The sequence below is a fragment of the Mya arenaria genome, chromosome 13 (assembly GCF_026914265.1).
Source record: "Mya arenaria isolate MELC-2E11 chromosome 13, ASM2691426v1".
In the NCBI taxonomy this organism is placed as follows: domain Eukaryota; kingdom Metazoa; phylum Mollusca; class Bivalvia; order Myida; family Myidae; genus Mya; species Mya arenaria.
In genome coordinates, this window is record NC_069134.1 from 51,487,969 (window position 1) to 51,596,796 (window position 108,828).

Genomic DNA, 108,828 nt, shown 5'->3' on the forward strand with positions numbered 1-108,828 from the left:
AACTACTTACATTATTATTTTATATAAACACAATCAAAATTGAGTTCATTTTGACAAGAGAAATTTATGATAAACATTGTCAACCTTAATACTTTGCTGCAAAGGCAAATTTTTCTATTTACACAAATATCTATGACGTAAATAGACCATCCAAGCACCTGCTGAAATCCGTACTGTCGTTTATCTGGCAATACTACAATCCGTACTGTACCTTAGGCTAACCTGTTGTATCACCTACAACGACCAATTTACGGTAGTCGAGCTACTTTACATTACTTTACAGTATATTAATAATTGTGATGCCCAATAAGAGGTCGTATAATAATCTGAGATAGACAATAGCATCGACGAAAAAAATTAAGGGTGTATAGATTCCAATGGTCAGACTGTGAGCGTGTACCAGTATAGAATATAACGTCGACCGTGGAATTTTTCCTGTCTATTTTCGCTTTCGGTTTCCGATAAATTGAAAAATGGCGTTTGCAAGTTCGAAAGAAGATATCAGTAAAATGGAGTGCTCTATCTGTACAGAGGTATTTAGGGAACCAAGATCATTAAACTGTAGCCACATTTTTTGTGAAACATGCATTCAGACATGGGTAATGAGGCTATCCGCAGATTCGCCACAGTTGCAGGGCATTGAATGCCCTTTATGTCGGGAGGTAACGAAGCCTCCCAAAACAGGTCTACCACCGGATAAATGGGCTTCTCACCTACAAAGGGCAACAACAGGACAGCTCAGGCAGAAGAGTTCGACAGACATATCTTTTTGTGACCCGTGTATGTTGGTTAACGAACGCAATACTGCGAGGTACTGTTGCATTGACTGTGGTGAGAAAATTTGCATTGACTGTGAAAAGACTCATAAAAGATTCCGACCAACAAGAGACCATAAGGTGTTTGAGCTGACCATTGACAATCAGCGCTCACAACTGGAGCAGATGCAGGAAATACAAAAACTTCTGATGTGTGACAAGCATTCGGACAAGCCTATTGAGTTTTACTGTGAAGAGGACGAGGAAGTATTTTGTTCAACGTGTGCGTTTATTGACCACAGATCATGTTCGGATGTACAGGAGATCGATAACGAATATGATCGAGGCAAACCAATGCGCACAGTAAAAAAGATATTTACCAACATGAAAGAAACTCTAGATAATTATTCCAAAATATACACATCGTATGAAAAAGACCTTAATGAGGATCACTCAAAACTGAAAGCAACTGTGCATGATGCTAAGGTTAAGCTGATAAAGAGCATTGAACGATCAGAGAACAAGCTTATTGCAGAGATCAAAGCAGCAACTGATGCCTTTGTCCATGGATGTCGCAATGATCTCAAGGAAATCAAGACTAGATCAGATTATGTTAATCTATCAACAAATACAGCCCAGTACTGCTTAAGGAATGACATCGGAAAGAAGGCACATTTTATTGTAAAATGTAAACTAGAGAAACGACTTGATCAGATTAATGAACAAACAGGGGAGCTTAGTGCAGACTTTGATTCAAAGTTCAAAAGATTAAAATTAGTTGACAATATGGATTATGTTTTCCCGCAGACAGGTGTCCTAGGAAAGATGGAGGAATATTCACAGATATTGGAAGTGCCCTCATCTAATGATATAAGAGAAATGTCGGAAAAGAACAACTTAGTTCCCACATTTGACTTGGCTTCTCCTGCTGGACAACTCAGCAAGCAGAAGTCATATTTTGTTTCATGTGACTTTTTCACTGATGAAATCGGTGTATTTTCCGACCAAAGAAATAGACGTGTTGTTATGTACTCCATCAACAACAACGAGATTTTGGCTCAATTAAAACCAAAATCATATCCTTGGACAGTTGTAACATCAGGTAAAGATGTACTTGTTTCTTTCCCAGACGAAAAGAAAGTCGTTGTTTTTGACGATCATCTGAGGAAAAAGCGAGAGTTGCATTTAAAAGGAATGAGCGCCTCCTTCCAGCTAGAACTACCTGATACAATTTTTACAATGATACAAAGTGGAATTGCTAGCAGCCCTGCAAAATTTGATTTGATATCTGGAAAACCCAAAGAATGTCTTGCTAGGAATCTGAAAATCGAAGAAACGCCGGACCACTTTCACCTTGACGAAGAACGATTGTACTGGTCATGCGAAAGAATAAACACAGTCATTGCTTATGATTATCAAAATGATGCAAAAGAATTTGAGTACAGTCATTCAGATTTGGTATGGCCAACAGGAATAGACACCGACTTTGATGGAAACATATACATTTGTGGATTGAAATCAAGGAACATACATGTTTTAGAGAACGGTGGAACGCTGCTCCGAGTGTTTGATCTATCCAGCTATAACATATCGCCAACATTTATTCGCGTCAGTGAAAATGGGGAAGACGTTATTATTCTAGGAGATGCTAATAAAACTGGACCGTTTTTCTTTAAACTTAAGTAATCAAACAGTGACAGTATTAAACTTGAACCAGATTTGATTCGGTGTTACGTTTTTTTTTCTTTCAGTGATTAGACGTCAGTATAGCAATACTCGAGTTTTTACTGTTTTAATACACTTATTGAAACTCAAATCTTAAAATCAATACATACACATGTATAACAAACATGAATTTTGAGTGATAAACCTTTAACTACTTACTAAATAATGCATATATGGAAAATATCAATTTCTGATAACAAGATTGTTACCATGTATGTATATGAATATATAACTTATAAGGGATCAAGCATGATTGTGCTCAACCTCAGTCATATAATGTAATGGTTGAAATCTCAGATTGATTTCTACACCCAACAAAATTTAATTAATGGTCACCTTATCATTTTTGAAATATTCAAGTTCAATAACTGTCTTCTGACAAGTCTTTTGGGATGGTTGTTTATTGAAGTATCTAGAAAAAATTAAGTTCATTATTGTACAAGAGTGTTACAAGGGGTTTATGTGTTGTTTTTTAATGAAATCTGAAAGTAAAGAAAAACAACTGTTGATTTGATTAGGTATTACCTGTGTATCTAAAGTTTTAAGTTGCTACCTCATACATGTATTTATTTGAAATTAAATATATAATTAATAACTTGAATGATAATTCGATCTAAACAATTAATCATGAGACTTATTTATTTAAGTCTAAGGCCGCATATTTGGCACCGTTATATTTTATTTAGAATGCAGAAAAATGTTTGTGAATTAAATTATCTAATATTTAGGCTTGGTTTAACGAAACTCTGCACAATTGAGTTTCTGCTAGTATCTGTGTAAAAGTAAGTCAACTAGTTAAAAAGAAAATTGTCAACAAAGCATCATTAAATGGGTTCCATCATTTTGTACATGTAATTACTAACTAAAATGTTTTGATACTTCAATTTTATATTGTAGAGTATGTTAAAATTTATGATTATATATAGAATACCTGGAATTACAGCATTTAGATTCATGTTTGCTTCATGTTTCCATGAAATTGTCCTTTAAGAATTCATTGCAATCATTTCCATAACTTTTCCTAGAATTGTTCGTATACGGTTTCTTGTCTTTGGTGGTATTTTCAGATACATGCGTTGCTTTAGAGCTGCACTCTCACAGATTGATTGTTTTGCATGACAACATTTTAATGACTTTGAATGACCAAATTGTTGTGTAAATGTCAGGAAGACAGTGAAATAAGACTGCTGACAAAATATTACGGTAGATCACAGTTCATTTTCTGTACGTTTAAAAATTGATGTTTTATTGCTTAAAGCATTACTAACATTCTAAGAAAAATGAAAAAAAACAACAGCACTTTACCAAACAATTGAGTTCTTTCTTCAGTTTATAATCTAATATGACAAAATTTAAGGCATTGATGCCAAAACCAGCTGATTCTGAGACATTTGTCTTATAAAAGTGTCAAAACTGACAATCTGTGAGAGTGCAGCATTAAGGCTGTTGTCAATGAAGAAGTTGAGATGTTGGTGGTATAGATGAACTGTTGTGAATATTTCGTTTTTGTAGACTTAATTTATTTTATTATTTCATTGCATGTATTATCTTTATATGCTTTATTGCTATTTTCAATTACGGAGGATAGAATTTGATTAGGAAAATCTCTATTGTTAAGTATAGTCGTGATATTTTAGGTAGCTATATTTTTGTCATAGGTTCTGAAGTCATTCATTGGTAACAAAAATATTACTGGCCCCAATATCACGAAAATCCTTATGGTGATTTCTAAATCTCAATATTTACTAATTTGACCACACATGAAAACTCATTCAAAATCTAGGTTTTTGCTCTTCGAAAGCACAAGATCTTGTGAAGAATGTGTGAATAAAAAATATGTACTTTTAAAGAGTAAAAACAGAAGATTTTGAATCCTATTTTGCTGTTATGTTTTGTGAAGGAGTTTAAGATTGAGGTCAGTGTTATCATTAAGTATTTTTATGATATAAAGGCCTGGCCCCAGCTTTTTAAGTTTCTTATAACAGGATTAAGCTAAGCTCAGCACTTATGTTTTTCAATAATTTGCATAATATTTAATTCTTTAAGAGATATTATACTTAAGGTAGGAATTATCTTTATGATTATCAAAATAAACCATTTTTTGTTCATCGAAATTCAATTTCAGTATGTATTTTGACTAATTGAAACAAGCTACTTAAGCCTGTTATGCTTAAGAGGTATCAAGAAATTGGGGCCAGATGTTTTGAATATCCATTTGATTTGAAGATAAACATATTTGTGATATGATAAATTTCAGTAAGAATAGTTATTGTTGCAATATTTTGTACAATTTAACATTGTATATAAAATACTTTTTTTAATTGATATATTGTTAAGCCTAAAGATATTGGTACTACGAGTTGATTGGTCAGGTGTATATAGGAGATAATTGTTACTATGAGTTAATTGGCTAGGTTTATATAGGAGATATTGGTTTTAGGAGTTGATTGGTGAAGTGTGTATAGAAGATCTCTGTCCCATCAGTTGATTGGTCTGGTGTAAAGAGGAGCAATTGGACCTATCAGTTGATTGGTCAGGTGTATATAGGAGATATTGGTCCTATCAGTTGATTGGGTAGGTGTATATAGGAGATATTGGTCCTATCAGTTGATTGGTCAGGTGTATATAGGAGATATTGGTCCTATCAGTTTATTGAATATAAAGAATCTTTAATGTATATACTAATGTTTATGAAACTTCTGTCAAGTAAAAAGGCTAATATTGGTGTTAAATGAATTTGGTTGCATTTTTTCCATATATTCTGTATTATTTTCTCAAAAAATATAATAGTGTTATAATGCTGTTTTATTTTCAAGTTTATTATTAAACCTAGCTACCTGTTCAAATAAACAAACAAGCCCTTTAATAAAATACAAAAAGAAACATACAAATGCTAATTTATTGGCGATATAATTTAAGAAATACATAAATGATATCTTAATCCGTCAAAACAATTTAATTCTTCCATTACAACTATTAATGCCCATATTTGGGAAATCAAATATCAAAAATTACAGGTTAAATATTGTATTAGAATTCTGTTGGCATGGTCAAATTGAACATAGGACATGATTTTTTCATACAAGTATTTCATTTTCTTTGTAAAACGTTGAAATCTAGGCACACATGACAAACACATAAATAAAACAGCCATATGTGAAAGCATTGACCCGTCCTATGCTGTGCTAAAATCTTCATGTGCAAGGTTTTCTTTCTTCATTATAAACATATGTAAGGGATGAAGCATGATTGTGCTCAACCTAAGTCATATAATGTAATGGTTGAAATCTCAGATTGATTTCTTCACCCAACAAAATTAATTAATGGTCACCTTATCATTTTTTTTAAATATTCCTGTAAAATTAGTTCAATAACTGACTATTGGGATGGTTGCTTACAGAAGTTTCTGGAAAAAAACAATAAATTTGTGTTATGAGTTGTTGTTTTTTAATGAAATCTGAGAGTAAAGAAAAAACATCTGCTGTTTTAATAAGTGACCATTAACTAATTTTGATGTGTATAATTAAGTATTACCTGTTTATCTTAAGTTTTAAGCTGCTACCTCATACGATGTATTTATTAGAAATTAAACATGTAATTAATAACTTGAATGACTTTCAAAACAATTAAGCCTGAGACTTATTTATTTTCTTATAAAGTTATAAGGCCGAAAAATGTTTTGTAAATTAAATTATCTAATATTTAGGCTTGGTTTAACGAAACTCTGCACAATTGAGTTTTTGCTAGTATCTGTGTAAATGTAAGTCAACTAGTTAAAAAGAAAATTGTCAACAAAGAATCATTAAATGGATTCCATCATTTTGTACATGTAATTACTAACTGAAATATTTTTATACTTCAGTTTTATATTGTAGAGTATGTTAAAATTTATATCTTTGCACAAAATAATGTTTTTGATGTCAGAGGCAGATCGAGGATGCGCACTTACTGGCAGCACATTGTACCCCTTACCCTGGCATCCCCCAAAAAAGGCTCTAAATAAGGCAATCACATGGGTAATTTGAGGTATAAAATCATGCGTTTTGTGTAATTCAAACATGGGGGCGATTGCTAGTTGATGCTGAATGAATATATATAGCTATTAAAATTATTGTAAAACACCCTGATTCTGAAAGGTGTTTATTGATAATTGTTTTTTCCTAACTGTGGATTTTCTTTTTGTCTAAATCATAATATTTTCTAATTTCTATCTTCTGAACTGTTTTGTTTTTCGTTCTAATTTCTAAAATCTAATATTTATATCTTTTAAATTGTAGATTCTAGAAGTTTTATGTGACAATTTGTTAAATTCATTACAGTTTCACATTGGTAGTCATGTTGATTTGATAGTCATGTTGATTAATTTCGATTAAACATTATTATCACGGTTTATTTCTTACAAAAGATATACTTGTATGTGTTTTGCATAGATGGTTTATTTTTTGTATTCCTCTTTTTCAGTTGTGTATATTGTTGAGCTATGGTGTCATGATTGTTGAGCATGTGATAAAATAAAGACATATAGAAATGTGACTTTCCTTTTATATTTTTATTTCCTTTTATATTTTTAACAGTGGATATGTGGTGTTGAAGTTACACACTTGAAAGCGGCAGGTTCACCACTAAAAGTATTTGTTTACAGTCTTCCAGGAGGGATGTTTAACATGGATACCGTGCGTCAGTGCTATACACTGGCACATTTATGACGACCCAATTTATAAATTAATAATACTTCAACGAATTTGGGTAAAGAATAAATGAAGCACATAGCCACAACATGAATCGTTATCTCTAACTCAATTAACAATTTTAGTTTGACGAACGGTGACTCTAGTTACAACCCTAGTCATTACGACCCAATTCTTTAATAAATATTAATTCGAAAAAAGGGAACATGAGTATCACTTAAAATTGCATAGTTTGTGTTAAGAATAAATGAAACGAACATTGTATTAAATTCGTTGTTGTATGGTTAAGTGAATTGAGAAATCGTTATAGTTTTAAAATCAGTTTCTAGGGAAGTCTCGTAGTGATGACATTGAATTTCCAAATCAAATTAAATTTTTTGGTACTGTTTGATTTACACATATCTGTGTAGTTAACATTGATATTCCTTTATATTCAAATTAATATGTTATTTGATGCATGTTCTTTAAATTTTTGTTAAAGCTACTCTCTCACAGATTGACCATTTTGACAACTTTTTTTATTTTATGTCTTTGAATGCGCCATTTTTTTTGCGTAAATGTCTCGAAACCAGTGATACAAGCCTGATGACAAAAGATCAGATTGCAGTTTTTGGAATTTAAGTTTGAAAAAAGCGTCACTTATGCTTTAGAAAAAAAATAATATGGTTGTTTCCCTAACGACTGAGGTCTGTTATGACTAAATTGAAGGCATTGATACCAAAATCAGCTGATTCTGAGACGAAAACTAAAAAAATATCAAAACTTTCATCCCGTGAGAGTGCAGCTTTAAATTAAGGAGCTTATAGGAGATGAGGACACTATTGTGATTCAAGAGACAAATAGGCAGAAGTATCTGATTTTCAGAGAGGTGGGGTTTTAGTTAAGTTTTTCTTGCCCAGTCGACCACGTCCAAAAGAGCCATGTTTGTCAAACATGATGAACATTACATATTCATATCCTCATCTCATGTATCATGTTCGTCATATTTGAGTAAGTTTCTATTTAATGTCATTATGATTTATACATCTCTCAGTGATGTTGTTTCTTAGATTATAAGTGCCGTGTGAAAGCGGTGGTTTTGTCTTCGCACCAAAAATAGCGGGGAATGATTCTTACCTAGGGTCCCTGGGTTGCTGGGGCATTTGGCAGGGATTTTTACCAGCAGTTCGTCCCCGCAGGACAGATTTTAACCGGGGCTTGGCTGAACCAAAAGTCAAAGTCCCTGCTATTCCCTGTTAATATGTTTACATGAGTTCTGGCGTTTTTTACTAAAGGAACATTATGTATGAAAAGTTCACACACATCGTCAAAGAGCGTTTGTTTTACCCTATGTGAGAGAATTCAATTAAAAGAAGAGGCCCAAGAGGGCCTATGCGCTACTGGCATGTACGTATGAGTACTAGGCAACAAATATATAGTTCACTTTTTGTGTTTGGGTAAGCTAAAAAACGCTGCATGTTCAACATCTCAGGACAGAAAGTGTTGTAAGCAGATTAGTTGCATGAACTATTTTAATATGTGCCAAGTAAAGATAATCTGAGGGTAAAAAATATTTGCTTTCAAAACTGTACTCATGGTCAAAATCTCATTTCTGTAGCTTTAAAAATAAAAAAGTTGGTCAAAAGGTCAAAGTCAAGGACATCCGGCCCCAATTTCGCGAAACTTCTTAAGTCCCTTATAACAGGATTAAGCTAATCTCATTATTTTGTTGTTCTATAAAATGTGTTATATTTTATTCTTCAAGAATTTTTGGAAATTATGTAGGAATAATCTATATGATTATCAGAATAAACCATTTTTCATTTATCAAAATCCATTTTCAGTATGTTTTTTTGGCTAATTGAAATAAGCGACTTAAGCCTGTTAATCTTAAGAAGTTTCGAGAAATTGGGGCCCGAGGACAAAATTGATGCTCGTTTGCAAAACTGTGCACATGGTCAAAATTTCATTGCTGTAGCTTTAAAAATTAAAAAGGAAGTCAAAAAAGGTGGGGCCAGCTTTTGCCCAAGGGGCATAATTTCAAATGTTTTGCTCGACGGTCATCATATGATGCTCCACAACAAATATCAAAGATATGGGCCTTGTGGTTTGAAACAAGAAGATTTTGAAAATATTTCTTAAATAAGTCTCTAGGAAACTTGTGACCCCCGGGTCAGTGCCAGTTTTGATCCAAGGGGCATAATTTGAACAACCATGTTAGTGGACCACTAAATAAAGCCTTGTTCAAAATAGCATGGATCTGCATAGTTTTTTCAGACAAAAAGGTTTTAACATTTACCAATTTAAGTATACCAAACCTGTGAACCCTGGGCGTGGCCAGTTATGACCCCAGGGGCATAATTTGAACAAAAAAAGACTTCGCTCATGTAGAGACTTGGCTAAAAATAGACTTAGCTAAAAATAGCATATATATTTTTATATTTTCAAGACCCATAATCTAGGCATGCATGGGTAGATCTGGCTGGTTTTCGAAAGGCACCAAGCTCTCATCGTCATCTAAATACTGTACAAGTTTCATTTAGATACAATCAAAACTGAACACTGTATCGTGTTCACAAGCAATTGTTTACACAATAGTATTTTTTATACTATCAAGAACCATAATCTAGGCATGCATAGGCGGCTCTGGCTGGTTTTCGAAAGGAATCGAGCTCTAATGGATATCTAGATACAGTACAAGTTTCATCGAGATACAATCAAAACTGAAGACTGTATCGTGTTAACAAGAAATTGTTTACAGACGCACGAACGCACTGACGCACGGACGCACATACTCATTTTACTACGTACACATTACCATCGCATAAGCTCTTCTGGCCTTTGGCCAGTAGAGCTAAAAAATAATGATACAGATTTTCTTCACGGCAGACGGCATCGACCATTTCGTAACCATTCCGTCCACTTCGGAAGCGTTTTTTCCAGTCTCGCAGCGTGATGTGAAAATTTGGTCGACGTTATTCTATACACGCTCGCGGTCTGACCACTGGAATCTATACACCCCCATTGAAATGTCGTAAAATATATGAAAATTTCTTTATCCACATTTTTTGAGATTTCAGATAATAATAATTAAGACAAAAGATGACAATTTTAAATAAAATAAATACTTTGCAAGGAAATAAACAATTATAGCTAACTGTTCCCAAGTTCGATCGACATTGGAATCTATACAGCTACACCGTAGGACAAACAATGGAGTCTTTTCAACTCCAACGTAGCACTAACATTAGACTGTATACAGCTTTATATTAAGACAGATATTGGAATCTAAACAGCTTCAAATTTGAGAGATCTTGGATTCAATACAGTCTAAAATTTGGACAAACATTGAACGTTATACAGCTTCAACTGAAGACAAACATTAGAATCTATACAGCCTCAACTTAACAGCCTCAACTGAAGACAAACATTGGAATTTATACAGCCTCAGCTTAAGACAAACATAAGAATCTATACAGCCTCAACTTAAGATAAACATTAGAATCTATACAGCCTTAACTGAAAGCAAACATTAGAATCTATACAGCCTCAACTTAAGATAAACATTGGAATCTATACAGCCTTAACTGAAAGCAAACATTGGAATCTATACAGCCTCAACTGAAGACAAACATTAGAATCTATACAGCCTCAGCTTAAGACAAACATTGGAATCTATACAGCCTCAAATGAAGACATACATTGGAATCTATACAGCCTTAACTAAAAGCAAACATTAGAATCTATACAGCCTCAACTGAAGACAAACATTATAATCTATACAGCCTCACCTTAAGATAAACATTAGAATCTATACAGCCTCAACTGAAAGCAAACATTCGAATCTATACAGCCTCAACTTAAAGCAAACATTAGAATCTATACAGCCTCAACTGAAGACAAATATTGGAATCTATACAGCCTCACCTTAAGATAAACATTGGAACCTATACAGCCTCAACTGAAGACAAACATTTGAATCTATACAACCTCAACTGAAGACATACATCGGAATCTATACAGCCTCAACTGAAGACAAACATTAGAATCTATACAGCCTCAGCTTAAGACAAACATTGGAATCTATACAGCCTCACATTAAGATAAACATTAGACTCTATACAGCCTCAACTGAAAGCAAACATTAGAATCTATACAGCCTCAACTGAAGACAAATATTAGAATCTATACAGCCTTAACTGAAGACAAACATTAGAATCTATACAGCCTTAACTGAAGACAAACATTAGAATCTATACAGCCTTAACTGAAGACAAATATTAGAATCCATACAGCCTCAACTGAAGACAAACATTAGAATCTATACAGCCTTAACTGAAAGCAAACATTAGAATCTATACAGCCTCAACTGAAGACAAATATTGGAATCTATACAGCCTCACCTTAAGATAAACATTGGAACCTATACAGCCTCAACTGAAGACAAACATTCGAATCTATACAGCCTCAACTGAAGACATACATCGGAATCTATACAGCCTCAACTGAAGACAAACATTAGAATCTATACAGCCTCAGCTTAAGACAAACATTGGAATTTATACAGCCTCACCTTAAGATAAACATTGGAATCTATACAGCCTCAACTTTAGACAAACATTAGACTCTATACAGCCTCAGCTTAAGACAAACATTGGAATCTATACAGCCTCACCTTTAGATAAACATTGGAATCTATACAGCCTCAACTGAAGACAAACATTAGAATCTATACAGCCTCAGCTTAAGACAAACATTGGAATCTATACAGCCTCAACTCAAGGCAATCATTGGAATCTATACATCTTCAAGTTAGGACAATCATTGGTGTCTATACAGTCTCAGTATTGTCTTGTGCATATACAGCTTTTAAAAAGTATTTAGCAACAGCTTTGGTTCTTAATCTGTTTTATTGACCATATACAATGTATTATATAACATGAGGAACACTAAATGTAGCAATCACATGCAGGGAAACCCTTAGATATTTTGTAAGAAAAATGTTGAGTTCTCTGTAGCCACTCTATATGTATATGCATAAAGAACACATTTTACAACAAAAAATATATCTGTTTTATCTTGAAGGCTAGGAATGGGCATGTACATGTACCCTATGACACCAACACAATATAATCAAAATAACAACACATTTAAATTTGTTAAAATGTTTGATAATATACGAATGGGTATTCAATGAAGAGTATAATAAATACAGTTTAAAATGGTAAAACTAAAATGACACATTCGGTCTTTTTTTCGTACAGAAAAATGAAGAGAATGAAGGTACACATAGTGTCAACATAAATACATACTATCCCCAAATAAGAAAATGTTATGATAAAGGTTGATTACTCACCACTTAACCTCATAAAAATACATGTAGTTACAAGACAAATTTCAAGTATGTGGATGAAACAAATGGAACACATCCAAGTTAACTGAAGACTCTGACTATGTCTGGATTTATCTTATCTTGCACTGTCAAAGAATATTTTTTCCATATCCATGTTTAATGGAATATCATTACTATTAATATAGATATTCGTTATTTTAGTGCATACTTGTTATGTAAGTTAAAATAAATCATGTTCAAATAACAAAGGAAACACATCCAGATTGTCAACTGTAGTGTGAACTTCATTATTTCTTTACTTTCTATGTTAAGAGAACCTTTCTTTCTATTCTTTGCCTGAAAAAATAAATAATAAAGATATAGATTAAAAGCATCCACATTGATCAAAGATCAGCAGTTAGCAATTTTTTTGGCAATCTTGGGCATTTATCAGTTCATATGCAATACAGGAATAAATGCTGTTAGCAGGAAATTACAAGAATTTTAAAAATATAAATAACATTTTTGCATAAACCTTGATAAAGTTTAGTTGTAGAGGATCTTTTAGGATTATGATATAGTAATACTGGCAAATTGAAATTGGAATACATGATACTTATTTCATGGCAAGATTTAAAGTTTAACACAGTATTCACATATTTAGAAGAAAACAAATACAACATACATATTATCGTTCTTCAATGCTGCATGCAAATCCTTATTCGCCACCTCTCGAACACCATTTTTCCATGAGTACATACTGCAATTAAATCATAATATAAAAGAAAATTCTATGAAAAATCTTTCTTTTGTTGATCACCTTCAAAAATCAAAGTCTTATAACCTATTGTGCAAATATTAAGAAGTTTTTTTTACAACAAAAGTATGCTATATGGATTGCCTGTACGTAGTATTAGGCAAAATATATTAAAACATACTTTGTGGTTTGCTATACTGTCATGATATTATTTCAAAGTCTGAAGCAGTTAAATATTCCTAAAAATCCAATAAAGAAAAAAGTCCAATTCTAGGATCACAATACACATGATATCATATTGGAAATCATGATTAAAAAAGAAGGTGTTTTAAACATTTCTTGTTAACATTACCTGACAATAAGACTCTTTCCTGCCTTCCCTCATCATATTGCTTTCAACAATCTGCATAACCTGAAATTATATTTGAATAATGCAATACTTGACAACTTTGTCATTATCAAGAATGTAGGACTAAGTGAACCACTTCCCAAGTGAACCAGGACTAAGTGAACCACTTGGTGAGACTTAGTGAACCATCTAAATGTTATATAGGGAATTTTGTCTTAATGTTATATTATGTTTCAGAGTTTATTTTCCTGGTTATAAATGATTTAATAGGTTATATGAATAAATTGTTCATCATATCGAAGTGTTTAATTATTAGAATTTTGTACAATGTTTTGAAAAAAAAGAAAGAAAAATGAACAACAAAATACCTTATAATGAATTTATTATCAATACATCCTACTTTGTCGAATTTTATTCCATATATGTTAAAAAAAATCTCTATGTTTGTTATTTACACCTCAAATATGTCCCAAAAACAAATAAGTCTGGATGTAATTAATGGATAATTGTACTTTAATTTTAATTGGCCTTATTAATTGGTAATTACTAATTAAACAGCTCACTTACAGAAGTTGGAACAAACATAGTGACATATGACTATTCTAAGCATTTTCATTTTGTGTATATGTTTTATGCCCATATCATTACATGTTGTGTATTGCATTATTTATTATGTATTTGTTCATATGATACCATGTACCATGTTCATGTTGTTGAACTGGTTCACTAGTGAAATGGTTCACTTCGTCCTGCACCCCATTATCAACTATGACTGTAAGTCTTGGTATAAAACCTTCAGTTCCCACAGTCTTTGATATTCTTCAAGATATATTACAAAAAGAAAAGGAAAATCTTTACTGTGCATGATATCTGATCTGCTTTCATTGCCACAATTGATGAAAATAAAATTTGGACAAATGGGAGCAATTCTCTCAACTAGAATCTGACATTGCATTAAGAATGTTATGCATCAGTCAATTATAACCACAAACACTTGACAAAGTACCATTATGAACCAAACATACATAAAATAACATTCAAATATTCGTCTTTGATATTTCAAACGTCAAAATAAAATCATATATCTTTTATAGTCTAAAATAATCGACGTGTTATACGGGATTCTTCCAATCTAAAAAAAATCCGCCAACGTACAATTATTTGGACCAATATCTTTTACTGTTAGCATACTTGATCCCGATCCTTACGTACCACAGCGACACATCATGGTGACTGAGCACTTACAAAGTCGACTTGAGGCTGTTTATCCATGTCGACATATTGGAAGTCCAAGTTATAATCCTTAAAATAGCTATTTTACAAAAACGGGAGCTTAAACGGCTATCCGGAAATAAAACTAGTTGAAATGGTCGCAGTCAACAGTTTCATGATTTACTTTACGGAAAAAATTAAGGGTGTATAGATTCCAATGGTCAGACTGTGAGCGTGTACCAGTATAGAATATAACGTCGACCGTGGAATTTTTCCTGTCTATTTTCGCTTTCGGTTTCCGATAAATTGAAAAATGGCGTTTGCAAGTTCGAAAGAAGATATCAGTAAAATGGAGTGCTCTATCTGTACAGAGGTATTTAGGGAACCAAGATCATTAAACTGTAGCCACATTTTTTGTGAAACATGCATTCAGACATGGGTAATGAGGCTATCCGCAGATTCGCCACAGTTGCAGGGCATTGAATGCCCTTTATGTCGGGAGGTAACGAAGCCTCCCAAAACAGGTCTACCACCGGATAAATGGGCTTCTCACCTACAAAGGGCAACAACAGGACAGCTCAGGCTGAAGAGTTCGACAGACATATCTTTTTGTGACCCGTGTATGTTGGTTAACGAACGCAATACTGCGAGGTACTGTTGCATTGACTGTGGTGAGAAAATTTGCATTGACTGTGAAAAGACTCATAAAAGATTCCGACCAACAAGAGACCATAAGGTGTTTGAGCTGACCATTGACAATCAGCGCTCACAACTGGAGCAGATGCAGGAAATACAAAAACTTCTGATGTGTGACAAACATTCGGACAAGCCTATTGAGTTTTACTGTGAAGAGGACGAGGAAGTATTTTGTTCAACGTGTGCGTTTATTGACCACAGATCATGTTCGGATGTACAGGAGATCGATAACGAATATGATCAAGGCAAACCAATGCGCACAGTAAAAAAGATATTTACCAACATGAAAGAAACTCTAGATAATTATTCCAAAATATACACATCGTATGAAAAAGACCTTAATGAGGATCACTCAAAACTGAAAGCAACTGTACATGATGCTAAGGTTAAGCTGATAAAGAGCATTGAACGATCAGAGAACAAGCTTATTGCAGAGAGCAAAGCAGCAACTGATGCCTTTGTCCATGGATGTCGCAATGATCTCAAGGAAATCAAGACTAGATCAGATTATGTTAGTCTATCAACAAATACAGCCCAGTACTGCTTAAGGAATGACATCGGAAAGAAGGCACATTTTATTGTAAAATGTAAACTAGAGAAACGACTTGATCAGATTAATGAACAAACAGGGGAGCTTAGTGCAGACTTTGATTCAAAGTTCAAAAGATTAAAATTAGTTGACAATATGGATTATGTTTTCCCGCAGACAGGTGTCCTAGGAAAGATGGAGGAATATTCACAGATATTGGAAGTGCCCTCATCTAATGATATAAGAGAAATGTCGGAAAAGAACAACTTAGTTCCCACATTTGACTTGGCTTCTCCTGCTGGACAACTCAGCAAGCAGAAGTCATATTTTGTTTCATGTGACTTTTTCACTGATGAAATCGGTGTATTTTCCGACCAAAGAAATAGACGTGTTGTCATGTACTCCATCAACAACAACGATATTTTGGCTCAATTAAAACCAAAATCATATCCTTGGACAGTTGTAACATCAGGTAAAGATGTACTTGTTTCTTTCCCAGACGAAAAGAAAGTCGTTGTTTTTGACGAGCATCTGAGGAAAAAGCGAGAGTTGCATTTAAAAGGAATGAGCGCCTCCTTCCAGCTAGAACTACCTGATACAATTTTTACAATGATACAAAGTGGAATTGCTAGCAGCCCTGCAAAATTTGATTTGATATCTGGAAAACCCAAAGAATGTCTTGCTAGGAATCTGAAAATCGAAGAAACGCCGGACCACTTTCACCTTGACGAAGAACGATTGTACTGGTCATGCGAAAGAATAAACACAGTCATTGCTTATGATTATCAAAATGATGCAAAAGAATTTGAGTACAGTCATTCAGATTTGGTATGGCCAACAGGAATAGACACCGACTTTGATGGAAACATATACATTTGTGGATTGAAATCAAGGAACATACATGTTTTAGAGAACGGTGGAACGCTGCTCCGAGTGTTTGATCTATCCAGCTATAACATATCGCCAACATTTATTCGCGTCAGTGAAAATGGGGAAGACGTTATTATTCTAGGAGATGCTAATAATACTGGACCGTTTTTCTTTAAACTTAAGTAATCAAACAGTGACAGTATTAAACTTGAACCAGATTTGATTCGGTGTTACGTTTTTTTTCTTTCAGTGATTAGACGTCAGTATAGCAATACTCGAGTTTTTACTGTTTTAATACACTTATTGAAACTCAAATCTTAAAATCAATACATACACATGTATAACAAACATGAATTTTGAGTGATAAACCTTTAACTACTTACTAAATAATGCATATATGGAAAATATCAATTTCTGATAACAAGATTGTTACCATGTATGTATATGAATATATAACTTATAAGGGATCAAGCATGATTGTGCTCAACCTCAGTCATATAATGTAATGGTTGAAATCTCAGATTGATTTCTACACCCAACAAAATTTAATTAATGGTCACCTTATCATTTTTGAAATATTCAAGTTCAATAACTGTCTTCTGACAAGTCTTTTGGGATGGTTGTTTATTGAAGTATCTAGAAAAAATTAAGTTCATTATTGTACAAGAGTGTTACAAGGGGTTTATGTGTTGTTTTTTAATGAAATCTGAAAGTAAAGAAAAACAACTGTTGATTTGATTAGGTATTACCTGTGTATCTAAAGTTTTAAGTTGCTACCTCATACATGTATTTATTTGAAATTAAATATATAATTAATAACTTGAATGATAATTCGATCTAAACAATTAATCATGAGACTTATTTATTTAAGTCTAAGGCCGCATATTTGGCACCGTTATATTTTATTTAGAATGCAGAAAAATGTTTGTGAATTAAATTATCTAATATTTAGGCTTGGTTTAACGAAACTCTGCACAATTGAGTTTCTGCTAGTATCTGTGTAAAAGTAAGTCAACTAGTTAAAAAGAAAATTGTCAACAAAGCATCATTAAATGGGTTCCATCATTTTGTACATGTAATTACTAACTGAAATGTTTTGATACTTCAATTTTATATTGTAGAGTATGATAAAATTTATGATTATATATAGAATACCTGGAATTACAGCATTTAGATTCATGTTTGCTTCATGTTTCCATGAAATTGTCCTTTAAGAATTCATTGCAATCATTTCCATAACTTTTCCTAGAATTGTTCGTATACGGTTTCTTGTCTTTGGTGGTATTTTCAGATACATGCGTTGCTTTAGAGCTGCACTCTCACAGATTGATTGTTTTGCATGACAACATTTTAATGACTTTGAATGACCAAATTGTTGTGTAAATGTCAGGAAGACAGTGAAATAAGACTGCTGACAAAATATTACGGTAGATCACAGTTCATTTTCTGTACGTTTAAAAATTGATGTTTTATTGCTTAAAGCATTACTAACATTCTAAGAAAAATGAAAAAAAACAACAGCACTTTACCAAACAATTGAGTTCTTTCTTCAGTTTATAATCTAATATGATAAAATTTAAGGCATTGATGCCAAAACCAGCTGATTCTGAGACATTTGTCTTATAAAAATGTCAAAACTGACAATCTGTGAGAGTGCAGCATTAAGGCTGTTGTCAATGAAGAAGTTGAGATGTTGGTGGTATAGATGAACTGTTGTGAATATTTCGTTTTTGTAGACTTAATTTATTTTATTATTTCATTGCATGTATTATCTTTATATGCTTTATTGCTATTTTCAATTACGGAGGATAGAATTTGATTAGGAAAATCTCTATTGTTAAGTATAGTCGTGATATTTTAGGTAGCTATATTTTTGTCATAGGTTCTGAAGTCATTCATTGGTAACAAAACTATTACTGGCCCCAATATCACGAAAATCCTTATGGTGATTTCTAAATCTCAATATTTACTAATTTGACCACACATGAAAACTCATTCAAAATCTAGGTTTTTGCTCTTCGAAAGCACAAGATCTTGTGAAGAATGTGTGAATAAAAAATATGTACTTTTAAAGAGTAAAAACAGAAGATTTTGAATCCTATTTTGCTGTTATGTTTTGTGAAGGAGTTTAAGATTGAGGTCAGTGTTATCATTAAGTATTTTTATGATATAAAGGCCTGGCCCCAGCTTCTTAAGTTTCTTATAACAGGATTAAGCTAAGCTCAGCACTTATGTTTTTCAATAATTTGCATAATATTTAATTCTTTAAGAGATATTATACTTAAGGTAGGAATTATCTTTATGATTATCAAAATAAACCATTTTTTGTTCATCGAAATTCAATTTCAGTATGTATTTTGACTAATTGAAACAAGCTACTTAAGCCTGTTATGCTTAAGAGGTATCAAGAAATTGGGGCCAGATGTTTTGAATATCCATTTGATTTGAAGATAAACATATTTGTGATATGATAAATTTCAGTAAGAATAGTTATTGTTGCAATATTTTGTACAATTTAACATTGTATATAAAATACTTTTTTTAATTGATATATTGTTAAGCCTAAAGATATTGGTACTACGAGTTGATTGGTCAGGTGTATATAGGAGATAATTGTGACTATGAGTTAATTGGCTAGGTTTATATAGGAGATATTGGTTTTAGGAGTTGATTGGTGAAGTGTGTATAGAAGATCTCTGTCCCATCAGTTGATTGGTCTGGTGTAAAGAGGAGCAATTGGACCTATCAGTTGATTGGTCAGGTGTATATAGGAGATATTGGTCCTATCAGTTGATTGGGTAGGTGTATATAGGAGATATTGGTCCTATCAGTTGATTGGTCAGGTGTATATAGGAGATATTGGTCCTATCAGTTTATTGAATATAAAGAATCTTTAATGTATATACTAATGTTTATGAAACTTCTGTCAAGTAAAAAGGCTAATATTGGTGTTAAATGAATTTGGTTGCATTTTTTCCATATATTCTGTATTATTTTCTCAAAAAATATAATAGTGTTATAATGCTGTTTTATTTTCAAGTTTATTATTAAACCTAGCTACCTGTTCAAATAAACAAACAAGCCCTTTAATAAAATACAAAAAGAAACATACAAATGCTAATTTATTGGCGATATAATTTAAGAAATACATAAATGATATCTTAATCCGTCAAAACAATTCAATTCTTCCATTACAACTATTAATGCCCATATTTGGGAAATCAAATATCAAAAATTACAGGTTAAATATTGTATTAGAATTCTGTTGGCATGGTCAAATTGAACATAGGACATGATTTTTTCATACAAGTATTTCATTTTCTTTGTAAAACGTTGAAATCTAGGCACACATGACAAACACATAAATAAAACAGCCATATGTGAAAGCATTGACCCGTCCTATGCTGTGCTAAAATCTTCATGTGCAAGGTTTTCTTTCTTCATTATAAACATATGTAAGGGATGAAGCATGATTGTGCTCAACCTAAGTCATATAATGTAATGGTTGAAATCTCAGATTGATTTCTTCACCCAACAAAATTAATTAATGGTCACCTTATCATTTTTTTAAATATTCCTGTAAAATTAGTTCAATAACTGACTATTGGGATGGTTGCTTACAGAAGTTTCTGGAAAAAAACAATAAATTTGTGTTATGAGTTGTTGTTTTTTAATGAAATCTGAGAGTAAAGAAAAAACATCTGCTGTTTTAATAAGTGACCATTAACTAATTTTGATGTGTATAATTAAGTATTACCTGTTTATCTTAAGTTTTAAGCTGCTACCTCATACGATGTATTTATTAGAAATTAAACATGTAATTAATAACTTGAATGACTTTCAAAACAATTAAGCATGAGACTTATTTATTTTCTTATAAAGTTATAAGGCCGAAAAATGTTTTGTAAATTAAATTATCTAATATTTAGGCTTGGTTTAACGAAACTCTGCACAATTGAGTTTTTGCTAGTATCTGTGTAAATGTAAGTCAACTAGTTAAAAAGAAAATTGTCAACAAAGAATCATTAAATGGATTCCATCATTTTGTACATGTAATTACTAACTGAAATATTTTTATACTTCAGTTTTATATTGTAGAGTATGTTAAAATTTATATCTTTGCACAAAATAATGTTTTTGATGTTACTGGCAGCACATTGTACCCCTTACCCTGGCATCCCCCAAAAAGGCTCTAAAGAAGGCAATCCCATGGGTAATTTGAGTATAAAATCATGCGTTTTGTGTAATTCAAACATTCTCTACCATGCTGGGTTGGAGGGATTGCTAGTTGATGCTGAATATATATAGCTATTAAAATTGTTGTAAAGCACCCTGATTCTCATAGGTGTTTATTGTTAATTGTTTCTTCTTAACTGTGGATTTTCTTTTTGTCAAAATCATAATATTTTCTAATTTCTATCTTCTTAACTGTTTTGTTTTTTGTTCTAATTTATAAAATCTAATATTTATATCTTTGTAGATTCTAGAAGTTTTATGTGACAATTTGTTAAATTCATTACAGTTTCACATTGGTAGTCATGTTGAGTTGATAGTCATGTTGATTAATTTTGATTAAACATTATTATCACGGTTTATATCTTACAAAAGATGTTTTGCATAGAAGGTTTATTTGTTGTATTCCTCTTCTTCAGTTTTGTATATTGTTGAGCTATGGTGTCATGATTGTTAAGCATGTGATAAAATAAAGACATATAGAAATGTGACTTTCCTTTTATATTTTTAACAGTGGATATGTGGTGTTGAAGTTACACACTTGAAAGCGGCAGGTTCACCACTAAAAGTATTTGTTTACAGTCTTCCAGGGATGTTTAACATGGATACCATGCGTCAGTGCTATGCACTGGCACATTAATGACGACCCAATTTATAAATTAATATACTTCAACAAATTTGGGTAAAGAATAAATGAAACACATAGCCACAACATGAATCGTTATCTCTAACTCAATTAACGATTGTAGTCTGACGAACAGTGACTCTAGTTACAACCCCAGTCAAAACGACCCAATTCATTAAAAAATATTAATTCCAAAAAAGAGAACATGAGTATCACTTAAAATTGCATAGTTTGTGTTAAGAATAAATGAAAAAAACCTTGTATTAAATTCGTTGTTGTATGGTTAAGTGAATTGAGAAATCGTTATAGTTTAAAATCAGTTTCTAGGGAGTCTCTCGTAGTGATGACATTGAATTGAGAAATCAAATTAAATTTTTTGGTACTGTTTGATTTACATATATCTGCGTAGTTAACATTGATATTCCTTTATATTCAAATTATGTTATTTGATGCATGTTCAAAACTTTCATCCCGTGAGAGTGCAGCTTTAAATTAAGGAGCTTATAAGAGATGAAGACACTACTGTGATTCAAGAGACAAATAGGCAGAAGTTTCTGATTTTCAGAGAGGTGGGGTTTTAGTTTAGTTTTTCTCGGTCAGTCGACCACGTCCAAAAGCGCCATGTTTGTCAAACATGATGAACATAACATATTCATATCCTCATCTCATGTATCATGTTCGTCATATTTGAGTAAGTTTCTATTTAATGACATGATGATTTATACATCTCTCAGTTATGTTGTTTCTTAGATTGTAAGTGCCGCGTGAATGCGGTGGTTTTGTCTTCGTGCCAAAAAAAGCGGGGAATGATCCTTACCTAGGGTCCCTGGGGTGCTGGGGCATTTGACGGGGATTTTTACCAGCAGTTCGTCCCCGCAGGACAGAGATTTTAACCGGGGCTTGGCTGAACCAAAAGTCAATGTCCCCGCTATTCCCTGTTAATATGTTTACATGAGTTCTGGCGTTTTTTACTAAAGGAACATTATGTATGAAAAGTTCACACGCATCTCAAAGAGCGTTTGTTTTACCCTATGTGAGAGAATTCAATTAAAACAAGAGGCCCCAGAGGGCCTATGCTTTACTGGCATGGCTCTTGTGGTAATTTTCAATCGTATGAGTAATAGGCAACAAATATATAGTTCACTTTTTGTGTTTGGGTTAACTAAAAAACGCTGCATGTTCAACATCTGAGGACAGAAAGTGTTGTAAGCAGATTAGTTGCATGAACTATTTTAATATGTGCCAAGTAAAGATAATCTGAGGGTAAAAATATTTGCTTTCAAAACCATACTCATGGTCAAACTTTCACTTCTGTAGCTTTAAAAATAAAGAAGTTGGTCAAAAGGTCAAAGTCAAAGACATCCGAGGACAACATTGATGCTCGTTTGCAAAACTGTGCACATGGTCCAAATTTCATTGCTGTAGCTTTAAAAATTTAAAAATAAGTCAAAAAAGGTGGGGCCAGCTTTTGCCCAAGGGGCATAATTTCAAATGTTTTGCTCGACGGTCATCATATGATGCTCCACAACAAAAATCAATGGTTACGGCCTTGTGGTTTGAAACAAGAAGATTTTAAAAATATTTCTTAAATAAGTCTCAAGGAAACTTGTGACCCCCGGGGCAGTGCCAGTTTTGATCCAAGGGGCATAATTTGAAAAACCATGTAAGTGAACCACTAAATAAAGTCTTGTTCAAAATAGCAAGGATCTGCTTAGCTGTTTCAGACAAAAAGGTTTTAACATTTACCAATTTAAGTATACCAAACCTGTGAACCCTGGGCGTGGCCAGTTATGACCCCAGGCGCACAATTGGAACAAACATTTACAAGCAATTGTGACTTTACATGTAAACTTGGCTAAAAATAGACTTCGCTCATGTAGACTTGGCTAAAAATAGACTTAGCTAAAAAAATAGCATATTTTTATACTTTCAAGACCCATAATCTAGGCATGCATGGGCGAATCTGGCTGGTTTTCGAAAGGAACCAAGCTCTAATCGATATCTAAATACTGAACGAGTTTCATTTAGATACAATCAAAAGTGAACACTGTATCGTGTTCACAAGCAATTGATTACACAATAGCATTTTTTTATACTATCAAGGCCCATAATCTAGTCATGCATGGGCATCTAGTCATGCATCTAGAGACTGTACAAGTTTCATTCATACAATCAAAACTGTATCGTTGTTAATAAGAAATTGTTTAAAGACGCAAGAACGCACTGACGCACGGATGCACATACTTCGTATACATTACCATCGCATATAAGCTCTTCTGGCGTTTGGCCAGTAGAGCTAAAAATCATGATACAAACAGATTTTCTTCACGGCAGACGGCATCGACCATTTCGTAACCATTCCGTCCATTTCGGAAGCGTTTTTCCAGTCTCGCAGCGTGATGTGGAATTTTGTCTTTCTATTTTCGCTTTCAGTTTCCGTTATTGAAAAATGGCGTTTGCAAGTTCGAAAGAAGATATCAGTAAAATGGAGTGCTGTATCTGTACAGAGGTATTTAGGGAACCAAGATCATTGAACTGTAGCCACATTTTTTGTGAAACATGCATTCAGACATGGGTAATGAGGCTATCCGCAGATTCGCCACAGTTGCAGGGCATTGAATGCCCTTTATGTCGGGAGGTAACGAAGCCTCCCAAAACAGGTCTACCACCGGATAAATGGGCTTCCTACCTACAAAGGGCAACAACAGGACAACTAGGGGAAAAACGTTTGACAAGGATTGTTTATTGTGATCCGTGTATGTTGGTTAACGAACGCAATACTGCGGGGTACTGTTGCATTGACTGTGGTGAGAAAATTTGCATTGACTGTGAAAAGACTCATAAAAGATTACGACCAACAAGAGACCATAAGGTGTTTGAGCTGACCATTGACAATCAGCGCTCAGAACTTGAGCTGATGCAGGAAATACAAAAACTTCTGATGTGTGACAAGCATTCGGACAAGCCTATTGAGCTTTACTGTGTAGGGGACGAGCAAGTGTTTTGTTCAACGTGTGCGTTTGACCACAGATCATGTTCGGATGTACAGGAGATCGATAGCGAATATGATCGAGGCAAACCAATGCGCACAGTAAAAAATATATTTACCAACATGAAAGAAACTCTAGATAATTATTCCAAAATATACACATCGTATGAAAAAGACCTTAATGAGGATCACTCAAAACTGAAAGCAGCTGTGCATGATGCTAAGGTTAAGCTGATAAAGAACATTGAGCGATCAGAGAACAATCTTATTACAGAGAGCAAAGCAGCAACTGATGCCTTTGTCCATGGATGTCGCAATGATCTCAAGGAAATCAAGACTAGATCAGATTATGTTAGTCTATCAACAAATACAGCCCAGTACTGCTTAAGGAATGACATCGGAAAGAAGGCACATTTCATTGTAAAATGTAAACTCGAGAGACGACTTAAGCAGATTAATGAACGAACAGAGGAGCTTGGTGCAGACTTTGATTCAAAGTTCAAAAGATTAAAATTAGTTGACAATATGGATTATGTTTTCCCGCAGACAGGTGTCCTAGGAAAGATGGAGGAATATTCACAGATATTGGAAGTGCCCTCATCCAATGATCTAAGAGAAATGTCGGAAAAGAACAACTTAGTTCCAACATTTGATTTGGCTTCTCCTGCTGGACAACTCAGCAAGCAGAAGTCATATTTTGTTTCATGTGACTTTTTCACTGATGAAATCGGTGTATTTTCCGACCGGAGAAATAAACGTGTTGTTATGTACTCCATCAACAACAACGAGATTTTGGCTCAATTAAAACCAAAATCAAATCCTTGGACAGTTGTAACATCAGGTAAAGATGTACTTGTTTCTTTCCCAGACGAAGAGAAAGTCGTTGTTTTTGACGAGCATCTGAGGAAAACACGAGATTTGCATTTAAGAGGAATGAGCGCCTCCTTCCAGTTAGAACTACCTGATACAATTTTTACAATGATACAAAGTGGCCCTGCAAAATTTGATTTGATATCTGGAAAACCCAAAGAGTGTCTTACTAGGAATCTGGAAATCGAAGAAACGCCGGACCACTTTCACCTTGACGAAGAACGATTGTATTGGTCATGCGAAAGAAACACATTCATTGCTTATGATATTGAAAATGATGTAAAAGAATTTGAGTACAGTCCCTCAAATTTGGTATGGCCAACAGGAATAGACACCGACTTTGATGGAAACATATACATTTGTGGATTGAAATCAAGGAACATACACGTTTTAGATGACGATGGAACGCTGCTCCGAGTGTTTGATCTATCCAGCTATAACATATCGCCAACATTTATTCGCGTCAGTGAAAATGGGGAAGACGTTATTATTCTAGGAGATACTAATAATACTGGACCGTTTTTCTTTAAACTTAAGTAATCAAATGACAGTATTAATCTTGAACCAGATTTGATTTAGTGTTCGTGTTTTTTCTGTCGGTGATAAGACGTCAGTATAGCAATGCTCGAGTTTTTCCTGTTGTCAATACACTTATTGAAAGTCACCATTTACAGTGAAACTCGTATTTAAAATCAATACATACACATGTATAACACACATGAATTTTCAGTGATATATCTTTAATTACTTACTAAATAATGCATATATGGAAAATATCATTTTCTGATAACAAGAGTAAAGACTGTTACCATGTATTTAATAGCTGAAAACGCACAAATATTAAATGATTGGTGAGTGCTAAAAGATTGACAGTGATCAACTATCATCTCAAAACATGTTTTCTGCATCTTTCTTTCAAATAAAACACACTATCCTTCATCAGAACCATTGTTTTCGATATGTATTCATCATTTTCGGTAAATTAAAACATTTGTATTAATTGCGGTACATATTATTTGGGAGTAGTGTGTATCTTTAAGATGGAAAGGTAATGATGGCTAAGTTTATATGTACAACTAACACATGTAAATACCTGTGTATACAGTAGGGCATTGATGGGGAAAATGTACCAGGGTACCTGATCGTCAATTGCCTGCGGGGATCTGGGTACCCGTAGAAGAAACATGACTTATAATAGTAACTATATGTGATCTGAAACAAAAACAAGTAAAGTTTGGAAGTTTTTTTACCGTTTGTCTTTGTTCATGTAACTCATAAATGTTGTGGAAAGTTATGTATAAAAATACAAACAAATAAGAACCACCTGATTAATGGTTGACGTAGAACTACCCAAATCACAAAACATTAGATGGTATTGCTGCATTGGTCGATAGGGGTGCTACACTTGTAGACAGTGTGTCCACCAAAACGTACCCGTCTGTGCCCTGGTATACAGAGAAATAAAACTCAACTCTGTTTGTTTCAATTTTGTTTTGTTCATAATGTTGTTATGGAAAGCCTAAACGACATCCTTTTTGTAGTACATTGTATACGTGCATACTTACTTATTGTTTAATGCTTTTCGCTATCTGTAGCGTTCGAAAAAAAAAAATGACTACAAGGAAGATAACTCGGAATTAGCGAGCGGTTATCGCAACAATTATTAAAACATATTTAGCAAACATGAAAACAGTATTAAGCAAAACGAGCTACAATGGGGTAAATGTGAAGAGAGCCTCGGAGTTGATAGGCCATGGACGTGACAAATAGCAAACTGCAGTAAACAACTGTAAGTAACAAAACCAGTGTTGTTCCAGCTGTCCATACATTAGAATACAGTGAAGTGTGTTTTGGGCGTTTTCTGGTATTTGCTCTTTTTTCATCCATTGCATTTATGGAATGTCAAATTGTCAAACGAGAATAAGATGATATATATATTGTATGACTAAAGTCTTATGGATAAAACGTGTTCAGTTGTGTCATTGTATTCGTTTTAAATACTTATTATTGAAATGATTCCCCACACATGATTCAGTATCAAAGCAGGCTGTACGCTTCTACAACACGTTGAAGTGGGTGAATCAGTGCCTCAGTGTATACCAAAAAACTTGCCACTTCTTTATTCTGCTTGTAAGTTTTAAAGCACCGAATGAATGTCCGTTTACAAGTATCCATTCAAGAAATTTTAAATAAACAAGTGATCTTTTTACTGAACAACGATAAGGTCGATTATCAGTCTACGTTCGTTCACTGCACAAGAACAAACGGTTTACTTTGTTATCTTATTTGTTATATGTATTAACGAGAAATTGAAAATACGTCGCAAAACGTTGTTGCAACAAACTGAATACAACATGTACATTTCTATGGTGGGACATAACTACCGTAAAATAACCTGTTAATGTTTGCGAATTGTTTCGTGTAAACCACTTAATTTTCGCGATAATCATCCAGTCAATATTCGCGAAACTCTTTCGGTAAGATAAATATCATACATAATATCATAAGACTAAAACATTTCAAACAAATTTAAAAAATAAATAAAAATGAAACCCAGGTTATTACTCTTTTTTATTTTATAATAAGGGAGGTCAAATCAGTGATTTGTGAAAAACGGCACACCTACCAATTTATTGGCAAATCGCAATTGACTACTCGAGTTTAAAGAAAAACGGTCCGGCACTATTAGCATCGCCCCTAACACTATTAAACGTCCAATTTTCTAAAACGCGAATGAATATTGGCGATATGTAATAGCTGGCTAGGTCAAACACCTTGAGCAAAGTTCCCCTGGCATCCAACATATGAATGTTCTTTTATTTCAATCCGCAAATGTAAACGTTACCATCAACGTCGGTGTCAATTCTCGATAAATGTGCTTGACTTTACTCGAAATATTGACTATCGTGTTCAATACCACGGGAAATGACAGTAGTTTCCACTTAGCGCACCGATACCAATACGTTCTGATCTGTTCGTCAAATCCACAATAAGTTATTTCTCTCTTCCAGTTGTCAAATCAGATGTTGAAGGACATAAACCTCCTGATGCCCAGTCAACTGTTGTAATAATTGCGTTGAAATGAACAAGAAAGATGCGCCCATTCCTTTCAAATTCATTCGCGTTTTTTTCAGCTGCTCGTCATAAACAACGACTTTTCGTCTGGGAAAGAAACAAGTACATATTTACCTGATGTTACAACTGTTCAAGGGTATAATCTTGTTTTTAATATTTCCAAATTCTCGTTGGTGTCGATGGATCGAAGACATTACAACACGACGTGTATTTCTTTGGTTGGAGAATACACCGATTTCTTCAGTGAAAAGTCAAATGACACAACTCTAGTTTGTTGAGCTGTCGAGCAGGTGAAACCAAGTCAAACTTGTTCTTAGACATTTTTTATCATTTTTTGCAAGTTGGCACTTCCTGTTGATGTTAATATTATTTAATCTATCTTAGGTGAAGTTTCGGTAGGAAATTACATATACCGTCAACTAGGTTTTCTTTTGAATTTAGAGCCAAAAGCTGTTACGAACGCCTCATTTGGTCTATTCAACTGCTCTAGATAATCATTTCTCGAGTCTAACATTTCCTCCCATATCGGAAGTCGGCTTTACCAGTTGATAAACCAGCGGAATCTGCGCGACTCATGATTTCCTTTAGATCTTGGTGGCATTCAGTAACAACCTTGTTTTCATTTGATGTTTGCAATAAGAAGAAGTTCTCCTGCCGTTCAATTACCTTCACCAGCTTTGCTTGAGCTTTATATACAGCTGCTTTCAGTTTTTATGTGGTCCTCATTGAGAACATTTCCGTAAGAGTTGTGTATCTCGATATAACGGTCTAGAGTCCCTTTCTTCTTTTAAAATCTCTTCATAACAGAGGCATTGGTAAACTTGGAACACTTATTATTGTATTGGTTTTCCTCCATTAAAACCTTAAAATCTCTTTAATTAACATTGGAACATGATCGGAGATCAAAAAGGCTTGTCCCACATTAGAATATTTTGTATTTCCTGCATCTGATTCAATTCTGCGCTCTGAATGTCAAGGTCAGCTGCAACACTTAATAGTCTCTTGTTAGTCTCATTGTGTGAATCTTCTCACAAACGACACAGTTTGCCTCACAGTCGATGCAGCAGTATCCAGCTATGATGTGCTTGTCTGCCAACAAACTAGGATCACAGTAATCCGTGAGTGATATGTTTGTCTCTCTGAGCTGTTCTGTTGTTGCCTTTTGTAAGTGTGAAGCCCATTTGTCCGGTTGTAAGCCTTTTTTCGGATGTTTCGTTACCACCCGACATAAGGGACATTGTATGTGTTACAGCTGTGAATCTGCGGAATGTCGCAATGCCAAAGAATGAATGCATGTCTCACAAAATATGTTACGAAAGTTTAACGATATTGGGTATCTAAACAATTCTGTGCAGAAAGAACACTATTATTCTGACATCATATTTTGGATTTGGCCATATTCTGAACAGCGGAACTTGACATTTCAGGTTTTATCATTGTGAACCATATGTGAATGAGAGATGAGATGTATAGAGCCAGTTTTACTGACTTTATCGAGAAAATATAAGCCTTTAAGATAACAATTTAACCAAAAAAAAAACGTGTTGTTAAATGTTTCTTGCTTTATTGTAAATGCATGTCTGGATGTTGATCCTTGCCACAGCAGGTCGACATTTGTAATTGTTGTAATGAAAAATAAAGACAACCCAAGAATAAGAACAAGAATAAGAACCCAGAATATTGACCCTCCATAAAATAAAATATGGCTGGAAAGTAGTAGTTATATAATTAGTAGACGTTGTCGTAGTAGCATCTGTTGTTGAATTAAAAGAAGTCGTTTCAGTTGTTTTTGTCATTGTTGTTGTTGTTACTGTTGTAGTAGTACGAGTAGTAGCAGCAGTAGTCGTAGAAGTAGTAGTAAAAGTAAAATGTCTATAGATTCTTAGGGTTTTTTATTTTTCTAAATCTGTGTAAAAATACCCCCATTATCATTATTTTATTAGGAATCATGTTTTCTTCCAAATTTACAGGGCTCCTAGCAAGAAAGCTAGGTTAAAGTATATACGAGGGTTGTCCGGAAAGTTTTGAGACTGCATTCATAAAAAAATACCACTCATAGGATGCAATTAAAATTTTATCAGCTGTCAATTGTATCTCGTATAAACACATCCTGAAAGTTTCAACAATATACTACGAAGTGAACGTATACAACAAACATTACAAAAAGTACAGGTTACAAGCCACGGAGCACTTCGTTGTCTGACATTGTATCACGTCATTTACAGTTTTTCAAAATACGCTCCTTCTGCACGTACACACTTACGGTGAAAATCAACTCATTGCTTGAATATCTGTCCGTACCACTCTTTTATGATATTATGAACAAGTGTTTAGCTGAACGAATTCGTCAATTTCCCTCACTGTCCTCCGCCAGTCTTCTTGTAACATGTCCTGCACTGAATTTACGTCAATTTCACTCACGACTGACGGTCTGCCGCTCCGCTTCTAATCGCACACATTTCCATGCTCGTCACTGAAACGTCCATAACAACGAAATACCAAAGCCCTTGAACATGTTGGCTTTGATTTATCCCGTGTTAGAAACGTATAGGTATTTGTAGGAGTTATTCCGCCGCGAACACAGTGTTTGATCATAGCGCGCTGCTCCGTGCGTGATCGTTACAACCATGTCTACTGTTAAATTGCGTCAATAATTTGCTTAGTGATGCAGCTGACGTTATACTGTTGTCATATGTTTTTACGTGACGTTTTGATGTCTATTATTCAGACGGAGTAGTATATATGAATTGTAAACAATTTTCAGAAAACGTCAATTTCAAAGTGCTCCGTGAAGCGCTAGATGGGTTGTCTTGACAACCATTTCCTTCCTTAATTTGAAATTATTTATTTTTATTTTTCAAAAGGAAACTCGTGAATAGTCTATATACACAGCTGTGTATTGTTTGTTGATTTATATTAAAAACATTTTGAAATATAGACACAGTCTCAAAACTTTCCGGACAACCCTCGTACTTTCCTATAGGTCATTTTGAACAAAAACAGGGCTAAACAGCGGTATTATTATGTCCCACCTTCGACTTCAATATTGCGTTTGAAACGGTTGTCTGTCAGCCGGACACAAATTAATGTCGTGCATATCTCAAGAAGTACTTGAGCTACAGCTATGGAAATTTACAAGAAAGTTTGTAAGCATGTGAAGTTGTACACCTGGAGTTTTGTGTTGCTGAACCCAGTATTTGCAGAGTTACGGCCCTTGACTTATTGCACTCTTGTGTCATGCGTCTCTCTATGTGTATACTAGCCAGTGATGTAACTTCGCAGCATGTCAAGATGTGCACCTTGGGTGTTGAGTATGACTGACCATTCTTGCAGAATTATGACCCATGTGTAGCATTTCTCTAAAAGTGCAAATACCCAGTGATGACACTTGACTGGAAAATCAGTTTTGCACCTGGGTATCTGAGGTAACAATGCAGAAGTAACAACAAAACTATCATTTGAATTTATAAATATATATTTTGTCAGTTTCCATAACCAGCAATATTTCAGCAATACATGTACATAATATATATAAATAACAATTTTGGTCATACACACTTTTAACAACCACATATAAATTCAAAATTATGCAATTAAACACTTGTATTCATCTACAAAGCATGTGTTCCTTAAAAGAAAATTCCAAAAGTCTATTAAAATGTGAAAGACCAGTGTTAATAAAAGATAGCAATGATAGGTGGTTATTCTTCAACATTATATGGGCAACATTATACGGGACTTGGAACTGTCAACTGTGAATTCTTAGTCATAACTTTCCAGCAAACATGATACATTAGAAAGGCATACAGCTGCTGTCCTTTTTCGATGTAACAGAATCCTATAATATAAAAGGACCTTACTTTGCAGTGCATGTTAATAGGAGATTCAAAAGTGATTACACTTTGAGCTTAAGTCTTAAAAACTTTTAAAACAAATATTTTTCTTGTAGTTCCATTATGAAATAGGGACAATGGAAGACACATGTTTTTTCATGAAGAAATACTGGTTAGTTTTTTTATGCATGTATTTCTTAAGACTAGACAAAAGTCTTACTTTCTGGAAATTCTTTTATTTTATTTCTTTTCTTAAAAAAACAATTCAGTGTCAGTCTTGGTTGCTGTTGAATGCATGGCAACATTGATTTCTCCAATAACTTGTTATATGAAATGACTAGATTAATAACAGTGTGGTGATAAAACTGATGGTTACTGTTACTTTCGACCTCTTACTCAATATTTTGGCTAAATATCATAATTTTTGTTCTGCATTTCCACAAACAACTTGTACACAGATTAGATGGCACAAAAATGTATGTAATAAACATTCAGCGAAAAAAAGTATCACATAAACTAGAAAATGGAAATACATACATTTATCAAAACCATTGAAATAAGGAGGTTATACTTGTAAAATAAAAAATAAAGTAGCATTATAGCAATAATGCCAATAATAAAACACTATTTATAATTCAAAAAACCTTAATTATCAAGACTAGATACATGAGAATACTCCTAACTATCTAATATGACATTGACAGCTTCTATTAATAAAATGATTCAAATGAATGTTATAAAATGTATGTAAAGCCATGGAAATAAAAGTGTTAAAAAAAATTTGCACTACACTTAAACAAAATTGATTGCATTGTGCACAAGTGTATAGAGATTTTTGATTTCCTCACGTTTAATGGTAGAAGTGTTAATCATTCCACTTAACTGAATAGGAATCGACAGTACATAAGTTGTGATCTTCATCAAGTTTAGCTTGATTCAAATTATTTAAACCATAGCGAATATTATGAACAGTTAAAACGAACATAAAGTAAAAACATAGCGATTGGATGATATACAGGGATGATAGCAGACGCAAAATTACAATCCTGAAAATTAATTTTAAAGATGAAGGATTCAGACCCCTGGGGCCATATTAATAAAGCATCTTGGTGAATGTATCTAAATTTAAAAACCTAATATTTGACAGCATTTTAAATCCCCTCCTCTTTTCATCAAATTTATTCACATGAATTCATTGTTATGACCATTTTCTTGTTTTTTTTTCTATATTTGTTAAACAAAGACGGTAATATTTCTTAACAATCTTTTAAACAACGCAATTTTCTACTAAACTTAAGTTGCTTTATGAATACAGCCACAGATGAACTGTTTTCAAGGCCATTTACATTGTATATCCATTTCAAAGGTACTGGTACATCTTACTGTTTTTAATGCAAATATCTAGCATAAAACAAACTTCACAACTGTACGATTGTCTGAAAGTGAACAGCTCTCAATCCTGATTCAAGGATTAATCCAGAACATTCTAATCCCTGGATATTGTATGAATGTGTTCACAATTAAGGAGAGACAGACCGCGTCTGTTGCAGATAGGTCATGCATTTTTAACAGTTTATTGGCCATGGCTTTACAATGACTACTTCCAACCTATCTAAATAAATTATGAATAAACATTATACTTATATATACACACTCAATATCACATGCATTGTATTTCTCATAAAACATCCATTCACAATGAAAATGCCATTATTTTTTCCTAAATAAATATACTTCGTCATATTCAAAAAGGTGTGACATACCAGTCATACATATATTACACATGTTAAACTGCTTGCTCACTTTAACAGAAGTACATAAGTAAACTCACTCATTGTTTGTGAAATGAAATTAACAGTTTCATGTATTTTCTATATGCAATACTGGTTACATGACCATACTGAATAAAAGCTGAACATCAGATCTAAACTGGTGATATTTTTCAATAACTGGTGTACAACTATGTGAAGTTTCAATGCAAGGTAACCCAATATTATTTTGGTATTCCCTGGGGTTTTGAAAGGATTTTAAATGTAGAGAAACAACATGTGAAAAAAAATCATCAAAGAGTATATTTTAAACTAGCTTTTATGGCCTTGAACGATTGCAAAATTGGTCAGTTCACACCTGATTTCAGTTGAAATGAAGAACAAAATTACGAGCTGTACTATTTTTGTATGTAGTGTATTTCCAGTTATATATTTCATATTCCCTTTCAAATAATACCAAAATCACATGAGGGTCACCAGGCATCATTATATAATAATATTGACAATGGCTCAATAAAATGACAAGCTTAAATGTATTTTTGATACCTTAAAACAATGCACATACTAGCAGTATCTATCAACATACTTATTTAAATACTGCAAAATACAACTTAACAAATTTGGTCAATTACAAATATATTTCAGTGTTTTGAACATCAATTGTTGACATGTCAACTACAAGTTGTGAGAACAACAAAGTTGTGAATATACCTTTGGCACAGACACAGGAGACACATAATATCACTCATTTTCAAAACTTTTATAATACATTGTTTGGAGACCATGTATAAAGGACTGTTACTGATATTGACTCTAAGTCTTCAAAATTCTTTTGCAAAATTAGATAGTGGGTGTGAAACACCATTTTCTAGAAATTTTTGTTTGTGGAACATTTCCCAAAATTTAATATCAGTTAAGTAAAAGTACATTTAAAACAATTTGAGTTTGAGAATAAAAAATTTACTCAAAACAATTATTATCCCCTTAGATATACATGTACTTATAATAGCAATTTACAGTGAGCACAGATGCTTATTTCAAATTTTTTTACAATTATGTTATTATGACATACAATACATATAATGGTAGTAGACTCCTTTCAATATTCAAGGTAAAACATTTGAACATAGCAGCTCAAAAGGCCGTCCTTAAAAATACTGCTTGTTAACAGTTAACTGACTTTTATCAATGGTTAGCTTAAAGTACTTGATTTGACCAAGACGAATAATATTTGATCACTGAATATGACTAAATCCACTGGTGCTCCAGTCAAGTTTTCGCCTACCCCAGACAAGGGTTAAGGTTTAAGTCTGCGAATTTTAGGCGAGTTAATAGATATCCGGAAATAAACAACTTTTTGAGGACAGCCTTGTATTAGTTATAAAACACTGCCAGTCGAACACTAATAAAAGCAACTACCAACCAGCACCAGAGAATGTTGATTACTATTGCACACTAAGCTGACACTGCAACAATGTTTAAATATGCAGAATGACTTCCATTCATAACAAAAGCACCACAGGGGAATGCCAACACTCGTTGTTGTGATTTTTCTAGTCAAACAAGAGGAATAACTCAATTATTAAAGCAAGAGTTATGGGCCTTTTAAACATGTATGTATTGTCCGAAGTGAACCAAATTTCATCTATATATCTTGAATTGGTTTTAGAGTCAGGGTTACTGAAGATGACTCCACTGACAACGACAAACAACACCAAGGCTTTAACAATATCTCAACCTTTTTCCTTTTAAAAACAAATATGCTTAAAATGGTTGAATGGATAAAACAACCTTAATACTTAAGTATCTTAATTGTCATACTTCTACAGGATTCAATTAAATTTCAATGGTTCAAATCTAATCACTTAGAATTTTTAGGCAAGAAAACAGAAATGTAATGTACAAGATTACCTTTTTTGGAATGTGAACTCAGCAAAGTTGCGTATATTTTAACCAAATCTTTGTGATCAGTGTGTAGTGTCATAATATACTTTGTTTTACTCATATACTCTTTGATATCATGATTTTGACTTAATACTTGGATTGTCTGATCGAGTAATTATAACTAGTATACAACCAAAACAACACATTTAAAATGCATAATTTACCAAATAAACTATAGAAATATAGTTGCATATAAAATAAAATAGCATCCGTAGGTAGTTATTCTAAAGTTGATTAAGTTGTAAAATAAGAATGTACTGGTAACTCAGGTAGCTGTGTGTTATAAATTGATTTTTAAAATTTGCGAACAAAAAAAATCTATAAAATGGCTATCTTTAAATGACTATCTTTAAAAAAAATCAGTTTTGTCTGCACTAGCTCCTCACAATATTAATTCTGTGGGTCTATGGATCAGTTAAAAAATATCATAACTGAGTGCAGAATTCACATTCAGACTGGAAAACAAAATGTCATAGTAAAATTTTAATGCTTAATACAATGGTAAAAAAAATAAAAATGAATTCAGATTTTTTTTTAAGAATGGCCTAATTAAAAACATGTAATTATCTAACAGACATGGCTTGGTGGAAGGAGTTACAAGGCAGAAACAAGATCACAACTGCTGACTGTAGTCTGTACTTTCTTGCCAGTATCCTTGTGCCAGGCAGAATATACAAATGGACGTGCGACGGTGTGTATACAGCGGTCAAAATTAGCCCAAGCCCACAAGCCCTGCACTGGTCAAGTGTTTCCAGGCTTGTTCAAAATCTGAATTTACCATAACAAGGCTTTTTCAAGCCAAGTTCACGTAGCAATGCAGGAATTCAGGCAACTGTCTAATTTCAATGTCTGTGTATATATGACAAATTGGTGGCATCACTGCTACATGGCTGCAAAGTCCAACTGTACATACAATTGTTTTATCCCAGCCTGCAAAAGAAAGTTTGAAGCTTTTTGTATTTGCGATTTTCTTTAGAAAATACAAGCCAACACTTCACATATAATACTTTATAGGGTAGAGTCAAATTTTAAGCAAACGTTTTGAACAGAAAATAATGATAATACTAATACGTATACTTATTGAACACAGTAAGTTACCATTTAGCAATATGTATAAATTACACAATATGCAATCATGCTGCATGCAGCAGTACTCATAATCATGAGATATGATTAAAAGACACACAAGAAGATTATCACAACAGTTTTACACTAAATCTTATATCTTTCATGAAAAACTAACATGTGTATAATTTTCAGGATTTCAGACTTAATACTTACTTGAGTAAAAATATTGTGGGTTTGACTGAGTATGTATTTAGCGTCAGCTTTTGACGCAACTTCCAGTTTAATTGTGCCGACGAAAACCTCGCTACATAGCGTCCAGAAGTGCGGCTCTTGAACACTGTATACACCTTCCAACTGGCTAACCTGGGAATCAAATGGTAGGAAATTTTGGGTATAAATGTATAGAAAATATTTTAAAACATTTGCATGTCAGTTCTTTAGATAAGTCAAAAATAAATGAAATGATGCTGAATTTTATTCCTTCTCACAATCAAATTTCACCACAGTAAAGTAACTTCAACCAAAACATGCATTCTCATATTATTTTATTATAATAAGAGTCAAGCATGGCAAATAATGATTTATTCATGTTTTGAAAGTTGATCCTCATATAGCAATTAGCAAACAACTGATGTTTGTCAACAGCTGTTAGTATAAACGATCTTTCATTCGAGTAAAATTGTAAGTTATTCATAGCTTCCTATTCAATGCTTCTGTCTCTCATTTCTGTATGAGTTCAAATAAATATGTTAAAGCTGTCCCTTTCCATCCTTGTGTGATGGTAAATGCTTATCTGTTGTTGTTTTAATGATTCTAACAAGGAGCATAACTCAACAATGATTAAAGAGTAATGGACATTGCTTTACAAAACATATTATCTCAAACGAGATCTGTGCCAAGTTTAATTAAAACATTTTGAACATCTTTTTTTACTTAAGGCCGAGGTCAAGTTTTTTGCAAGACGACAACAATGACTTGAACGACACCAAATCTATGACGATACCTCATTAAACTGTCTAGCTAAAACAGTGGGATTAGCTTAATGTTGTTATTAAAGAACCCATTCAGCTGTTATAATGAGCAATTTGTTTAAAAAGAAAGCATCAGTGGTGTTTTTCGCATTAAGCTGACACTAATGACAACAACACCATACGGTAGGTATCCCAGAACCCGGACATTTTTTCTTCGAGAAACAGACTAGGTAGTAAAATTGAGGTTTACGCTTTGATAACAGCCAGGCAGCACGAAGTCTAAGGATCTAGGTGTTCTCTGCATTAAGATCCCAACTGAATCGCGGAGTAATGGGAACACACTAAAACAAAAAGAAAATATACATGTATTGCGTAATTCTACAAAACTGACAATACTGAAAAAATCCCAATTTTCTGATATTAAACATTCAATCATTGTTTATATCTCAACATGTAAAGGAACTCTTCAGATACATACATATATTCACCTCCTTCATAAACTATGCTATTTGATTGGTCTAGAGCAATCATTTGGAGGGAGTGTTATTTTAATCCATACACCCCTTGTAGTTGTATACCCTTTGTAATTTTATAGTTAAAGATTACTAATTTAGGGTGATCTGTGAAATATAATCGTTATGCTGTGAGTAGCTGGGGGTGTATCTGATACACACCTCGTCGGTTCGCACTTGCCTGTTAAGTAACCACTGAGGGTGTATATCAATTTACCCCCAACTTCTTACAGTGTGACTAATAATACATGTCCTCTGAAAAAGTTACGACTTTTGAAGACTTTAAAATACATACAAACACTGTACTTAATATCTGTAGTTGGTTTAAAAAAACATGTTAATCAAAATGTAATTACAAAAATAGTAAGATATTCAAACTTGTTAATCTACATTCTCCACTCCATTCTATTTTATTAAGTAGAATTTTTAACTTTTGTTTTAGTACTATTTAAAAGCCTCCACAGTTTAACTTTTGTACACAAACTAACCTTATGATGATTAAAGTTGAAATAAACATTGAACACACAGGGTCAGCCACCATCCAGCCAAACTGATGAATAAGAGCTGACGAGATTATAACACCAACGCTACCCAACGTGTCGGCAAGAATGTGCAGAAATACACCTGAAATTGAAAACAGTTTATCTCTTTGTATATGTTATGACGTACTGGGCAAATATTCATGTACTGAGTCTCTCTAGTTAACTTAAAATATTAAATACAATCCCAGAAAGGAACTGAAATGAATTCCGATTTTTTTTTAAAGCATCTGACAAGAAGGACTAGAAAAGTTAAGTTTGTTTTACGCCAACACTAATGGTGGTATTAACTATGCTTCACCAAAGAACTATGTGGGCATTGGCTAAAACTATTGAAACGGGGCACATATGTTAAATATACTGAACCATGCATGTACATGTATTTTCATTGTACTGACCATATAACTAATACATGTGTTTACTGCCTGTGAATGAAGATAATACATGTAAATCTACTGATTATGTGCATTTACTGACCATTCATGTATAGCAACTGTGCATAAGTACTTATTCTGTACAATTCCATAAGTAATTTACCGTGCATGATCTGCGTCTGTGAGACTTGTTGTTTGGCTTCTTTGTTGTGACTGTGTCCATGGTCATCGTTCTCGGAAATACCTGAAACAATCACTTATACTTTATGCTCATTCCCAGAATAATGGGTGGATCGTAAAATAATATTACTTTGCTGAAATAAAAAAACAACAGGTTCATAACAAAATAACATACCGGTAAATAAAATGCCTCACAATAAGACTGAATAAAGTTAAACACTACTCACCCAGGCCATGGGAGTGTCCATGTCCCGCGTGCGAGTGTCCATGTCCCCCGTGCGAATGCCCATGATCTGAAATGTTGTACTGAAGTACATTGTAGGCATAAAGAAATGACAAATTATTAATAAACTTTTAAAGACAACATAGGAGTATGACTGGCTTTTGAAGATTTGCCTAATATTTTCAAAAGACATTTAGAAAACTATACACAAGGTTAAAATGAGCTTTAACAATATTATAATTAAACTTTGGAATAAGTAAAAAAAAAATAAAGATTACCGGTAAGCTTTTTTCTCAGTTTTCCAAGTTTTTCTCTACCAAAAATTGGGCCGAAATTGGCCCCCATTCACACACTGACTTCCAAAATGATACATTTTTCTCAAAAGAGTTGGCCAAATTCACTTATCTATAAATATATTTATGTTTAACAGCATTTTCCTCCATCATATTTTTAATAGACTAAAGAATATGCCATCTTATAAGCCAAATTTGAGATCTCTCCTCATGGTACTGCCTGGGTATATGTTTATTGTTTTCAAAGTCTTATGTATTGTGTTGCAGACCAATTCACAACATTGTGACAAAAAACACTGCAAGAGAAATTACTCAGAATACAATATTTCAGCCAGAATGATGGAACTTGATACACATTAGTGTCGCTAACATGTTCACAATGTCCATGTGAACATCTTTAATAGATCCCCAGGTTATATGCCCAAAAGCTCAATTACACTTGTCTTCTTAAAACTTGAGAAACACTGGTTCCACTTACCACCGCCACCACCACCATGGGAATGATTATGGCCGTGCTGGAAGGCAAATATCCCTATCATGTTTACAATGAATCCACCCACAGACACCAGAAACAGACGCTCATGTCGAACCTCTGGTGGCTCCACAAGACGCTGAAACAGAATAGGATTTACAACTTATTTTTCTGCATATGATGTACTAGTAATACATTTACAGTATGCCTAACACATTTGAAATGTACGAGATTCAAATTTCGACACCAAATTGCATTAGACTGGTTAATTCTTTGGTTCGGTCAAATCTAGGTTCCAATCCTTAACAGTATACTTGTTTATGTCTATGACAGAAGAATTATTATATCTTCAGAGGTCCACCTTGCTAATGCCTAACGTTGACAGACTGTGGTTTTTCAGCTAAAAAAGCAGCTTATATATACATTATATCTCTGGGAACATGTTACCAAAGTTCATTTGAATACCTTCAACATTTTATTTGATTATGGTCAAGGTTAAAGGTTTATGCAAGTGCAACAACAACAACGCAAAGGCTATGATAACTACATAAACAATAAGCTTACTTTTTCCTTCGAAATTAAACAAGTATATTTACCTCAACAGCTTCTGAGAAAATGAAAAATCCTATAAACAGCAGGAAAAGCCCATTGACAAAGCCAGCAAGAACTTCTGCACGCACATATCTGAAATATAGGTAATACAATTTAACCTTAAGACATAACACATTTCCTCATATTTCATACAATACACATTTACTTTGGTTTACAAATGAAAAATATGTGCATATATTACTGCTCGCTGTATGTATAATTTTTCTGTCCTATAACATAGAAATTAAAATTCCAATTTTAAATGTAGCTTTGTTTTTAACAGTATATATATACTAAATACTTGTCTTATCAAAAGTTTTTTGAGTGTCCCTGATATGCACAGACAGTTGGAAACAGGGGCAAGAAAATTTAGCAAGGGACTCAGATAGTATGCCTGAATAATTAATGTCAATGAAAAGGAAGCCAATGGCTTACTAGTTTAGGAAACCTCTTGTGTACCAAGCTTTTACTACATATAACAACTCACCCGTATGAGAACGCTTCATTGGCTCTCCATCGAGATATAACTGATGCTGCTAGACCAGCTAGCAATGCCGTGCAGTCAAAAAACATATGGAATGAATCTGATATAAGCCCCAAACTGAAACAAAATTATGCAATAAAGAAATATGTAATATTTCACTATTTTGCAGCCTAATACAAAATTATTCAACAAGTTTGATAAATTAATTAACAGCTAGTAATAAGACAAATTTACAACAACAACATGTAATTCATGACTAATCATAACTCTTTTTTTATCGTTTTTAAAATGCAATAATTTAGTTTGAAACTAGGTTTTGGCTGAACACTGAAGTCAAATCTTTTCCATATAACAACTTTACCAATTTTTGTTGTGCCATGATGTTATAATTTCTACTTAAATTGTTTGCAGGAAACAGTATTACATTCAGGCCAAAACCAAATTTGGTTCACCACACTTTACCTACGAAATAGTTGCAGACCATACCGTTGCAATACTCTGTTGGAATAAGTGTCACTGTGTGTTTTAATATGTAATTTTAAACCCTTAAAGCTTTATACAGAAGAGTACTTTTACACCATTCGCCAATGATAACAAAGTTCTTACATAAAGCTAATTGTAACCAAACCCATTTTTTGCCTCAGCATTTCTGATACTTTCCATCTACTTGATGAACAAGAGCAAAATATAAATAAGAGGTATCTGACGCTGATAGTATGAGAAGTCTTACCTGTTTGTCCATACTCCATATGCCAGCTCAACGAAGGCAAATGACAAATTTAGGAGAAGGAAAAGGAAAATATTCCTTGAAGTCTTTTCTGAGAATATTAATCTGAAAAAAAGATTTCAAATGTCAATGAAACCTAAATTTGACAAATTAAATAATCAATTTTGCATAATTTATATGTTTTACTAATAACTGGTAATCTTTGATTAGATGTTGAATTGTTTAAAAGTTACTTTCATGTGTTTTTCAGTTGGTATGTGAGTTTGGTTTGTGGTCACCAAGGTGGACTTGTGGGTTTTCTCCGGGTATTCCGGTTTTCCTCACAACACAAGACCTCACTTTCGCATAACATGCCAATGAGAGTGATTAATATAATGCTGTAATAACTTGTTTCACAATCATTGTAAAATAAAATTAATAAGTTTAAATCAAATCAAATTAACTGAAAGATGGTACAACACAGACTTAAGATGATGCATTCATAATTGAAAGACCATATTGCCCATAAAGACCATATTGCCCATATTAGTAAGGCATAGTATTAGTATTGCTCATATTAGTAAATAAACCATCTGATACGGCTTAGATCAGAAGATCAAATTAAACCATGATCAACCAAATAAAAAGATGGTCAATTGTTCTGTGTTATTATGTCTACCAGACTGGGCCGTATGGTCTGTCGATGTGGGCAGTATTCTCCACCAATATGGTCTTTATATCTGGGCTGTATTGTCTAAAGCTTACTAGTGAATGGACATATTGCTCTCAATTTCCTCAGTTCTCTAGTTAACAAAAAAAATACACATTATTTTTAAATTCCTAGTCTATTCAATATGAAAACAGTTGTTGATCTTAGTTTGATTGTTATAATAATACAGGTTTTACCTACATGTACAGTACAGTATATTGTACCTGTCATGTGTATTGTACAGTATGGCATATTTCCAATATTTTCTGGAGAAATTATGCTGGGAGCAACTAGAAAAAGAGCGCTTTATCTGCTAAATGGATACAAATTTCGTTACAATTCATATGGAATTTTAAACAAGCAAATTATTCATTTATGTACGAAATATGTTGGGTACGAAAATGTTACCGGCTGGTACACACCTCATCCATCCTGTGATCTTGCCGAGTAGGCCTGGTCCCCGGTATTCCCGGTCATCTTTATGAAGTGGAAGCATTTTCTAATCGTTTAAAATCGAAAAATAAGAAATAACCCAAAAATATTTAGTGAAACATGTTTACAATAACAGCTGTCGTGGCCGGCTAATGATGATTCAGGGAAGACGTCCGAACGTTCCGAATTACTTCGACAGCTCCATCAACAGCTCTGTTTTCGAATACGTATTTTCACCACTATGAAATTATTCTAACATAAACATTAAATTTATAAAGGATATTTATTATAAACATTGTTTAACATCTATTTATAAGAATGGCTTAATACACTTAGAAAATAACTAAAATATTTTATAGATTCGACTCTGCGGTTACCACATACCATCAAAGATGGAAGTCAAGTTGACACAACAAAAATTATTAGCAATTAATTTGTAGATAGCTAGCTTATTCTGAAGTGTCATTCAAAAAATTAAGTGACAACTTAGTCTTTGGTTTATTTTAATCAAGTCAAATGAATAAAAGAGTGATATTTCATATCAACAAATTGTATATAAATGAAAATGTCAGGGACATTGTACAGAAAGTAAAGCTTAAACAACAAAGATGTAGTTTTTCGTTTGTGAGGTATTTTAGTGGTCTTGTTGGAAATAAAGACAAATATGGTGATGTTGAAACACCGATATTTAGACCAAAAAGGGTTGTCATACTGTCAAGAATTACGAGATATGAATTTGAAAAGATCAGATACAAAGATGCTGCGGAAGATCAATTTAAAGCAAAGGTATAAACATGTACGAAGTCATTTAATTGCCCCTTATATCATGCATTATTTTTGGATTGTTGAGACCTAGTTTGTGAGAGCAATGAACAAAAAGCCTCTCAAGAGCACCAAAAATACAAATTTGGACCACGGGCAGCCATTGTTATGCCACACCCAATGGCCATGCCCACCATATCAGTTGCCAAAAAAGGGAAAAAATAAGTCAGGGAATATTTAAGACTTTGGTATGGGGGCATGGCCATACAGGCGCTTTGGAGCTAGGGCCGTGGCCGGAATATTCTTGCTAGTAACGGCAATATGGCCGTGAATTTTTGATACTGATTTTCTTAAAAATCCTATTTTGAATAAAGTTGCATGCTGATGGATGACACTGACATTATGAACTTGGAAACTGTGGCAAATGAGTTTGTCAGTGGGTCACGGAGTTTCCATTTTCAGCAACTTCTGAATGATAGTGCTTTGATTATTCGACAAAGTGTGCATATTCTTGCATTAAAAAATAATTGCTATTCCGAAGTAAAAATTAAGGTCCCGATTTGTTATTTCACACCTATTTATTAATTCTTATTTCGAACTTGATCATGCCATAGTTTTTCACACTATATTTCAAAAGCACTCGGGCATCGGCTTGAGGTTACAATGTAGCACAATTAGATCATTTAAGAACATTAAGACATTTTGTTATCTTAAAACAATTTAAAAAATCAAATAAAAAATTGTACAGTACAGTGTTATGGCCTGTGATTTGAATAAAAGTATCTTTCTTATTGGCAGTAATGCATATTGGTTGTAATGTAATAATCTATAGAAAATAGCTGAATGGAGTGTGGCCATATACTATTCAGGGTTTACTTACCTTTGAAAAAAAAACAATCAACAAGACATTCTGTTTACTTCATTATTTCAGATGCAAAGAAAGCGCTCAGATTACCAGACGCTTCTCGAGCGTCACTTAAAACATTATTCATGTGTAGAAAACATGACAAAACTTCTTAAGTGAGTAATAGTTTTTTTTCTTAGTTCATGTATGTTGCATTAAGATTTCATATGTTTGATTTGTTTCATTAACAATTATAAATTGGTTACAACCTTACTTTCCTTTAGTATACACCTTTCTTGGATGTTGAAATATTATCTCTTTGGTTTTTCTTTTAAATAAAAGATTTTGAAAATACTTTCTTATATACATGTTCTCATTTTCTAGTGAAAATGGTATAGAAACAAAAGTTGTTAAGCGGCCCCAGTATACAAAGGAAGTACTTGACTGGGCAGATGCTGTGATAACTGCTGGAGGGGATGGCACATTCCTGGATGCAGCCTCCAAAATCCTTACTGTAGATATGCCTATCATTGGATTAAATACAGATCCTGATAGGTTATTTATTATCATTACATGTGAAATACTTTTTAGGTTATTTAATATCATAACATGTAAAATACTTTTTAGATTAATACTAATTATGCAAGATTTGTTGCTTTTTGTTTGATATTGTAAAAATGAGGATAGTAAAAAGGTTTCAGTTATGTAAACAGTTTATTTTATAAATATAAACAAAAAACTGGTCGTGTGTGTGTGTAAGCTTATTTATACTCGCACTCGGGCCTCACCCATTCGGCGAGTGCTCCGTTAAGAATGTTAGTCATTTTAGGTTTTTTTGGAGCATAGTGCACAGACAGAATGTAACCCTGTTTAGAGCTACCCTGGTTCTTAAACTTGCACCAGTGTATAGCACTGTCACACGGGGCCCCCATTTAACGTCCCTCCCGGAAGACGATTAGTATTTTTTTAGTGATGCGACGGGGAATCGAACCTGCGACCCCTGGATTGATAGTCAAGAGTGTTTCCACTAGACCACGGATCCGCCACAATACACTGGTCAAATAAGGGTGTGGCTTTTATACATGTACTTCTACAAAAGTACATCATCTAAATACATAATGTATATCTACAGTCATACAGCATGGTTCTACACATACAATATAAATAGTATCTTTCTTAAAAAATAAAACTTAATATACATTTGTTGTAATATGGAACTTATCATCTGGGTCTGAATCTTTTAACAGTTATATGATTTTTTCACAAAAATATTTCTTATTTGATTCATTTCAATAAGCATACACTAATTATAATTGCCATGGAATTTATCAAGTTTTAATTTTATAGATCTGAAGGTCAGCTGTGTCTTTCAAAAGAAAAATATTCTGCCCTGCACTTTGATAAAGTGCTCAACCTACTGTTGAATGGTGATTTCAGGTAACTAATCTGGCTTTTATATTGTTTTTGTTATAATGTTTAGGAATTAAACACTGATCAAGTATTGTCAAAAATTTATCGTTTACCACCACAGTTATCAATTTTTGATAGAGAATTAGGAAATAAACATATTTCATGCAGAAAAAGCGATTCACTATCATTTCAAGTAGAAGTTAAATAACTTGAGTAAACATGAGTAGTAGTTATAATCAGTTTTCTGTCCATAACTTTTAAGACATTTACTGTACACCCAAAAGACAGTTCTGAATACTGTCGAATGTCATTTTAAGACTGCATTTAGATTTATAAGTATTGTACAACAACTTATTCCATTTTCATATGAATCAGTTTTTACTATGAAATCAATGTATAATTGAAATGGCCTTTCAAATTATTTATTTTAAACAAATATGTTTATGTTAAATTTTAAATCCCTAGTTATGATTTATTTTGACTTTTTAAAACAACATCTCTGCCTACAAATTGCATGTAGTTAAGGGTCTAAAATAACCTTTTCACTCTGATATTAAAGGCTTTGAAATATAGAGTTACGTATTATTTCTAGGGCCAAGGATTTTTATAATCAACATTACCATTATAGTAATTACCGGTACTTCATTGAATTGCTTAATGACTCTGTTGTAGATGGAAATGGCGTCAGAGAATACGGATCACAATGTCTGGTTACCACGCCTCGGATAACCCAATAGAGCTTTCAGACCAGCAACTCCATTACCTGGAGCATCGTTACACAGAGCATGTGGCCGAGAACGAAGTTTGCTCTCGGCCATTGTTCATGAAGGGTTTTTCTCACACGCGAGTTCTCCCGGTTCGAGCTTTAAATGAGGTCTATCTCGGAGAATGTCTTTCATCAAGGTTATTGTAGCACTTTATCTTTCCAAATTATTTAATATGATACAGACTGATTTTTAGCTTGACTATTCGAAGAATATGGAGAGCTATACTACTCACCCAAGCGTCGGCGTCACACCTTGGTTAAGGTTTTGCAAGTAAGCAACTTTTAAGTCATTATCTCAGTAAATACATCATGTATTGCATTGAAACTTAAGATATGTATTCCTAACTATCTAACCTACTAAATTAATGAAGTTAGATAACTCTAGTTTGCATTTAATGCAAATAATGGGCCTTTATTATTTGATTTAGATATTCTGGTTTAGGTTTTGCATGTAAGCACACATAGGTTAATTTCTCAGCAACTACTTGATCTATTGCATTAAGACTACAATGGTACTCAACCATTCAACCTACTCAAATAACTAAGTTAGATAACTCTAGTTTGCATTTAACAACTTAAAAAATCTGGTTACGGTTTTGCATGTAACCACATTTAAGTCAATATCTCAGCAAATACATCATGTATTGCATTGAAACTTTAGATATGTATTTCCAACTATCTAACCTACTAATTTATTGAAGTAAGATAACACTTTTGGAATATAATGCAAATTATGGGCCTTTATTATTTGACTTAGAAATTCTGGTTAAGGTTTTGCATGTAAGCACACATAGGTTAATATCTCAGCAACTTCTTGATTTATTGCATTGAGACTTTATACAATGCTACTCAACCATCCAATCTACTTAGATAACCAGGTAAGATATCTCTAGTTTGCATTTAATTCAAATTATGGCCCCTTTTTTATTTGACATGGAAATTCAAATACATCATGTATTGCATTGAAACTTTATACACAGGCTCCCAACCATTCAACCTTCTTAATTAATCAGGAAAGATAACTCTATCTTGCATATTATATGATTTTTGCCCCTTAGAAATCATGGTTAAAGTTTTGCATGTTAGCACACATAGGTTAATATCTCAGCAACTACTTCATGTATTGCATTGAGACTTTATGCAATGGTACTCAACAACCCAACCTACTTGAATATCCAAGTTAGATAATTGTATTTTGCAAATAATGGCCCTTTATTATTGGACTTAGAAATTCTGGTTTAAATTTTGCATGTAACCACATTTATGATAATATCTCATCAAATGCATCATGTATTGCATTGAAATCTAATCTAAGTTTACAGTGATCCGTATTTCGCCAAAACTTTTCAATCCTTACACTGAAAAGCGGCGGAATAGTCGAGCGCGCTGTCTCTGTGACAGCTCTTGTTATAGATGACATTAACAACATCTGTCTGATGAATTCGTTGTTATCAATATGAATGAAATTAAAATTATTCTGTAAAATCAAACTTTTTTATACAACAATATTATCAGTGACTTTTCTGCCTCTTTTCAATATTTGTTACCTTAATATCCAAGAGTATCTAACTTTGAGTACATGATTGAAGGGTCACCCCATGCCAGGTATGACAGTGTGGACTGGGAAAGGCAGGCTCAAAGATTATCTCTGGATTTGATTTGAACATATGAATACATGAACTCTGCCATTTCTGTCCCCTTGCAGATGTCCCCTCAGCATTATAGACCCTCAAGTGTGTAGCAGAAGAACTCCAATGTGACAGAGTGAACGAGGACATAAAGGGTCATAGATTATCTGTGGACTTGATATTTACATACAGAAACAATTACTGTCTTATTTCCGCCACCTTTCAGGGTCTCCTACTATGAGTTCAGTGTAGATGGTTCCCCAAGTGTTAAAGAGAAGAGCTCTGGTGTGACTGTGTGTACGGGGACCGGCTCTACATCCTGGCATTTCCACATTAACCAGCTCACACCAGAGTCTGTCCAGGACATTCTCAACATAGGTAAGACCATCCTTAAAAGTTTCTTGAGGCCTTACCAAGATTATTTTTAGCCAGTAGGAAATTGTTTTTAGCTCTACTAGCCAAAGGCCAGTATATAAAGGCTTATAATTATGATGGGATGGTGTTAGCTGTCCCTGCCTCTGTAAACAATTGCTTATTAACGTGATACAACCTTCGATTTTGTTCAAACTTATGTAGTTAGTTGTGGATGTTTTAGAATAAATAAAGAGAGATATAATTGAATCTCTATGTATCAAATATTTTTTATTTGCTTTTGATTCCAGGGCAGATTTCTCATAAAATCAAAGGTTTTTACCTAGAATTATAGAAACTTCAGGGTTGGCCAATGTAGAGGCTAGGAATTAAAAATTGGTCCACTATCAAAAATGATCATCAGAAATAATCAGACAAGCCATTTTAATTCATTGTCAGTTATATTATTGAAATAGGAAGTCCATAATGGTCTAATGATGATTGTATAAGTGATATCATAAAAAACAACAATGATAAAGTGGATTTACATGTGAACTTTTATGTCCAAAAAATTAAAATCAAGAAAACATTCATTATATACAGAGACTCATATAAATGTTGTGTCTCTGTGTTGAGTTTAATATACTTTCTTTTTGTAATATGACTTCGTGTTGTGTTAATTTCTAAAATAAGTCATTGTTTTGTGTTTCATTTATTTTCATTTTGAAATAAGGTCTGTGTTGTGTTTAATTTACTTTCATTTCAATTTTGAAATAAGTCTCTGTTTTGAGTTTTGTTTACTTTCATTTTCCTATATTGTGTGTAATTTACTCTCATTTTGTAGTAGTGTAGTGGTGATCTTTATGATTTTGGGTAAATACCAGAGAAAGGACAAGTATTTAATTCCAATGATTAACTGAACATTTCTATATTAAAAGAGAACTGCCATATACTTGAAGCGGTAGTCGATTCCAAGATTACGACTTAAACATTAAATCGATTTTCAACAATACTCGATCCTTGTTTAATCCCTTAAAGAGGATCATACTCATATATAAATCTGTTATATGCCAATATGTAAACAAGACTGTCTGTCAGCTGTTTGATATATTTTCAGCAAATATGGAAGGTCAGTGCTGCTACCCTACCTCGGACAATGATTATGTTGAGACTGTAACTAGAGCGTTCAACAACTCTCTCATATTTGATCCCAGTGAACCTTACATGGGTTATACTGTCAGGGATCCTATAGTTAATGGTTTGTATATATGCAAGTTTAAATTTTATGCAGAATTGCAATTGTACAACCATACTTTGGGTTCATAAACATTGTGGTTAGGCTCTAGCTTTTCAATGCAGAGTTTTTTCCCCGGTATTGAGGGAATAGGCTTTCTGATTGGGACAAAAGCCAAGTTTTGACTTTATAATAAATTGGGAACTTCAATTTTGCCTAGAAATGAACAAGAATGATGTATACAATGGACATAAAAGATCAAAGATTGTGAAAAAGCTAGTTTATTTAAGATTACATGAACTCCATACATCCATAGAAAATGAGTTTTGGATCCAATTAATTTATTTTTGTTAGAGTTTTTATATTACATAATGGCCCCCCAAAAAGTTTGATCAATAGGAATGGGGCTCCATATGGTCTGACTAAAAAAAACTCACTGCATTGCCAGTTTATAGTTTGTCGTAATACAAATCAACATGTGATGTAACATTAAAAGGTACATGTATTTCTATAACTAGTTCAAGTTTCTTAGACTCTTTATTACTCATAACCTCCATTTGAGTCTAAGACTGATGCTTTTTTAAACTCAACCCATTTGAGACCCAATTCAGGCCTCGTTGGTATTTTTAATAAACAGCATAATTTTCATTCCAAACACATTTACTGTATCGTGTGATGACATTATGACTATAGATGGCAACCAATCAGGCCAAAAAAAAATTGTTTGTCTAGGGTACCTTCCCAAAATTTCAAGGTAGGGTAGGTAGGGATTTTTTTTTTTTTCAAATTCTTCCGTAAGTTCAGAGTGTTTTCTTGCACATGGCAGACTTTCCTACATTACTGTCATTGCCTGACTTTGTTTTATCATATAAACAATAATTCTGATTAAAATCTGCATTTATCCGCCCTTTGTAACTCTCTATTCGCTAACGAATATTTTTTTTGCTCAGAAACGGAAAAAAATAGTTAGGGTCGGCGCATTTTTACAGGTAGGGTCGGGTTACCCGAAACAGACATATTTTTTTTTAAGGCTGCAGCATTATAAAAAGCTATTTACACTTAGAACTTCGCTTTGCATACAACTTGTTGACATAGAGGGTTGTGAATCTGTGTAAAAATATGATATCAATGTGTGTTGTTTTGTAATTGTCTCCTCTTCTAAATGATTGCAGGTGTCTTTCAAGTACCCTCCCCTCGTGGCAAAGCCAAAAGGTATGAGGGTCCATTTATTTTTATGTGCATATTAGTAATTTTATGTTATTTTATGTAGTACTTCAGCTACAGAAATTACTATAGGTAACATGCACATATTTTCCACAGAATATGATTGTGATGACCTGCATACTATTGAATGATTTTGACAATCTTTTTAGGTTCATTTTAGGCTCTTTTTAGAAAGATCTTATCATTTATATTTTGAAAACTACCTGATTTTTTCCCGCCATATCTCAAGTGTATTTTCTATCCTAGCATATTAGCTACCATAAAATTTGATACTTACAAAGGTATGTAGCTTGTTGGTATTTTGAAGATGAAAATAGGAGGCATGGTTATATAGTCAGTCATGTGGCTTTGTCATCATGCAAAACTATTAACATGACCCTAAAACCATTAAAACATATTGGTGGGAATCCTGTAATAAAAAAAGTCTGTGTGTAGCAGCTCTAGGAATGGAAGATGTTTTTAGCTCACCTGTCACGTAGTGACAAGGTGAGCTTTTGTGATCACTCTTCGTCCGTCGTCCGTCCGTCCGTCCGTCCGTCCGTCCGTCCGTTCACAATTGCTTGTGAACACAATAGAGGTCACAATTTTGACTTAATCTTTATGAAACTTGGTCAGACTGATCATCTCTATAAAATCTAGGTCAAGTTCGATATTGGGTCATCTGGGGTCAAAAACTAGGTCAGTAGGTCAATTAGTAGAAAAACCTTGTGAACACAATAGAGGTCACAATTTTAGCCTAATCTCAATGCAACTTGGTCAGAATGGTCATCTCTATAAAATCTAGGTCAAGTTCGATATTGGGTCATCCGCGGTCAATAATTAGGTCACTAGGTCAATTAGTAGAAAAACCTTGTGAACACAATAAAGGTCACAATTTTAGCCTAATCTCAATGCAACTTGGTCAGAATGATCATCTCTATAAAATGTAGGTCAAGTTCGATATTGGGTCATCCGCGGTCAACAACTAGGTCACTAGGTCAATTAGTACAAAAACCTTGTGAACACAATAGAGGTCACAATTTTAGCCTAATCTCAATGCAACTTGGTCAGAATAATCATCTCTATAAAATCTAGGTCAAGTTCGATATTGGGTCATCCGCAGTCAATAACTAGGTCACTAGGTCAATTATTAGAAAAACCTTGTGAACACAACAGAGGTCACAATTTTGACCTAATCTTTATGAAACTTGGTCAGACTGATCATCTCTATAAAATCTAGGTCAAGTTCGATATTGGATCATCTGGGGTCAAAAACTAGGTCAGTAGGTCAATTAGTAGAAATACCTTGTGAACACATTAGAGGTCACAATTTTAGCCTAATCTCAATGCAACTTGGTCAGAATGATCATCTCTATAAAATCTAGGTCAAGTTCGATATTGGGTCATCCGCGGTCAATAACTAGGTCACTAGGTCAATTAGTAGAAAAACCTTGTGAACACAATAGAGGTCACAATTTTAGCCTAATCTCAATGCAAATTGGTCAGAATGATCATCGCTGTAAAATGTAGGTCAAGTTTGATATTGGGTCATTCACGGTCAATAACTAGGTCACTAGGTCAATTAGTACAAAAACCTTGTGAACACAATAGAGGTCACAATTTTAGCCTAATCTCAATGCAACTTGGTCAGAATGATCATCTCTATAAAATCTAGGTCAAGTTCGATATTGGGTCATCCGCGGTCAATAACTAGGTCACTAGGTCAATTAGTACAAAAACCTTGTGAACACATTAGAGGTCACAATTTTAGGCTAATCTTAATGCAACTTGGTCAGAATGATCATCTCTATAAAATCTGGGTCAAGTTCGATATTGGGTCATATGCAGTCAATAACTAGGTCACTAGGTCAATTATTAGAAAAACCTTGTGAACAAAATAGAGGTCACAATTTTAGCCTTATCTTAATGAAACTTGGTCAGAATGATCATCTTAACATAAGCTAGGTCAAGTTCCATATTGGGTCAACCCAGGTCAAAAACTAGGTCACTAGGTCAATTATTAGAAAAACCTTGTGAACACAATAGAGGTCACAATTTTAGCCTAATCTCAATGCAACTTGGTCAGAATGATCATCTCTATAAAATCTAGGTCAAGTTCGATATTGGGTCATCCGCGGTCAACAACTAGGTCACTAGGTCAATTAGTACAAAAACCTTGTGAACACAATAGAGGTCACAATTTTAGCCTAATCTCAATGCAAGTTGGTCAGAATGATCATCTCTATAAAATCTAGGTCAAGTTCGATATTGGGTCATCCGCAGTCAATAACTAGGTCACTAGGTCAATTAGTAGAAAAACCTTGTGAACACAACAGAGGTCACAATTTTGACCTAATCTTTATGAAACTTGGTCAGACTGATGATCTCTATGAAATCTAGGTCAAGTTCGATATTGGGTCATCTGGAGTCAAAAACTAGGTCAGTAGGTCAATTAGTAGAAATACCTTGTGAACACATTAGAGGTCACAATTTTAGCCTAATCTCAATGCAACTTGGTCAGAATGATCATCTCTATAAAATTTAGGTCAAGTTCGATATTGGGTCATCCGCGGTCAATAACTAGGTCACTAGGTCAATTAGTAGAAAAACCTTGTGAACACAATAGAGGTCACAATTTTAGCCTAATCTCAATGCAACTTGGTCAGAATAATCATCTCTATAAAATGTAGGTCAAGTTTGATATTGGGTCATTCACGGTCAATAACTAGGTCACTAGGTCAATTAGTACAAAAACCTTGTGAACACAATAGAGGTCACAATTTTAGCCTAATCTCAATGCAACTTGGTCAGAATGATCATCTCTATAAAATCTAGGTCAAGTTCGATATTGGGTCATCTGCGGTCAATAACTAGGTCACTAGGTCAATTAGTACAAAAACCTTGTGAACACAAGAGGTCACAATTTTAGGCTAATCTTAATGCAACTTGGTCAGAATGATCATCTCTATAAAATCTGGGTCAAGTTCGATATTGGGTCATACGCAGACAATAACTAGGTCACTAGGTCAATTATTAGAAAAACCTTGTGAACAAAATAGAGGTCACAATTTTAGCCTTATCTTTATGAAACTTGGTCAGACTGATCATCTTTATAAAATCTAGGTCAAGTTCCACATTGGGTCATCCGCGGTCAATAACTAGGTCACTAGGTCAGATAGTAAAAAAACCTTGTGAACACAATAGAGGTCACAATTTTAGCCTAATCTTAATGAAACTTGGTCAGAATGATCATCTTAACATAAGCTAGGTCAAGTTCCATATTGGGTCAACCCAGGTCAAAAACTAGGTCACTAGGTCAATTAGTAGAAAAACCATGTGAACACAATAGAGGTCACAATTTTAGGCTTATCTCAATTCAACTTGGTCAGAATGATCATCTCTAGAACAATATAGGTCAAGTTCGATATTGGGTCATTCGCGGTCAATAACTAGGTCACTAGGTCTATTAGTAGAAAAACCTTGTGAACACAACAGAGGTCACAACTTAAGCCTAATCTTAATGTTACTTGGTCAGAATGATCATCTCTATAAAATCTAGGTCAAGTTCGATATTGGGTCAATTACCGTCAATAACTAGGTCACTAGGTCAATTAGTAGAAAAACCTTGTGAACACAATAGAGGTCACAATTTTAGCCTAATGTTAATGCAACTTGGTCAGAATGATCATCTCTATAAAATCTGGGTCATGTTCGATATTGGGTCATCCGCAGTCAATAACTAGGTCACTAGGTCAGATATTAGAAAAACCTTATGAACACAATAGAGGTCACAATTTTAGCCTAATCTTTATGAAACTTGGTCAGACTGATCATCTTTATAAAATCTAGGTCAAGTTCCACATTGGGTCATCCGCGGTCAATAACTAGGTCACTAGGTCAGATAGTAAAAAAACCTTGTGAACACAATAGAGGTCACAATTTTAGCCTAATCTTAATGAAACTTGGTCAGAATGATCATCTTAACATAAGCTAGGTCAAGTTCCATATTGGGTCAACCCAGGTCAAAAACTAGGTCACTAGGTCAATTAGTAGAAAAACCTTGTGAACACAATAGAAGTCACAATTTTAGGCTTATCTCAATTCAACTTGGTCAGAATGATCATCTCTAGAACAATATAGGTCAAGTTCGATATTGGGTCATTCGCGGTCAATAACTAGGTCACTAGGTCAATTAGTAGAAAAACCTTGTGAACACAACAGAGGTCACAACTTAAGCCTAATCTTAATGTTACTTGGTCAGAATGATCATCTCTATAAAATCTAGGTCAAGTTCGATATTGGGTCAATTACCGTCAATAACTAGGTCACTAGGTCAATTAGTAGAAAAACCTTGTGAACACAATAGAGGTCACAATTTTAGCCTAATCTTAATGCAACTTGGTCAGAATGATCATTTCTATAACATCTAGGTCAAGTTCGACATTGGTCCATCCGCGGTCAATAACTAGGTCACTAGGTCAATTATTAAAAAAACCTTGTGAACACAATAGAAATCACAATTTTAGCCTAATCTTAATGAAACTTGGACAGAATGATCATCTTAACATATGCTAGGTCAGGTTCGATATTGGGTCAACCCGGGTCAAAAACTAGGTCACTAGGTCAATTAGTAGAAAAACCATGTGAACACAATAGAGGTCACAATTTTAGCGTAATCTTAATGCAACTTGGTCAAAAGGATCCTCTGTATAAAATCTAGGTCAAGTTCGAGGTAGATGATTGCTGTCACTGTCATGATGTGCATCCTGCAGTGCCTGATGAGGGTGGAGATGCCCTTACAGATCCACTGGGGTCTGTGCCTGTGGTTGCTACTGCAGCTGGGCCATCTGGTTTGGGTGCAGATGAGCTTTCTAGCCCATCTGTGCAGGGTACTTTGAGAAAACAGATGGAGGTCAATACCCGCCTCTCTAAGCTCTAAGAGCCATCTGTGCCTTGTGATTTGCCTTATGAGTTGCCTTGTGATTTGCGTTATGAGTTGCCTTGTGATTAATAGGTCAGAATGTTCACTTTATTTAGCAAAGCTACAGGTGAGCGATACAGGGCCATCATGGCCCTCTTGTTTAACAGATGCTAATTTGTACGTAGCTGATTTTAAAACTGTGTATATATATTTGTCATGGTTAAAACCTCTTCAGAGCTTATGTTTCTTGTTTTATCAGTGTGACGTCAAGCTGTTTTTTTCTCCCAGGTTGGTGGTTGGATCAAGAATGTGGGATGCCAGTCTGGTGTTGGATGGTGGGTGCTCATTTCGCTTCAATGACGGTGCCATAGCAACCATGGAGATATTTCCTGAAGATGCATTACGAACTGTCCAGCTAGATTGAACCATGTGAACCGCGATAAACAGTTCCACATGAATTATGCCTGATTCAACTACATAACGCATGCTAGATTGAACCACATAAACCTTGCTAGACTGAACCAGATATACCATGCTAGACTGAACTAGATATACCATGCTAGACTGAACCAGATATCCCATGCTAGACTGAACCAGATATACCATGCTAGACTGAACCGCATGAAATGGCTTGTTAATGGATACTTTTTTACCTGTGATCACTGCGTCTTATAATATTACAGCATGAACTTTTATTGAATGCTGATAAACATACCTTGTTACATGTATTCCTGGGTCCATGGCTTGTGTTATGAGCTACTTTTTTACTATTTGTGTACCAGTACAGTGATCCAATCAGCGCAAGCTGGCTGAGGCAAGCTTGGGCTGAAAAAAAGTCTTAAGTCCTAGTCCCACTATTTAAGGAATGAATTGCGGGGTTGATGTCATTATGGGAGTATGAATGCAATTGGGCTGGTCAAAGTGTGTGGAGTCCAAAGCTCCATGCGTACTTTGACAAGCCCAATTGCGTTCATATCCTTGATAATGACATCAACCCCGCAATTCATTACTTATATTTACACCAATAGTTTCTTAGTTCATTCAAGAATTGTTAAAAAATACTTCATTTCATTTAAGAAAACCATTCATTAATCCTTTCTTACCCATTCCGTTAATAGAACGACCCGACTGTAACCGGAAACATTTTTTAGCTCGACTATTCGAAGAATAGGTGGGCTACACTACTTGCCCCAGCGTCGGCGTCCGGTTAAAGTTTTAGGGCAAGTAGGGATTTTCACTTATAAGTCCAATACCTTTCATTCAATTGAGTTAATACTTCACACAGTTGTTCAGGGCCATCACATGATGAGGTTAGATAACTCCATATTATTCTTTACACAGATTATGGCCCCTGATTGACTATGAAACTCAGGTTAAAGTTTCAGGGCAGGTTGGGATATTTATAAATAACTTCTATACCCTTTGTTCGATTGACTTAATACTTCACACAGTTGTTCAGGACCATCACACAATGAGGTTACATAACTCCATATTATCCTTAATACAAGTTATGGCCCCGGATTGATAGGTTAAAGTTTTAGGGCAAGTTGGGATTTTCACTTAACACTCCAATACCATTCATTAAATTGACTTAATACTTCACACAGTTGTTCAGAGCCATTACATAATGAGGTTAGATAACTCCATATTTTCTTTTATACAAATTATGGCCCTTGATTGACTATTAGACTTAGGTTAAAGTTTTAGGGCAGGTTGGGTTATTTATTAATAACTTCTATACCCTTTATTCAATTGACTTAATACTTCACACAATTGTTCAAGACCATCACCCAATGAGGTTACATAACTCCATATCCTTAATACAAGTTATGGCCCCTGATTGACGTAGGTTAAAGTTTTAGCCAAGTAAAAGTTAAGGGCAAGTTGGGATTTGAATAAAAAACTTCTATACCTTTCATTCAATGCCCTTAATAATATTCAAAATTATTTACGACCATCTTACAACAAGAAACATAACTCCATTTCAACCCTAAATACAAATTATGCCCCTTGAATATTTTTTTATTTTATTTTTTTAATTTCTTTTGACAGGCACATTTTTACATTCTTGACCAGTTTTTTACTAAGGGAAAACAAGGAGGGCTATACTATATGGCCATTGAATTTTTTTTATTATTATTTTTTTTTTTTTTTTTTTTTTTAATTTCTTTTGAAAGGCATATTTGTATATTCTTTACCACTTTTTTATAATGGGAAATCAAGTTATTTGAATGACTTGCGTCATTTTTCGGGTGGTGGGAGGACAGCATCAAAGTCACCTTATGTATTGAATAATTTTAGTTGGGTTTGACATAAATAGACCAAACTTGGTAATATTACATTGTTATTGTATTCACTTCTAAGTCAAAGCGGCGAAGTCGAGCGCGTTGTCTTACGACGGCTCTTGTTTTCAAATGACGTCTCAATAACACGGGAAAAGATCAATCGCTTGAAATCACTTTTAAACGTAAAATTTAAACACTTACAACAGTACATTTAAAATATAATAAATTAACACTTTTTAAAATGTTGATTTATATTTAACGGGACCTGCTGACACAATGCAAACAATAACAAGATCAATAGTTTTCATGTATATTGTTATGCGATGAATTGCGATCCGAACATATCCGAAGATGTTGCGTTCATTGATTGATAAACGCAATTGCCGAAAGGCAGTTCATTTAAGGAATGGAAGTTGAGGTGTAAATATTAAGGATTAAATAAATAGAGAAAACAAAAAGAAGTGTGTTTATAATTATGATATAGTCTCAGATAATGTTTGATAAAATCCCAAGGGTCACTCTCTTTATTAAACAGAAATGGATGGGAAATACCAAGGGAAGCCTTAACTTGACAACTGACTCACTATATGCTAATGATGTAGATAAGTGGGTTGAGCATAGCGCTTTGCACAAACACTACCTGAGCAGTATTTTTGAATGAAAGATTATCATTGCTATTTAGTAAAAAATCACCAATTTTATGTCATATTACCTCCCTGTAAGATTTTCACCATGGACTTTTTCGCTCAAAAATGGATATTATTAGTATATATAGCAACATAGAATTGTAGAAACTTGAAAAAGGCATGTGATATTTTTATTTTGATGTGCATGTTAAATTTAGAACAAACTTTTTGTTCTGTTGCATTTTCTTATTGCGATAAATGCACTTGTTTTATCAAACTTGACATAAAATAAATCATAAATGTTAAGAGAAGTCATTTGAATATACATACCGTAACAGTACAATTTTTTTTTACATCACTAAAACATACTTTATCATCTGTTTATGAACTCGAGCTGGTGGTCTACAATCCCATTACATAAAATGAACTTATCCAGACTTGTTCAAGAAACTCTAAATTTGCCGACTGCTGGTATTAATCATTATATTTGTCTTAGTTTTTATATAGACATTTGTATTACTGAATAACTGTTGCATACTTTCAAAAACTGTTGTGTTTAACCTGTGGCAGCTGTAAAACTGTAAGGCTAGTAAAAGTGCTGAATTTAGCTTGATTCTTTATTTTCCCAGAAATAGTATGGTGCATCTTTTACAAGCAATTACATTTTCATAAGATGGCAGCTGACAATCACTTTAAACGCTGAAAATTCTGCTGTTGAACAATTGATTCTAGTCATTGAAGATGTTGTCTCATAAAGAACATGCGCTGTAGAAAGACAGTTAAGGTATTAATGAAATATGTGAATTATAGACGCCTGATGACCCATATCATATTGGTATCATTTGTGTTTTATGGGCTGAAAAAGAAAATGTAAAAGTTGAACTGAAAATAATACCATGTATGACAAATAAGGATTTTTTCTGGCTTTGTAAAAAAGGTGCAAATTAGGTCATTTGACTTCGGATTTCCATGGAAATAAAGAGCAAAAATATAATGTTAAATTGCTGTGTGTATAATGTAATTTTGGTCATTTATTTTGAATATTAGTAGTGGGCGAGAGATAATCTTTGAAACGATACAAATATTTTTTGGGGTCATCAGGCATCAAAATTTAACATTATGTTTAATGTATCAGAGAATCAGCTTTTTTGTTGGTCAGATTTTTTAAGGACCATTTCCAGGCCTTCAAAGCAGATCGGTCTGTGTAAACACAATTATAAACATGTAGGATTGATACTGAGAGAAAAAACAACAGTTTTTTTCATGGTTTTTCATATATTTACATTCATTCATGATTCATATCAATAATTTAAGACTACAGTTGATTTCATGTAAGTGTAAATTGTTTTGTGTTTTTTTCACATATTGAACATTTTTCCATGAAATGAATGACTATTTCGAAGACATGTAACTGTCCATTCCTGAGTTAATCGCGTGGTTTAAATCTATTACCAGGTCATATTATAATTATTTTCTTGTCAATTCTTTTGATATTGTTGGTCAAAGAAATAAGGCATGGTATTGTTATATCTATGGTGTAACCGGCATCACAATCTTTCACCATGGCCATAGCTCAAAAACAGTTTGTGACGTTCAAATGAAACTTGGTACAAATGTAGCAAGGGACAATACGCACATGTTCAGTGAGGCTCTTAACTCTGGCTGTAATAAATATTGAGTAATGTTTCATGTTTGATTGAAAACCATACAAGCATTGGTGTGCTCTACGTGGTGATCTTGTTTTATATATTTACATGTACTTGTAGTGTGGCAGCCAGTATTACGTAATACAGTCATCCAAAAAGTCATGACTAGCTAATTATCATTAGTGTCAACATTTCAGTAAAAACTAGAACATGTTTTTAATATAAACATATGAATTATGAATTTAAATGTCATGAAGCATTCTGTATAATTATGAAAATGTCACACATATGCGTGTACATACATTGACTTCAATTATTCGGAAGCGATGATAAAAAACCCAGGCCCATGTGAAAATGGTAACCACATGATTGTGTTATTAACACTCTTATTATTTAAGCATTGTAGTGGTCTTATTTTGACTTCTATAAACAATGCTGCAATGTTCGTATGTCAAGTGCATGTAATGGAATTGCTAGTTTTAGCTTATTGAGTTCAAACATATATGTGAAATTACTGGCTTTGCATTTAGTTTGTATTTGGAACTTGGAATTTCATGTACATGTGTCTTTAAAAGAAAAAAGAAACTTACAATATGAATTTGTTGGAAACTGATATGAATTTGTTGTGATCTGATAAAGAAATCAATTATCAAATTGACATTGTCAAAAGACAGTCTAATGGCACTGTACTAAATCACTCAATTCATCTAAACACTGTATAATTTCATCTATTGCTAAGACTTTGTTTTGAACTGTATGATGGTTTGTGATGAAGCTAGTGTCATTCGTAGACAACGTGCATTTTTGTTTTGTTAATAAAGCATTATTAATGAGATTTTATAGAGTGGTTATTCTACAATTGTCTTGTTAAATTGATCAAGATTGTTTGATAAAGCTTTACAAAAGAATATAACTGTTTCTTTCTTTCTTTACCTAGTAAAATCCGATCACCAAACAATAAGCAAGACATGACCATCATATCAGCAGGTAACATAACTCCATATTATCCTAAATACAAAAATTAGGGCCCTTGATGAACTGAAAAGGATTGGTTATAGTGACAATCATATTTAGAATCAATACATACACGTGTACAACAAACATAAATTTTACCAACTAAACAATGTATTTATGGAAAATATTAATTACTGATAACAAGACTGTAACCGTGTATATAATAGCTGAAAACTAACTAATATTAAATAACTGGTAGGTCTTAAAAGATTTACATTGATCAACTATCATCTCATCAGGTAGGAATTCTGTGTTTTCTGCACCTTTCCTTCAAACTAAACACGGTATCCCTCATAAGCGTGAAGCACCGTCTGTTTTCAATATTTATTAATCCTGTTCATTATATTAAAACAATTGTATTAATTGTGGTACATCTTATTTGGGAGTATGAGTCCATCTTAAAGGGCAACTTGGGGTGTTAATAAGGATCTCAAATAATGTTCATTTAATGGACTTCCTACTTTCATTAGTAACTGTTGTTCATGGCCATCACACAATTAAGTTCCATAACTAGTATTAACCTAGATACAAATTATGGCCCTTGATTGACTTTTTTTATTTTATTTTTTTATTGCTATAGACAGGCACATAATTATAGCATTGCAATCATTTCTAAGACAAAGCAGCGTATGGTCAAGCAAGCTGTCAAATGACAGCTCTTGTTTAAGTGATGATAACTGAGCTTTACCTACATGTAGACACCTTGCATAAATCAAGAGATACTCATCCTGATTTGCTCTATTTTAAAGAAGTTTAAGCGGTAAATACCGTAGTGCAGATTCATTGATCTTTTCAAATTTGGAGACATACATGTGAACATTATTAGCAGTCAAACATTCATTAGCCTGGGTGGCAGGCTGTATAGCACAAAGGAAGCACATAATCAGTTATCCAAATACAGCGAATAAAAACACTGTATTTTTTTTACTCAAATTCTACGTTATAAATGTCAGTGAACTATTTTTAGAGTATGCCTTACAAATAATGCAGACATTTGAAAGTTTTTTATTTAGGGGAGAGCCCCTACAGGAAACCCAACACCTCCCCCGAAACCATAACCTCCTGGGGTGTAGAGTGGAACAAGCCCCTAAAATGTACCCAATCTAACGCCTATCACCACTGCAAAGGTGGTAGTATAGTGTCTGTCTTTTTAGGGTCTTTGCTGAACAAATTAAGACCAACACTAACGCCTGCCATGACGGAAGTGGCAGGCCCTGCAACATCTGGTTAAGCTGATTAGCACTGTACAGATCTAGATGAGCTCTGGATGGAAATGCCAGCTATATATATATATATATATATATATAGGAGTGAAGCAGGTCCACAAGTTTGGGCTGCCACGAGCCTGTAACTGTTACATGTTTAAGGAATACCATCTTGCTAACGCTAAGAACTGAACCATTTTGGGACACAGAATTTGACAGACATTGATTCATTTATGATGAAGGGTAATACAGATACACTGCATTTTGCCAAAACCAACGAACGCTAACTCTGCTGAGTGATTGGTACATTAAAGGAAAAGAATAGTTGACTATAACCTGAGACTGGTCACGTGATGCATACAGATTCAACATGGCTGATGCTAGTTCTGGTAAGCGCGAAAACTCTAGATAAAGTTAGTCTGGCGAAGTTTTGAAGCGATGTTGCCAAATAACAAAAAGCAGATGTACTCATTGCACACATATGCACATGATTCCATAAGTCAATTGACCATTTACAATGTTAAAGCTCGTCAAACTTAAATCTCTGTAGTTTGTTGACTTTCCTTATTTTTCCAGTGAAATTTCCGAAAATAAAATATTTCTATTTTTGCTTTCTGCTACTAGGCATAGCAATTATATTACGACTTCGAACACTGTCTAGTCCACTGCGGTGCATAAGCAGTTTATGATTCTTAGGTAAATTCTGTTTGGAACTTTACTAGCTGTTTTTTATGTTCCTGGTGATACATTTGTAAGTTGTACTGACATTGTCAGATGTTCTCTGTATGTCCTGTTTTTTGTAAAAGCATCTAAAGAACTTATATTGGACCTATGTTTCACAAAATTTCTGGTGAGAGCTACAGACTCAATTTAAAGTTCATCACAAGCTACAGACTCAATTAGTCCAAATAATTGCACGTTGACAGATTTTTTTTAGATTTTTGATATGGCAAATCCTTCACGTACAAATTGTTTAGTATCAAAAGTGGGTAGTTGTTCCGATCAGGATTCCGGGTTAAAGCACATAGCGTCTATAAAATATCATAAAAACAAGAAATATTGCCAGATAATGTTATTTTATATTAGTTCCGTACACAAAAAATAAATATCCAACTTATAATTATGAGTTTGACGGCTTTTCTTCATTTCATTCTGTCAAAACATAACGATATATACATGAAGGGCACCTGCAAGGCTTCAGGGCACAGTTTTAAATCGCTCGGAACATTTCGGCCATGGCCGAGTTGTTACGGTTGTGTAACGAGGTCTATCTCGAAGCTTTGTCGGAGGAGGCCGAGTTATTACGATTGTATCGAGTTGTTCCCCTTCGCATAATTGTTTTCTGTGTCAGTCAACTTTCGTTTTATTCGAAAGGTAAACAACTTGTTTTAATGCATTAAATGCTTGTTTAGTGCAAAATAACGTTTCACTTACATTGTAAAATATTAATATAACTCTTTATGATCAATTTCAACCATAAAATACTTCATTTAAAACAATTTCAATATTTTTAAAACACCCCCGTTTTTGGCACATTCCCGTTTAGACGTTAGGGATTGGAAGAATCCCGTATAACACGTCTATTATTTTAGACTACAGACTCAATTTAAAGTTGACTTTGTTGAGACAAAGTTTAAAAAAATCATAAACATTCACTTGCCTACATATAATCCCATTATAAATGTATCTGTCAAACTTTTCAAAGAAATTGTTATTTTTTGTTGTTGCATATAGCGAATTAAGTTGTAAATGCCAAGCTATTTCATTTAGCAGTATATTTTGTTAGAAGCAACAGTTTCAACAAATCAGGGTTGTTTCTTTAGTAAGAAGAGCTGCTTTTCAGGTACTCCCAATAGCACTGTGCCTTCACAACTTACCCCTGGTCTGTGTGTGCCTTATTGATATATCATTGACAATCAATTTTGTTTACAATACTAAATGCTTGAAAACAAATCAAATGTTAGAATAGTAGTTGTCCGATTATAAATTGCTTGACAATTTTGTCATGTATATCTGCGATTTTTCCTTGTTGTTAAATAATAAACCTCTCACTTTGATTCCACAATTGATTTTAAATTGAAAGATATTGAAGTCTAACTACAGTACACTCCACGCGGAACTACCATTTTCCGTTTTCCTCGGCGGATTTCATTCATCGCGGACACGACATCCAATTGATCATAATCCTCTTTCCTCGGCGTTTTTACTCGTTCACCCACCGAGGCTGATCAGTGGGCCGTATAATTACAATCGCCGCGTTACTCGGAGGTAAAAACACCGCGAAACTCGGAGGAAAACCGATAAGAATCTCCCACTATATCTAATTTTGTTTAATTTATTTGATAATTTTTGCTACACCCGTAATTGTTTATAAAAATAATTTATTTCGCTTATCTTATACCACACTTATAGACTGTAAGAAGCAATTATGTACAGTTATACTTATTGAATCATCAATAAAAGTCAACACATTCAATGATATAGGTAACTAATTAATGTGATGAATTAAAGTTGGAAATGCAATACTCCAGTTACATTCGAAAACACCACTCAGACTCATTAATCCTGCATAACAATATACATGCTCTCCATGAGATCCTCGTGGGTAAAAATGTGAGTTATGTGACGTCACACAGAGTGACTGTTTGATCTGAAGCCGATAGAATGTGTTATTCATTTCAATGCATGTATAAAATGGTGTTGAATGGGATTTTAATTAACTTGATAAAGGATTTACACTTATATGCGTAATAAATAAGTTTAGAACCATTGATAACTACGGATAAATTAATAAGTCAGGTAAAATGCAAATTAGGAAAAAAGACCGAAAAATATTCACACTTACAAAGTTCTCAACACCTTCATTACTCCAATCTAATTTAAGTTCTCAACACCTTAATATAGTAAGAGAAAGATAACAATGACAAACACAAACGCACGCTATGGTATATCTTTTAATTACATAATGTGAAAAACAACAGTTGTTTGACGATGCTGATGAAAATTGATATGGAAATTTTCGATAATTGTTGTTAAAAAGAAACTTACTGTACTTTGAAAAATTAATTATTTAATTATTTAATACTGTTTTAACAGAAGCAATGTACTGTAGTAGCTATGCACAACACGCGGAGTTCCGCGATTAGGTCAATAAATCGATACGATCACCGGCGCTACCGGCAATAAAACCCTCCATAGAAAATGATTGACTCGGTGCAACTCGGCGAAATTTAGCGAGGAAAAAGGTTGCGTACTCGGCGGAAATCCGCGATAAATTAAAAACGCCTCCGAGTCACCGAGGAAAGTGGTAGTTCCGCGTGGAGTGTACTGTATATAGTGATAGAATTAGTTTTATGACCATTTTGTAGAGGTACTTGTACACAGTATAATCCTACCAGTTATGATCTGGCTGTCATATTAATAGATGTGCTGTATATAAAATTACATGCTGAAAACATTGTTACTGTGAAATCATTAATGTTCGTGGGGCATTAATGTTCGTGGGTTGGGTGATCCACGAATTCAAAATCCAACGAAATATACACCCTCTATTCACTTTTTCAATGGCCATGCTATGTACATACTCTAGTTTATTCGTTAGAGAGGCCGCAGTATACATCCTGAATATCCATCTCACTGTTTATCTTACTATCATTGTTTTGTTAATATATTATAACTCCCTTTAACAAATAATAAACGAAATAATTTTAAAGGTGTGCTATTCATGAAAATCTCCAGGTTTACAAGATGTTACTGAGCACCCATCGTGACAATGTACAAAACAAGGCATTCAATATACTTATTAAACATTACGTGTGAATAAATATTGAAATGAGATGATATTCAAAAGTGATTGAATTTGTAAACATCAGCTATCTTTAGGGATTGTTTACTGTAATTAACGCACATTTTCGGTGTTTTCACAGTTTGCAAAATTCTTAATTGACATTCAATGACTTCGCCTTTCTGTATTTAGGATCAGGGTTCATCTTCTTTTATGACCTTAATTTCCAATTAAATCGATAATTGACATGGATATATGCACTAATTGGCATGTCGTACCACTTTAGTGAGTGTCATAAACCGAGTGACGTAGAAGAAAGAAACCACAGGTCAGCGCGTGGAAGTAATGAAGTCGATCTAAGACGATCGCAGTTTCGATTATTTATTTTTTTCAAAAATGAAAAACCACGAATTCAAGTACCCACGAAATTGTTATTTTTTCGGCAAACCACGAAATTTCATGCCAACGATTATAAATGATTTCACAGTATATCAAAATACATAAATCTAATAAATAAACACTTTGATATGATTAAAACAATTTATTCATGTTATCTATTAAATCATTTATACTCAGGAAAATAAACTCTGAAACATAATACTGCATTAAGAGAATATTCCCTATATAACATATAGATTGTTCACTTCGTCTCACCAAGTGGTTCACTTAGTCCTGGTTCACTCCAGGGAAGTGGTTCACTTCGTCCTACATTCCTGTAATACACACTATTTTTTTTAGATCTACATTTATATATAGATATAATTGTTGAATAATTTATATTTTTTCTTCTTTTAAGCTGAAGCAGAGAGCAGTAAGAAATGCCCAGACACAGGTCAACCAATAGCGGAAAGTACCAGTGTATGTACATGTACTTTGCCACATTTACCAATTGTTTTTTTTTTTAAGTGTGGGAACAAATTTAATTTAAACAAAACTTTTATGTGCCTGTTTTAACAAAATGTGACATAATAGTTTTACCTGCAGCGTGGGCGGGAAGCGTCCAGTATGTTGTCTGCTGAATAACATTGGAAGCCTTTGTCCAGTCATCATCAAATTTGATCAGATGTGTATTGTCATACCTAATACACAGTGGTCAAAATTAGCACAAGGGCTTGTTCAAAAATATAATACCAAGCATTAGTATAGGAATTCGGGCTTGTTTATCCAAAAGGCTTATTTCGATGACTGAATACAAGTTATTTTGACAGCCATATCACTCTAGTCTGACTGTCAATCAAGAGTTATTGCCTTTTAAATAATATATCTTGTCTAAATTTGTTCTTGTCTAATTATTACTTTAGAATTCTTTGTCCAATCATGAACAAATTTGGACGGAATGTGTATGGGCATGATATCTCAGACAAATTCGATAACCAGCTATATCACTCTTAGTTACTCAAGAGTGATTGCTCTGTGTATGAATTACCTAAAATGGATCTTGTCTGATTTAATAACTTATGAAGTTTTGTCCAATCATAACCAACTTTGGTCAGAATGTGTATTGGCAGAACATCTCTAGTCAGGTTTGATAACCAGTCATGTTGCCTCAGTCACTCAAGAGTTCTGGCACTGAAATTGTCAAAGTATGTACAGTGTCCCCTCTCTGAATTTGACTTTATGTGCAACTAATTATCACCACCAGCTTTGGTGTTCTATAATTAGGACAGGTATATTTTGTGAGAGATGACTTTCTTGAGATTTTGTAGCAAAACCAAATTTATCATAACATTTACTCTTATTTTCTCTTTGTCATGTTTACACTTATACATGTTAATATAAACATTTTTTTTTTCTTTCAGGAATCTGAAGTTTCTTCTGTATCAGGTAATATAATTTCAGGAGAATGTTAAAACTTTAATAAATTTATCCACTGAAAAACTGATAGTCCTAGGCATTATATTTTTTAAGAATAATAGGTTATTAGTAACAGACAATTGCATTAGGATGCAAAACAAACAAAAATTACTGCATATTTGGATTGAACTAAGGTTGTTTTAGCAGTTTATTTACGTGCATGTTCTTATTACATATAAACACTAAGACTGGATGTTATATAAACCGAAGCAAGGAACAACTCTGATGGTTATAACAGATCTGGCATTGTGTTGTTTACACACATTGTGTATGAAGATATTTTACGTGTATATTCAAAATTAATCTTTGTACCTTTAGGGTTATGTTCTATAAAAGAAACAGTTATAAAGATAACAGTAAACACTAGCTTGATGTGCTGACATAACATAATGTAAAAGGCATGCAGATCATAAAGAAAAAGTCTTTTAAGAGTTTAATGTTGAACTGTTTGTTTGTTGAATAGTGAAAAGGATGATCCATCACTGGCATTGTGTCGCCTGCAAAGCATAACAGAAACATAGAAGTTACTTTGTTAGACAGCGACTGCTTTGATGTTAGCAACTTACTTACATTTCCGATCAATCAATTTAAACAACTTCATGTTGAGTTTTGGCTGTCAAAGGTCAAGGTCATGTTGGAATGGTTTGTAGAAAAATTAAGGGGGCGCCCATTCATGTTCATTTTGCAGATTTTTTGTTGATATTAGGATTTTGAAGAATTAGCCCAGATTTCTACCTTTAAAATGATTAATATGAGGAAGCTTGTAAAAATTTGATCAATGCAGGGTTTGCGTGATTTTTTTGATAATTGAAACTTAACCCTGTAAGTAAATTTTGACTTAAACCTACTATCCCCATTCCAGGTGACGGTGTAAGTAGTTCCTGCCACTCCCCCAAGCCCAATCCCTTTCAGCCGGTGAAAGCTGCCAAATTTGTTCCTACAATCAGTTGTATGTACTCTTGTGATACCTTTTGTTATTTAAATAATATAATTGTTTGCATAGATATTATCATGTTTTAACATTTTTTTGATTTATCAATAATCGATCAAAATATCTTTACCAAAATTATATAAATTGCATTTTAACAATCCCATTGTAAAACTTAAATCTCATGCGAAATCTACTTCTGATGTTCCTGTAACATACTTTCAGCCCCAAGTCTTAATCCATTTGGCATGCGTCCATCATTAAGACAGGACATAGTGTCCACGTCCAACAACAGTTTCACGATGAGTGCCAACAACGCCAAATTTGTACTCCGCCCCTCCGCACTTTCACCACACCCACAGAACAACAGATCAGAAGGTACAGAATACAGGCATTGTAAATAACACATGTTTGTTATGTGAATTTTGTGGTGAGGGATGCTTGGCTTGGAACCTCTTGGAACCAGCCATTTTGTGTTGATGTGATACCTCAGTTAGCTGGAAGGGTTGCTATTTGTTGAATTAAAATTCCTACAATATTAACCAGTCATCTTATGTTTTCATTTATGATTCTTTGAGATTGCAGATTGTTTTTCTGAATTTTATTCTTTAACACATTAGATTTAGGTTTAATCTGTTGTTGAAAGTAAAAAAATCTGAATACCCGGTAAGAAACTCTGATGGAGTTTCATTGTGTCGACGGTATTATGTCTTGTTTTGAAGCATTTGTGGCATTTGCTCCACCTTAAACAACCAAGTGAATTTCGAAATCAAGTGTAATATCTTGAGCCTGCCAATTGTCATATTTTTTTGGTATCGCGTAGAACTTACTATTGAAGAGGTCCGCTAATTACCCTGGAAAGCATCCAAACATGAACTGGGTATGGAGGCGGTAGAAATTGACTGTCTCTTTGGTGACAAATAGCATTGCGATTATGCTATGTTCCAGTAATAATTTCATTTGCATACTGTAGTATAACCAACATTGTTATGAATAACTTACCCAACCAGAGTGTTTATGCACTTTCCAGTATCTTCTGGTCAGACAACTGTCTCATCTCTGCTAAAGCCAGCCAAACTACCTGATCCAACAAAGGCCTTAGGGAAAGGTATTGTATTTGTTTGAAAGCTTGTTTAATATTTTATCTTTATCTTAAGTTTTTCGAAAACAAGCACAATTATAGATGAACAACTAGAACAATGTAGGGCCTGTGGGCTGAGAATTAGAACGAGGCAAGCTAGATAATATTTGTATAGTGCTTAAAAAAAATTCACATTAAATAATCAACCAAGCCACCAAAACAAAGGACCACAATGGAAATAAGATTAAGAGTTTCTCTCTTTTGTGTCATCCTTGGTTCGGTGTGCCTGTCATGGCTATTGAACATATGTATAATGTTATTTACTATACATGTTGTTTATTTTAAATGTCCATGTATGTGCATTCCTTACTGAAATAATTCTATCTAAATAAATCTATCTATTTATAATCTTGACAGATCAAGAAGAGGTTGAGAAGGAGAACGAGGCAAGCTCAGCCGACGCTCCTGTCCCGGTAATGAAGCTGTTTGGAGTGGGAGTTGGAGCCGGCTCCGAGGAGGCCTCGTCTGATAGCAAGGGAGATAATCTATTCCAGGCTGCACTCAAGGAACACACTGATGGTCAAAAGTATGGCCAATCAGGGATTTATTTTAGTTCTGTTTAGAATGATGTTTCTAAGGTGGACACTCACCCTTTTTAAATGCCTATTTTTTATATTGGATATAAATGTGATCATTCACAGTGGGCAGGCTTTCAGACAGGCAGGTTTTATGTCATAAAATTAAATGTTTTATGTTAATTGCATGGAATAGCACAGACAATACCATTTTTTTTTCACCACCATTTTGGAAAGGGAGGTCAAGGCTGTGTTGTTTGATTTGAGTTTTCCAAATTTTCCTAGAAATGAAGAATGATGTATTTAAAAAGAAATTAATATGCTTTGATCTTTAAAAGCATGGATGCTGGTCAGAAAATCTTAATAGGGAGTCCAATATTATATTCAAAAAACCTATTTTAGTGAAAAAAGGTTAAGGCCCTGGTAATTTAGAAAAAAATGGCAAGTAAAAACATGAATATGGAATCCAACTTGAATCTCCAATACCAGTTTGTGTCAGAACTTTGCTCCTATATAAATTGTAGATATCATGAACTCGAATATCGAATGTACTTGTACTTATGAAATTGAACATTTACAAAATTCTCCCACATTTTAGGACAGTTGACAGCAGTAGCAGCCCTGGGAAAGTGGGCAGTAACACTGATGCGGGTGAAAATATACTGGGGGAAAACCTCACTGAAAAAGTCACGGTTTGTAGATTGTATTCTCAATAGTGCGTTTTACAGATAACATTCTTTCAAGTATTTTATGAATACAGTCATGTTGTTTTCTTTGTAATGAAATTCTTTGTGATGAAATTAATGATTGGACATGAAAGACATGTTAGAAGGTTCAAGCTGAGTAGCTGTTTTCAATTGCCTATATAAGAAGGCATATTTTTTTTCGTGATGAAACACTTATAAACCATGGCAGTTTTTGACAAATGAAAATAAAATAAAAAAATCTTCAAGGAAAAGGTTAAGGATAAAGCATCATCTTAAATCTTGTAACATGGAATGAGGAAAGTTCCGAAGATTGACAAGCCCCTTCTCTAGGTGGGGCATTCTCTTAGTGCTGTCAAGCTTCTTCTCTATGTGGGGGCCAGGTGTCCTAATCGATCACTTGATACAAATATATGAGGCCCTCATAGTTGATTTCACAAGATATCTTTTATTTTTTTATTTTTCAATGGACATGGCTTATTGCCAATAACTTTCAAACAAGTTTATCAACAGAAAGATTTTATTAGGACCTCACTTAGTATGCCTCAGTTATGATCATGGAAGTACTCAACTTTTGCATCTAACTGTAAACACTATGTTATTTTTACACAGTTTAAGTTTGAAAAGGAAAAAAAACAAAACATAAGGGATATTTATCATTTAAGTGTTTTGTAAAAATAAATCATAGACCATAAAGACTCAATAAAAGTGCAACATGTAGATTGTCAATGGTTTGCATGTGTGCTGTGATTTCAAAACCTAGGAACGTCGGTCAGCAACCATAAGCCTCATATTTGATTTTACAGCCCAAACACTTAAAATGTAATTAAATAAATGAAAAATGGTTTTAGATATTGTAATCATCATTAAAAAAAACTTTAAAAGTTTTAGAACTCTTCAAAACTAGACCAAATCAAAAATAACCAGCTAAGCTTCATCTTGATATTTAAGGGACTAAATCTTGGTTTAAGAAATTACAGTCAGTACTTGTTTTTACCAAGACAAGGTACTTCAGAGTGGTTCATATCATTCACAATCAAGCTAAGATAGGTAAGTATGGAAAGTTTAAGCTTCCTAGGTATGGAATTGATGTTCATGTTTTTTGTACAGGGTGTTCACACATCGCCAAAAGGACATGTGAGCAGTTCAGGCTTTGTGTTTGGGGAAAATCTAGCAGAACGGGTGCAATTCAAGGAGGGAGACTCCGGGGACGATGCATCTGAAGAAAAGAACGGAGTATCTTCTCCAGATTCCACTAACACTGTGGAACAGTCAAATTCTGGTTTGTTAAATTAAGATTCTTAACATACAATTAGAACAGATCATTGGCTTGCAAAATATTTCTTGCAGACGATCTTGCTAGTGAGATGAGAAATCTTCACCCGAGTTCTCATTGGCTTCTTGAAAGTGACGCTACAACATGCATACACAAAACAGTTCAAATGAAAACTATGTATTGGGTGTTTAACTTTGTTTATCATTTATAAAGGTTATATTTTATGATTCCCAATTTGAACTTGATTCTCTGAGATTTGTTCAAGGAGAGGTGTTGAAATTTTGATGATCATGAAAACAACACTTAAAGAGAATTTCGCAGGAATGATACAAATAATAGTCGGTCACTCTGTCTATTTTCACAAAAAAGCAGAATAATTCTCTTTCCAATATCTTTGCAATTCTTTTAACAGCCCATGAAAAGCAAATGGGTTTCATAAAATAACATTTTAACTGTACAAAAATATGTCCTAGGTGTGGGGCTAGAAACACTGACTGTTGGTTTAAAGTGCTATCTACTGAGCTATCTCATTGACTTGTTAATCTTATCACATTCTACAACCCTTATATTGTACCATGCCATGAAATCACTAGGATCAAAAGATGCATGATTTATATTTATAAATATTTTTTTTTGCAATTTCTACAGTCAGGAGCATTTAATGAGTATCAAATCACCTTAAACAAGGACAGCCAAAAGTATTTTAAGGTTTTATCTGACTTCACGTATTCCGTGCAAGTTTGAATATCAAGAAACTCGTCTTGTCAATCAGCACTTCCATTAAATATTTGGAATAGTTTAAGTTTGATATTTAATTACAAAGCTATAAACCCAAAAATTTATATTAAGACTGCATGTATATGATTACAGAATTTCTTCATAACAACACGAGGCGTACTTGAAATATCGGTAGGAAAACATTAATGGCCAGTACAGAAAGGTTTGATGTCGAGAAACTGTTAGCATAACATTAAAAAATAAAATGTTTAATGGTAAGATATTAAAAACTGAATGCATGTTTTAGATCATAATAAGACATTAGAAGAGTCAGCGCGAGAGTACCAGTTGACACATGGGCGCAAAACTGAGCTACAGAAGGTTGAAGTGGTCACTGGGGAAGAAAATGAATCCAATGTTATACAGGTGAGAGGTGTTGAACAGGCTTCAGTCCGTTGAAGTTTTGATTACCCTGCAAGGCAATAACTCCAACAATTATTTCAGGAATGAATTGCGCGATTGATGTCATCACAACTGCATTCATTTTCTCGATAATTACATTAACCATGCAATTCATCACGGATATTTAAACCAATAGTTCGTAATTTCTTTCCAGAATTGTTACAAGATATAGATTTTCCTGGATAAAATCATTTAAATAGCTTATACAATCACTTACGAGTAACAACATTGTAAAAACCATTGTGAAATGGACATGGTTAAAAAAAATTTTTTTAATAAATTTTGAAGTTTGGCATGCAAAATTTTGTTTCATGTAATAAGATATAGGTATTTTTAAATACAATATATTGGTATCATCAATTTCATATCACAGTTTATCATATTGTGGGATTGATATATTGGCATATTTCTAATTCAGACGGGTCCTATGTATTTCAGACAAATGGTAAGCTGTTTGTATTTGATGGTGACGATCAAAACTGGATAGAGCGGGGCACTGGTTTACTGCGGCTTAATGACATGAGATGTGAATCCTCCAATACCTTCCAGTCTCGATTGTGTAAGTGGGCTTTCAGTTATTATTAAGTTTGAGTTAGATTGATCTTATGCCAAAATAGTATGGGTTTCTGCCTATCACCATAAAGGGCATGAGCTTAAAGTAAGAGTCCTGACGAGGGTAAGTTTTCAAGGCCTCTCAAAAAGATCACCCAGCAGGTCATCAAGGGGTGAAGTGATCCAGTGGTATGGGTGCCTGCCTCTCACCCAGCAGGTCATCAAGGGGTGAAGTGATCCAGTGGTATGGGTGCCTGCCTCTCACCCAGCAGGTCATCAAGGGGTGAAGTGATCCAGTGGTGCCTGCCTCTCACACAAAAGGTTATGGATATCAGCCCCATCAGGGATGGAGAAGCCTCGATATATATCCCGTGTCTGGCCTTGGTGACCAATTTTAAGAAGCAGACACCTCAGTTGGGTGATTATTGTGTATTACACACTAATTGTACCCTAGGTTTTGCAATAGCAATTTTACAAGCCTGTTTGTAATATTGATTTATATTTGTTATGCCCATGTTTCCATAAAATTGTTCACAGTTTTTGCTTTTGATAGGTCAGGTAAGGGATGACTTGCATTGGCTTGAAAATCAGCTGAATAATGGGTCTATAGGTTTGTTAGGGTAGTATAGAATAATGGCTTGTAAAATGAATTTGCAATTAAAACCCTAAATGTTATCCATATAACCAGTAGTCTCGGTTTGATAACTGAGCTACAATGTACATTGCAGTTCTTTATATTTAATACCAAAATGTATTGTTTGCAGTGATGCGCACTCAGGGTAGTCTCCGACTGATACTGAATACGAAAATCTGGCCAGCCATGACGGTGGATCGGGCGAGCCAGAAAAGTGTGAGAATTACTGGCACTGATGGTGATGGTGGCAGAAAAGTCTTTCTTATTGTGGTATGTTATTAAATCAGTTAAATACCTTTAGCAAGTTAGTACATGTTAGTAATATTGGCAAGCCAGAAAATTAACAGGATTACAGGCATGGGTAATAAAGGTGTCAGAATAAAGAATATTTCTTATAGTGGTGTGTTTTGTAATCAATGTTTAAAGTATTTTACCACAGACTAAATAATACTTGCAACCTAAATTTCACACTCAAAAAACACCAATTTTTGCATCAGGTCACAAAAATTGATCATAAGATGTACTTCTATGTTTAGGATGTAATTAATTTCAAATATTTCAACATCCTATGTCCTAATGACATATGGGAGTAATCTTCACTCTTGGATACTTTTGTTTATCAAATTCAGTCTTGGTATGATCTACATTTATTACCCGCATTTTTTTACCCAGACCAATCCCAAGGACACAGAAAACCTTTTGCGAGCCCTGGACTGGAGGGTGCAGCAGCTCAGGGTCCAGGAGGAAAAGCTTCAAGCCTCCCATGGCACAGAGAAACGCAAGGCCGAGCCAGAATCTCCAACAGATGAAACCTCACTCAAGAAAATCAAGTAGTTTTAAGATTAAACATTATTCAAATATTAGTCATGGTGTTGTTATAGCCTTTCCTAGTTGGCATTCAAAAACTTGAACCTGGGCAAATTTAAAATTCAATTTTAAGTTCAAGATATTCAGATGGAACTTGGTATACATGTTGCCAGAGTCAATACACACATGTACAGCAAGGTCAATAACTCTTTAATAATTTAATAATTGTTGAGTTATGCCTCCATTTCGACTTAAACACATCTCATGAGCGTTGGCTCTGCAGCACTCTTGTGTTACTAGCTTTGCAATAGACCAATCATACAACTCGTATGCTGCACGATTTCTTTAAAGCTAAGTATTATACTTATGATTACAGGAAGTCAGGTGAGGAAGACTGCCCTCCCCGGGTAAGAGAGGAATCTGACAGCAGTGTGGTCGACCCAGAAACTGAAGGTATGAGGCTTACATTTTGATTATAGGAAGTCAGCGTACTTAAAAAGATAGCAGGAATAACAGGGTAGCAGTTGGCGGTAAACTTGGGAGATACATTAAAATCTGAAAATAAGCTTAATACAGCGTCTGGTTAAAGTTTTAGGGCAAGTTGGAATTTTCACTTATAAGTCCAATACCCTACATTGAATTGACTTAATACATCACGTATTTGTTCAGGGCCATCACATGATGAGGTTAGATAACTCCATATTATTCTTTACACAGATTATGGCCCCTGATTGACTATGGAACTTAGGTTAAAGTTTTAGGGCAAGTTGGAATATTTATTAATAACTTCTATATCCTTTGTTCAATTGACTTAATACTTCACACAGTTGTTCAGGACCATCACACAATGAGGTTACATAACTCCATATTATCCTAAATTCAAGTTATGGCCCCTGATTGACTTAGGTGAAAGTTTTAGGGCAGGTTAAAATTTTAGGGCAAGTTTGGGATTTTCACTTAAAACTCTAATACCATTCATTCAATTGACTTAATACTTCACACAGATATTCAGAGCCATCACATAATGAGGTTAGATAACTCCATATTTTTTTTACAAATTATGACCCCTGATTGACTATGGAACTTCGGTTAAAGTTAAGGGCAAGTTGGGATTTTCACTTAAAACTCCAATACCATTCATTCAATTGACTTAATACTTCACACAGATATTCAGAGCCATCACATAATGAGGTTAGATAACTCCATATTTTTTTTTTTTTTAAATTATTGCCCCTGATTGACTATGGAACTTAGGTTAAAGTTAAGGGCAAGTTGGGATTTTAATAAAAAAAACTTCTATACCGTTAATTAAATGCACTTAATAAAATTCAAAATTATTTACGACCATCTTACAACATGAAACACGTTTTAAGCCTAAATAAAAATTATGGCCCTTGAATTTTTTTATTTTTATTTAATTTCCTTTGAAAGGCATATTTGTATATTCTTAACCACATTTTCATAATGGGAAATCAAGTTATTTGAATGACTTGCGTCATTGTTTGGGCGGGCTGGTGGGAGGGCAGCATCAATGTCACCTTATGTATTGAATAATTTTAGTTAGGTTTGACATAAAGAGACCAAACTTGGTATTATTACATCCTTATTGTAATCTAAGTCAAAGCGGCATAGTCGAGCGCGCTGTCTTACGACGGCTCTTGTTGGGTTTCTTGTTCCCTTGTGAATTTTGAGGAGATAATTGAAAATGTGATCTTTAACCCTGAAGACCTTATTATGGACTACAATATGATGTCCATGTAGTTTGATTTGAAAAGAACACATTGTATATTTTTGGGACAGCTGTGTGACTGTTTTAATTTTCTGGCAGTGATGAAAGTTTAAGAAGTATGTCCTTTGAGTCTATCACTCGATTTAAAATTGTTTTCTGTTTCAGTGTCTTCTGAGAGTCAAGCTTCCTCGTTTACACTACGGACAGACTCTGATTGATCAAACTTCAGTTTAGGTTCTTGACGTTTCCTCCACTAAAGACAAGTCCAGTATTCCATTGTATGGACCTCATGCTCTTGAAGCCAAACAGTATGACAATTGGAAAGGCTTATCAGTCAGATATAACTGTGATCTTGCCATTGGACACAAAATCATTGGCTTGAGTTCCTCGATTCTGATTGGTCACTGATGTTTACTGAGCTTTATCTCGAAGTTCATTGGTTCATTTGAAACAGTATCTAAGAATGTATTCTGACGGTGATAAACTGTTTATGCACCTGTATGTTTCTCTTTATCTAATAAAGTGCTAATATTTGATTCCAATGAGTCAATGTTTTCCTATAAACCAGTAATTAATATATATCAATATGTTTTTACATATTATTTTTTTTGAAATTGCCTAATAACAGCCAAATATCCGCTGATTATAAAGATGACACTCATTTGTTTATAAGACATATGTACTAGTGTTCACCCGTGGGTGAAGGCTGTCATAAAACATATAAATTGTCATTTGAGATAAAGTATAAGTTTAAACAAAAATTTGAAATCAAAGACAAATTGTTTTCTTCAAAATGAGATTTAATTCAGGATCATTGCATTTTAACTTTGTGGTATACTTATTGTAGTACAGTAGAACAGATAGATGTAGTTAGTGATCTTGTGTGTTATAATTTAACAGGGCCCTCAATCTGCCTATTTGGGGGCTGAAATATGGCCCGATTCCTTAATACCCTCATGAAAGTCAAAATTCCCCCTCAGGACAGACATTTTTAGAAAACTGTAAATAACAGTCATTTAAAATCATGTGGTAGTAATTAGATATATTTGTATGTTAACCGTGAGAAATAATTTGGTTAAAAGGTATCAAGAAGTACAGTTGTCAGATTCAGTTCGAAATTATTTTTGTAAATTTTCCAATTTGTTTGAAATTGCCTCATCAAACGACTGGCCCCTTATCCCCCAAAGAAGAGCGAGGGCTCTGTTTAAAGGTGAAAATTGTACATGATTTATAGGATGTATATACGAGTTTTCTGTCGCCCAATCATGTTGACAATGCTACTATGTAGTTCTGACTGTGTTTGTGTTCATTGTTTTGTTCCACATACACAGGTTTAAGTGGTTTCACAAGTGAAAATATTCTCCTTTTTGATGTGATACATGTATAGTCGATCTATCTCAGATTCTTAAGGGGTTTTCCCCACTAAGTATGATATCTAAATGTAAGTTTCATTTAGTTACACAAATCTGGTTTATGCTGGCTGGTCAGGATAGATAGTTTAAAATTGTCATTACTTTTTTGAAGAAAAAAAACAATGATTGAATAAAAAAGTTCTATATGATCAGATATGAAATAAATTGTAAATTTGTAATAATTTGGATTATAGTTCACCTAATGTATGATTCAAACATTTATATGTTATAATGAGCATATAATGAATATATTTCAGACTTTAGGGAAATATTTTTTGACTAACTGTTGTCATGGCTAAATTACAATACTTAACAACTTTTTGCTATATTGATACATATGTACATGTTCTCTTAGGTGTAATCATGGCATTACTATCAGCAAAAGAGTTTTTCCATTCAAGAACATTGTTCTGTATTATGATTTTTTTGTACCTAGTATTTTGCGTTTAATGTATTACTCTTTCTTATTGTTGAGAAGTCATTGTTTGGTGATTCTTTTGTAAGTGTTAACAAAATTGATGGTTTGTAATAGTTCATGGTTATTAGTATGTATTTACCAAAAAATGGCCCTGGATTGTCGCCGACTCTTGGACCATCTATTTGGATAACTCTTACTTATAAGCTTTAACCATTACAGAATTCATACTAATACCCCGTTAACCAGTATAATGTTCGAGATTATATTTTGTCTACCGGGTTAGCCACTTATTAAACCTATCATTCACCTGGTTTTAAAATTAGTAATGGCCGACTGCTGATATACCAAAATAATGTACAGCACATTGGAAAAATACTGCCATCACATTGGGCAAAATATAATATCGAACACTAAAGGAATTAAAGAAGTTCATGTACATGTTAGATGGAAAGCCTGGTTTGTAAGTACTAAGTTTGAGTGTTATAAACATTTATTCTCCACTTTTGTTCCAAAGAGTATTCTAGGGGAGATTTTGTACCTAGGTGTGATTTTCAACTCAAGTACCGGTACCTGGCCTTTTTATCAAGAATCCTAGGATTTATATCATAACTTAGGATAGATTGTCAACACTGATTCAGGGATGAAAACATTTGGATAAATCCTGAAGTCAGGATACATTTTTGCTGTGCATTTGCATTAAAAACAATAAGAAATACATTGAAACAGTTAAAATGACTCTGAAAACAGTTTAAGAGGGGTCAAAGCCCCTTAACCCCTAGTTGGGCTTGAATCCCTCATACTTAAGCTAAATTTTTGGTCTGAAAACTACTGTTGGAAATCTCTTTTTGGTACAAAATCACCCCACATTTCATGATGAAACAACCCAGCACTGTTTCAAATCCCTCCTTCGTACAAATACCGGTACGATTATTGATGAATAGTCCCTCAGGTAAACAGCTACCGCAATCAGCTATGCCAGGTCTGCACTGGTTTAATTGTTAGACAGGTTCGCTCAAACTTTAAATTTCATATAAAATACAAGCTTTTTACCATTTCTTCAGACACGTATTGGTAGTAAGAAATCAAACTTATTCTTCCAAAAGTCTTAATTTCAATGGTAGATATTTCAAATTGCATAATCTCTTGTTCAATTGCATCATATTATAAATACAGCATCATAAATTAACTTGTATCTCATAGACAGGACATGTTCCTCCCATTCAATTCTCATGTCCGAATTGAGGTTTGGAACCACATTATAATATTTTTTACAGGATTTATGTACACTTGACAAATAAAGGAGAATACAGGTGATTTATATTATGTGCAATACAACACATGAATGACTTTTTTTAATGTACAAGTGCTCTATCACATTATGTTCCAGTTTTGTATCAAATAAAGTTAATACAATTTTCACTGTTTTAATCAATTGTTAAAAAGGCATTTTAACACACATGCTTTTAAGTGTGACATTTAAGTGGAACAGAATATGTTTCTGAATAAAATGTTAAACATTTGTGCTGTTATTTCTTCAATTTCACCTATTTATGCTTTGGGGATTTTTTTATCAGATTTTAATCTGGTCTGTCAAAGAAAATTAATTTGTTTTTTACATAGATAAAAAGCAGGTGTGGTGGGCATCGTTGGTGGTTAATGTCGAGTCATTGTGCAAGAGCTTTAATCTGGTCATAGCTCTAAAAATGTTTGAGATTACCTAACATGTTACTCCATTATCAACAATGTGCATATGTAGCAAGTTCAATGACAATGGCTCAACTAAACATTTGATTATGCCCCTTTTTAATCCCCCGCCACGGAGTGGGGAGGGGATTATAGGAATGCACTTTGTCAGTCTGTCTGTCCGTCCGTCTGGCTGTAACATTTGGTGTCTGGTCCATAACTAACTTATGCATGGATGGATTACCATATTATTGGGTACAAACGTTTTCCTCATTGAGACGATGTGCAGTGACCTTGACCCGGGTCCATACCTTCATGGTCAAGGTCACACGGGACATTTAAAGGTCAGAGTACACATATTCATGTCCGCCCTATAACTTACTTATGCATTGATGGATTACCATATTACTTGGTTCAAATGTTGTCCTCATTGAGACGATGTGCAGTGACCTTGACCCGGGTCCATACCTCAAAGGTCAAGGTCACACGAAACATTTATAGGTCATAATACACAAACTCGTGTCCGCGTTAAAACTTACTTATGCATTGATGGATAACCATATTACTTGGTTCAAATGTTATCCTCATTGAGACGATGTGCAGTGACCTTGACCAGGGTCCATACCTCAAAGGTCAAGGTTACACGAGACATTTAAAGGTCAGAGTACACATGCTCATGTCCGCGCTATAACTTACTTATGCATTGATGGATGACCATATTACTTGGTACAAATAATGTCCTCATTAAGATGATGTGCAGTGACCTTGACCTGGGTCCATACCTCAAAGGTCAAGGTCACAGGAGACATTTAAAGGTCAGAGTACACATGCTCATACCCGCACTATCACTTACTTATGCATTGATGGATTACCATATGACTTGGAACAAATGTTGTCCTCATTGAGACGATGTGCAATGACCTTGACCCGGGTCCATATCTCAAAGGTCAAGGTCACATGAGACATTTAAAGGTAGAGTACACATGCTCATGTCAGCGCTATAACTTACTTATGCATGGATGGATTACCACATTACTTGGTTCAAATGTTGTCCTCATTGAGACGATGTGCAGTGACCTTGACTCGGGTCCATACCTCAAAGGTCAAGGTCATATGAGACACTTAAAGGTCAGAGTACACAAACTCGTGTCCGCGCTTTAACTTACTTATGCATTGAAAATATCCATATTACTTTATCGAAAATACTTAAGGCTTGCTATTTCATCGATGTTACTAATCAAGGACTCATTTTCCTTCTTTTTTTAACCAAAATTCTCTTGCCATTGATCTGACCTACTCTTCACACAATATGAATACTTTAACAAGTATCCTTTTATGATATGTTCATATTATATCCAAGAATATTTAGGTAACGATCAAACAACTTGTATTTTCTATATTCCCACTCTTGACCAGTGGTTGTGTACAATTTTGGTCAGATTCAACGTACCAGTCAAGTTGCGAGAAAAACAAAATATACTAAAATGGCGGGGGATATAGCCATCCTTTGAACTGCCTTGTGTAAATGAAAACAACCTCAGAAACGAAGGTGCCCTTATGTCTATTAGAAGCTCTTGGTATTCATAAAATGTGTGTCTCTATGTTGATTGTCAGTCTCGTCATTGAAGGTCACCAAGTCAAATGTTAAAATAACCTTGTCAATACAAGACACTACTTTTTAAGAATGTAAGCTAGATAAAGGTTGATTAAATATCATGATCCATCATATAAATGGTCTGATGTTTAGAAAAAAACATGTCAAAACTGTAGCAAAATTTCAACCAATCTCTATAAAACTTGGTGGAATGTTTCTCTGGAGTTCTGGGTACAGTTTCAAGTACAGTCAATGTCTAGTGAAACAGTATGTCTAAATCACATAGAAGAAATAAACTTGTTGACTCACTAAAGGCTTCAGCCACTATGTTGCTCCCAATGGGGTAGATATTGTTTTTGCCCTGTTTGTCTGTTCATACTTCATTTTATTTCCACTAAATAACTTAATAATGGTACGACCCAGGAACTTCATACTTGGAATGCAAGTAGCAGATGACCACTACCTAGTGATTTTGAGAGCAGAAGGTCAAAGGTCAAGGTTGTGGTGAAAAAACAATAATGGTATCTGCTGAATAAATAAAGAAGGCTTGGGCTCAGAAACTTCATACTTGTACCCAGGCACTTCATACTTGGACCCAGGAACCTTATACTTGGACCCAGGAACTTCATACTTAGACCCAGGCACTTATACTTGGACCCAGGAACTTCATACTTGGACCCAGGCACTTATACTTGGACCCAGGAACTTCATTCTTGGACCCAGGCACTTATACTTGGACCCAGGAACTTCATACTTGGACCCAGGAACTTCATACTTGGACCCAGGAACTTCATTCTTAGACCCAGGAACCTTATACTTGGACCCAGGAACTTCATACTTGGACCCAGGAACCTTATACTTGTACCCAGGCACTTCATACTTGGACCCAGGAACCTTATACTTGGACCCAGGAACTTCATACTTGGACCCAGGCACTTATACTTGGACCCAGGAACTTCATACTTGGACCCAGGCACTTATACTTGGACCCAGGAACTTCATTCTTGGACCCAGGCACTTATACTTGGACCCAGGAACTTCATACTTGGACCCAGGAACTTCATACTTGGACCCAGGAACTTCATTCTTAGACCCAGGAACCTTATACTTGGACCCAGGAACTTCATACTTAGACCCAGGCACTTATACTTGGACCCAGGAACTTCATACTTGGACCCAGGAACTTCATACTTGGACCCAGGAACTTATACTTGGACCCAGGCACTTATACTTGGACCCAGGAACTTCATACTTGGACCCAGGAACTTCATACTTGGACCCAGGAACTTCATACTTGGACCCAGGAACCTTATACTTGGACCCAGGAACTTCATACTTGGACCCAGGCACTTATACTTGGACCCAGGAACTTCATACTTAGACCCAGGAACTTATACTTAGACCCAGGCACTTATACTTGGACCCAGGAACTTCATTCTTAGACCCAGGAACCTTATACTTGGACCCAGGAACTTCATACTTAGACCCAGGCACTTATACTTGGACCCAGGAACTTCATACTTGGACCCAGGAACTTCATACTTGGACCCAGGAACCTTATACTTGGACCCAGGAACTTCATACTTGGACCCAGGCACTTATACTTGGACCCAGGAACTTCATACTTGGACCCAGGCACTTATACTTGGACCCAGGAACTTCATTCTTGGACCCAGGCACTTATACTTGGACCCAGGAACTTCATACTTAGACCCAGGCACTTATACTTGGACCCAGGAACTTCATACTTAGACCCAGGCACTTATACTTGGACCCAGGAACTTCATACTTGGACCCAGGCACTTATACTTGGACCCAGGAACTTCATACTTGGACCCAGGCACTTATACTTGGACCCAGGCACTTATACTTGGACCCAGGAACTTCATTCTTGGACCCAGGCACTTATACTTGGACCTAGGAACTTCATACTTGGACCCAGGCACTTATACTTGGACCCAGGAACTTCATTCTTGGACCCAGGCACTTATACTTGGACCCAGGAACTTCATACTTAGACCCAGGCACTTATACTTGGACCCAGGAACTTCATACTTGGACCCAGGAACTTCATACTTGGACCCAGGCACTTATACTTGGACCCAGGAACTTCATACTTGGACCCAGGAACTTCATACTTGGACCCAGGAACTTCATACTTGGACCCAGGAACTTCATACTTGGACCCAGGCACTTATACTTGGACCCAGGAACTTCATACTTGGACCCAGGCACTTATACTTGGACCCAGGAACTTCATACTTGGACCCAGGCACTTATACTTGGACCCAGGAACTTCATTCTTGGACCCAGGCACTTATACTTGGACCCAGGAACTTCATACTTGGACCCAGGAACTTCATACTTGGACCCAGGCACTTATACTTGGACCCAGGAACTTCATTCTTGGACCCAGGAACCTTATACTTGGACCCAGGAACTTCATACTTGGACCCAGGCACTTATACTTGGACCCAGGAACTTCATACTTGGACCCAGGAACCTTATACTTGGACCCAGGAACCTTATACTTGGACCCAGGAACCTTATACTTGGACCCAGGAACCTTATACTTGGACCCAGGAACTTCATACTTGGACCCAGGAACTTCATACTTGGACCCAGGCACTTATACTTGGACCCAGGAACTTCATACTTGGACCCAGGAACCTTATACTTGGACCCAGGAACTTCATACTTGGACCCAGGCACTTATACTTGGACCCAGGAACTTCATTCTTGGACCCAGGAACCTTATATGTGGACCCAGGAACTTCATACTTGGACCCAGGAACTTCATACTTGGACCAAGGAACTTCATACTTGGACCCAAACACTTATACTTGGACCCAGGAACTTCATAATTGGACCAGGAACTTCATACTTGGACCCAGGAACTTCATACATGGACCCAGGAACTTTATATTTGGTAAGCAGGCTAGTTATGACCAGCAGATGACCCCTATGTTTGTTCATCTCCAGTCAAATAGTACAAATTTCATGTCAATCATTAATTATTTTTTTTCCTACCACCACATAACGGGGGAGACGAGCACTTTTTCAAAAAAGCAGTCTCTAGTTTTCTAAAATTATCTATGAAACTTGGTTGGAATGTTATCTGTATAATCTACTGTTAGTGTAGTATCAATACATGTATTGGCGGTATTGAGTCATAAGCTATATAACTCTGTCATCATTTAAAAAGCATTGTTAACCCACTACAGGCCATTTTCTATCCAATCCTGAAGATTGGTCAGAATGTTGATTCAAGTCCAGTGCTTGGGATCCAAAGGCAGGCATGCAGTAGATGCACTGTCTGTCCCTCTGTAAATATCATGTCTTGAATGTATCTAACTCAATTTCATCAATTCCAATCAAACTTCACAGTGTATGGCATACAGCATTTATGCACTTGCCTCAAAGGTTGATATTACACTTTGAGTTCAATTTATTATCACTTCACCAAGGCCAAAAAAGTCTAGTTCAAGTGACAGCTGTTCTTTTTTATATTATAAGCGATGGTACTTGGACGAGCAATATGTGGAGTCCCTCTTGATTCAAATATTACATGACACTTAAATAAATAAACACCACTTCTAGTTTCATTAATTTACAAACATCATGTGAGATACTTATTTGCAATGATAACAAAGAACATTGTTCACAAAAAAACTAAAACCTTTAATCATGTAGTGAATAAAATATTTAATATGCATGACATGCAATTAAGTGTGAAAATATTACAATGGAAGTGGTATCATCTATCTGCCACTAGCGTAGAATCAACTGGCTCTGGTTCAATGTCGGCAGTGTACAGATCTTCCGACTCGTACTTGAGGTCCTCCATGTATTCAACCAGCTGAGATTTTGCCACTGTCATACTGCAAATACACCATACCATAATCATCAGGTTTTACCAGAGCTTTATGATTTCACAGACATTGGCTGCTTACCATAATATTCAATTGAGTTTGGTATTTTTTAATTTTACTCTCTTAATCACCAATGGGATGGATTTTCAGCACACAACACATGGAATGGATCTTAAGTGCACAACACACGGAATGAGCACACATCAAGTGGGCTGGATTTTCAGCATACAACACATGAGAAGGATTTTTAGCACACAAGACATGAGAAGGATTTTTAGCACACAACACATGGGAAGATCACACAGTATATGGGATGGACTAACAGCAAACATTGCATGGAACTTTAGCATACAACATATGGAATGTTTTTTTAGCATACAACATATGGCATGGATTTTAAGCATTCAACATATGGAATGGATTTTTAGAAGACCACACGACATTGAATTCAAGCACATGGCATATGGGAAGTATTATTAGCAAATATTGCATGGAATTTTAGCATACAACATATGGAATGGATTTTTAGCATACAACATATGGAATGGATTTTTAGCATTCAACATATGGAATGGATTTTTAGAAGACCACACAACATTGAATTCAAGCACATGACATATGGGAAGTATTATTAGCACACAGCACATGGAATGGATTTTAGCAAACAACACATGGAATGGATTTTGGGTTAGATTTTAAGCACAGAAAACATGGGATAGTTTTTTAGCACAGAACACTTTGGATAGATTTTTAGCGCAGAACACATGGGATGGATTTTTAGCACAGAATACATTGGATGGATTTTTAGCACAAAACACATGGGATAGATTTTAAGCACAGAACACATGGGATGGATTTTAAGCACACAACATATTGGATGGATTTTTAGCACAGAGCATATGGGATGGATTTTAGCACACAACATATGGGATAGATTTTAAGCACACGACATATGGGATGTTTTTTTAGCACACAACATATGGGATGGATTTTTAGCACAGAACACATGGGATAGATTTTTAGCACAGAACACAAGGGATAGATTTTAGTACACAACACATGGGATAGATTTTTTAGTACACAACACATGGGATAGATTTTTTAGCACTAAACACATAAGATGGATTTTTAGCACTAAACACATGGGATGGATTTTTAGCACAGAACGCATGGGATTGATTTTTAGCACAGAACACATGGGATAGAATTTTAGCATTAAACACATGGGATAGAGTTTTAGCACAGAACACATGGGATAGAATTTTAGCACACGACATATGGGATGTTTTTTTAGCACACAACATCTTGGATGGATTTTTAGCACACAACACATGGGATAGGTTTTTAGCACACAACACATGGGATGTATTTTAGCATACAACATATTGGAAGGATTTTAGCACACAGAAGCTAATGCATGTTTAATGTACATGAAATACTGAACGCATGGGATAGATTTTTAGCACAGAACACATGGGATAGAATTTTAGCATTAAACACATGGGATAGAGTTTTAGCACAGAACACATGGGATAGAATTTTAGCACACGACATATGGGATGTTTTTTTAGCACACAACATCTTGGATGGATTTTTAGCACACAACACATGGGATAGGTTTTTAGCACACAACACATGGGATGTATTTTAGCATACAACATATTGGAAGGATTTTAGCACACAGAAGCTAATGCATGTTTAATGTACATGAAATACATGTCTGACAAAGAAAATGATAACATAATGTTGAAAAAGAAATGCTTGATGTGTATACAAGTAAGTGGCTTAAATTTTTTGTTACAAATACCATGAATATCAAGTGTAAACCTATCCTGTTATTGATAAATGAAATGTGAGACTAGTTTTTCACAATTGATTTTAACTTGTTTTAGTTTAATACTACATTTAAGAATCTTTTCAGTCAATACTTGTCGGTAAAAAAAGGCTACAAGTTAACATGACGTTATGTATAAAGCTTTGTTATTGCAATATAACAAACCATTGAATTTATTTAACATATATACATGCATATTTTACAACAGTTGCAAAACAATTTGAACAGAATAATAAAGGCACAATAGTATGCTTAAGTTAAGTGTGGTCCTGTACTGTGGGAGTTAACTAGAGTACCCGAGAAAACTCCAACCACCTGTCCAACCAGATTCACATGTGCCCAGGCTGAGAATCAAACCAGAACACATTGGTGAGAAGCGAGAGTGTGCTAACTTGACAACCTCCATTTATATTAGACACATATACAGGGGTGTCCCTTGAATTATTTAGCTTGAGGTTCTTGGACCATCATTGTGAACAACTTGGTCCCAGATCTCTGGTAGTTTCATAGGGTCAACATTTTTTATGCAACAAAGGTTTATTTTAGGGGTTTAAGTAATGCTAGTAAGTTAGGTCCCTTTAAAGAAAATAGTCAGGGATGCAGGTTTCTGCACAACCGGAAATCCCTAGTGTATCAAACTAGTTTTAATGAGAAAGTTTAAGAGAGACTACAAAAAATGAGTTATCATCATGGTTTTTCATATGAAAGTTTTCACCTTTGTCTTGTATCTTCAACCTCTGAATCCACTGTCTCACTGGGTTCATCTTTCTGTTTCTGTCTCAATAACTGAAGTTTGACAGTCTGAAACATTTGTTAAATAGTTATTTTCAATCATCATTCAATAACGAAATTTTCACTGAAATCATTTGTGGGTTCGCTTTCTTTTGACAAAATTCAAGCAGGCAAGTGATTGATATATTTGGTTGCATTTGTATACATATAATTTCAGCTATTGTAAGTATATGTATAAAGTTCATACATGAACAGAATTGAGCTATTGAATTTACATGATGGCAACCATCCTGATATATCTACTCAAGCAGTTAAACCAATGGAAAGATTAACTAGAAATGACAAAATTGTCTAGAATCTAAAATTACATTACAACTATCAAAACCTCAAAAAAGGAATATTTAGTATCCAGCTTACCTGTTCTAGCTTGGTCTGTTCCGATGTCTGTATCTGTCCAATAATTTCTGATAATGGAATTAGATTGTTCTGGCCGGCAAACTTCTCCTTAATTTGTACAATGTCTTTCGATATTTTGTTAAAAGTGTCTGTTATTTCATGAACCAACTGCCTATACAATGGGAAATTATAATTTGGAGCTCCATTTAGGTATGCTTGAAAACCCCTGGAATGAAAACAACAATATATATAATAGATTTGTGAACAAATAAATGATCTAAGTAAAATTGGACCAAAATGCCAGCTGGTTTGACAAATTTGAGGAACATAGGATAAGCATTGTCTTGTTATTAGTTGGACAAGCTTGTTTGCGTACAAAGTCACTGTGACTTTTAACCTAATGACCTTAAAATCAATAGGGGTCACCAACTGGTCGGGCCCAACCTTCATTTCAAGTTTAAAGGGCCATGGATGCAAGCATTATCACTTGGACAGGCATTTTACATTCTAAGTCACGTGACCTTTGACTTGATGACCTCAAAATCAATAGGGGTCAGTTAATGGTCAGGCCCAGAACCCATGTCAAGATTGAGGACCATAGGTCAAGGCATTGTCGTGTTATCCCTTGGACAAGCTTTTCAAGTTCAAGCTTACTGTATCTAAGCATTCGACTCAATGACCTCAAAATCAATACCGGACATCAACTGGTCACACCCAACCTACAAGCTACAAGTTTGAGGACTAAAAGTCCAGGAATTGTCCAGTTATCACTTGGACAAGCTTTGGTCTACCAACATACCGACACATGCAAAGCAATATACCCCCTTCTTCTTTGAAAGGAATCATAATAAATAATCTCTATATAGCCCATTTAGAAATAGAACAGTTAATTTATTTCACATTATTAAAGTATATGCCCAATGGAGTACGGTTAAGTATATGAGCCCAATAGCTACAATAATGAGCGATCAGTGATACTTTTTTATTATTTTGACATTTCTTATGTATCCCTGTAACGCTACAACTCTCTACCATTTAACACCGGGCGAAAAAAGATATAATAATATTATGCATCGATGTTGAATAATAGTGACAATGTTGTTCAACATATACTTGACAGTGATCTAAACTGGATTGAATTTGTCATTAGTTGTTATTTTCACATAAACATATTCTGGGTCACGAAGACCGTTATACATGTTCACAACCTCTCAGATTTGTCCCAGATTTACAGATATCGGGATACTCGATAAACAATCGACACATGTAAGTGTTTTATGATATCTGAACATGTTGTTTTGGCATAATGACATAAATAAATGTGTGTTAAATAGTAGGCAATACTATTTTCGTAGAAATTTGAATTTATAAGGGAGATATTTTCGAAATTGTGGCCGCAAGGATTCCCTCCACAAGGCCCGTTCGCTACTTTATGCTGGGATGGTGGACGTCACGAGTCTGCCATAGTTAAACAAATCGTCAAAAGACTCATTGACGGCCATTTAGGTGGACTAATGAGCCCAAAGGAGTACGGTTCTGCAAGTATTTTTATTTTCTAAATGAACTCACTCTTCAAACAAGTTATAAGTCTCCACTCTCTCTTCCTGTAAAGCATAGAACCTTGACAAGAGCTGCTTCGGTGTCAAGTCTCCAAGACTGGCATTGCCTGGAGCATCTGTTAGTTCTCCCATAATCTGAATTATACCATAATCATAGATCAATTAATATAAGCAATAAAATTACTTTTGAACTAAATTTTGTAAATCATTTCAATGTAAGTATGAAAAAAATGTCAAAAAGACAAAATTTATGTATAATTTTAAAACATTTTAGAGAATTGTTAAGAGTCCAATGCAGGTAATAAATATTTCGATAATGGTGCAGTGTAACCTTACAGTGACAAAACAAAAATGTCAACATAAGATAAGATTTTCTCAAAAAAATCCTGAATTTACCGCTAGGAAACAAGATAAACAGTTTAATATTCATTTGAAAGCGGAAAATAAATATCTAACTTGTGTAGTCTATAAAAACGATTTTTTTTAAATAAACCACCAAATATTGAAAACTTACTTTTCCTGCTGATTTTTACCTTCCGTCTAAATTTCTTTGAGGCAGTTGAAATCCAAGATGTCTGCGCCCAAGAGAAAGTGTTGATGAAACAGACTTTCTCGAAATAAATCATGTCATATAAGAAGCATCATGAGCAGTTTGTTAGCGGAAATGATGGAACCACTCCATTGCACATTGCTGTCGTTGGCATCGCGTGCATCATGCCTGTTTACTTGAGAGATTCAATTTATACTCTGCTGTCAAAATCTCAAAAAGATAGACTTGAGAATTCGATATGGCATGTATATTCATTCACATATTACAGTGTATTTGAAGGGCTCAGTAATATTTATTTTATTTAATTACAAAATGTACGATTATAATGTTTGTATGTGTTAGTAAATGCAGATATTGCGCTAAATTTCGCTGCAAAAAACACCTGGTGTAATATTAAAATCCCCTGGAATTCAGACCAAAATCCCCTGGGAAGCCTCTCAGACAGGTGTCGGGTCACTCAGCCCAATTACCTTTTCGGCCTGGTCCAAATCAGCCTAGTCCAAATCAGCCTAGTCCTTTTTGGTCTACTTTTAAAGGAAGCATGCCTATGGAATGCCGTTTGGTATGATGTTGTTCACACCTAATTTACGGATAATTTGGAGCAGTTAATGTGTTACTATAGAGTGTTAAAGTAAACGCCGAAGACACCTTTGATAATTGGTATTTCAAAGGATGTTAATGATGTTTAAAAAATGATTACAACTACTGAATTATATTGCTTATGACTAAAAAAGTGGAAACACATTTTTTAATATTTAAAAGATACAAAATCACAATGGGAAATGAGTAAAAAGGGAGGGCAATATATAAATGTGGTTCAAAAATATTAATATTCATTGAAAACTCATTAAATTTATAGTATTCCGTTATATCATTGTTTAATTGTTATATGTTAAGTTATTATCATGTATCCTTGTAGTATGTGATCGAATGAAGTAAGGCAACATCAGCATGTTGTTGACTGTGACTGGTGCCAGCGATGGCATCACAGAACTTGTGACGATGTACAAATGTATAAGTCAAATAAACTCTCTGTTCTGATCTGTTCATGAACAAGATTGTTGCTAAGCTACTTTAAGTACAGTGCTACTTTAATTGCACGGTCATAAACGATTATGTATTGTCACGTGTCATGGACAGAATGTCACTTCAATATTAGTGCCGCAACATCTCAAAATACAAGTGCCAGGGACGCAAAAATTGCATGTTACACCTAATTAATATTGAAGTCAATATAAGTGTTCAGCATATGTACTCAAAATAATAGTACATGCATTAAACAACGCATCAAAGACAAGTGGAGGTCTGGCGTTTGTCTGTCGACCATGCCTGGAGTAAAAGTGAATTCAGAGAGAGCCTAGTATGCCTATTCTCGAGCTGAGCATAGTAACATTTTGTATCGTGGTGGACTTGAGATCACCCATATGTTTTATGTATTTATGAATTTTATCCTTTTATGTGGTTGATTTAAGAGTATATTAGTAATGAAATAATTGTTTGAAACATCGTATTTCTCTTTCTTTCTGAGTCCGTTTTGTCTCTTGAAGAAATAACATGTCTGTTAATATTCTAAACAACATCGCGCCATCTACTATACCAGGGTATAAATTACTATACATACTTTGGATATTATTTATTATTAATTTATTATATAAATAAGAATAGTAAGTATAATAATAATAAATAATTAAAGTAGGTCGAAATGAACCAGGCCGAAATGGACCAGTCCGAAATGGTAACTGGGTCGAAAAGGACCAGGCCGAAAAGGTAATTGGGCCGAGTTGACCCGGATTCCTCAGAAATATGGCATGTATACCTCATTCTTAAAGATTAATGATTGAAAGAGTGTAGTTTGCTTAGGTAATAGTTAGTGACCCAGTTAGCTTAGTTAGGAGAGCTCCATGCTAGGGTATTAGTGGTCAATGACTACTTATTCTTCCATGTTTAATTTACATTTATGTATTTGCTTTTATTTCTATTAACTGTTGAAATAAAAATGACAGCAATTGCCTTACTGCCTAAAAGGTGTTTTTGTCTTTTCAATGAATTATATTATGATGTTTTTTGCTTAAAGCTGCACTCTCACGGATTGAACATTTTGACAACTTTTTTATTTTTTTTATTGAAACAAGCCATTTTTGGTGAAAATCCATGGAAACCAGTTATGTAAGACTGCTGACAAAAAATAGATCACATAATTTTATTTTTAAGTTCAAAATTTTTTAAACTGTTATTAACGGTTTGAATCTGAATTTTATCAGCAATCTTATAACACTGGTTTGCAGATATTTACGCAAAAAATTGCTCTTTCCAAGACAAAAAATAAAAAAGTTGTAAAAATGGTATATCTGTGAGAGTGCAGCTTTAAAAGCGTTAAGGTGTATGAGGATATTGAGGCATGACTAAATTAGGTAAAATATTTACTTGTATATTGTAGCATATGAAAAAGCGAATAGTGTTTTCTAGTTCCAGTGGCAATCTATAAACTCTGATAAAGGTCTTTTGCATCGTTAGAAGTGAGCTAGTGAAAAAATAAAAATAAAACTATTCAATGATCATTGTACATCATGAATGTAGATTACAAACCAATGTAATGCATTTCAGTTTTAGCAAGTAAGGTACATTTAAGACATGAAGCGCTGAGGCTAGTCTTAATCAAAAATAAATTGTTCTCATTTTAGGTTGTCAGTTTTGATGGACTTCTTCCTTGTCATCTTACCAGTGGAGTTGATGTTGACAGGGCTGAGTGACTTTGGTCCTCATTGCCTTTTTGCCATGGTTTTATCACTGTGGATTTTGATTAATATACAGCTTAGCAAACCTAAGATAAAGAAAGCAAAGACTAACCTCGCAGTGAGTGAAATTCCTATGGGAAACAGAAGACCTTTTATTACTTACTACAGAGCTTACGCTAATCTCATCACGGCTGTGTCAATTTTGGCAGTGGATTTTAAAATATATCCAAGAGTATTTGCTAAAACAGAGACGTTTGGTACAAGTGTGATGGATGTTGGAGTTGGAGGTTTTCTCATTGCAAATGCTATTGTTTCCCCTGAGGCAAGAGGAATGGTGTCAAGTGACAGGTTAGTGCCACTTTGATCTACACAGTATTAGTGAAACTTTTTCAGTGATTGTATTGTTAATTTTGTTTTTAGAAACAAAGCAGTAAGAATAATAAGCCTCAATTACTGTACCTGTAGTTTTGTAGTTTTGTTCTAAGTGAGTATTGGAGATAAAAACGAAATCACTTTGAAAGTTTTGTACTTTCATGGTCAGTTTTCAGATCTCTCAGCTATGTCTGTTAAAATGTATTATGACTCAGTAAATGTTTTCTTTATTTCAGTATTTTATCATCCATTTGGAAGTCTATCAAGTCCAGTTTACCATTGGTAGTGATAGGAATGGTGCGGGTGGTAGCAGTTAAAGCCCTCGGTTACCAGGAAGTTGTCACAGAATATGGGGTCCACTGGAACTTTTTCTTCACATTGGCTGCTGTAAAGGTACATGTGTTTCGAGTATTCTGTGTTCCTACGTGTTCTTTTCCAGTTTCAGTTAAAATGCACTTCTTGTGGTAAAATTCTTATCTTGTTTTAAATACCGAAATATATTTTTTTCTCATAGTTTTATTAATTCATGTTTTCAGATTGGCTGTACATTGCTATTTTGCTCCATTTCTCCTCGGTTGTGGAGCATCGTTGGTGTATTGACAATTGCTCTCTATCAGGTAATGTATCTTGTGAAGGTCCAAGAATCAAACAATTTTTGTATTTAATTTAATGCAAGTAATATGTTCTAGATTTTTTGCGAACATTTCAATAAAATGTGTATTTGGCCTTCAAGCTGCACTAATACGGATCAACAGTTTTGACATGTTGTTTAGCTTCTGTCTAAGGAATAGCTGATTTTGGTATCAATGCCTTCAATTCATTCAGATAACTTACAATAGAACAGATCTCAGTTGTTTGGAAAACTGCTGAAAGTTTCATTTTCCTTCTAGTTTAAGTAATGCTTTTAGCTATAAAAAATCGATTTTTGTAGGTTAATATGAAAAATTGTGATTTGATCATTTGTCACTGGTTCCAAGACATTTGCACAAAAATGACTCATTTCTAGACAAAAGGAATAAATTATTAATTCAATTAGATTATTTATTTTACAGAATTTCTTGTACAGCAACTATTTTATTTTTATCAAAATCTTGTCTTGAAATTATGTTGTGATTTAATTACTTTTATCAATAAATATGCTGATTTTGTATAACAGCACAGCCTGACATATGATGGCCTGAAGGAGTACATAATCAAAGGTGCAGATGGAAAAGGAGGGAGGACTGACATTATTGATGCAAATAGAGAGGGTCTTTTCTCCTGCCTCGGTTTTTTCAGTATCTACATTATGGGCGTCCAGCTGGGAAAAATCATAATGAGAAAAAGGTAAATTCAAGACTAGAAAGTAATGTTTAAAGTATTTCATTTTAGGTAGAATGGTAGGAGCTGATTTACATCACGCTTCTAAATCATGTGTCTAATAAATGTCACTTATTTGTTTGTCATTGTGACTAACATCTTTTTTCCAGATATGGCACCTGTAACTAAATATGGATAGTATGCTGGAAATAGCTGGTCATTTTAGATATATTCAAAACAGTATCCCAGAATAGGCCTAAGCCACTTGCCCACTGTCTTACCCAGTATTTGTATCTTACTGTTATGTTATACAATATGGTACCATTATATATATCTCTTAGCAATATTTAATGTTTTTTTGATATATTCTTCAGGGAGAAGGTGATAGACTGGATAAAGTTGTGTATAACCCTCGTGGTGATGAGCACAGCCTTTCTGGTGATGATGTATTACTGTGGAAAGCATGTTGAGAAAGTGTCTCGAAGATTCGCCAATCTCGCATACCTCCTCTGGGTGGTAAGCTTATTCAGCAATTTTGTTCTTGTCTCATTTCAAAGAAAAACAGTTGCGATATTGGAGTGGTTGTCAGTGACATTGCCACTTCTGTGATTTTGTAACATTTGCAGTCATCAAATAAGACTTTGGGATCAAAAATCCTGGATTCTTACGCAGCAGTTTGGCATCAATAATTTTACAATGCCCTGCTACATTAAATCCAGAATTTAAGCAAATCTTAAAAGAATTTAACTAGTGCAGAGATGCTGGTAAGTGCTAATTGTTGAAATGGTGATTGCCAGTTGAAACCCCGAATATTGTCGACAACTCTAACCTTAAGCCATATCTATAAACTGTTACAGACATTTACATGAAACTTTGTACACATTTTACCTATGGCAACTCACATGAAACTTTGTACACATTTTACCTATGGCAACTCACATGAAACTTTGTACACATTTTACCTATGGCAACTCACATGAAACTTTGTACACATTTTACCTATGGCAACTCACATGAAACTTTGTACACATTTTACCTATGGCAACTCACATGAAACATTGTACACATTTTACCTATGGCAACTCACATGAAACATTGTACACATTTTACCTATGGCAACTCACATGAAACATTGTACACATTTTACCTTTGGCAACTCACATGAAACATTGTACACATTTTACCTATGGCAACTCACATTTTACCTATGGCAACTCACATGAAACATTGTACACAAATTACCTATGGCAACTCACATGAAACATTGTACACATTTTACCTATGGCAACTCACATAAAACTTTGTACACATTTTACCTATGGCAACTCACATGAAACTTTGTACACATTTTACCTATGGCAACTCACATAAAACATTGTACACATTTTACCTATGGCAACTCACATAAAACATTGTACACATTTTACCTATGGCAACTCGCATAAAACATTGTTCACATTTTACCTATGGCAACTCACATAAAACATTGTACACATTTTACCTATGGCAACTCACATGAAACATTGTACACATTTTACCTATGGCAACTCACATAAAACATTGTACACATTTTACCTATGGCAACTCGCATAAAACATTGTTCACATTTTACCTATGGCAACTCACATAAAACATTGTACACATTTTACCTATGGCAACTCACATAAAACATTGTACACATTTTACCTATGGCAACTCACATGAAACTTTGTACACATTTTACCTATGGCAACTCACATAAAACATTGTACACATTTTACCTATGGCAACTCACATGAAACATTGTACACATTTTACCTGTGGCAACTCACATGAAACATTGTACACATATTACCTGTGGCAACTCACATGAAACATTGTACACATTTTACCTATGGCAACTCACATAAAACATTGTACACATTTTACCTGTGGCAACTCACATAAAACATTGTTCACATTTTACCTATGGCAACTCACATAAAACATTGTACACATTTTACCTAAATTCACATAAAACTTTGTACACATTCTACCTATGGCAACTCACATGAAACATTGTACACATTTTACCTATGGCAACTCACATGAAACATTGTACACATTTTACCTATGGCAACTCACATGAAACATTGTACACAAATTACCTATGGCAACTCACATGAAACATTGTACACATTTTACCTATGGCAACTCACATGAAACTTTGTACACATTTTACCTATGGCAACTCACATGAAACTTTGTACACATTTTACCTATGGCAACTCACATGAAACTTTGTACACATTTTACCTATGGCAACTCACATAAAACATTGTACACATTTTACCTATGGCAACTCACATAAAACATTGTACACATTTTACCTATGGCAACTCGCATAAAACATTGTTCACATTTTACCTATGGCAACTCACATAAAACATTGTACACATTTTACCTATGGCAACTCACATGAAACATTGTACACATTTTACCTATGGCAACTCACATAAAACATTGTACACATTTTACCTATGGCAACTCGCATAAAACATTGTTCACATTTTACCTATGGCAACTCACATAAAACATTGTACACATTTTACCTATGGCAACTCACATAAAACATTGTACACATTTTACCTATGGCAACTCACATGAAACTTTGTACACATTTTACCTATGGCAACTCACATAAAACATTGTACACATTTTACCTATGGCAACTCACATGAAACATTGTACACATTTTACCTGTGGCAACTCACATGAAACATTGTACACATATTACCTGTGGCAACTCACATGAAACATTGTACACATTTTACCTATGGCAACTCACATAAAACATTGTACACATTTTACCTGTGGCAACTCACATAAAACATTGTTCACATTTTACCTATGGCAACTCACATAAAACATTGTACACATTTTACCTAAATTCACATAAAACTTTGTACACATTCTACCTATGGCAACTCACATGAAACATTGTACACATTTTACCTATGGCAACTCACATGAAACATTGTACACATTTTACCTATGGCAACTCACATGAAACATTGTACACAAATTACCTATGGCAACTCACATGAAACATTGTACACATTTTACCTATGGCAACTCACATGAAACTTTGTACACATTTTACCTATGGCAACTCACATGAAACTTTGTACACATTTTACCTATGGCAACTCACATAAAACATTGTACACATTTTACCTATGGCAACTCACATAAAACATTGTTCACATTTTACCTATGGCAACTCACATAAAACATTGTACACATTTTACCTATGGCAACTCACATGAAACATTGTACACATTTTACCTATGGCAACTCACATAAAACATTGTACACATTTTACCTATGGCAACTCACATGAAACTGTGTACACATTTTACCTATGGCAACTCACATAAAACATTGTACACATTTTACCTATGGCAACTCACATGAAACATTGTACACATTTTACCTGTGGCAACTCACATGAAACATTGTACACATATTACCTGTGGCAACTCACATGAAACATTGTACACATTTTACCTATGGCAACTCACATAAAACATTGTACACATTTTACCTGTGGCAACTCAAATAAAACATTGTACACATTTTACCTATGGCAACTCACATAAAACATTGTACACATTTTACCTAAATTCACATAAAACTTTGTACACATTCTACCTATGGCAACTCACATAAAACTTTGTACACATTTTACCCATTGCAACTCACATGAAACTTTGTACACATTTTACCTAAATTCACATAAAACTTTGTACACATTCTACCTATGGCAACTCACATAAAACTTTGTACACATTTTACCTATGGCAACTCACATAAAACTTTGTACACATTTTACCTATGGCAACTCACATGAAACTTTGTACACATTTTACCTATGGCAACTCACACCAAACTTTGTACACATTTTACCTATGGCAACTCACATGAAACTTTGTACACAATTTACCTATGGCAACTCACATGAAACTTTGTACACATTTTACCTATGGCAACTCACATAAAACTTTGTACACATTTTACCTATGGCAACTCACACCAAACTTTGTACACAGTTTACCTATGGCAACTCACATGAAACTTTGTACACATTTTACCTATGGCAACTCACATAAAACTTTGTACACATTTTACCTATGGCAACTCACACCAAACTTTGTACACAATTTACCTATGGCAACTCACATGAAATTTTGTACACATTTTACCTATGGCAACTCACATGAAACTTTGTACACATTTTACCTAAGGCAACTCACATGAAACTTACTACACAATTTAGGTTTGAGTAGAAGTTAATATATCCAATACTATTTTTATCGGTCATGATATAAATAGCAATTCTGGAAATACAGATCATTCATGATATAGATTTCAATTGCTCGGTGTTATTATTATTAAGATTGTCCTGCAAGCAAGATCATAATGATATCATGCACTTCAGCCAGATTGAAACATAGACTGTGTTCAGTTATTTGTAATGTATCTTTATTACAAAGTAAAAACCTAAAGAGACAATATTGAGAAGATACTATTGTGATATTTCAGGTGGCATTTAACAGCCTTCTGATGTTGGCTTTCCTGATGTTTGACATTGCACTCTTCATCTTGAATCATGTGACCAGACTTTCCCGTAAACAAGGTATATATGCCATGTGGTGCAAGTTTTTAGTAAACATTTGACATAATATATGGGGAAAATGTAACTATAAGGATTGATTTTTTTCTTGCAATCATGCAGTATGAAGGCTAGGCCGCAATTTTGCTAATTTTCCAAGAAGCGCGCTAAAGGATTTGCAAAATTGTTGCGGAGCGCTCATACTGCATAAATGCATGAAAAATAAGAATCAATCCTGCTATAAGCTCTTTTAAATGTTGAAGAAAAAAGCTACATGTAATTTATTATTAGATCATTATTGTTTGTTTTTATACCAGTTGTGACATTGATTTTTAGCTCTACTGGCCAAAGGCCAGAAGAGCTTATGCGATGGTAATGTGTACGTAGTATGTGCATCCGTGCGGTCGTGCGTTCGTGCGTCTGTAAACAATTGCTTGTGAACACGATACAGTCTTCAGTTTTGATTGTATCTCGATGAAACTTGTACAGTATCTAGATATCCATTAGAGCTCGGTTCCTTTCGAAAACCAGCCAGATCCGCCCATGCATGCCTAGATTATGGCCCTTGATAGTATAAAAAAATGCTATTGTGTAAACAATTGGTTGTGAACACGATACAGTCTTCAGTTTTTATTGTATCTCAATGAAACTTGTACAGTATCTAGATATCCATTAGAGCTCGGTTCCTTTCGAAAACCAGCCAGATCCGCCCATGAATGCCTAGATTATGGGCCATGAAAGTTTTAAAGAAATGCTCTCTATTTTTAGCCAGGTCTGCATGAGTGAATTCTATTTTTAACCAAGTTTACATGTACATGTAAATTCAAGTCTAGAGTTAAGGGAGACAATTTGCAAGTCTAGGATTTTGAGAGACAATTTGCTTTTTGCTTCTGCAGTTGATTTTGTGAATTACTCTGCCTTGTTCTTGTTGAAAGCCCAAAGGCCATTTTTTAGCTTTAAGTTCTGTAGTTTGCGCATTCATCTTAACAAAATTGGTTGTGAATGTTTAAGTTATGCACCTGGTGTCATTACTGGCCACACCCAGGGTTCACAGGTTTGGCAAACATAAATCTGGGAAGGTTTGAAAATCTTTTTGTGTGTTCGTGCATCCATGTCAGCACAATTGATTGTGAATGTTTGTTCAAATTGATCAATGTTGTCCTAGGATGCCCTTGACTTTGACCTTTTGACCAACTTTTTTAACTTTTAAAACTATAGAAATTTTTACTATGAGTACAGTTTTGAAAAGATTTTTTTTTGTCAGATGACTTTTACTTGGCACATATAAAAATAGTTCATGGAACTAATCTGCTTACAATACTTTCTGGGCTCAGATGTTGAACATGCTATGTTTTCAGGTAAGCCAAACACAAAAGATAAACCATATGTCTGTTGCCTTTTACCCATACATACATGCTCTGGATTGATATGACCACAAAAGCCATGCCAGTAGAGCATAGGCCCTTTTGGGCCTCTTGTTTGTATATGTAACCATATCCACTGTCCTATGGAGACCTTCATTGGTATAACACTGATTTTATTAATCAGTTAATATTTCTGCAGATCAATTATATGATTAATCATTTTATATTATGATCTTCTTAATTGATTATTTATGTGTTTAATAATAGTGATATTATTGTTTATCACCAATATTACCGTAGGTGATCTTATTAACTGCTATATTTTTACTAAGCATAAGTCAATTTATTCTGATTTGCAACATTGACTTACCTGTTATCAACTTATCATTGTAGAAAATTACAGCCGTTATGCTTATGGAATCTGAAAACTATTCTTATGAATGGTCCATAATGGCATTGACACAATCACACATATATGTACATGTATGTGGAGGAAGTCACTGCAGTCTGACAGAACAAGCTTGAAGATCCTGGGTCCACAGAAAAAGTTAACAAATCTAGGCCACATTTATGATCTCTGTCCTCATATAGAAAGCATTCAATATTCAAGTGTAGAATAAATGTCATGCCAACCTTGTTTCAGAATCTCCTGATGGAAAAGATACTGCTGAAGTTGCCCCCATTTCCGAAGGCTACAGAACATGTGACCTCATCTCAGCCATCAGCTACAATGGCCTCTTTTATTTCATGTTTGCTAACTTGCTGACTGGTTTAGTGAACATGTCCATGAAAACCATATACCAGTCTAATGTTGTGGCATATTTAGTTGTGACATTTTATATGCTTATCCTGTCAGTGGTTTCAACTCTGCTCTATAAAAGAAAACTCTGTTTAAAATTTTGGTGAGATCAGGATTTTTTGTAGAAATAATATCATTAAAATTTTATGTTTAGCAATTAGTTCCAACTAATAATTATTTGTACTTGAAAGTGGTATCCATTTTCCAAATGCTCATATTTTGCATAATATTTAATAGTGTAGTATATTATTCGTATACACGGAATGTTATTGATTTTATTGTTTTATGATGGTGTAAGAGATGTAGTTTTTTAGCTTGACTATTTAAAGAATTATTTGAGTTATAATACTCACCCTAGCCTTGGTTAAGGTTTTGCATGTAAGAACCTTCAAATCGTCATCTCAGCAAATACATCATGTATTGCATTGAAACTTCAATCAAGTACGATAAAGGACCCTGTTTATCATTTGATTTAGAAATTTTTGGTTAAGGTTTTGCATTTAATCATCCATAGGTAATCATCTTCAGCAGCTGCTTGGAAATGAATGTTTTGAAAATGCTGTTTATTGATGTATGAAAACAATTGGTCAGTGCGCATTTAGTGAAGTCCTAAGTCTTTGCTCTGATCAAATGTTTTCATACAAGAAGAACGGCAAATTTAAAATTTCAATATGAATGTTTTCACTACTTTAGTAATTATATGGAACATAGTTCGGGAAAATCCATATTGAAATGTATAAGACTGAAAAATGCTCCCAAGATGAATAAACAAGCATGTGCAGTATGATTTAAGCCATCAGCATCAATCTTATTTTCCTCAATAATGACCTATCACAAGCATCGTTTATATATTATGAAAGGTATTTGGAAGATGTCTAAGGAAGAGCAATAGGGGTATACATACAATGATATAATGACATGTGTGTTTGTTTGGTGTATGGCCAGTGGCCAAATAGGCATATACAGTATACTAATACATAAATGCTCACTTCGACGTACAATAATTTTCTAGTAGTTGAAAACTAGCTGGTGCACCTTGTATAAACATTTTAGAAATAAAGTTGAAAATCATATATTGAGTTTTATCAGCTTTTAGCTTGACTTTGCGAGCACAAAGAGGAGTTGTAATAATACTCAGCATGGCATTGTCATTACATCTAGGTTTAGGTTTAACATGTACATTTGTAAACTCATTTAAGTCAATATCTCAACAAATACTTCACGTATTGCATTGGAACTTTACACAAGCGTTCCCAAACATCAATCATAATTAATCAAGTTGCATAACTTTATTTTGAATACAATGCAAATTAATGCCCTTTATCATTCAACGTATCTATTCTGGTAACAGTTTTGCATGTAATCACATATCAGTATCAGTAAGTCTCGGCAAATAATTCATGAATTGCAATGAAACCTCAGACAAGTGTTGACAACTACTGAATTATTAAATTAAACAAGATATGTATAGATTGCATATACTGCAAATTGCATATAATGCCAATGATCGCGGGTGCGAAACAGTGGCTCCATCTTTTTTATGACCCGAAAACAATTCCGAGCTACATGTAGGCACAAGGAGCGGAGATAATAATAAAAAGTAAGTATGGCGTGTTGAGCAATCGTAAATATGTTTAATCAAACACGTACGTACAAAGAAAATGAGCTGTCGACACTTCCGTGTGTTTATTTCTACACACGTGGGTATGGTATATATTTATTTGATATTTTTTCAAACGGACTTTTTTCGAAAGTCGGAGAATGTGGTACCGTGTAGGAACACTTTCAGGTTGGCTACGATTTCGTTTCAATTTTGTGCGAAATGTGGGGCCAGAATTTTTTCCCCGAATCGAACTTGTGCATATTTTGAGATTTGCTAGCATTTCAAGTACACTTCGTTGCACATCGTAAGAACATTCTGGCGCATATAAGTATAACTATTATGTAAAGTACTTAGGCCGGAACACAACAAAGCTAATAAGCATTTCTTAAAAAAGAAATACGCACATATTTATAAAAAATGTTGGCACTGTCGAGTATGTTTTGCAGAGTTTGTCATTCTCCGCCCACTCGGTATATTGGAAGTTCTTTTACATTCTTCTACTGATAACGGAATGCGGGTTAATATGATCTTTCAAACTTTTACTCATGGCATAGCCTTATCTTGCCGTGAACTTGACGCCCTTGGTCTTATTCGTGTAGAAAGTCTTCAACCCTTCGCAATGGGGCATACAGTAGCGGCGTTGATGATTTTCTTCTTACCCTGTGTTTTTATGTCACTTGCGCCTAACTTGAGTGATTTTGAAGGACGCCTAAGGAATGTCGAGGCAGAATGTACGCGCTTCGCCGAGCATGAGCAAAGACTCCGTAACCTGGAACAACGCGAAAAGGAACTGACGGCACAATTGTCTTCTATCGCAGAAACAATCTTCACAAAAGATGGTAATCCTCGTATAGTTATATTATTCGTTCGTACTTTAAAATGATTAAACGTTAAAGCATGGAACTAATTTTATGGTGTGTGTTTTTTCTCGATAAATCTCCTTTGCGTAGCATTTGGAGGGTTTTGTTATATATTTATAACTGCCAGTATCGTTCACATAAAAATAACAGGCTCTCCAACGTGCCTATTGTTTCCTACTGTTTTACTTATTTCAGCTGTTTGGAAGGCCTTCCATTTTTCCTACTTCTGGTTGAACGTCATAGTATTCTCCTTTTTGTTGAACCCCCTCGCCCTGATTTATAGACATGTTTTTTTTATCTTTTCCCCTAATTTTGATAACCGAATACCACGAGAGTCCGAAGCGGTGAAACATTGCCGGAATAAGATGCCCTGATGGCTTTATTTTTTTAACAACTTGAAACAGGCGTTCTGTGATTATTTATATAACAGGTATACGACATAAAATAATGTTTGTTAAAACAGAAAAATGATGAAAACTTGTCTTAAACTAATTTACAAATTTCTTATTTTACTAGTTTTTGTCATATAAGCTCCTATTTTATTATATTTTTTCTATGGAACACTGTAGGTGCACCTATGTTTATACAACTACTCGTAATAATGTTTAATGATATGAAACTGTAAGTCTTCGTAATTTGATGGGCATGATGTTTATCACATACATGTACTTGGTATTACTCGAATTTGCTCACACTTAGGATAATTCACTTTTCCAGGTCATCTGCAAAATAAGAGGCAAGCATTGGCCGAGGGTACGGAAGTAGCTTTCTTCGCTGAGGTTGGCGCCTCAGTAGAACACCTTGGGCAGAATCAACCAATCGTATTCGACAAGGTCATCACCAACATTGACTCAACGAATTCGGTCGGCGGATACAGTCCTACCTCGGGAATATTTACAGCCCCTGTCGATGGACTTTACCTATTCTCGTCAACAATAATGGGCTTGCAAGACCACAGCCTACACGCCGTTCTCTACAAAGACAACACCGCTGTAGCTACTTTGTTCGTGCACGGTAGCTCAGGTCACGACTGGGATTCGTCTTCGGCAACTGTCGTCTTATCATTGCTCAAGGGCGAAACAATGTCAGTAAAGCATACCGACGCTGGTGACCATGCCGTAGCCGGCATGTTCCTCGGTGGCCAATCTCTTTTCTCTGGATTCCTGATCGCTCAGCATTACCGGCCCGAGACGCCTGTTGGCTGATTCTAAGTATTGTCAAAATAAATGTTTTGAAGAAAACATATCCATTTTTTTTCGTTTTTCGTTTAAACGGCTACTAGGAATTGCCATAGGATTAAAGAGTTCATTTTGAAATATCTACTGAAGATTGTTTAAATCATCATATAGCATGATTTATACGAAATCGTGTTTGTAGAATCCTAAGATTGTTTCCTATTGTTCACCCCCGTAGCGCGATAAATATAAAAAAGACGTTCGTTTTACCTTGGACTGCATGCCACAACACCATCGCGTCATAACGTTTAATATCGCAGCCTGTGGAAGATCGAGTGGTCCATGTCAAGGAGCTTGCTTGCTTACTTAAACAGTACATCATTTTTTTTTATTTAACGGTTGCAATCGGAGGAATACCAATTGGTCCATGTCAGTGCGATTGCTTAATAGTAGACACGTACTTCATTATACAGTTGCTATGTTGGAGCCTGTAGAATATCAATTGGTCCATGTCAGTGCGCCTGGTTACTAGATACAAGTACTCCATGTACAGTTGCTATGACAGAGCCTGTAGAATATCAATTGGTCCATGTCAGTGCGCCTGGTTACTAGATACAAGTACTTCATTGTACAGTTGCTACGGCAGAGCCTGTAGAATACCAATTGGTCCATGTCAGTGCGCCTGCTTAATAGTAGACACGTACTTCATTATACAGTTGCTATGTTGGAGCCTGTAGAATATCAATTGGTCCATGTCAGTGCGCTTGCTTACTAGATACAAGTACTCCATGTACAGTTGCTATGGCGGAGCCTGTGGAATACCAATTGGTCCATGTTAGTGCGCCTGGTTACTAGATACAAGTACTTCATTGTACAGTTGCTATGACAGAGCCTGTAGAATACCAATCGGTCCATGTCAGTGCGCCTGGTTACTAGATACAAGTACTTCATTATACAGTTGCTATGACGGAGCCTGTGGAATACCAATTGGTCCATGTCAGTGCGCTTGCTTACTAGATACAAGTACTCCATGTACAGTTGCTATGACAGAGCCTGTAGAATACCAATTGGTCCATGTTAGTGCGCCTGCTTACTAGATACAAGTACTTCATTGTACAGTTGCTATGGCGGAGCCTGTGGAATACCAATTGGTCCA

General features: G+C 34.5%; 9 protein-coding genes and 1 long non-coding RNA gene across 11 annotated transcripts; 7 read left to right on the forward strand and 3 right to left on the reverse strand.

Annotated features, from left to right (window-relative positions):
* Positions 1–378: 378 nt before the first annotated feature.
* On the forward strand, positions 379–3,363 carry LOC128213895 (E3 ubiquitin-protein ligase Midline-1-like). The gene has a single exon (XM_052920010.1). It carries the CDS (start codon positions 474–476, stop codon positions 2,439–2,441), a length of 1,968 nt encoding a protein of 655 aa, XP_052775970.1. The 5' UTR covers positions 379–473; the 3' UTR covers positions 2,442–3,363.
* An 8,688-nt stretch (positions 3,364–12,051) lies between these two features.
* On the reverse strand, positions 12,052–14,924 carry LOC128213913 (uncharacterized). 2 transcript variants are annotated; one of them, XR_008257823.1, is made up of 4 exons: positions 14,831–14,924; positions 13,589–13,648; positions 13,165–13,239; positions 12,052–12,836 (listed from the first exon to the last, which is right to left on the reverse strand). It is a non-coding gene; the product is annotated as an uncharacterized LOC128213913 (long non-coding RNA). The 2 variants fall into 2 exon arrangements; XR_008257824.1 differs by having other exon boundaries at positions 14,798–14,912.
* Positions 14,925–15,038: 114 nt separating this feature from the next.
* LOC128213894 (probable RING finger protein 207 homolog) lies at positions 15,039–17,687 on the forward strand. The gene has a single exon (XM_052920009.1). It carries the CDS (start codon positions 15,111–15,113, stop codon positions 17,076–17,078), a length of 1,968 nt encoding a protein of 655 aa, XP_052775969.1. The 5' UTR covers positions 15,039–15,110; the 3' UTR covers positions 17,079–17,687.
* A 6,505-nt stretch (positions 17,688–24,192) lies between these two features.
* Positions 24,193–27,575, forward strand: LOC128213896 (E3 ubiquitin-protein ligase Midline-1-like). The gene has a single exon (XM_052920011.1). It carries the CDS (start codon positions 24,200–24,202, stop codon positions 26,147–26,149), a length of 1,950 nt encoding a protein of 649 aa, XP_052775971.1. The 5' UTR covers positions 24,193–24,199; the 3' UTR covers positions 26,150–27,575.
* A 4,566-nt stretch (positions 27,576–32,141) lies between these two features.
* On the reverse strand, positions 32,142–43,963 carry LOC128213903 (zinc transporter 7-B-like). Its single transcript, XM_052920019.1, has 11 exons — positions 43,775–43,963; positions 42,668–42,769; positions 41,941–42,054; positions 41,459–41,546; positions 40,869–41,001; positions 40,102–40,167; positions 39,858–39,938; positions 39,270–39,405; positions 38,520–38,610; positions 37,512–37,661; positions 32,142–37,160 (listed from the first exon to the last, which is right to left on the reverse strand). Exons 1-11 carry the CDS (start codon positions 43,846–43,848, stop codon positions 37,113–37,115), a joined length of 1,083 nt encoding a protein of 360 aa, XP_052775979.1. The 5' UTR covers positions 43,849–43,963; the 3' UTR covers positions 32,142–37,112.
* A 179-nt stretch (positions 43,964–44,142) lies between these two features.
* On the forward strand, positions 44,143–62,362 carry LOC128213901 (NAD kinase 2, mitochondrial-like). The gene is made up of 9 exons (XM_052920016.1): positions 44,143–44,570; positions 45,478–45,566; positions 45,775–45,945; positions 46,738–46,827; positions 47,473–47,703; positions 49,421–49,572; positions 50,663–50,803; positions 51,952–51,991; positions 57,192–62,362. Exons 1-9 carry the CDS (start codon positions 44,301–44,303, stop codon positions 57,325–57,327), a joined length of 1,320 nt encoding a protein of 439 aa, XP_052775976.1. The 5' UTR covers positions 44,143–44,300; the 3' UTR covers positions 57,328–62,362.
* Positions 62,363–64,043: 1,681 nt separating this feature from the next.
* Positions 64,044–82,131, forward strand: LOC128213897 (ran-binding protein 3-like). Its single transcript, XM_052920012.1, has 15 exons — positions 64,044–64,068; positions 68,260–68,321; positions 69,263–69,287; positions 70,180–70,266; positions 70,471–70,623; positions 71,276–71,353; positions 71,744–71,912; positions 72,500–72,593; positions 73,716–73,887; positions 74,906–75,024; positions 75,499–75,619; positions 76,377–76,516; positions 76,919–77,076; positions 77,430–77,506; positions 78,948–82,131. Exons 1-15 carry the CDS (start codon positions 64,050–64,052, stop codon positions 78,998–79,000), a joined length of 1,527 nt encoding a protein of 508 aa, XP_052775972.1. The 5' UTR covers positions 64,044–64,049; the 3' UTR covers positions 79,001–82,131.
* A 5,315-nt stretch (positions 82,132–87,446) lies between these two features.
* Positions 87,447–92,833, reverse strand: LOC128213904 (required for excision 1-B domain-containing protein-like). Its single transcript, XM_052920020.1, has 5 exons — positions 92,797–92,833; positions 92,293–92,417; positions 90,745–90,949; positions 90,311–90,396; positions 87,447–87,770 (listed from the first exon to the last, which is right to left on the reverse strand). The coding sequence occupies exons 2-5, from the start codon at positions 92,412–92,414 to the stop codon at positions 87,647–87,649; spliced, it is 537 nt and encodes a 178-aa protein (XP_052775980.1). The 5' UTR covers positions 92,415–92,417; positions 92,797–92,833; the 3' UTR covers positions 87,447–87,646.
* On the forward strand, positions 89,232–105,105 carry LOC128213898 (phosphatidylinositol-glycan biosynthesis class W protein-like). Its single transcript, XM_052920013.1, has 9 exons — positions 89,232–89,537; positions 92,838–93,073; positions 95,514–95,915; positions 96,176–96,332; positions 96,476–96,556; positions 97,096–97,265; positions 97,613–97,754; positions 101,802–101,895; positions 103,879–105,105. The coding sequence occupies exons 2-9, from the start codon at positions 92,907–92,909 to the stop codon at positions 104,139–104,141; spliced, it is 1,476 nt and encodes a 491-aa protein (XP_052775973.1). The 5' UTR covers positions 89,232–89,537; positions 92,838–92,906; the 3' UTR covers positions 104,142–105,105.
* Positions 105,106–106,307: 1,202 nt separating this feature from the next.
* LOC128215348 (complement C1q subcomponent subunit B-like) lies at positions 106,308–107,702 on the forward strand. The gene is made up of 2 exons (XM_052922040.1): positions 106,308–106,476; positions 107,215–107,702. Exons 1-2 carry the CDS (start codon positions 106,308–106,310, stop codon positions 107,700–107,702), a joined length of 657 nt encoding a protein of 218 aa, XP_052778000.1.
* Positions 107,703–108,828: the final 1,126 nt, after the last annotated feature.

Bases quoted from the DNA above. Each gene is read 5' to 3' on its own strand.
- LOC128213901 (XM_052920016.1), top strand. From the start codon at position 44,301: ATGAATAAAAGAGTGATATTTCATATCAACAAATTGTATATAAATGAA. The intron at 45,567-45,774 runs GTGAGTAATAGT...CTCATTTTCTAG, and splicing joins AACATGACAAAACTTCTTAA to TGAAAATGGTATAGAAACAA. The intron at 46,828-47,472 runs GTAACTAATCTG...ACTCTGTTGTAG, and splicing joins CTGTTGAATGGTGATTTCAG to ATGGAAATGGCGTCAGAGAA.
- LOC128213896 (XM_052920011.1), top strand. From the start codon at position 24,200: ATGGCGTTTGCAAGTTCGAAAGAAGATATCAGTAAAATGGAGTGCTGT.
- LOC128215348 (XM_052922040.1), top strand. From the start codon at position 106,308: ATGTCACTTGCGCCTAACTTGAGTGATTTTGAAGGACGCCTAAGGAAT. The intron at 106,477-107,214 runs GTAATCCTCGTA...TCACTTTTCCAG, and splicing joins AACAATCTTCACAAAAGATG to GTCATCTGCAAAATAAGAGG.
- LOC128213897 (XM_052920012.1), top strand. The intron at 69,288-70,179 runs GTAATATAATTT...TCCCCATTCCAG, and splicing joins TGAAGTTTCTTCTGTATCAG to GTGACGGTGTAAGTAGTTCC. The intron at 77,077-77,429 runs GTAGTTTTAAGA...TTATGATTACAG, and splicing joins ACCTCACTCAAGAAAATCAA to GAAGTCAGGTGAGGAAGACT.
- LOC128213895 (XM_052920010.1), top strand. From the start codon at position 474: ATGGCGTTTGCAAGTTCGAAAGAAGATATCAGTAAAATGGAGTGCTCT.
- LOC128213894 (XM_052920009.1), top strand. From the start codon at position 15,111: ATGGCGTTTGCAAGTTCGAAAGAAGATATCAGTAAAATGGAGTGCTCT.
- LOC128213904 (XM_052920020.1), bottom strand. From the start codon at position 92,414: ATGGGAGAACTAACAGATGCTCCAGGCAATGCCAGTCTTGGAGACTTG. The intron at 90,950-92,292 runs GTGAGTTCATTT...TTTTCATTCCAG, and splicing joins ACTTATAACTTGTTTGAAGA to GGGTTTTCAAGCATACCTAA. The intron at 87,771-90,310 runs GTGAAAACTTTC...GTGTATTTGCAG, and splicing joins GTTGAAGATACAAGACAAAG to TATGACAGTGGCAAAATCTC.
- LOC128213898 (XM_052920013.1), top strand. From the start codon at position 92,907: ATGTCATATAAGAAGCATCATGAGCAGTTTGTTAGCGGAAATGATGGA. The intron at 95,916-96,175 runs GTTAGTGCCACT...TCTTTATTTCAG, and splicing joins GGAATGGTGTCAAGTGACAG to TATTTTATCATCCATTTGGA. The intron at 97,266-97,612 runs GTAAATTCAAGA...TATATTCTTCAG, and splicing joins AAAATCATAATGAGAAAAAG to GGAGAAGGTGATAGACTGGA.
- LOC128213903 (XM_052920019.1), bottom strand. From the start codon at position 43,848: ATGCTTCCACTTCATAAAGATGACCGGGAATACCGGGGACCAGGCCTA. The intron at 39,406-39,857 runs GTAAATTACTTA...TTTCAATTTCAG, and splicing joins ACAGACGCAGATCATGCACG to GTGTATTTCTGCACATTCTT. The intron at 38,611-39,269 runs GTTAGTTTGTGT...TTTTTGTTTTAG, and splicing joins TCAACTTTAATCATCATAAG to TGTGTTCCCATTACTCCGCG.